Consider the following 130,449-nt stretch of genomic DNA (forward strand, 5'->3'; position numbering starts at 1 on the left):
TCTGAGAGTCTGTCCTCAATTTCATTTATGTGGTTTTGCCAGTTTTCAATGCAAGTTTTGATTTCCTGGATGTCTCCTTGGATCTGTGTCATGTGTTTTGTTTCCTACAGTGTTCATTCAAAGTCCCCCTCACTTTCCTGTGTTCCTCTACGTTTCCTATCTATTTTCTTTGGATATACTAACCAATTCTTTCTTTATGTTTATCATTTATGCTTTTACCTGAGAGATTATTTCTGATCTGATTTCCTTACAGCTTCTTGGAATTTTTTCTTTACTTCCAATGTTATCATTTCAGGAATTTCAAGTGTGTCACTTCTAATTTAATTCATGTGTATGTCTCTCATACTTGATCTGAATGGGCTGGAAGTTTGAGACTACATTTTGTTCTTTCATTTTGGCATTTTCCTGTATTCTTTCAAATCAGCTGGATGTCAAGTTCTAGTTGCTTCCTGCACTGGTGGCCCACCTGGTAGTAGGCCTCACTGAGGGTTGCTGATAGCTACATGTCTCTAGGCACAGACTCCTGGTCCCTGTGGGCTTCAGAGATAGTTTGCAGGTATGGGCAGGTCACTGGGTGCAGCTTCCCAGTCCCCAAGAGCCCCACCTATAGTTCCTAGGTGGGGATGAGTCATTGGGCACAGCTCCCACCCCCAAAGGCCTCACTGAGGTCTCCTGGATGACTGTGGGCTGCTAGGCACAAATTCCCAGTCCCGGAAAACCTCAGAGATGGTTCCTGGTTGTGGATGGTTCTCTAAGTGCAGACTTCCAGTCCCCATGGGCCTCACTGAGAGCTCCTGGATCACTGCAGGACATGGGGAGCAGATTCCAAGTCCCTGTGGACCTCACCAAGGATTCCCAGATGACTCTGGTTCACCGGGTGTGGACTCCCAGTCTCCACAGGTCTCAGAGATGGTTCCCAGGTGTAGGTAGGTCACTGGAGTGGGGACTCTCAGTCCCTGTGGGCCTCACTGAGGGTTCCCAGATGACAGCAGATCACAGGGTACAGATTCTTACAGAAATCAATATGACTTGCATAATAACTCCATTCATATTGTTTTTTACCTGATAATGCACCAAGATTCTGGTCAAACCATAGGTTTAGTAAACAGAGATAGTCTTAGTGTTAGCATGATTTGTGTTGCTGTAGCAGAATACCTAATGCTGGGTAATATATAACAAAAAGAGGTCACAGTGCTGGTGACCTCTTTAAAGTCCTAACAGCATGGCCTCAGTATCAGGTGAGGGCATTCCAGCTGCATCACAACATAGTGGGAAAGCATAAAGAAAAATGGCTTCATGGAAAAGGACTCAAGTGCAAACAAGGAAGTAAAAACGTAGGGAGGGGCCAGGCTCTTTTATAGCCAGCAGCTCTCTTAAAAACTAATCTGGCCCTGTGCTTACTGCATTAATCCCTTGTGAGGGTCTGTCCGAGCACCTAATCATGCCCGCCACCTCATTACAATTACTGGGACTAACTTCTAGCACATGAACACTGAAGCAAAGGATACAGTCAAACAATATGCAAACCGTAGCAGCCTCTGTGTGCATCACCTTCAACTACACGGGAAACCTTTCACGCAGTGAGATGCAGTCTGTTGGAAATTTCTACAAAAAGAACAATAATGATGCTATCTCAGCATCTTTGCAGAACAGAGTAAAAATCCTAGAATATATCCAAAGCAACTTCCCCTCTCCTAAACCTCAGATATAATTAATTGATTCACTTATTTAATAAATATTTATTGAGGTTCTATTATCATTCATCATGCTAGGCACTGCGGTTACTGATTAGTAAGCTAGATGATGTCCTTCCTACTACTGAATTTACAACCTTGTGGAAAGATAAACATGAAGAAACATTTATAAGTGTGTGGAGGTGTCAATCTGGTTGATGTGGAAGAGTACACAGAAAGGGCACTCAGCTCAATCTTGTGGGGCAAAATGCATCCCAGAAGTCGTATCTAAAATTGGACACAGCGCTTGATTCTTAATTAAACAGCAAGGAAAATTTTCCGAGCACGGTAGAAGAAGCAACATGTTAATTATCTCAAGATTAGAAATTGCAAATAGCTAAAATAGCCAGTACAGGAAGGATGGGGTAAGGAGGAAAGATAGGACTGAAAAGCAGGTTGAAAATTCCAGATTCTGTGTGAATGTCAACAGAACACACTCACGGTTCTCTAGTCATTGACACGGAAGGGAAATGATCTTCGCAATACTGTTCATACCACTAATTTCTTTGACTCTTTCCTGAGTCTCAGTCTTTCTTCTTGGAGACAAGATTGCCTGGATAAAGTGGCTTTGTGCAAATAACTTCTTTGGAGCCTCCTTTCCCCAGTACCACATCCCCTTCTTTAATTCTGAGGTATTATGGCCTAGTTCTAGAATGTTCCTCCGAAAGTACCATGTGTTCAGAACTGGGGCTTTTGGAAGGTGACTGGATCATGGTGGCACTATAGCTGACTTGCTTTGGAGGGCGAGGCTGGCTGGAGGCGGGTCACTAGGGGTGTAACCTGGAAGGGTATCTCTCCCTCCTAATGCCTCCATTCTCTCCCTGCTTTCTGGGTGCCATGGGTTGAGTAGCTGTCTTCTGGCCCCATTCCCTTTCACCATGCCATTCTCCCTTGGAGCTAGGTGACCAGGGGCTAAAAATGTAAGCCAAAATAAACCATTTCCTCCTATAACAGGGGTGTCACATATTTTGTGCCAGCATCAAAAAAAAAAAAAGTATGACATGAAGAAATGGCAGAAATAATATTCATGAAATACTTTATATGGGCCTGGTACTCTTTTAGGTGCCTTCTACAAATATCTAGCCAGTATCTAATCAATTCTCAAAATTACCCTACAGAGTATTATTCCTCTTTTCTATAATAAGGAAACTTGAGCTTTTACTTTCTCAAACTTTCCCAAGTCACAGGACTAATAAATAGAGGTGTTATTAGAAACTGGGGCTACCTGAACGTAAAGCTCTCCTCCTCCTCATCCTGTCACCCACCCTAAAGGCACCCAGTTTGCTTTGTAGGTCATTCCCTAAAGAGCCTTCTCTTCAGGAAGCTAGCAGCTAGCAAATTACATGAAGTTATTATGAGCTAGGCACAAATGAGATACTCAAATTGCTAAAAGCTAACTAAAATATTAAATGGTAGAATTAGCTATTTTAACCATGATGTTTACATAGAGTTCCTTCTAAGATAGCAAATACCTTCACAGCCCAAAGCAATGAAACTATGCTTATAGAAAGATTACTGACCTTGATACAAGAGTGGTAACCATGGTAACCCTTTAATGGCACCATGGCAACAACTGCTACTTTCCTGTTTGCTGCTTCACTGCCTCCTGGGTGACCTGCTGAGGTCTCAATGGGAACCCACCCCACCACCACACTATCCCCGATGTCCCGTGAATTACAAAGTTAAATTAAACCTACTATAAAACTACACCTATAATAGCAGTTATTACAGTTTCCCAACTGTGGTCAAAAGAGAAATTTAGAAGACTCTCATTCCTTGTGTGTTTTGTGAATTTTGTATTCTGTGTATCATATCTATTTTTTTAAATAGGCAATATGATCAGCTATATGGTTGTGGAGGAAAAAATTCCACCTTTCAGAACCTTCTTTTCTTCTATATCAGAAAAAGAAGCTTAACAAAAATCACATCAACAACTCTAAGAAACAAGCTGCATCTAAGATTTTCTTAGTTTTTATCATAATGCATCTAGATGGAGTATAAAGTTGGAAGATGCCCGAGGACTTTCCAAGCTAATTCTACAAGGTTACTTTACTGGCCTTTGTTTTCCTTATCTCTAGAATAAAAAAATATCCAATGTTTGCTCTCTGAACTGCTCCCTAGCCTGCTGCATCCTTGTAACATTATCTCTGATTCCTGACCATCACCCACTGCATATGCATTACACGTGTTAAGGGCCAGAAGTGCACCACTTGTGGAGATAATTCATTTATTTCTGAGGTATCTATAAGTGCTTTTGTCTTATCTTTATACTGAGTGAAATCCATTGTCTGTAACTATCCTAAGCAGAGAAAAATACACTAGGCCATATGGAAGTGGATAGGCACAGGCCAGGTTACATGGAGTTTAACAAGCCACAGAATGGTAAGGGACCCTGAAGGTCATCTTTGAGCTTCCTTTTCACCAGCTAGGTATGAATAACCTCTGTGAAAACAGAAGGCAAGAATGCTGGGTGGGACTGAGTAATAGCTCAGCAGCAGTGGAGTGCTTGCTTAGTATGCGGGAGACCCTGGGTTCACCAGCGCTACAAAAACAAAACAAAACCAGAAAATACTGACCTTGCGAATGAAAGAAAATGCAGTGAAAGTGAACCAAATTTCCCTGTGAACGAGGGGATGGTTAAGGCTTTTTATGAATAAAGGATAAAAGAGGACAGAGCCCGAACTATCAATCCCCCTAAAGTTCCTTCTGGTAATGAAGAGAGAACCTGAAAACTCAAACGAATCACTATCTTGATTCAAGCCACCAGGCAGACACGACAGTGAAAACTGAGCCATAGGAGTAAGGGTCGTGCTTATTAAGACAAGCGTGTAGTCACTTCGGGCTCAGCCCCCCTGAGCCCAGGGAAAAGCCCTGCTGGCTGCCCAGTGCGGACGGGGTGCCATTCAGTGCCGAGCGCCCTGGAGGCAGGAGCAGAGGGATCCGCAGGGCACACTGCATGGGACGTGCAGTCCGCGATGCCACCCGCCAAGGGTCAGGGCTTACTGGGAGCCCTCTCTTAGTAGTTCCTTTTTGCTCTGTGAGGCCTTGAAATGCTTTAGCTCGTGTGGAAGAAATGCAGTTCCTAGAAGGAAGAGGCTAGAGCTCCATCGCGGATGGACGTCCCTTAACTTCTCCATAAATGTGTTCTTTTCGCTGATCAAAACGAAGCAATGCAAGCCTGATACTGGGATTTGAATTTTCTCATATTATTTCCCCTATCATAGATCGCTACTCCCCGAGTTCTAAAAAAGAATTATAGTATATAATATTCTCTTCCCTAATAATGTCCTCTAGAAACTTATCATAACGTTCAGCACTGCTGAGAAGCCCCCATATTTGCTACAGCCGGTGACCAGAGCCTTTTATTGTTCTGAGCCAAAATCTAGTCCAGAACTTTTGAGGTAATCCGACAGTTGCAGAGATTATAGGTCACTCGTGACATCTATTACCAACTGCTCTCTCTCTAGAAACCCTCAAAGTCTCTGAAGTCCAAAGCTGTGGGCAATTTTCTGCATTTATTAGTCTGATCTTACCCAGAGTCTCTATTGATGGTGACATGGACATCTAAAAAGAGTGCCCTGGAGCGGTGAAGGCAGTGGATTGACTTGTGAATCACAGAACCTGAAAGAGGCCACTTGACCAGCCCCTTAGCTCGCCAAGGAGAGAGGGAAGGCAGGTCCTTCACAGCTAGTCATCTCAACTTTCAGATCAAATACTTTCATGGTACTTAAATCTCAAACTTTTTGGTAACAAAGACTGTAACTAATGTTTATATGAAACAAATCAATTAACTGGTTTGGCCAATGACTTCATCTTCTCCACAGTGTGGTTTACCCAAAAAACATCAAAAGGACAGGCCAAGCCCAGCATCCCGGATGGCTCCAGGGAGGACTTCTGAGGACTCTGTTGCCCTCTGGATTGATTACAACAGGCAGAATAGACACATGGGTCTTCACCTGTCATGCAAAATTGTCTGGACTCTTATAAACAGCAGCAAGAGATATGGCTTTATAAATTTATATAGACTATGGTCAAAACTTTCCAGCTAAATCAGAACTTAGACTTTGCTTTCAGAGCCAAAGGGAATGAACAAACTATGCTCATAGGTAAGTTCTAACTTTATATGTTACAATTTTGTGAACATGACTTTGAGAAGTAAAAACAAAACCAACCACCACAACAAAAGTCTTCGTGCAACACAGAAGGCCCTTAGAAAGAAATCACTTTTTTATTTTCTGAATTTTGTACTCACATTAGTTTTGGTGCAGAACATGATGCATAGGTCTGTCTCATTAACAGTAGAAATATCAAAGAAACCTCACTTATTGACCTAAAAACCTATACATTATTAAGAATGAGCTAAAACAATTCTCCCCTGTGACTTTCATAAATTATATATTATCAATTTTCTGATTTTCCAAATATGTTCAACCATGTGCTACATTACTAAAGTTAATGTCTAACACTACTGAAACTATTGTTACCCATCATTTTAGCCCAGTGTTCCAAAATCCTCAAACATATTTCAAAGTACACCCAAAGAAGAATTAGTATTCCTATTTCGGTAGGCAGGTTTCCCAGGGCTTACACCTCATCTGTTATTTCTAGTTACTTTTCCATTCCTTCCTTCATCTCCGCTTCGTGTTCCATGTTGGGCTCTCTGCGCCCTGTCCAGTGTTATCTTCCCTCTGTGGCGGATGGTTCCAGCTCTGTTCCACTCCTCAGCTTTTTTGATTTCTCTCTCACCAAGATCTGCTGCTGTTTCTTTTTGTTCCCTGGATTCATCGCGCAGCGACTCTTCCATTGTCTTCCCTCCCTCTGTGTCTCTGTTCCCACAAGTTTCTTTGTCTTTTTGGCTGCTGATCAAATGCTGCACAGACCTTGAGAAGGCGGTGAGGATCGGCACTCTGGCCCCAGCTAAGCAGGATCCAACAACTCTTACACATCCAGCAACTTGGAAGAGTCGAGCAGAAAAAGAGCACAGAGCATGTGCTCCGCCACTCCCTTCTGAGTAACATCAGTGCCCTTGCACTGTAGTAAGGGCTACCTTTATTCCATGTTCAAATTGACTTGCTTCATTCAACAAGTAAATCTTGGGTCTGAGTCTCAGAGTGAGTGCTGAAGGTCTTTTCCCATTTAGTAGAGTCTGGATTTTGTTTGCATTGTAGTGCTTTGTTGTTCTCTGTTTGTCTATTTGTGTTTATTTACCAAGAAAATAGTTCCATTTGTTTGTCCTTTGCTTCACTCACCTGCCTTGCCAAGAGATTTTCTGGTGCTCACGCAGTCTGCCATGGGGTGGCCCTGTCTGGGGGCATCACCAGGGGAGGAGGAGTGCTGGGTGTGGGGTTCATAGCACAGCATGGCCCCGGGGGCGTTTCCTAAGCAGCCTTCCCCTATCAATCCGCATCAGCCCACAGTGCCTTCCTGTCAGGTTTTGAAGGAGATTCGGGAATTTATTACATATGTTCCCTGCCCTCCCGGAGGAGACAAACTAGTTGGGGAAATAAAACATGTGCACAATAAAGAGATAAAGAAACCAAGCAAGGCCAGGAATGATTAAGTTCCTCAGTGAGGCGGGCAGATTAGAAGAGCAGCTAAGATAAGATAAAAGCAAGTTCAGTAACTGGAGAAAATAGCTCCCTGAACCCTCTTCCTGGGCTAGGAAAGCAGGTGGCATTAGACAGGGAGCCTAAAGGTTAGCACACAGGGCCATAACTGTGACTCGTGTCGCTTGTCATGTTGCTGTGACTCAGATCTCTGTCCTTGGCTGAGTTTCTTCTCCATCTACCCTGGTTGCCATGGCTCTGACACCACTTAAGCTAGTAGGCTAACGACCCCACTCACAACTCAGGCCAGAATTTCCCTGAGTTCCAAACTCATACTTCTGTTGGTTATTTGGTATTTCCAACTGACTGTCTAACAACTCTGTCTAATTTAAAGACCATAAAAGGATTCTTCGTTCTTTTCAAACATCCGCTCCCCAGAAGTCTTTCTTGCCTGTGTAAAACGGCGCTGTCATCTGTCGCTTAGGCCGAGGACCTGAGGGACCTTCTTTCTTGTCCCCTTATACCCACTTTGGAGTAGTAAGCTCTGTGGTTCAGCTGCAGCACATCTCACACTTTCTGCCAGCCCTGATCTGAGCTGTCACCTTAGTCCGGTCATCTGATCTCTCCTAAACACCTGTGACAACTTCCCTCTAGCCAACCTGTCTCCACAGCTACCCAGCTGTCCCACCGTCCCCAGAGGAATCTTCTCAGGTGAAATCTTTGCTTTGCCTCTCTTACAGGCCAAGACGATAAAATCCAACTTACGGGCCTTCATGACCGAACCCTGCTTGCTCCTCTGACCACATCCTCAGCGCTCCTCGGCAGTCACACGGGTCCCTTTCGATTCTTCAAACATTCCAAGCTCCTTCTGCCCTCGGCCTTTGCACAAGCCGTTGTCTCCTGCTGGAAAGCGCTTGTCTTGATCTTCGTGTGACTCTGTGGCCTTTTCCCTCTCAGGTGAAACATTGCTTGCCCAAAAAAAGAGAAACCCCCGAGCATCCTAGATAACTTCCTGCTTCACTCTTTATCCAAACACTGTTTCATTCTCGTCACAGGCCTTCTCTGGGATTATACACACATTTACCTCCTTTCGCTTTTTTTGTGTTAGCTCATTTTTACTAAACATAATTGACAAATAAAATCATATATATTTAAGGTACACAAGATCATGTTTTGAGAACCCAGACCCTGTGCAATGATTACTCCAATCAACCTAATGAATATCCACCATTTCAAAGCTTATACCAATTCTTCATGGCTTCACTCAAAAACAATTTATAATAGCACAAATAAAAAAGGTTTTAAAAATGCCCACCCTCTCACTCCCAAGACAGATTAAAACAATTAAGTGAACACTCTTCTTGATAATCTCTTGGTATCCCTATACATTAATACTTTTTTAAACTGAACAGTTGGCAGCTGCCATAGGTACTGTTTGTGGCTGTCTCACTTAACAGAGCACAGTGGGCTATTTCACCTCAACCAATTCATAGCAGCATCATTATTTCTTAACTGTGTAATTCACACCTCTTCTTTGCATCCCCATGGCCCCCTTCCTCCCCATCTTATTTTATTTGTCCAATAATAGTCTCCCTTCTACTTTCATGTCGTCTTTTTTAGATTCCATATTTTAGGGAAAACATGCAATACTTGTCTTTCTGAGTACACGTTATTTCACTTAACATGATGACCACCTGGGCTGGTTTCATATCTTGGTTACTGTGAACTGTACTGCAATAAACAGGTACACACATGGCCGGCCCCGTAGTGGTCTGATGTTAATTTCTCCTCCTGTATACCAAGGAGTGCCATAGGTGGAGCAAACTGTAGCCCTGTTCGGTAAAGCAAGCTTATCTAGAATGAGGAGAGAAATTCATTCTGTATGACAGTTTGCAAGCGTGGCGTGGGGCGGAACTCAGGGCTGAGGTTAGCCCTCAGGTGTAGCTTGTGCCTAGACACTGCTATTCTCTTCTCATCCAGACAAGTTGTATTTTGGAGCTCTCTTAAGGATGGAATAACAGGTGTATACATTATCATTTCTGGACAACTGTCCCTCAGTATCCTCAGGGTCCAGGATCCCTGAAGATGCCAAAATCCATGCATCTTTATAAATATATAAAATTGGATGGTATTTGCATATAACAGATGTATATCCTCTTGCATATTTTAAATCATTTCTAGACTGCTTTTAATGCATAAAAATGTAAATGCTATAGAAATAGTTGTGGTGCTATAAAAAAAAAAAAACTCTGTACGTATTCAGTGCAGTTGTCACTTTTTCTTAATATTTTCTCTGTGGTTGACTAAATCCGTGCTGCCGAATCCACGGTTGGGAGGGCTAACAGGACGCACTGAGGACGCGGGCAGCCTACCCTGCTGGCAAGAGAAAAACCACTGCTTTCACCTTTTATATATTAAAACACCGATAGTTACAAACTCAAGTGTGCAGACTGGCCCCCAGTTTTGCTCTGTCCAATTTAGTAATTAATCATCTATTAGAATAAGATTAGAAATGTGCGTCTTCCTAGAGGTGGAAGTTCAGGTTTGCAGCCACTTTCCTTCTGGTTCAGTCCCTTAGCTGCTCGGATTTTCCAAAAGTCCTAAAGCTTACCTGTGTTCTCTACTCTTCTATTCATAGACTTCTGCCAGTTTCCACAATAGATGTATTCTCCTCTATTTCTCAACTTTGATAATTAATACTTTTGCTTCTCCTCTATGTCTGGAAACTATCTGGTCCAGAGACAACCTTAGAATGTGTTTTCATACTTTCTAACACTCTCCGATAAAGTTAGGCAGCAGTAGATTTCGATAGAACAAGAATGTGATTCCCAGATAACGGCCCCTCTCACTCGAGACCCGCGGTGTTTTGTGCCATTCACGCGTCCCTTTCTGCAGGGTGGCTAGACTCAGCAGATCTCAACTGCTTCGCACTTCTTCCCCTTCTCGAGCTCTCAAGTGGCTGTATTTAGAATCAGTGTTTCTTCCTGTGATCAGCACAGGTGGCAATTCATTCATAAACGTTATTCGGCCTGGAAGGTCTTTCACAGTATTCTGTCATTATCAGAGGAAAGGGAAGGAGGATACAGAGACAGCAAGCAGCATGCCAGAGAACTGTCAGACCCCGGGCCGGCCGGGAATGCTTTCCAAATACTTCACACCAGAACTTTTTTTTTTTTAATCTTCACTTTTCTGGTTCCCAGATAGGTAAACAAATGTCCTCACATTTCACCAGAGAATATGAGGTCAGTGGCTGTTTAACGGTGGCAATCAATGCATCGATCAATCTGTATTAAATTATAGAAATGCTGTTTTAATTTCTATTTATTTGTAATTGGTAATTACAATTATCCTTCTTTACATATTACAGAAAACCTATTTTGTATTAGCTCCCCAGCCCTGTAGTCAAGTCAATATGCTTATTTAATGTGCGGTTCTCTGGACCTTGATTATTTTAAAACTTGAAAAGTTGATGATGTAGATAATTTGCTGAAGAACTGAGAAAATTGTTTTTGTTCCAATCACTATGATTCAGTATCTCTGAAGAATGTGAGTCCACTTTCCTGCTCGGGAAGGATGGAATAGTGGACATGATTTGCTCTATTGTAGGTGACCAGGGGCCCTGTAATATCCTAACAGCGTATGAAGGTGAATGGTAGTTATAACTAGGGAAAAGGTTCTTCTCAGGGATCTGTGATTGAGACTCGTGTGCTACAAATTATCTGAACTTTTACACAAAATAGTATACACTTCACTGTGGAAACATTAGTCATAACTTCTTCCAAAACAGTTTTGATGAAAACTGACCACTTCTTTAGGATACCCAACTACAAAAAGTATGACACTATTTCTAAAACTGAAAAAAACTATTTAACTCTCATTGATAGAGCCATATGAATATATTAAATGTACAAATCTTGCTTGGAGTTGATAAACACCACCTTAAAGCAGTGCTTTCCTTTGTGTCTTGGTCTGCTTGGACTCCAGTAAAAAAACACCTTAGACTAGGGAGCTTGCACGTCAGAAATTTGTTTTTAGTGCTCGATGCTGAGAAATCCAAGATCAAGAGTCCAGCTGAGAGCCAATTTAGGAGCTATCCAGATGAAACTGCTCAATTTATCGTGCTCAGAGTGAGTCTTAATGAGTGGATTTTTGTGAAGGTTGGACAGTTATCTTTTTAACTTTCTTTCTTTTATTAGAGGACTTTTATTTTTTATTTTGACTTTTATGTTGGTAACTAGATATTCATAAGCTTATTATAAGCTTACTTTTGCACACCATATAATTTTATGCTGAGTATTGTGACACATTTTGTATACAGCTCAATTATCTTTTGCATATTGATATGCTAGCAATACGACCACATACGTGATGATTTAAAAGATTTCCCGTGTACTCCAAAGTCACCCAGGCCCTAAACAGTGCCTAATCCCCAGAGAAGTACAATTATTTTCACTTTTCACTAGATTCTGGTTTCACAAGTTCCAAAGATGTAACTCCACGTTCGCTCTCCTTCCTGCCGTGTGTAAGACCCTGAGTTCAAGTCCCAGAACTGTAAAAGAAAACAAAGAATAAAAGTTAGTTTTACCTGTTTTTTAAATTTTGTGTAAATGGAATGATAAAATGAGTGTTTGTATTTTCAAAGCATTTTCTCTCAAAATAGTGGTAGAGATTTCTTCCATATTGTATCTTTTATCATTTTGCTGCTGTCTACTGACCTACTTTCCTAGTATCTTCATGCAAAATGTTTATTGATTACAAAGGAAGAAAATAGTAACTCTCTCCTGGAGAAGAATGGCAGACACCAAGATGTCGCACTGATTCTCAGTAGAAATAGAACAAATCAAAGTTGTGTACCACTACATCGGATATAGGAATAACTATATTATCTGTATATTATCTGTAAGTCATTGCCTCTGTAATATTCCTGCCACAGAAGTACTCTAAATATGTTTACAAGGAAGCATTAGACCTGGTCATAGTGTAACAGAAAATGACCCCCGTCAGTCTACTTGTTTGTTAGTTACCCAGGTAATATTCTGATTACAGTTCCGATTACCTTTGTTTCTTAGAAACGTCTGGTCACTCTGGATGCACAGCTGGTCTCTACGATGCATATTGTAATTACCAATCCTCGGTTGACCGTTCTACCATTCTGCCTCTGTACTTCTTGGTTGCTTATCCCATAGAAGCCCTAGACCACCAGAGATCAGAGCCTGATATTTTGGGAATGATCTCAGTCAGTGCTTGTTAATGTAAATAAATCTGCCTCCAAATCCTGAGCGTGGTTTCAGTGTTTCTGCTTGCCATTGTGACAGTGAGAAACATTTTTTTAAATTTAATTTTATTTTATTTAAAAAAAAAAGATTAAGATAAAAGAGAACATAACAATAGAGGTCAGAACAGAACAATTTAAGCAACATAGTGTTTCACCACAAGACAATCTGACATAACAGTAGCTACCATAGCGTCTCTTTCCTTGAAATATTTGAGTATACCTTCATATATTATAGTATCAAACATAAAAAGACAGTGTAAAACCATTCAAGAGAATGAAAGTGTTACAGGGCATTCAGAACCAAATAACAGAAAGCAAACAAAGCTTTCTATACTATCTCTTTGTCAATAAAAATTTTTGTTTACACTATCACATATAATAAAATCCAATAAGATACAAATGATAAAACTGATGGAGATAGAAGAACAAAAGCTTGGTGGGACTTCAAAACAAGATGATATTAAGTCATCACTAGCTATCATAATGTCTTATGTTCTTCAAAATAGCTGTTCAGACCATCACAGACAAAATCAAACAACCCAGAATAAAACCATTCCAACCAATGAATGAAAACATTATAAGGCTTCAAAGCAATATAATAGGGAATCATGATTACCACATACTTTTATATATTCTTACCATTTCTTACACTAGAGAAACTATTCTTTATTTATACATGTGGGTTTGATTTATTTCACTTATGAGTATGGTCTCAAGCTGCGCCCATTTATTTATAAATATCTCAATGTGATCATTCTTTATAGCTGAGTAGTACTCCATTATATAAAAATACCACAACTTTTTATCCATTCCTCAGTTGATGGACACTTAGTTTGTTTCCAAGATCTGGCTATTACGAATTGTGCTGCTATAAACATGGATGCACATATATCACTGTGGTATGATGTTTTCAGTTTTTCTGAGAATACGCCTAGAAGTAGAATAGCTGGAACAAATGGGACTTCCAATCCCAGCTTTCTGAGAAATCTTCAGACTGACCTCCACAGTGGTTGCACCAGTCTACACTCCCACCAACAGTGCAGGAGAGTTCCTTTTTCCCCACAGCTTCTCCAGCATTTGTTGGTGGTTTTCTTGATCCTGGCCATTCCTTCTGGAGTGAGATGGAATCTCAATGTGGTTTTAATTTGCTTTTCAGTGAGAAATATTTTTAAAAATACCTTGTCTTTAATCTTCCAAAATACCATTTGGAAGTCAAGAAAATATTGGTCTAAAAAAAGAGACTAAGTGTAACTCATGGTATAGAACTGGATTCTTTTGCTATAAAAAGCATTATTTGAATCGAAATGGTAAGACTTGAATGTGGTTTGAGTAGTAATAGAGATACATCATTAATATGTTCCTGATTTTAGTGTTATATTGTCCTTACACTAGGTTACCAATTGTAGGAAATACTAACATTTTCAGGTAGAGGGCTTGATGGGTAGCAAGCCAACAATTTACACTCAAATGGTTCAGGAAAACAGTCTTTGTATTAAACTTGCTGCTTTTTATAACTTTTTATTGTTTCAAGATAAAATAATAAAAGAAAAGCTATAATATTTTAATTAGTATTAGGGACAGAGGGACATTCTTTAGGAGGCTATTTTAGCTTCTTAAAGATGAGAGATCGTAGGGGTTTACAACAAATCTCTGTCAAGGAGTCAGATGAACCTGCACATTGGGTAGATTCTGCATGATTTCCTGATGGCTTAGATGAGGGCTAGGAGAGAAAGAAAGGCATTCAAAGGTTCCAGTGTTCTGAGCTTGATTATCTAAAGAGATAATGTTAAGTGCCAGAGAAGGCCAAACGTAGGGCGGACTGAAGGCAGGCAGTAGACGGGAGGATGAGAACTTCCATCCTGAATAGATTGAGTTTAGTATTCTGTGTCAGTTGGACATCCAAGTGGAAATATCAAGTAGGTCTTTCAATACATAAATCTGAGTTGAGAAGAGATGAGTTTGGAATGAGATGTCAGTTTGAGAATAGTGAGCATACAGAAGGCTCTACATGAGATCAGCATGGGTCTGAGCACACAGTGAGGAGATAACCAGACTATTCCCACGATTCCACATCTGCAATCCCCAAACATTTATTACTTTTAAAAAACTGCAGCCTTATTTATGGAAGCAACCAAAATGTTCATTAGTAGATAAAGGAACAAATAAGTAGCTGTATCTAGAATTTTATTCAGTTTTATTCAGGAAGAAATGAACTCTCAGGCCATTAAAACTGTGGAAGAAACTTTATATTACCAAATAAAAGAAGCCAACCTGAAAAGGCTCCCTTCTGCATGATTCCCACGGTATGACACTGGAAAAGAAAAAACTATGCCAACAGCAAAAGAGCAGTTATTACCAAAGTCAGTGGACAGAGGGATGAATAGGTGGACACAGGATTTTTAGAGCAGTGCAAGTACTCTGAGTGACATTATGACAACGAATACATCACTGTAGAAACCTCGTGTCATGTCCTCTCAATTTTGTTGTCAATATTAAACTTTTCTTAAAAATAATCTTTTAGATACGGATAACTTTTAGATATGTATGTTTAAGTGTACAGGATTGACAACCGCGTTACTAAGTTTTTGTTGGACAGCTGAACAGAACTGTTTGCAGTCTCGCTGTTTGAATTCCCACTTTACATGCTCCATTTTTGTATTTTGAACAACCATTCATAAAAGGACAGTATGTAAACATCAGCTAGTGATTTCTTACTGTTTATTTTTTTCTCTGAACGTATGTATTATTTCTACCTATTTTCTGTTTTGTTTAGTCTTTCTTTAAATAAATTTTTTTAAAAAATAATAATCTTTTAAAATGAGAATTATAATAACATAAGGGAAATATTTTCTGTCTTATTTACTGCATAAAAATTTTAGCTCTGATTACTGAACAGTATTCTGAAAAAAAAAATATTTGTCTCCTAAAAATACCCAGAGAAAAAGAAAAGAAAATTAGTCATGACGTTCACAGCTTTGAGTTCTCCATCTTTTCCTCAAAATGTCACATATTTATGATAAATTAACTGGCATCTGATGATACTTGTGGGATGTACCTTCTTGTCCCAGGTGACAGTATCTTGGATTTCACCACAGATCCTGACTTGTGACTCCTGCGAAAGCTGTCTAACGCTAGGACACAAATACCGGTCTCAGCTCATGGTCAGGAGTCAGAAGTCAGAAACAAAAAAAGGGAAGGAAATACTTTTGCAGATTTTTGAAGAATAGAAAATAGTTGACATTTTCAGAAAACAGAGGATAGTAAACATGAAATCAGTGTTTCTTAACCTAAGCATGTAATTAATATTAATTTGATGATTAAAAATGTATTAATTTTAAAGTACTTTTCAGTTACACTCGGTACTTTTCTTATTAAATTTAAGCCCCTTTATGCTACTTAACTCTCTATGTGAGAGAATTCGCCTTGTATTCATGCAGGATTTTAAGTCTTGGAAACATGCTCAGACGGATCCTGCTCTCCATTTCCCCCTTACTGAGATCACACCATCATTCTGTGCTCATATCGAGGCAGGAACGGAGCCCTCGGTGGCCCTGACACCGCACCACGGGCTTTAACTCTGAGTTAAACCCAACAAACACACATGCACGGGGACGAGTGTGGCCTTACCCTACGTGGTCCTTCTCCCAACACAGTTCACATTACGACATAATTCCCCAGAAAGTCCCGGGCCACTCTTTAAAATGCAAAATTTGAGGTGAGAATGGAAACTGATTTCAAAAAAGGAAACTTGCTAACTCCTCCTGACCTCAGCTCTTCCCTCTCCCTGTGCTCCCCCAGCTCTTTCGCGGTGGCCAGTTTGTCCACCGGCTGCCTGTCTCCTGCTCCCTGCAGCTGCCCAGTTTCCACACTGGGCTTTGGCCACTGGGTTTTCCTACACTGGTGAGGAAGCGGACAGATCCCGGGGCAAAAGGCAGTCAGCACCATGAAGCCGTGTCATCTGATAAAACACGTAAGCCAGACTAAGCAAGTGTCAGGAGACAACCTGTGGGGATAGTTTTATGACATCGGATGCAACAGTGATCTCCTGGATATGACACCAAAAGCACAGGCACAAAAAGAAATTAAATAAAGTGAGTTTTTCATAAATAAGAAAAAACTTTTGCACATCACAAGATACAATGACAGATTGAAAAGACAACCTGCAAAATGGGAGATGCTTATGCATGATAAGGAATTAATTCTGGAACATATAAACATTTCTAAAATTTAACAAAAGAGAAATAACCTGATTTAAAAATGAGTAAATGACTTGAATAAAAACTTCTTCAAGACATACAGAGCAATAAACACGTGAAAAAATGTCCAGCATCACTAGCCATTAGGGACATTCACATCAAACTACAGTAAGATACACTTCATCTGACTAGGATCAAAAATCAATTCAGTGGTTCAAAAATATTTTACAGGTGTTTCTACAACAATAAGATATTAGTGTGGCAAAAATTTAACTTTTTTCTACTTCATTCTTTGTACAAAAATTAATTCGAGTTGGATCACAAACCCACCATACAAGTGAGAACCATAAAATCTTCAGAAGAAAACGAAGAAAATACCTCTGTGATTTTGCAGGTATGCCAATATTTCCTGGAAAGGACACAAAAAGCAGTAATAAGATATTAATGCATTGGATTTTATCAGAATTGAACAGTTCCAAACTAGGGATAATGGTGAACATCCGTAAGCCAGCACGCGGATGGGCTGAAGTAACCAGAGCCAGTCAGTGACCTAGCAAGCCTCTGCCTCAAAATTTAGAAAAATAAAAAGGATTGTGGATGTAGGTCCTCGTAAAGGGCCTGTTTTCAATTCCCAGAACCACAAGGAAAAAGTCAAATCAGGTGAGGAAAAAAATTCACTTTAAAAGTAAGCAAACATCTGAATGGAGATTTCTCAAAAACAAAGCAAAACAAGACATCAAGTACCTTGTAAGTATATAGAAAACTGCTCACCATCCGTAAATTACCAGAGAAACTCAAACCAGATTAAATCACAGTGCGTTATTACTGAATACCCACTAGAATGGCTATTACAAAAAAAGAAATAAAAGTAAATGTTGAAAGGATGTAAAGAAAAGGGAGCCCCTACGCACTGTCCATACTGTAAAGTAGTACAACCATTGTGGAAAACAGCATAGATGCCTTTCAAATTAAAAACAGAACCATTAGGTTGGGGATTTAGCTCAGCAGCATAAGCATCTGCCTGGCAAGCGCAAGGTCATAAGTTTGATCCCTGGCACCAAAATAAAGGAACTATCATAGGATCCAACAATATGAAATCAACATATTTAAAACACATCTGTGCTCCTGAATTTATTGCAGCACTATTTAAAATGTAAACAGCCTAAAAATTATTGACTAATGGATGAACAGAGAAATGGAAAACTATTTAGCCAGCAAGAAAGATGCACTCTTGCCTTTTGTGACAATATGGATAGAGCTAGAGATTTTTATGTTGAGCTAAACCAGTCAGGCAAAAAAAAACGAGTACCATACAACCACACTCATGTGAGATCTCACAAAGCTGATCAGAATGGTGGTTGCTAGGAAATGGTAATGATGGCACGGCTGTGTGGAGAAAGAAATCCTCTTCAGTGTTGGTGGGAGAGCATACTGGTGCAGCCACTGTGGAAACCAGTGTGGAAGTTCCTCAGGAAACAAAACTAGAGGTTCCGTTTGACCCAACTGTTCCCCATCTTGGTACCCTTACAAATTAAAAACATCATACCACAGTGATATATGAACACTCATATTTATAACAGCACAATTTATAGTAACTAAATCTTGAAATCAACCCAAATACCCATCAACAGATAAATAAATAAAAAGCTGTGGTTTTCTAATACAATGGAGTACTACTCAGCTATAAAGAAGATAAACTTGAGGCGTGTGATCTGCCACAATTTGCATACTGTACTTTGGCCACTAGGTTTTTCTACACTGGTAAGGAAGTAGACAAAGCAGATGCTAGGACAAAACGCAGCAAACACCGTAAAGATATTTCATTCTGATAAAACGCACCTTGGGGTATCCTGTCAAGTGAAATAAATCAAATACATATGTTTAAATGCTCCAGTGATTTTCTAGTGTAAGAGAAAGTGTAAATAAGGACCAAAATGTATGATAAATGTTGGGAAATGAGAAAAAATGTTCAAATGGAACGAGAACAAGGGTGGTGGGGGAGGGAAAGAGAAAAGAATAGAAAGACTAAGTGGAAACACAGCTTTGGTCAGTAAGGAGGGTAAGAGGAATCAAGAGAAAAAAGGGGGAAAAAGAAGAATGGAGACGTATTATGTACACATACAAATTCCTACATGAATGGGGTCACTATGTACCTCTAAAATGTACCAGTAAAAAATAAAATGGAAATTTCCTAGCATTCATTTTAACAGTGTGAGATCTTTTTGTGTGTACTGCTTTCATAATTTGACCAAATCGATAATTGAAAGACTCCTGGGCTGTCCGCGCTGGCTTGGGATGGAGCTGCGTGAGCAGCGTTAGCCGGGCACTAGGAGTTCAGGGAGGCTGTGGGCTCAGGTCTGCACCTCAGCTCTGCCACCCACCGTGCCTCCTGTGGGCTGCTTGTGCTGGGAGTGTGCCGTGTTCCCAGCCTCAGAGTCGGGGCCCAAACTGCTGACCACCACAGCGGCCGCCAGCTCTGTGCTCCTCTTTGGACACGTTGTGGCATTTTTCGCATGCTATGAATCAAAATGTCACATTTCACAGGAAGCACTGAGAAATGCAATTGTCATTATTTCTGTACCTCCGTTAGTAATTTTCCAAAAGGAATCCTGATTTCTGCGGCAAATTAGTGCAAAAACGATGACCCCGGTCTCCCGTTTCCATTACCGAAAATCCCCTTAGCAGTTTCATTTCGGTAGGCTGAAGCTTTCCTGTCACCATTGCAAACAATTTTAAATCAATCCGCTCCTTTATGCTAATTGAATATACACTTGTTAAAACTTCACTTATTTTAAAAATGCTATGCTTTCTTATGATCTTTGCAGATATATTAAGAATACATAATTTTAGTTAAAATTTTGAAAAGTCTCCTCTAGCATATCCAAAGTATAATAATTCACTTATTTAAATTTTATCATAGTGAATTTGGATAAAATCTGTATATTAAATAATAGTCTTAGATTGTTGTTAATTTCCAAATTCTGATGATGGACTGTGATTTTGTAAGAGCAAATTCTTGTTTTTCGGAAGTACACGTTGCAGTACTAGAGGTAAAGGATAATTGTATCACACCTTATTCTTAAGCATACCAGAAAAATGCTATGTATCCATTTTTAGGGAGTTAAAACTGTAAAACAAATCATAATGCAAGTACAGTAATATGTCAACATCTGTTAGATCTGAATGAAGAATAAACAGAGAGTTTTCAACTATTTCACAACTTCTGGCCTTTGTTTCATGTAATTTCGTTTTGTTTGGTGCTGGGAATCAAACCCAAGGCTAAGTACTCTACCACTCAGCCCTGTCTTATAACTTATTTTAGAGTAAAAGAATTTAAGAAAACACATTTTTACAAAGTGATTCATGGGTTCAGTAAACTGCCCACGTTTCTCCCTGTGCCAACGGTGGGTACTGCTTCTAGGAAGCAGGAAGTGTTCTTCCAGGGTGACCCCGAGTGTGAGCCTCGCCCAGCAGTTCTGAGAGGCTGACTGTGCCCTGGTGACCCTGGCCCCGCGGCTGAGTGTCACCACTTGGGCCTTCCAGCCCGCCTTTCTCACCCCAGCACCCTGGTCCGTCAGCACACTGATTTACTCCTCTGCTCATTATTCCCTTGGTCCTCTATGCATTCCGAATTTCTTCCTGTCCTGTGGCTCCCTTCAGGCCACAGGGTGGTGAATTTATCCATAATCTACATCAAAAGTCCTCCCTGGTCTGCCTTTCACTGTTTTGTCTTCGGGATGAGATTTATGAGAACAACTTATATCTCCAGCTTTCAGCCCAGTGAAGAGTGTCTGTCTAAGCCACCACCTTATCATGTGACCAAACTTCTGTCAGTTATGTTTTTGTGCAGGCTTCTAATGAGAAAAGTTAGATTCAGAAATCTGTATGGTGCCCGAGAAAAAAATTTCTCCGTTACTGATACAAAAATATACAAGGTTATATTCATATTATATACAATAAACAGAATGGTTTGTGCTGCCATTTTTTGATTGTCCATTTTTATGCCTTGATTTTGTAACTTGAACAACTACTTCTAAGATAACAATATGTAATTTATCAAGTAGTGATTTCTTACTGTTATGTTTTTAGACTAGTCCTTTCTTACTGTTATTCTTTTTGAAATTCTGTATTATTTCTACCCTTTTTTGCTTCTTTCTCTGAATAAAATAAAATAAATAGGACTGGAGATTTAGCTAAGCAGCATATGCGTCTGCCTGGCAAGTGCAAGGTTGTGAGTTTGATCCCCAGTACCGCAAAAATAAATAAATAAATAAAATATACAAGGAATGAAATAGATTGTCACTGGATATATAAAACACTGTAGTTGGCATTAGCTACCGGATGGCTTATTCATAGATTATTTCTGGCCAAAATACAAATCCTACCACCAGGGAAAAAAATTCAGAGACAAAGATTCTTTTTGAGGATTAAAGCAAAACAATCTTTTGAGTTGTTTAAGTCAGACAAAACACCAGCAACAGAGGAGAAGGACCAGTGCTGAAGAATCCAACATCTAATTCTGTTATCAACAAATTACCAGATAGCCTCTACATTTAAAGAAAGCATAAAACATAAAATAGCTGGAGCTTTGCTTTTCCTTTGGACTCAAACGTTGAGTGGATGCCAGCCCCCTGCTGCCTCCCTGCGGGAGGGGACAATCAGCTCCTGCGCTTCCTGGGGCCGAGCCTCTCTCCCTGCATCTGGGCATCTTTACTGCATCAGCCAACTTGGAATTGTGTGACACAGGAACAGCATTCAGCACTGTTGGATGAAAGGATAAAGGAAAGAACTGTATCTCTAGGGTCCAGCACACAAATAACACTTGATGAATATTTCTTGAACGATTAAGTAAATTTGCAATAGACAGGAACCAGGGTACAATTACTGGCTCTCCAGTTGTAACCCCAACTACTCTGTCACTCAGACTCCTCTCTTCCCAGGCTTACTTTATCCTTTGGAGACATTTGATGGACATCTCAGACTGAAGACCATAAATTAATAATGTTTCCATCTAAGATTAATCCAGGACCAAATGAAGGTAAAATCAAAGATGCTGAGTGAGCAGCGCAGAGGTCTTGTGCTCAGGGACAGGCCGTGTTAGGAAGTGGTTCTGCACACTTTCTCTTAGCCTTTAGTTTTTGTCTTATTCCATTTCTCCTGCATTCACACAACAGATAACTACTGAAGAGCCGCACAGCATCCTAGTTATTTAAGGACAGAGGAATGCACAAGACACCAAGATCCCTGCACTTACAGAAGGCACACATTTGCTCATTTAAGTGCCAAGTGTTCCCTGAGGGACAGCTGTTACCAGGCGCTGTCCTGAGCACTGGGCATCAGTACTTACAGCTATGAGACTTACATACCAGTGCAGGAAAAACAGAAAATGATAAGGTAAATGCATGTATAATATATTCGAATGCAATAAATCACGGAGCAGACAGGAGGAGATCAAAACACTAAAGAAAGTGAGCGAGCACAGAGGGAAAGAGTGCGGGCATAGTTTTGAATGTTGTAGAGAAGGTAGACCTCACTGAGAAAGTGTAGGAGAGCCCAATTCTGTGGGAGACAAGGGAGCAGGGAAGCACAGAAGGCAGCCAAGGCGTGAGCTTGGAACACCGCTTTCATGTTTAAGAAACATCGACTATGCAAATGAAGAGGAGGAAAGATGGGGTGAGGTGACAGAGACTCATGCTGAGATTTCACCCTTTATCCTGAGACAGGAGACAGGAGGACACTGCTAACCGGTGACAGCACACACTGCAGCTCGGGTTTAACAGGATCTGCTGCTGCTAGGTGAGGACGGCCAGGACCATCGCAGGAGAGTGAGGTGGTTCAGTGGCTGTGGGTTTTTCCTGCTCAGACCCCGGCTTCCTGACAGAGACAGGCACAAGGCTCTGCAGTGAGCGCCGGCCTCTGACTTGTGACTGGACCCCTGTGGCTGTCCAGCTCGCGGATCCCCTTTTGCATTCTTCCATGCCTGACTCCGCACGTGGTCACCGCGTGTTTCCTTACAAATCCACATTGCACGTCCTTTATCCATCAACTCTGCTCCCTTAGTGAGCCTGAGGCAGCCCTATTACTGCCGTTCTACATGGAAAAAGAAGGACACAGAAATAAGAACGCGCTTGGGTGCCAGGGGCTACACTCTAACAGAAGAGGAAATCTGGTGCCTGCATTGTGGCCTTGTTGAGGAAATGTTCCTGAGTAGGCAAAAGGGGATGGCGCCAGCACCCCAGCTGAGAAGCTAGGCAGAGTGTCCACCGATGGTACTGGGCAGGCGGAACCACGGCATGGACGGCACAGGTGGATGAGCGCGGTGGTGGACGGTGGAGCTGCTTCCTCCTCATTGTGCCTCAGTGTCTCAGTGGACTGGAAAGTAACAGGCTCGGCTGAGAGTGAAGAGCGAGGAGCAGAAGGTTCTGCAGATTCACGGAGAAAATCACCATCCCCGCGTGAATGCATCTCTAAATAACCCCACGGAAAGCTCATAAAACTAAAATCTTGGCTATAGATTTGATTCCAGAAAAAAGACAGAAAACATTTTTACACATACAGCATATGTGAAACCATCTGAACACAACAACATGTACGAGTGCAATGACATGGTTTGGCACGTTTCCATGGAGAGTGAAAACTGTAAGTCGCTCCTCTAAGCAGTCAGGATCTACTCAGGCAACGCCTCTTTATTACTGGAAGCCATTAAATTTAGGTCACTGTGTAAGGAGTGAAACACCGTCGTTGAAAAACCATCTCCAGAGTTACACATATCAGCCAATGTGGAGCACCGACCAAGGGAACATTTACTATCACCTAAGACACGCTATTCTTTATCTTACAAGCTGAACCGCTTCAAAGCATTACACACTTGGCCTGTCCTTCAGCCAACCCGTGCAGACCTTTTCCATCATCCTAGGGTCGGGGCTGCTGCTGTGCCAGGCTGGGCGGTGCAGAGCTGCTCTCAGAAGTGCTCCGCTGAGCCCACCACAGAGACCGCTTGGCGCAGTGAGCACAGGTGGGATGAGCTGTGCGAACACTGTCCCTGTCTGAGGCCTCTCCCTCCCTGAGGACCAGCGCCTCACCCTGGCACCCTTACAGATTTGTACGCGATGCTCAGCCCTGGAATTTTTATGTTTTCCATTGTTATTTTCACTTCTAGCTCACGGATGTTTCACTTTTTAAGGATATTAGAGAATAAATGTCCTACTCACATGATCTTTATCATATTGTATTATACATATTTTAAGGATATTTTTTGGATACGATGGTTTTATTTGATCTTGATGGCTAACTTATTTTATCCTACCTTGATGTTTACTGTCTACATTTTAACATTTTAAATTACATTTAAAGGTCTATATTTTACCTAGTTTTCTGGTCATCTTTAATTATACTATAACTATTCTGTATTCTTCTCTCTCTCTCTAACTTCTGATAAGCTTCTGCCTTCTCCACAATGCCCACTAATTCTCCTGTTTCTTCTAGTTTTAAAGACTTCTCCGTGTTTCTTTCCACACCCCCAAATTCCCAGCTAAACAAAACCTTTAACACAGACAACTCAGAGAATCCAACCACCACAATTCCCTGCTTGGAGAATGAATTCCCGTCCTCGCTGCACACACTTACACATTTGGAACAGTGCTTCTCCCACTGTGCTCTCTCATGACCTTCCGTTGGAAGAGCTGTGATCCTGAATCCACAGGCTCTCCAGTGTCAAATCAGGGTATGAGAACAGGACCCCGGAAGATGTCCGCCTCTGGGAGAGGCAGGGACAGATTTCTCTCACACTGCGATCAGGCTTCCTTTAACAAGAGGAGACTCAAGCAATATGGAAACTCTCTTAAAAAGGAATCATATTAAAGACACAGCGGAAACCTCAAAATATAAATACACTCCACGTGCCTACAACCAATATAATGAATCTGTTTTCCAAATTCCTTGTTTTAAAGAATCTATCTTTGAGAAGTTTGTCCACCTCCCTTCATTTGTTCCAACAAGTGAGTGGTGGCCAGAATCATGTCCACTAAGATATAGGTTTAGTTTGGTTTTGGTTTCTGTTTTCAGATAGACAAATATTCAGCTGTGCTTTTGCTAGATCGATTGATGATGATAATCCTAGTCAACAGCTCAGGTGTGCTGAGAATCCCACAGGCCCAAGGGAGGGGTCGTCCGTCTCTTGTCCTGCCTGAAGGGTCATTCATTCTCCACTGAGGAGGCCGCTCAGACGAGGCAGGCCTGGGGCAAGACACCTGCGTGCCTCTGCTCAGCCGCCTAAAAGAAAGCAAGGTACTGCTTGGGTTAGACTTGATTCTCTAAAATCAGGGCCCAGCTTGTGTACATGAGTCCCCCAAAGAAAGGGAATTTCACTAGTTAATTGTTCTGTCTTTTTTTTTATTTAAAATATTTATTGCAAAATTCAGTTGAAAATAACAATCCACGGCATGTTAACGTAAATACTATATTTAACATGGAACTAGTTCCCTTTCCCACTTAAGTTCCCTGCAGAATGTGTTTAAAGAAGAACCTCCCTGTCCTTCTCCTTCTTTAAACTGCTCAGCCACTTGTTAACATTATGGTTATATTTTCTTTCATTGCAAAACTTCGGTTTGGGTTTAGAGCCTCAGCCTGCATCTTACAACACAAAACTGCCGCCAAGAACCAAAAACAAGACGAGCAATGGGGAAGTGGGGAGAGATGGCTGAATAAACTGTGCACCCCCAGAACTCTGCGGGCTATCGGAGAGGTAAATTAGGGTCGCGCAGGATTAGAAGGACGAAAGAGGTCTGCAAGACCTCCACACGCAAGGTTTGAGGGAGAAAATCCAAATGCAAAAAAAACAAAAAGTGTGTGTCTATTTCTAATTTATAAGAAAAAAATAAATCTTTCTGCAATAGAGCAGGCTTGCGTAGAACTGTATGAACGCTGATATAAATAAAAAGATTTTCACTATGTCTTGTCATGGATCACTTGGAATGGTCAAGCATCAGAAACAGGATATTAAGATCTAGACAGAGTGTAACAAATGTCTATGATAAAAACAATGTATGTCAAAAACACTCAGAATATGTAAGATGTATATATAAATAATATGCAAATATTAATTTATAGATGTAAGATGTATATATAAATACCATACAAATATTAATTTATAGAAATGCCTACTCCTAATAATATACATGAAAATAATAATCACCAAAACATTAATGATGGTTATTCCTAGGTAGTCGGATTTTAGATGAATCAGAATTTCTTCTTTGTTTTTAGGTTACTTAGTTAAATAAGTATATCTCACCTATATTTTGTAGAAATGTGCATGTAGAGTATACATAAATATAGATGAATTTTGTATAATTTATATAAAATCTATATTTCTACAATAAAGCCATTTAATTATGACGAAAGTAATAATAAAATAAGCCAGTAAAAGGTATAAAAGAAAAAATTTCCTCTCCAGAGCTTGTTATGGTTGACACATTTGTGTCAACTTGCGAAGTCCGGAGGCTTAGCCCAGTAACTCAGCAGCTTTCTACCTGAGTGTCCACTGCCTCAGTCTGAGAAGTCTGGAGTTTAACTAAGTGACTCAGCAGTAACTATTGATAAAGATATATTTGTCACAGTTTTCCTCAATAGAGCTTTCAGGAAAAGATTTTGGGAACTCAAATCAAGATTCTTATCTGTCAAGCCTGTTTCTTCTAAAGTTTTATGAGTCCAAAATGTTGATTTGCCTAGAGTTCCTTAAGTTTCTATCTTCAAGCCATTTTCATACTTGTCTGCCCACTATTCTTGTAATTTCATTCAAATAAACGTAAGTGAAGGGTTTTTAATGTCAATATTCTTCCCCTCGGACCACTCAGCTCCTATTCCACTGTTATTCGTCTCATAAAGAAATACTAAAAAAACTTTTAAGACTGAATTCTTATTTCAGAAAATGGCTGCGTTGTTTCCCTTCTTTTTTCTCCCTAAAACACCGCAGAACAGAGATTAAGTAACAAATACAGCAGCCGCCTTAAACCAGGGAGAGACTACAAGAGCTAAAACTGGGCTGCCTTAGAAACACAGTCTGTAGCTGGAGGGTTAGCTCAGGGGCTCAAGTGCCTACCTGGCAGGCATGCGGCCGTGAGTTTAATTCCTGGTATAAGAAAGAGAGAGAGAGACAGAGACAGACAGAGAGAGAGAGAGAAAGAGAGAGAGAGACGGTCTAAGGCAGTGATAGCAAACCTATGGAACGTGAGTTACTGTTTTTCTTTTAAGACAAAAAATGTTAATGTATGAATTGGTTTTTTTAAACTAAAACCTCAGCATCCAGGTCTAATTGCAGGACTGGTACTTCGTGATAAATAAGTGGGTTTGAAGTTGCAGTTTGGCACTCCATCTCTGAAAGTGTCATAAGCTCAAAAACCCAGAATGTGCTGTCCTTATTATAACTTGTTCTCTTCCGGTAAAACTTGTGTAATTGCCAGTTAAGTTGCAGCCTTGTAACATACCCACCCTGCAACCCCCTCCCTGCCTCCCTGGTTCCTGTAACTGCTTGTTGGCCACCATGGTTCCTTTTATGGGGACAAACTAACCCTAAGACCCTGAGCCCTCCCCTTGCAGCTTGCTACTTTATAGCTCCCTGCAGCTCTTGGCTTCTGCTCGCTTCCCGGGCTGCTTTTCTGGGACAGTGCTGCTGCTGAGCTCAGCTAATAAAATGCTTCTTTTTTAATTTTTGGAGTCCATCATTTTTCTGTCCATATCAGAAAGGTTCGCCATCTCTGATTGAAGAGGTTAGGGTAGCTGTCCTTCTGTTATGATTTTCTGAGTGTCTCCCCCAAAACCCATGTGTTATTCTTGGTCTTCAGGGTGATGCTACGGGAGGTTGGTAGAGCCAGTGGCAGAGAGGACCTAGTGGGAGCTCCCCACGTCGCTGGAGGTGCTCCCTCAAAGGGGAGTGTGGAGCCCCTCTTCCTGTCTTCCTGGCTCATGGGATAAATGATTTGCTGTGCCCTCTCCTCACAGCAAGACCCTTGTCAGAGGCCCGAATGATGGGGCCACTTTAGCTTAGACTGAAACCTTTAGAACTGCAAGCTAAAATAAACCTTTTCTCTTCGAAAGTTAATCGCCTTTGAGGTTTTGTTGTAGTAACAAGCGAACACACCTTTCAAGGAGAGCATACCATGTCCACCCTTAGCAGGGAGGAGAGGACCTAGAAGGCAGTGAGATGGCCAAGGGGTCTAGGAGAAAGGCACACGGCACAGGGGAGTTCCTGCAAAAGAGAATGCTGCAGGAAAGGGGTTTCCTCTGGGCCAGTGCTGCAGATCTTCACACGCGAAGATATTTAGCGACGTGTAGACGACCCCAGCCACTGTGCACCCCGCTCGGATGGGGAGGGAGAAAAGCTCAGACTCGGGTTGTGGAGCCGGACTGTGGCACACAGGAGCCACCCCAGCAGGAAGAGGGCAGGGAAGACACCTCGCCACAGCTGTGTTTCACTGTTAATGCCCTGTCACTGCCCTTTCCTTCTTGAGGCAGGAAATGACTCTGACACAACTTCATGAACTCTATATAGACTCTGGTTATTTATGGTCACACAGAACAGGAAAGGCACAAGTGGTCTCCTGACAAGTCAGATAACAGCCTCCAGGGCTTCGTGTCCTGGCCCCGGTTCTAATTTATACACTCGTAATTGAATTATTCTAGATGACCTGGAGAATTATTCTAGAGGACCCTTAGGTCTACAGCCAGAAAGTGGCTATTAACTGTACTAGCACTGAAAGCATTGTCTTTGATACTTCCCAAATTTAAACTCTAAAGCCTAATAGAAAATAGTCCCTTTCTGTGCGTTAATTTGAATTGTTGTCTAGGAATACATTGTACTGTGAATTTATTCTGAAAAACATTCTAGCAAAGTGGCAGAAAGCTCTAAAGTCCATCTCTTCCTCCATCAATTCTGCCAGTCCTTTCTACTGTTTGTTGAGTGGACAACTAAATATAATACCACTGACCAGCCTCATGCCTCTAGTCTGTGCCATCCCGTCCTGGCGACTCTCAGTGGACCCATCCTGCTCACACAAATGTACAAAGCAGAAAATATCTGGAAGTCTCCTGCAGGTGCTAAATTCTCTTCCTGAATTACTCAGGTCACCACTCGTCCTGTGGACTTCAATTTGACATTCTTCATGTTTGCATCCTCAGTGCCTCTGACTTCAGAGTTGATGGCTCCCTTTGGACAGTCCACCTCCGTCCCACATCTCTCCCAGGCGCCATCCTGATATTTGCCTTCCCCACCATGCACCTAGCCCTTGGGTAAAAACATTCTTTACTATCTCGCTCCAGTCCTCTTGCACACAGTGGTGATTAGAAAGTTTCCATTCCTTTTTCCTTCTAATCTATTCATTCTACTGTTTCCTCCCTGTTAAAATTCTTAGCGATCCTGATGTCTTTCAAGATGTAATATAAATTCCCCAGGAGCCAACTTGGAAAGTCCATCCTGGCGTTGTCTGCAATACCATTTCCAGCCTGCTTGTTCACTTCTCCGTGTTACCTCTTCCCCTAACCATGATGATATGCCTGAATTTTCCCAAATGAACCATGATTTCTCACCTCAGATACTCTGCCTTTCTGAAGGACTCTTTCCTACACTGTTTACCAAAAAAGTTCTAGCTCGGCCTTCAAACTTAAATATAAATATTTTCTTCTTCAGGAAACTTTCCTTAATTTCTCCAAGCAGAGCTTACTATTTCACTTCTGATCATTCTTCAGTGCTTTTACTAACTTACTATTTAGCACTGTAATCATTCACCTGTAATGTTAGTCCTTCCACTAAACCAGAAAGTCCTACAGAAAAGGATTGTCTAGTCATTAGTCTTTGAATCTTTAGTCTGTCACATAAGCATTGAATAACAGAACTAATGACTGAATGGAGGTTAGTGGATCCAAATTTGTTTCTGGAAAAAATTTTGATGTGACCTTGGGATGTAGAATGATAGCACTGGGTTCTTTATGGAGAAAGAAATGAAGGAGAAGCATTTCTTCGAGAGTTTGGGATAATCTTGTGAGTGAGGTCACAGTTGTTTATCTGAAACTGGTGATTTCTGCCCAGTCTACAAAAAATTCTTAACTACAAGAGGTTATGAGAGCGAACAAAAGAAGAAAAAGAAAAATAAAGTGAAGAACGGAGGGTTTGTCAGGTTAAAAATAAAAATATTTGCTTTGATATTATTTTCAAATGCAGCATATTAACTATAACGATAGAAACCATGACCGATAGAGGTATTGTGTAAGTCAGCAGAAAAGGAAACGTTGCCTCAGATGATACAGGACATGTAAGTGATGCTATGAGGAAATACCACGCTGGCCGTCAAACATGATTATTATATAGCTATATCAAGGTGTTCACAATTATATTGTTGTCATTTTTGTCTTCTATCTTAATGAAGGGGAAATAACATTTTTATGTGGTGTCAGAGAATTAATAGAACCCTGAAACCTGTTATATAATGTGTTTAACTGATTTGAAGGTTTTTCATAATTCTATTGAGCTTTTCTTGATTCTAAAAGTTAAAGAAGAAAAGGAGCTCTATCCCCACCCTCCTGTACCTCACAGATGTTGTGCCTAGATTTTTCTGATCTTTTCCATGTAAGAATGTACGGAAAGTTCTCATATTTTAACGGTAGAGTGTCAATCAGACCTCTAGTGCTTCTGTTTTCAAGCCATTCATCCATCCTAACCAGTCACAGAAGCCCCTGATGAATCCGGCCTCGACGCAGAGGGCACTTCAGTCTTACCTCCCTCCCACACAATCCCATGTGGGAAGGAGAGGCCACTTGTCAAAACGCAAAGCAGAGGAGACAGATCCCTGCAGTGTTTTTCACCAGCAAGATCTTAGCTGCCTACGATCCTCCCATTAAGCACCATCTCTAAAAGGCCCCACTTCCCAATATCACCTTTTTAGAGCACACTGCCGACACAGGAGCTTTGGGGTACAAAGAACATTAAAACAAAAGTATTCTAAGCCAGGTATCAACTAATGTTAGGGAACATAAGACAGTAAACAGGTTCAGGAGGATACTAATCACTTACACCTTTGATCAAACAACACTGGGCTGCAGTTGTTTATGATCACTCTGCACCACGAGACGGGCAGCTCCTCAGGACTACAGCCGTGTATTATTTATCACGGAGCCCACTGTACAGTCACGTGCACTAAGTGGATGTGAAAATAATCACAACACTAGTACAAGGTACTTGACTTGTAATTAGTATTACATTTCAAGACAATCAAATGTGGACAACTAGACTACCTCCAATTGGAGGTCATCCTCCCCTCACATCTTCTTTAAAACTTTCAGTTCCTCCATCTCAAGCAGCTTCAGCCACCTGATTTTTAACAACGGGCCTGATAATATACACTGGAGAAAAGGCGTCTGCTTTAACAAATCATGCTGAGAAATTGGTTATGCACATACCGAAGAATCTTGATCCCTATCTCTCCCCCTGTACTAAAATAAAATCAAGATGGATTAAAGACCTATATGTAAAAAACAGAAACAGTGAATCCTCTGGGAAAAAAAGTTCATAAAACCCTTGGAGACAGGCACTGGCAAAGATTTCTTAAACAGAACCCCAATTGCATAAGAAACAGCACGAAAAATCAACAAATGGGATTACGTCAAATTAAGAAAGTTCTGCTCAGCAAAGGAAACAACCAGCAGAATGGAGAGGCACCTGCAGAACGAGACAAAAAATGTTGTTGTTTATTTTACTAGTACAGGATTGCGGTTCATACAGTTTACAGTCCTCTCCTCTAACCCGTCCCCCCTTTTCACAGAAGAGGATGCTACCTGCCTTAACACATGGTATAGCGTTAATATTTACATTGATTAGCATTATCAGGTTCCTATACGTGGTATGTTTCTATTCTCTTATTTCTCCTTATCTTCTCCCTTCTCTAGTTCCTCTGTACTCTTTCCCTAGTTGCAAACTCTCTCCCCTTCCGCTTTCTTTTTTCATTGCCTTTGTTTGTACTTTGCCTCATTCAAATGAGAGATACCGTGCAGTAGTCAAGCTTCTATGTCTGATTTGTGTCACTCACCATCATGTTTCCAGGTGCATCCATTTTCCTAATGCTTCAAATTTGTCACTCCTCCTCGTCAAGTAGAATTCCGTTGTATTAGAGACCACATTTTGTTATTCTAGTCATCTGTTGGTGGGCATACAGGCCTGTTCTGAGATTTAGCTATTATGAACTGTGCCACTATGAACACTGGTATGCAGGAATTACTATAGTAGGGTGACTTAACCTCTTAGGGGGAGACACCTGGCAGGCAGCACCTGAGCCATGTGGAATTTCTAATTTCAGACCTTTAGAAGATTTCCATAATGACTGGACTAGTTGGCATTCCCACCAACAGTGTAGGAGTTTCCTTTTTACCACAAGCATATAAGCACTTCTTACTGTTTGATTCCCTAAATAATTGCCATTCTTTCTGGAATAACATAGAATCTTAGTGCTGTTTTAATTTGCATTTCTCTAATACTCAGAGATGTCAAGCATTTTTCATATATTTGTTAGCTATTCATCTACATCTGTGAAGTATCTGTTCATTTCTCTGGCCCATTTCTTGACTGTCTTTAGTTTTAAGAGTTTTCTTTCCTTTTTCTTTCTTTCCTGTTTTGAGCTTTTTATATATTCTAGATATTAGTCCTCTGATAAGTAGCTTGCAAATTTTTTGAGTGGGAAAAACCTAAGACAGAGGACTAATATCTAGAATATATAAAGAACTCAAAAGAATTAGATCCCCTAAAATAAAAGACCCAGTAGAAATATGAGCAACAGAAATGAATAGATGCTTCTCCGAAGAAGAAATACAAGTGACCAAACATATATGAAAAAACATTCAGCATCTTTGGCCATTCCAGAAATGCAAAGGAAAACAGCACTGACATTCCACCTTACTCATCGTCAAAGACTCAAAGAAATAGCAAATGCTGGTGAGAATGTGGTGGAAAAGGATCTCTTCTATGTTGTTGCAAGGAATGTAAACTAATACGGTCACTTTAGAAATCAGCATGAAAATTCCTCAAAAAACAAAACCTAAATTCCATGTGATCCAGCTTGGGTATCTTCCTGAAACTCACACATTTTCCTCTCCATGTGAAATGTAACACTTTGCCTCCCTTTTCACCAAAAGAATATCATCTTTAGGTGCTAAATTTGAGTTAACTGATAAAGGTTAATAACTTTGGAAGTCAGGTAGAACTGGGCTTGAATTCTGGCCCCACCACGAACTAGCTGTTTCACCAAGTTACTTAACATCTCTGAGCCTACTTTCCCTCTCTGAACAGAGTTATTATACAGATTTCACGACATAAGAACCTTACAGAGTTTTAATAACCCAACATGATACTAAGTGCTAACGTATATTGACTCATTTACCCCTGTAAGACCCTTACATAGAAGACTTAGGAGTGAATATCGGGGCACCGTTCTACAGCGAGTTCTGTACTTCCTTTAAAGCCACCTTCTCTGCCTCCCAGTCAGACAGAAAGATAAAGAAAGGTACCAAAACCAGCCCTGAGGTGTCACCAGGCTCAGGCATGCCACCCTTACACCGTCCAGACCTGGCCTGAGTTTCCCGGAGACAGGCAGTCTGCAGCTCTGCATGGCTGCCAGCAGCTACCTTTCAGGCCCCGAGCTGGCTCTGCTGACACGAAGGACGCGCTGCAAAGTTCAACTCTTCAGCTTCCAAATGAATGAAAACCACTCTTCAGAGTGAGCTGGCCCCCAGCATCTCGCTGGAAAATAGCAGCGACTCACAGGAAAGACAGAGAGTGAGTAACCGTCAATGAAAGGCCACACATTCCCTCACCAACATCACCAGGGAAATACGGTCTTATGCTGGAACAAACCATACGGATGAAGAGCTCCCAGTGTAAGTCTCATCTGGTTTATAAATTTCCTAACTTCTAAATTAGTTGCACGAGGAATTTGAGGGAAAAGTACAGAGGCCATAAAGAAAGAAATTTTGCATGAGGTGGGCTTGTGCATCACAACCGGCACTGCTGGTGACGTGTGAAATGACTATTTCCCAGCTTTGATAAGAGAACTCATTATCAGAGTCTGCATGCCGGGGATGAAAACATTCCACCAGAAGCAAACAAACCGAAGTGCCTTTACCACAGACAACTATGTTGTCAGAAGTCTGGACATAAATCTAAAAAAATCTAACAATGAAATAATGTTCAACTCCTTCCTTGTTGATGATTATTATTTATTATTGCTGTTGTTATTACTATTACTATGCATCATTCGGTGCTACCTGACTCTCCAATGTATTTGAAGAAAGTATCATACGACATGTAGGTTTTTCTTCCCACCTAGTCACTGTTTTATGCAGTTATTAAATATATTAACAACCATATTTATCCAATGAAAACCATGTCTTGATTTTTTTAATGCTAATAAATGTTCAAAACTTTGAACTAAACATACTGTTGACATACTATTCTTCAGGACAAAATATATTTGTACATCTCTTAATAAAAGGAATATGTTCTGAAAAATATATCATTAGGCAATTCTATTACTGTATGAAGATCATAAACTGGACCTACGAAGAGAAATATGACTACAAGATCTTTAGGTGATACGTTCTCATGGGACCACTATCCTATCTCTGGTCTATTTTTGGGCACATGTCTGTTACAAATCAGTGTTATCTTCATTCACATGCATGGGAGAAGCTCAGAAGAATTGATATATTAAAGGAAATATCTAGAAGACTAGGAATTAATACTAAAGTATCGTCTATTAACTAAATTGAGGATATATTCAACAAAATCAAGAATTCTTACAAGAAAAGTATATGAATAAAACATTGCAGCTTCCTAGAACCTGAACCCCTGTGTCACAGGTGACAAACCTTGGGGGGCAGAGACCACCTCCCACTGTAGAAACTCGGGCAGTGGGTCCTGGGTCACCCAGCTTTCCTCGTAGAGTTCTGGCACACAGCAAAGGCTCCCTTGTCGGATCCTCTTACCTGGTGATTTGAGCCAGAAGCTAATGACTATTAAAAGAGGAACCTCCCAGCATAATAGCCAGGCCAGAAACTACATGAATTCATTTTCATAGCAGCAGGCCCAACAACTCGAGTGACCACTTTCAGTGCTAGAATCTGGCTGAAGGGGTAAAATCTGCAGTGTTTGTACCCAGCAGCCGAGGCATAGGTCTCTTCCTGAGATACTTGTGCCTCATGGTGGTGGGCAGAGAAGCTGGCTCCCAGCCTGGCTCCTTTGCACTTCCAGAAATGATGTCAGATTTCCAGTATTCTTTTAAAAATCATGTTCTATGAGATCAGAATCCTGACCTCTTGATTGTGTCTACTTCAAGAAAATATTAAACGCGTTACTTCAGCTACATAGTCTGAGAAATAAGGCAATTTCTTCTAGGTTAAGAGAGAAACAGTGGTAAAAACACAAATTTTGCAATGGCAAGGCAATTGCCAGCCTTACAACTACAAAAGCATTTACTTCGGTTTGGACATTCTCACTCTGAATTACAGCGTGCTTTCCAGAAGGCAGTGAGTGCGTATTGACATACAGCAGGCATCAGCCTTTAGCTCTCACCCGCTCTGGAACCCTCACGCTATCCCGTGGCTTCCAGCCTGCTCTGTCTCCACACTGACTGGTCAGCTGTAGAGTTCGGCTTGGGGAATTAGTTCCCATCCACCGAGAACACCTGCCCTCCTGGACCAACCCTGTTCCCCTGGACTTGCTCTCCTTTACCTCACTGTCTTCCTGCTTCCCATCAAAATCTCTTCTCTGACATGCTGCTTCTTTAAAGTACTGAGTGGCTGAAAATTGCTCAGAGTAAATTTTAAATGTTCTCACCACAAAAACAGTAAGTATGGAAGATAACAGGCCTGTTTATCAGCTTTATGTAGCAATTCCACAATGGATACACAGGCCAAAACACCACCAAGTACCCTGTCCATCCATACAAACACACACACGCACACACACACACACATGTGATTCTTGTCAATTATAAAATAAGTTAGTCTTTTAAAAAAAGAACATAGGAGAATGCACCATGCTGGGACTGGGATGGTCCAACAAGAAGCCAGAAGCCACGCAGCTTTCAGGAAGAGAACTCAGTGCCTCCCATGAGCCTACTGGCCAGCCGGCTGAGAATCAAACCCAATTCCCGAGCCCCGGCGCCGTCCCTGGGAGCAACCTGCTGGTTCAGAGCACAGGCTGAGTTGATAGCGACTAAGGTACATGAAGCAACTAAATGCTTGCATTGTCTGGTTGATGTTGCAGGCCTGGGCCAGCGATCTGAGCATCCCTTAGGAGGGTGACAGTATGCAATATAGCAAATACAGGGCATTTCTTTCTATGTTGTCTTTGAAATCCAATATTGTTCTCACTGTTTTGCTTTGTTCTGATGGCTTTGCTTTATTCAATATTCTATTTTGATTGGTTTTATTCTATTTTGTTTTTGGTTTGATTTTTCCTATACCTGATGGAATGGACAACTATTGCAAAAACAACAAGATATACTGTGCTAGCCATTGTTGCTTTTCTAGTGTCCTGGTTCAAAGTTCTATATCAATTTTGTGGCTTTGTTTTGTTATGTTTTATTGGATTTTACTATCTTTAAAATTAAAAAATAATATAGGCTAGTATATCTCATTTTATCCTAATTCTTAGGAGATAAATCATAGTAGTAAATTGTTCAAGTGTAAAGTATGTTTGCTGGAGTTGGCCTATACTGTCTCTCACAAGTACGAAGGGATTTCTTTTTCCTGAGAGAAGAGAAAACCTTTTGTAAGAATTTTATCTTTGTTCTATTCCAGACAGTAGTATCCATTAGACTACATCATAACTTAATCATTCAATAAAAACTGTGTCTCCCACTAAACAAAAAGGTTATTCAGGGTAGTCACAGTTAACACAGTACTGTAAAATTATGGTCATCTCCAATTAACAGAGAAAAAGCAGGTCATCAGAGAAACTTACTAAATGCTCTATCCCATAGCTAGCTCATCACAAAGGGAACTGGATTGCTGGGACTCAAACCAGGCACTAGACCTCAAGCTTCACACTTTCCCTCAACAGAACAAGATCGCTGCACTCCGGTGTCACTCACGGTACCTGTGACACCCAGATCCCCTAGTTACTTGTAAAGGGAACTGCTCCATCTTGAGCGGTGCCCACAAGGCAACCCTGGCCAGCCACGGTGCTTTGCTCACATTTCTCTGCCCTTCAGTGATTAAGCAGAAGTGGGCACCTATCTCCAGAGGGAGCCAGTTGACAGACTGGTCTGCAGTCTATGAGAAATTCTAACACAAATAGTTTTGACTCGACAGAGATTACTTATGCCAACCAGATTCTAGCTGAGTCTTGTTTCTTCTGATCCAGAAACTCCAGCTGACTCAGCCTTTCTGTAGATAGTAGTCATATACACTATTCTGATTAACTGATTGAGTGGAATAACCACGTTCAACTTTCTGTTTCACCTCTCATGTGTAAACATGTCCTAACAGGACAAAACATCATGTGTTTTGGAAATTTCCAATATTCTTATGCTCTGACTGCTACTTTTCTGTTTTTTAGGTTCCATAGCCCCGTAAAACTTTGCTCTTTCTCTGTTTCTCATTCCCTCTTGATTGTACGTGCTAATGCAGCCTGCTTTACATTAAGTATCTTCCTTAGGGCTCACAACAGTCCTGTATGGCTGCTCCTGGGATCTCTGTTTTACAGATGAAGAAAGCAAAGCACAGGGAGATGGTGAGGGTCTGGATGAGGGCAATCGTGGAGGGGAAGAGAAGAGGGCACGCTGGGGAGTTATTCTAAAGGTGCAACCCCGAAGTCCTGGCTGCTGCATGAGAGGTGGAAGTGGGCATGGGAAGCATCAAGGATGTGTCAATGTGCTGCCACTTGTCCGACCTACTGGTCAGCGCTAAGTGGACCTTTGAGAAGCACCCCAAGTTCAACATTTCTAAAACTGTATTTATCGCTCTTTCCCACAAGGTCTGCTCCTTTTAATATTCTCTTTTTCAAAGAATATCACTATCACTGCTGCCAAGTGGCAGGTACTCCACAGGAAGAGATGCAAATGAGGAAATAGTTAAAACTATACTAACACTGCGTATTCAAATTGCTTTCTTCAACTTACTCATTTATTTACTAGACTTTCATCTCCCTCACTTAATCATAAGCTTCTCAGCATCACAGATTGTGCCTATAATTAGAGCTAACATTTAGCGAGTTTTTTCCCCAAAGGTCAAGGCTTAGCACTTGCAATGCATCATCCATGTAATTATTCTAACAGTTTCTTATGATGTGAATGGTTACAGACAGGAGGGATATCTAACCCAAATAAATAAGATCAAAGAAAGTTCTAGAATGAAATGAAATGCTGAGCTGAATCTTTATTCATGAAGTTATGAGAGGGAAAGGTTTTATAGGCAAAGAAAGCAGCCTCTCTATGAAGGCCAGGAAGGGAGGGAAAGCACAGAACCTTCCGATAACTACAGTGTGTCCAGAGTAAGAGGGACAAACTCAAATGGCTGCGAGGACCTGGCGGCTAAGGTAAACAAGGCGGCCGACCAGGTTAAGGCCAGTGAAGATGCGGCATCCAGAGCAAGCAGCGGAGTCCACGGCCTCTCTCACAGGGCCGGCCTCTGTCCGGGTCACACTCCTTCCTCCCTCACCACCTTCCAGTACACCCCTGTTTGTTCTGTTTTTTGCACTGCTGTGTCTACTTTCTGGGTCCTTCGTCTCTTGTCATTTACTCTGTCTGTAGACTGCGTTGCATGGGGGACTCCTCCACGTCATTTTAGCTCATATGGGGCTTGTGGGCAGGACTGTCACTTCTGCCCACAAGCCAGCCCACAGTTGCTAGCGCTTCATTTGTTTTTTTTCAAAGCACTTACTGTTAGGTAAAGTTATTTTGCTTGCTTGTTTATTTCATATGTGTATTTAATGGTATATCGGGTGCTGTAATTTGTGTCTAGATGTCCCCCAAAGCCTCGTAGTCATGGAGGCAGGCTTCTAGAGTTTGTGACTGATTCATGGTCCGTGCTAGGATTATGGGTGTGAGCGCCACCCTCGCCCTGGGGTGTGCAGCCTGCATACCATATAAGGGAGGAAAGAGGCTTGTTCTTCTGCTACCATGAACTGCTGCTTCTCTGCCAGGCCACTCTAGCTTGGAGCCAGCTCATTATGGACTGAAACCTCCGCAAACTATGAGCCAAGGAAACCTTCCCTCTTTAATTTGAGTGTCAGGCATTTTGCCTCCGCGACCCCAGACGATTAATCAACATATTAGGCAAACATACAGTCCGTTGAAGGAGGAGACTTGTCCAGTACCTCTAACAATGGCTGATACATACTAGGCACCTAATAAAACTCATTTTTTAACAAACAAATAACTGTTGTTTTTATCATGTGCCTATTTAGTGTCAGGTTCTTTGGGCTACAGAGATAGATTTGGTAATCATCAGTCAGAATACAAAGAGAATGCTAAAGGAATGGGTAAGAAAACCAGGTTATGAGTATACAGCCAAAAGATAATGGGTCACAGAGAAACTCTTGGAAGGAGTACACAGGTGGAGAAAAGCCCCAAAGAGACTGATGAGAAGAAGAGGGGCTGGGTTTGGTTGTGCATGACTACAATCCCAGTACTCTAGGAGGCTGAGGAAGGAGAATGGCATGTTCAAGCCCAGCCTGGACGGCTTACTAAAACCCTGTCTCAAAATAAATACATATTAAAGATGGGGACGTGCCTAGTGCAAAGACCTTGTGTTCAACTCCCAGTAACACAAAAAAAAAAGAAGGTAGAGGAGGAAAAAGAGTAGAAGAGAAATCAACAAGAAGCTAAGGCCTCCTGTGAGCTGGCGCCACGCATGGGCTGCCTGCAGGAGGGTCAGCCACCAGCCCTTTCCAGCATGTGGTCAGGGGGACCAGAAGAGCCAATCCCGCCCCGCCCCACTGCCCCATAAGTGACTGGCTGATTCGGAGAAACACAGGCTGTGATGATACTAATGAGGTAAAATACAATGAATGCCCGTAGCATTTAGTGTTCCATTGACTTTGCAGGCCTAAAGCTGGTGGTCTGATCATCTATTCAGAGGATAACAATACATAGCACATTTGGGGGACCTCCTTCTGAGGTGGTGGCCATCGTTAATTCTCTATTATCTTGTTTCAAAACACTGTATCATTGTCATTGTTATGTTTGGTTGGGCTTTATTTTGTTTTATCTTATTTGATTTTGTAGTATCTGATGGCATGGACAGCTACTTCAAAGATAAGAAACATTATGGTAGTGATTTTGGATTTACTATTTTCTTGTTTTGAAGTCCTGTATTACATTCATTGTTTTGTTTTTCTTGGTACTACTTTGTTCTGTTTTGTTTGATTTTACTGTGTCTGCAGGTATGGGCAGCTATTTTGAAAACAACAAGAGGCATTATTGTAACCATTGTTGATTTCCTATTATGTTGTTTTGAAATCTTGTGTCATTTACCCTGTCTTGTTTTGATTGGCTTTATTGCTTTATTTTGGTTGGTTTTATTCTCTCTAAAATAAAAAATTTTTTAAAGGTGTAGGAGAATGAGGAGGAGGAGGAGGGAGAGGAAGGGGAAGGAGGGAGGAAGGAAGGGAAAACAAGGAAAGCAGCGTCCACCACGCCAGTAGAGACTTGCTCAGACAACCTGCTTCTGGTTGATCGCACGGGCATTAGACCCCTGCGTACTCAGGACTTCCTGCGTTCCTTTGTCTTAGTTCTGTTCCTGTTGGGAAGCTTCGTGAATAAACCTTCACCTCTGTTTGCCATTTGTGTGGGTTTCTTTTTTTTTTTTTTTCACTTTATTCCCTTCATTTTCCTCTTCAGGTAAATACATTTCCATTCATATATTGCTGCTCTGCTTCTCTTATAAAATTATTTTCCTAACCCAGGCATGATGGTGCATACCTATAATCCTAGTACTTGGTAGGCTAAGGCAGGAAGATTATTGTGAGGCCAGCCTCGGCTACAAAGCTCAAGGCCAGCCTGAACTGCAAAGTGAAAACCTGCCTCAAAAAGACAAAAAATTTAAAATTAAAATTAAAAGATAAAATCATTTTTCTATTAACAAGACAGCGTCCGTCATTCTTATGTTCCGATTCTGGTCCTGATCCCCATCCTCAAAATCCTGGTGATATCATGAACCTGTCTGTAATTTTCATTCTGTGTGACATAAAAACACAAACACTCTCCCAAGCAACACACATGTATGTGTATATATTGTTACCTAACATGTTTATTATAGTGACTACAATTACATAGAGGGAGGAAATATGTGATATTCTACTAGGGTGTTAAGGATGGTTTCTCCAATAAGGTGACACTTGGGCAGAAATCTGAAGGACTTTAGATATCTGAGAATGAATGTTCCGGAAAATAGTAAAAGCATGAAGGCCAGTGTGGGGGAGGAATAGGAGAAAATGGTAGAAGCTGAGGAGCTGGCAGAGCAAACAAAGCAAGCAGCAACTGCTTTCAGCTTGGGGATCATCAAGCCTGATCTAAGCAGCATCCAATCAGTGCCTGACACTGTCGGCAGACAATTAATATTTTGAGAACTAAGACCTGCGGAGCCCAGATGACTGAATGGTCCCCTTAGTCAGGCACGTCTGGCAGTTGATTACATCTGATCTGAGATGTTCTCTAGTTCTCCCCCCAAGGGTATCTCTCGTAGAATTTCCAAAAGGTAGTTTAAGATATGGAGTGCCGATCTTATTTTGTGCTTCTAAGTGCGGAAGCAGGGCTAAACAAACACTTGTTCGACTGAATTAAATCAAAGAAGGCAGTGGAATATAGTTACAAAATGAAAGAGAATGAAAACATGGTGAGGTACATGGTAATCTGGATGAAGGGGTTAAAGATGATTTTTTTGAAACTTAATACTTGACTTCAAAACTTGCCACAAGAAGCATGTTCTCCTGCTACAATTTAATATATTAGAAAGATACTAGATTTTAAAATCAAAGAAATCTTCCATTTATTTACTATGTGGGTCACCTGAAGTTTTTAGGCCTCAGTTTTACAGTTGGTCAGCTATTCATAGAGTCTTAGAAAATGATGGTCCTCGTTTTCATACATAAAGAATTGATCACTAAGAAAATACGAGTAACTATAGGGCTGAGGATTTAGCTCAGCTACTTGCCTGGCAGGTAGGTGCAAGGTCATGAGTGTGATTCCTGATACAAAGAAGGAAGGAAGGAAGGAAGAAAGGAAGGAAGGAAGGAAGAAAGAAAGAAAGAAAAGAAAATATAAGTAAACTGTATGGACCCAAATTGTTCCAATTCTGAAATGCTCAGCTAGTATAAAAACAGTGGTAACACATTTTTTCAGGACAGTGTCTTTTTGTATCTGCCTAAGACAGATAATGCTCATTTTAAAAAACAGATGGTTTTGAGAATGATCCCGAAGACCTAGGCTTTCTCAATAAACCTCCAAGAGCTGAGCATACAAAACTCAAAAATTAGAGAAATTCATATGAGGACTGCAGAGGAGGAGAAATGTTTCAGGGGACTACTGATATTGCTTCAAATAAGGCAAATGTTTTGATCAAAGTAAAAGACCACAGACAGTTCTAGGTGAATGGCTCTGCTATGTCTGAAGCAGAGCCTGCCTTATTCCTGACTCTGAGTGCAAACTGTGTTCTGTACACTGAACACAGAATAGAAAATGCAGAATACAAATAACTCCTCTAAGATCAGAGCTCCCTCTCACTGCATCCCTGATCTGTGACCCACGAAAATCATTAAAAATTGTCTGACCGTTGCACCTTCTTTACCTCTGCAATCTTAATCACTTCCCACCTATCCCTGGGATATTTGCTCACAGGAGTCATAAACGCGTGCTTTGCATTCCTTGCCTGGTGGGAAGAGTCATTTCTGAATTCTTCTAGACAATGTTTGACTAAACAGCGCTTAGAATTTCACAGGTCAGACAACAATAGCTGACAGTGCAGAGCGTCCGCTTCCTTCCCCTGCTGACTGGACGGGAGTATCTGGAGCCATCTGCAATGGTTGTGTCTCCTGTATCCATCTGCCCTAGTCACTGGGCTCACTCACTGCTCCATGTTAGACTCTACGGTCAGTCTAGACCCTTGCTGGGTCCACGGCACCACAGAGGTCTCTAACAGCAGACTGACTCCGCAGCAAGCCTGCTGCATGGACAATTCAGAGCGTCCAGCCGCTGAAGCCTTCTCAGAGGACTCGCTCTTCTCAGTATTTATAGTGGTATTTGCTGTTTGTTCATGAGATCATTTTGTTTTGCTTTGTTGGCCTGTTGACTTTCTTTTTCAATTCCATTTCTTCTTCTTCTTCTTCTTCTTCTTCTTCTTCTTCTTCTTCTTCTTCTTCTTCTTCTTCTCCTCCTCCTCCTCCTCCTCCTCCTCCTCCTTCTCTTTCTCTTCCTCCTTCTCCTCCTTTTCCTTCTTCTCCTCCTCCTTCTTCTTCCTCTTCTTCTTTTTCAACCAAACCCCTTTCACTTGCTAGTTCGGCGCTGGCTTCTGATCTCATTTGCCCATGATTAAATTTCTAAGTCCCCAGTTCCTTTGAGACTTGAATTCTACCTCGCTCACCCTTTCAGAGACTAGCCTGACTTGGTTCCTACACGCAGGTCCTTACTGCCTTCTAACAATTCAGTGTCTAAAGTAACAACAAAGACGAGACATCACTGGGTGTTCCAGCTAAGCAGGGCTACCCGGAGTGTCTTCTACCCACCAGACATAGAAAGATTGAGGACACGGCAGGAAGCAGGATAGAGCTCCCATCTTTGTGAAACCAGCATATCACAAACTGATATGCTGATAAGGGAAGATTAACAATAAAACAGGTAAGCAAATGTAATTCTAGATGAGGAGCCATTTGAGAAAAGGTGACACCTTTACCTGCCTCCTGCCTGCAGCTGACCTGCTGGGAAGCCTCCAGCCCACGTCCACTTTTCTTCCTGCATCTCCTCCTGAGAGTATCCTTCACTGTCCTCCCCAAAGCAGGTCCTGTCAAACATTTTCATAGAAGCTGAGTGCAGAGCCTCTGACAGCTAAGTTGTAAAACAGTGACTAATCGCATTAACGACGGCTGTGAATCGTTGAGTAATAATGGGATCTCCCCGGCTACAAGATCATGAGAATCTTTCCCTTCACCGGGAAGCCCCAGAATCCACATGTGAAATTCACAGGACTCCTTAACTTCCTCTTCTGTGCTCTGAGAACAGAAAAAAGAAGTCTGAAAAAAGTAATGCTATTTATAGAATACAACAGAGAAGGTAAGGATAAAACACATAACCCATAGATGCAGCCTTTCAGAAAGTGTTATTGAATAATGAATTCAAGCACCCAATTTGGAATTCAAAACCCATGAAAAAGTAGAAAGAAAAAAGTGAATCTCTTACACGCTCTTTCTTTCCAGTTGTCTAGTTCTACTGTTCATACACAACCAGCGAGACCAGTATCTTGCGTGTTCACCAGAGATATTACATACACATGTAAGCAGAGATTTTAATATAACTTAAATTTAATATAAATTAATATTATAACCATTTGTCTTCAACCTACGGTTTCAGTAAACCATGTCTGGAAGTTTATTCCACGCATATATGTATTTTAATAGGAAACTATCTAATACACGAAGAGTCTATTTAAACAGTCTCCAATTAATGTACATTTAAATTCATTTTTTGTCTTTACAAGTCATGTTCTAGTCAATATTCTGGAAACATAGCCTTTCAACAGAAGATGTCCTCTAATAATAATAATAATAAATTGTTCCTTAATTCTGTTCAACTCTCTCGTTTTTGAACATTTATAATTCTCAATACCAACTTACTTTTTAAACAACACATACTTCTAGAAATGAAGAAGCTATTTTAGTAGACCTAAAAATTCAGATTTAAAAGAAAAATTTTAAACCTTCTGGACAGGGTGAACTGCTGCAGAATGGTAGGTGTCATCCTTGTCAAGATGACACAGCGTTACCTTGGTACATCTTTTTTTCTATAGTAAGTGCTCGTTGTTCTCAGAATTCCTGTGTTTGCCAAATATCAAGAAAGTAGGACGGCCACCCGGTCTGACTCAGGTAGAAAACCCAGGAACCAATCACATGACTCGAACACACTGGAAACCTTGCTGTTCTGGCTCTCTGGTGGCCTTCCACAAATGCTGGAGGAGGGGGGTCATGTGGCTGCAATGGAATCTTGTGGTTACCCATCAAAACAAAGAAGTCCTGAGATTGGTCAACAGCACACATCCCGTGTCCCCCAGTTTCCTTTCCCTAAGAACTCAACAGTAATAAGCAACTCTAGCCAGTCACCATGCTCATGGGCAAAAATGTGTCTCTCTCCTACACAGCACGTGCTTGATAAATGGGGATTTTTTTGTCGTTGAGCAGTGATGATAAGTGAACCTAAATGATTTCTACCTCGTTGGAATTAACCAGAAGTTCTCTAAAAGACATGGACGAAACTGCATGAAATACCACACATGCGTGTGAAGCACTTTAAAGGAAGTAAACTTCAGATAAAGAGCTGGAGATGAAGACGCATCTGAGACATTGTTTTCCCGAGGTAAGTGTCTGGGCAGAAATGTGAAGGCATGAGGCTTGAGACTGCTAGAGTAACTCCTTTACAAACCCAAGTGTAGCTACTGGGTCCCCACATTTCCAAGCAGAGAACTCTCAAGGAGATTTCCACTAGGAAATGTCTAGATCGAACCAGAAGCATCCCACGGGGCTGTACAGCAGTTGTGAACATTGGGGTGACCTTTTTAAGCCTCTAAGCATCTTAGGTAATGCTTAGACTACACAACTGGAAGCTCAGCACTAAGGCAGTCATGGAGAGATGGAACAGCAATCTGAAACTCAGCTACGAATGTAGTAGACGGGACTATATTGGGAGCCACGTTATACAAAGGAGAAATGCTGGCTCTGCCCTTGTGACCATTCTCTCCACATGTTCCTTACCAAGCACCTGCCTTTAACCAGGAGGCTGCCCCAGGATGCTGCCTCCTGAGGAATCATGGCCTCCTGAGTGCTTTAATTACCTGCAATTCCAAGTTGCAATTCAAGATTCAGATTTGACTTTATAAGTAAAATATGATTTTGCTATCAAGAATTGGTAATCGTAGGAGTGTTGTATTTGCCCAACGCGTGTTCCAAAGCCTAATACTAGACACTGAGATTTGGATCCTCATTTCTAGTATGTGCAGAATGGAAAGTGGGATCAGATTCAATAATCTCTAAATTTTCTTTCATCATTCTAATGAACTTAAGAAAATTGCTCTCTATATAGTCTCTTTTCCCTATAAGTAAATATAACTTGTGATTAAATAAAAAGATGAGTGGAAATTCCCAATGCCCACTTAATGCAGAGCCTTAGAAACATTTTATCTTTATTATAAACCTTCTTCCAACTCTGATTTATAAAGATAAACAGCCATCCTCCGTTACTCTTATATTAGAGGCCATTTAAAATTTTCATGCTTTCTCAATAGCAGACAAAGTTTATCACTGTACCTTTTCTACACAATACTTTCCATGTGCACGCCCTAGTATTACTTTTACTGCATGCTTATAGCCAAATGATTCTAAATACTTTAAAAACTGCTCCTCAGCCCCTTCACTTACCCGTTTCCAGTTGGTAATACATCAGGTTTCACATTTACAACCACCAAGTCATTCTGAACCTCTCTCTTAAGCCCGTCTTCATCAGACACGTTTGATCATTCACAAAGCCTCGATGGCTCAGCTCACGGTGTCTCGCCAGCCTGCCTCTTCCTGTTCCATCTACATCGTTACTTTAGGTCAGTTCTGCTGTCCCTGCCTTCAGATTTGTTTCCCACTCTTTTCTAACCTCGTCTAAACAACCATCAAAGCCTGGATCTTCCTAAAGTAAGGCATCCTTGGCATCATCTTCTGAGCAAACTCTTTACGGATCCTCCCCTAGGACACAGGGTATGTGAGACCAAGCAAGCGCACGTGCGCACACACACTCTTGCTTTGCAAATCCCTGGAATTATGTCATACGTCGCTTTCTTGGTTTTTCTTAAGGCTGTGTTCCCAATTCTCAGGTATTCTTTGTTGCCGTTGGTTCCACAGACACACTATGCCTTACGTTCCCACTTACTAAAATATATTCATTGTGCACAATTTAATTCAAATTCCCCCTTTCCAAAGTCCAGATTCACCTTTTAACTATTCCTACAGAATGATTCTCTGTCTTCTTATACCATTTGTCATTTTTTATGCATGACACATATTGAAACATTTTTCCTTTTAATTTTCTTTTGATTTTCATGTTTTTATTTCTGCAACTAAATAATAATTAAGGGCCACTACTATACCTAATTCACATAAGGGTCTTAATCTTAGAGTCAAAGCGCCTGTATTTTTGTTCTTGCACTCTTATTTACTGTGATCTCATTCTCAGTTTTCTCATATGTGAAATGGAAATAGCAATGGGTATTCCCTTGTACGGATTTTGGAGACATTACATGACACACGAAAGCTCAGGAAAGTCCATTGTGGAATGCAAGGTGCGAGGTAAACTGTGTGAACAGTATGCTGTGGAACAGGGAAACTTCCTGTCATCACTAAAAGCATGCCACAGAGGCTGTCATTTATTGTTGTCAGCCAACCAGCCCCTTAACTGCACTACAGAGACTTCCGAGGGTTTTTCCCAGCAAACACAGGCAGCCTTGCCCTTCGTGCCAATAAAATTTGGTCGTGCTTCAGAGAGCATGTTGCCAGTCTTCTGAGGGCCTTTAAGATGGTACTAAAAATGCAGACCACAGAAAACCCTCTCCTGTCTGTAATTTTATTAAACAGGCCCCAAGACTAGTCTACTGAAATGGAAAATGGGCTCAGTGAGAAACTTTCAGGTCACAAGCACAGTCAATGGGCCCTGGGCATCAGCAGGAAGGAGGCCCTCAGCTGGGTTTTCATCCATAGCTAAAGAGCAATAGATGCTAGCCAAAGTCACGGGGACATCTGTGCTGCTCATCTGTGCCACGAAGGCCAAAGAGGGGGCATCTTAGTTCTTTGAGACACAGTACTCAATATCCACAATGTAAAGGAGGAAAGGTTTATTGTGACTGATAGTGTGTATTAACTTCAGCCCATAGTCAGCTGCTCCAAGGCATAGCAGTATAGTAGTGGGGCTGAGACAGGAGGCTTAGTTTAAGGCACAGCAGTCAGGAAGCAGAGAGCATGAAGGACGACAGACTTCTGAGCACACTTCCAGGAACCCACGTCCTTTCACCAGCTTCACCTCCCAAATCACATTCAGCTACAAACTCATCAGCAGACTAATCCACTGATGAGTTTATGGTTCCACTATTCAGTCACCTCCCAAGTCTCATTTATAAATGCATGAGGCTTTGGGGGTACATCCAAATACAAACCATAACAGCAGGTAAAAAGTATTAAACTGGAAACTACAAGTCTGAGCTCCAATTGGATATCACCACCATTAAGTAGCCCAAGATCCAGACTTAAACCATCAACGCCCTACTGAGAACAACCTAAAAGCAAGGAATAACTCTGTTAAAGACAAAAAGTGAGGTAAAAGGTATGAAGTCTGATTCAGTAAACCAAGTATGTGCTCCAGGTGCGATACCTAAACATTTGTTTGTACATTCACTGCAGGTAAACTTTCTAATTTCAGTATGTGGTGAATACATTGGATGTAGTACCTGGCTCACCTACGTGTGCCTGCAATTAGATGGGATGATGTTTCTAAGGCAGAGTTGCACATTGTACAGACACAGTCACTTCCCTCTCAGTCCAGCAGACGCCTCCTGCCCAGGGCAGCAGTGAGGCTCCTGGTGACTGTCCTCTAAGCAGGAGAATAAGAGTACAGTATCTGAACGTTTCTGAAATGCTGACCTAGATTTTGTTGGGTGTTGGTCAATTCACAGAAGTGGGAAGGCTCTCAGCTCCTAGAGCTTCTCCAGCGAACTCAGGTGTAAAAGGCCACTTCTCCTAAGTCCCGAAAGAGATCTGGATGTCCGCTGGGTTCAGCTCGGAGTTTGATTTTGCCATGATTGCCCTTTCCCATGAGGCCCTTTTCCTGGAGGGAAGAAGCCCTTCCCCGGGGTGAAATCCCTCCAGCTTCATTTGTTTAATCTCCTTTTTGGTCTCACCGATGCAGGGTGTGGTCTTTTCTCCTGCCGGAGCACCGACTGTAAGTAAACAACCGCGGGAAGCATGCCCTGAGAAGGCGGCTGGCTGGCTGGCGGCTGCGGGGCGGAGAGTGCTGCCCTCGGGACGGGCCCACCGGGCGGCGGCGGGGCAGCTCGGGACCCGGCAGCGCAGCAGGCAGGCCGGCAGGCTCCCGCGCCCCGGCCGCCCCCGCGCTCCGGCTCCCGGCCGGCCGGCCGGCTTCCTGTCTCAGTTCCCGGCGGGCTCCGGCAGCAGGTGCCGGTCGGCCGAGCGCGCTCCGGCGGCGGCCGAGGGCAGCCGAGCGCAGGGCGCGGCGCGAGGCCGGCGGCGGCGGGATGGCGGCGCCGCGCGCGCGCCCGGAGCCCTAGCGGCGGCGAGGCCGAGCCGGCTGCCTCCGGCGCCCGTGATGGCGGCCGGGCCGACGCCGCTCGCAGGCTGAGCCTCCTCGGCGCGAGCCGGCAGCGGCCGCGGGCGCGGCTCGGGCTGCGTGGCTGTCCGCCGCCCCGGCGCCTCCTCGCGGGACCGCGCTGCCGGCGGCCGCCCGGCCAGGTTCGTCCTCGGGAAGGGGCGCGGGGCGGGCGGCGGGCTCCAGGCCGGGCCGGGGACCCCGAGGGCGGGCCGCGGAGCGCCGCCGAGCCCCGCCGAGCCCCGGGCGGCGCGGAGCGGGACGCCGGCGCATCCTGCCGCGGGCGGCGCCGGCCCCGCCGCGCTCCGATGGCGGTGCGGAGGCGAGACGGAGCGGCCGGCCGCGTCCCCGGCCCGCGGCCTAGGCAGGGCAGCGGACCCTCGGCCGCCCGGGCACGGCCGCGGGGCGCGGAGGCGGGCCACCCGGGAACGCCCGGCGCGGCCTCTTAGCCGCCAGCCTGCGCCCTGCAGCCCGCGCCCGGCCCGGCCCGGCCCGGCCGCCCCAACGAACCCTCCCGCACCCCGCGGGCTCGGCCCGGCGCCCTGCGCGAGGGGCTCGCTCGCCTTATCCGGGCTGCTCCAGGTTTTAACTCCCCACAAAGAGGCATTACAAATGCAACTTGGGAGATGAGCCCCGCGTTTCTTTCCGCAGCTGTTTCATCTTTTATCCCTTAGAGTCTTTAAAAACAGCGGCTGCTTTCGGGGACTGATTGTTCAAACCAGGTTTTTACCCTTCGGGGTGTCCGTTGACATTGCTTGTTTGTGCTCTTTGAGTTTTGTGGTAAAGAATGAAACACTAATCCAGATTTAGGGAAAGTTTTCCTATTGGTTGCAAGGTTGTTTTGGAATATCTCCAGGCCCAGCAGGCACTTACTGATTTTTTTTTTCTTTTTACATCTTAGAATAGATGCAATGATACTTGGGACCAAATACTATATATTTAGCAATTTGGGAAAGTGCTTCAGTTCTTCGTTTATGTTTTCCTCGTTGCGTTTTACATTTTCTCATGATGATACGAACAGAAAACACAGGACATTTCTCAAACATTTTTTTAGGCTTTCCAAGAACCTTGAGAAGTTCCAAGTACAGAGTATGACTTTCATTTACTTAATCATTTACATACAGAATTAATTTTAGCAGCAATTTCTTAATTTTAGTATCCTCCGGTATTTGAATATGTAGATAGCTTCATTAAAGAATTATTTATAAAATTAATCGTACTGTGACAAGCCCAGGAAGATGCTGATTCAGACTCTCACCGATCCTCACTGGTTTTCTTCTGCTTTGGCGCGCTATTTTTATGTTGCCTAGATCTTTCTACTTGAAGGTACTGTCAATACAGAATGGTCCATAGACTTTAAAACCATCATTCAAAATGTTTGCATATTTTTATTTAAAGAAAGAGTTTTACTTTCAAACTAAGTTAGAAACTTTTGGCATCTATTCATCATAAAACACTTAAAATATTATTACCCAAATAAAACGAACTTTTGGGGAGGATGCAAATTGAACCCTGGGCCATATGTACGCTAGTCCCGCGCTATCCTTAACCCAAAATAACTTGTAAATGAAGCAATGAAGAGATCAGTATGTTTAGACCCCTACTTAATAATGAAAGTCTAACTATTTTAGTATAATGGAAAATATTAAAGGATAAGAAACAAACTGGGAATGTTTGTATGCTGATAGTTTTATTAGTCATTTCCTTTACTAAATTTCTGCCTTAATTACTAGAATAATAAAAATATCCTATTTTATATTGCAGGCTTCTCTGTATTTTTAATAGGCCATGTCTTCCAAGTTGTCCAGTTTGGAAGTGGTTACCAGAAATTATCTTTAAAATATTTTTCTCATTCTCCTATTAGGGTAACTTGACTTCAGTTTAGCAGACCACAATAGTTCCCACATTTAACTATAACACGTGTAAAGGGGTTGCTGTCACTTTATACCCATTTAGTGTTTCTCATTTTATTTCTACATTGGCTTAGAATTCTTTGATTTCACTTTACTAGCCATTTTAATAACGATGTTAAATAGGGAAATTTTTAGTACTTTAGTTTTGCAATGTAAGATTATAAACTAATATGCCAGTTACTGTTCATTTGAAAGTGGCATACTACTTTTCGATTGGCAAAAAGTAATTATTTTTATATTGGTCCATGTGCTGGGCACAATCTCTAACCTCTAAGAGGACAGGCTGTGAACAGAGAAACTATAATGCCAGGTGGCATGTACCAAGTGCCATAAGTGAAGAAATGAGAAACACAGTCCCTCAAAGGTGGGATTCCAGGAGGCAAGTGGGGGTCATGGCCAAGCTAGCCGTGTACCGGGCGAGGCAAGGAATGATGGCAGACAGAGGGCGTCCTGGGGTCGGTGTCTGCAGCACCTGGCACATGTCCAGCGTGGTCATGGAGATGACCACTGGAGTCTAGGGCTAGTTTGTATCAGGAAGAAAAATAGTAAATACATTAGATCAAGATTTCAAATATAAATCTAAAATACTGAGATCTTGAGACCTGATCTGAAATCTGAAATTTGATTTAAATGTTCTAATGTAATTTCTTGAGTTTTAAGGGCCAGTATGCCTCATGGGCCTGCAGCCCTGATCCACTCTTAATAACGGCGGAGGCTGCCAACGCACCCAGGCAGAGTCGCTGTCAAAGCAAATATTAAGGTCTGTAGCCTACTGGATGTTAAAGTCAGCTCCTGTGAGATAAACAGTACAGCAGAATTATGTTTCCTGCCAGTTTGCTTCTAAAAAAGATACACTTTTTTTTGGTTATGTTTTTGGTATGTATGGAATCATATTGCTGATAGAGGTTTGAATTCAACCTCTTCATTCTCATATAATATGTACTAAATATTTTTTCAGAGTATTGAAAGCATTTCAGGATTTTCTTCCTAACAGTGTGTTGTTTTATCCAACTATTGTGTTTCTGTTTGGCATTGTTTTCCGCCCAGTGTGTTAGTATCCTAATGCTTTGATTGAACCTCTCAGTAACATTTTTTTCTTTGTATTGGTGTTTTGGGGATGGATTCCTAGAAGTAAATGACCAAAGAGAATAAGCTTTAAGGTTTTGGATAGTCAAAAAACATTTTGACCAAAAAAAAAAAAAAATTGCATTGATTGTGCACCATTGCAAACAGAGTGCTTTCATTCTCTGTTTGAGCCCACTGTGAAGTTTTAAAATCTGTGTCAGTTGTTAGATGAGCAGTAATAGCTAATTTTAATTCTCACTTTTCCACTGATATTTTAGACTGAGGGATTCACATTAAGGAAAGTGCAGAGAAAAGTAAGGCCTTGTGAAATCTTACCAGAAACAATGTAGGTAAACATTTAGGTGTTCTCCCCACTATTTTTTATTTATGTTGTTATACTTTACAGAATTTACACATACATTTTAAGTAAAAACATATCGCACCTATTTCCTGACTCCACAGCAAGGTTAATTGCTCAATCCCATCTTCAACATGCAGTACAGCACTGCTTACTTCTCCCTGGCCCTTGCGGGTTAGATGATAGCTGCTTCTTCTGCGCGTCTGTCTGCTGTGGCTCAGTTTTACACCTATTTAAGTAGTAGAGAAATACACACTGAATACAGCAGTTTGTCATCAGCACTAACCGGGGATGGGTGGTGTACCTCCTCCTGGCTCTGGGCTTTTTTAATCTCGTTAGTAATCTTGAGGCTCCCTAAAGTCAGTCCACATCATTTTTGACACATGGTAGATGATCTTTTGTGTATATAAATGTGTTTTAATTATTTAAAAAGCCACACACACTTTAATGATCTCTGCTGTGGCGGTCATGAGGAACAAAATCAAGTGGATAAGAGACACAAAAACACAACTGATACCCATACATTTAAGAATGAATTTATGGTGTATCATGTGATTTCTTGAGAGGCAAATTTGCCTTGTAAACCTTAATTACCTGTTAGTACAGTTAACCTTAATTACCTGTTAGCACAGAGCATATAAAAGTAAGTTTTCCAGAATCTTAGTCTTTAAGACTAAAATATTTTAACTATCTTAAAGAGAATAGTTTAGTCATGTGAGCTTTATTTTTCTGTTTTTAAATGGTGTGTGATCTATGATTTCATTTATTTTGAGCACTAAGTATGTGCCAAGCACAGCGTTAAGGGCATCGCTTCCATTATCTGTTTTAGTTAGGTAACACCTCTGTAAGGTGCAGAATATTGTTTTGCCTCTCTTCCAGGTGATGTACTAAGTCTAGAAATGTTAAAGAGGAGGCTCAGGTTACTGAGATTTCTAGTGTCCTAAACTAGATAGCAGTACTTGTTAGGCTGTTCGTTTGTTAGTTTTAGATAATGAAGGCGGCAGGACTTACCTATGTGTGTATTTGTGGTCTGAGGGCTGAACCCCGTGATTGAGCATTGAGCTACATCACCCTTGTTATTTTGAAACAGGCTCTAAATTGTCTAGGCTGGGCTTGAGTTTGTAAACCTCCTGCCTCAGCCTCCTAGAACAGTGGGAATGCAGACGTGTGTCCCCACACCCAGGTCACGAGTCAGTTCTTGATATGAACTCTTATCTGTGATCTTAGTGCCTCTCTCCTTGACGTCAGCAGTGTTCCCCAGGACATCTAGGGTGGCCTGAGCCTGGATGGCAAGCTAACATTTTATCTAAAGTCAGCAGCAGCTGAAGGCCTACAGGATGCTCAGACAGTCTGGGTGAAGCACTGGAAGTCTGCTTCTAACAAGAAACTAGATATGGCCTCTGGCATCAGCTTGGCAGGCTCTGAACCCTGACCCTGCCGTTTTCTGGCAGTGACACCAGGCAACACTTGAATGCTGGGCAGCTTCTCTTTGATTTCTGACCCATTAAACACAACTTTCCAGCGCTTTTTTTACTAAGTCAACATAGTGAATTTAGAAGTAGAACTGGATAAGACAAAGACTTAGGATATTATGAAATGATTTAAGCCGGGCGTGGCAGCAGACCCCGGAGTTGCTGGACCCGGGAGGCTGAGGCAGGCAGGCCAGCTGGGATACGTAGTGAGTTCAAGGCCAGCCTGAGCTGCGTGGACCCTGTCTCAAAAATAGCAAAATGAAAACTGATGTAGCAGTACTCACTGATGTAACTGAACAGAGATTTGTTTTGGTTTTTTTTTTGCGTTTATTCCCTGCCTCTTAGTGTCATTTGGAGTAATTGGAATTGCCAAATATGAAACTTCTATAAAACCCAAGGATCATTTATTGTTACTAATGTGTGAGTTTACATGGTAGATTTTTTTAGAGGGTTTTCAAATCTTTATGTCTTTTAGGGTGAAGCTATAATTAGCTTTGTTCTTTGTTCTTAGTCATCTGTACTCATTTCCTATTCAAAATTGTGTGGGTTTAATTTTATTCTTATTCTGTGATTTAGTCTGTTTCAAATCTTGGCTTTTACTTCATCATTTATTTTTATTATTTAGAGAATGGTTTTCCCATGTAATTGAAGCTATCTCCTTATTGACACACTTTTTTTAAAAAAGAAAATGTTTATGTCATTGTTTTCTTTGATGGTGCCATTTGAATTGGTCATCTTATATATTAAATACTTTCTGGAATTTTGCTGTAATAGGAATGACTCGTATAGATCTAAGACTTAAAGTGAATAGTAAGTGTTCTATTTTAGGTAAAATGCATTATTTCTGTTTTTGCTGAGATAGAAAAGTGCCTCAGGTAACAAAGAATCATGGGCATTATGTTCAGATAAAATTAGCAATATCATGCATAGGAAAAATAGTTTTTCTATCTTGACTACTTCAGTTTATCTTTTAAACTTAAATCAATATTTTGACATTTTACCCCAGTTGTAAAATGCAGTAAAAGTATAAAATAATAGTGAAAATCACCTATAATTCTCAACCTGAAATAATTTAAAATATTGGTATCCTTTTTGGTTTTAAATCTCAATATAAAAACATCCTTTTGAAAAAAGTATATGCATCATAGTTTGGGATTTTTTTAAATAAGAGTTTTCCTATGTCATTCTTTTAAGAGATTATTTTATTGGCTGAATGACACTCAGCATACTCAATTTAATAATTTCATATCTTTGAGTACTTCTGTTGTTAGCAAACCAAGAAAAACAGAACATCCAAGTGAAATTACAGATGAAAAAAGCCGCATTACAACTGATACCGCAGATACACAAAGAGATCATTACGGCCTATTATGAGCAATTATATGGTAGCAAATTGAAAAGGCTCGATGGGACGGATTAATTTCTGTGTCTGTAGATTGTCACTGCTTTTCTACTGTCATAAGCAGGCGTGCTAGAGGTCTGTATAGAGATCAGGGTCCACGGTGAGAAATACGTCTTTAACACGTTCTAAGGTGTGACCCTTGAACTTGCCCCGTTGCATCAGTGTGCATTTCGTGACTGTCCCTTTCTCTGTTCTAGCCACTGTCTCTCCGCAGGCCTTTTGTTGTTAATTTGCTCGACTAGAATGGGTATAATGCTAAGCTCTTTGGAGTTTGATAGAGTACCTTCGCGTTCCTGTTGTGATGCTGGCTGTGTGTGATCTGAGCTAAGTTTCTGGTTAATTTCCCCTGTGTCAGTTTCTTGGCCTTTAAATGGCGATGTCACACCTGTTGTCCTGGTTCTGTGTGCACCAGCGGACCTGGTGCCTGGTGGTGTGTGCTGCGGCACCTGCCTTCTTCTCCGGCATCACTCATCATGAGCAGTTGCCCCTGTTACATTACATGTTTGGCTTCCCTGATCTGAAATCCGAAATACTCCACAACCCAGAACTTGCTGAACGCCTACACGATCCCACAAATGGAAAATACTTTTTTTTTTTTTTTTTAAGAAATGTTTCTGTTGAACTTTATTTGTGTTTCTGTTGCTTTATTTTGTTTTGCTTTGCTTTCAGAGAGGGTCTTGCTTTATTGTTCACACGGGCTTTGAACTCATTATGTGGCCCAGGCTGGCCTCAAATTAGCCTCCCAAGTGCTGAAATTAAGGCGTGCACGGCCTCATCCAGGTCACAATGGCAGGTTCTGCGCTAATTTCTTCCAGGCTCAAAATTAAGAATATTTTATAAAATTGCTTTTAGGCTATGTATGAGGTACATATGAAACATAAATGAATTTCATATTGAGACTTGGTCCCATAGTCAATATGTAAATATTCCAAAATTTAAAACAACCAGAATTTGAGGCAATTATGGGCCCAAGTGTTTCCGATCAGGATAGTGCATCTGCACTGTATTTTATACCTGAGGGTGGCTAATATGAAACAATTACTTTATGCAACCATTTGACTACCTTGCTAAATTCTTATGTATTATTAGATAAATATAAGACCTGGTTCCAACAGTTTTTTAGTTGTTTCTTGATAGTCAGGATATATAATGATATTCAGTAATGTGAGGCCGCTTATGCACTGTTTCAGTTACACCTATTTTTCTTGTCTTATCACATTGGCTGAAATTTCAGAAGAGTATTAATGGTGACCTTTTACAGTTTGTTCCTGACTTTTACGGAATTTCTGCTTTGATATTTCATTTTTTAGAATGCAAATGCATTTTTTATTCTAATACTGGTATTTTCTGCTTATATACACATTTCCTAAAACTAAGAATTAAATATAAGAAACTTAAAAATAAGTTGGCATGTTGTAGGATTCCTTTCAATTTTTAAATTCCTAAGTTTCATCTTTTAAGAAATAACTTCAGCTATAGATGCGCAGTATTTAAGATATAGTCTCTTCTTTTTGAATTGAATGTATAATCAGCTAGCATAAATTTAATAAAGCTGAAATTTTAGCACATTCGTCCCATTAATGATTGTTTTGTGTCAGCAGTACAAATTTTTTTTAATTTTATTTAAGGAGAAAAGAAAAAAAAAAGCAGGGAAAGGGTACAAGTTATACAGATTTACAGAAAAAAAATGAACAGTAGGAAATCACTAGTTAATGGATTACATATTGTCATCTTAGAAATAATTGTTCAAGTCACAAAATTAAAGCTTGTAAAGTGGACATTCCATCAATGATACTGCAAACAGTTCTGTTCATTGATCCAATAAAACTCTGTGGTTTCATTTTCTATCTTATACATTTAAATATACATGCAGTTATATAGTTTGGAGCACTTTCTTTTCCTCTCTTTTGTACCATGACTATTACACATTTTGGGTTTCATTGCTCCCACGGTTCTTATTACTTTTTTGGAAGAGAGTAAAACCAAATGTGACATAACAGAACAGAATCAGTCAAGTCAAAAGGGTGGACATAATAGATAATGTAAAAACATAATACAAGGTGATCAACAATGGTTACCATAATGCCTCCCGCTATCTCTAATAGAATTGCCTATATCGTTAGTTATAATACAATTGAACAAAACAGTAAAGAATAAAACCGACAGAACCAAAACATTGGAGACATTGTAGGTCTTCAAAAGTAGATAAAAGTCAACAAGAATGGGCGTCATAATGAATCTCATTATCTTCACAGCTGATGCCTAAACTTTCGAACCTGATACTATCCAGCAAAACAGAATAGGGGAACATCAGTTAAAAACCAGATGGTGAGAGTAATACAGGGCTTTAAATCAAGGTAATAAAAAGTCAAAGTGGGTTACTATAATATATCCTGCTATTTTTAATTAAAATGATAAAGATAAAAAAGTAAATAATGGAGTGGAGATTGAGATAAAAGAGGGCATAACAACGAAACAGCGCAGATCAAAACATAACCATTTAAGCAGAATAGTGTTTCACCATCAGATAATCCTAACCTAAAAGTAGTTACCATATTGTTTCTTTCTTTGAAATCCTTGAGTACAACTTCGTATACTGTAGCATTAAGTATATCAAAACAATGTAAAACCATTCAAGAGAATGACAGCATTACAGAGTATTTAGAATCGACTAACAGAAAATGAACAATGGTTTCTGTATAATCTCCTTGTCTTTAAAAGGTTTTTGCTTATACTATCGTACATAATAAAATCCAATAAGATACAGCCTATTTAGACCATTGGAGACAGAAGGACAAAAGCTAGATGAGACTTCAAAACAAGATGATACTAAATCAGTATTACCTATTAAGATGTCATTTTCTCCAAAATAGCTGTTCCTATCATCCAATCTTCTCTGCCTCATTTCTGTTGAGCTATTTTTCTGTCAGTAGCTGTCAGTTTGTCTTCTTCATTTTGTTCTCTGCTCCATTCGTTGTGGCCTCTCTGCCATTATTTCTGGATTCTTTGTATTTTTCTTTTTTTAGAATATCCTGCAATACTCTCTGTAGAGTTGAATTGGTGGTTGCAAATTCCCCCAGTTCCTCTTTATCCTGGAAGCACCTTGTTTTTCCATCAATTTCCAGGGACAGTTGTGCAGGATATCTCAATCTTGGCTGGAGATTATTATCTTTCAAAGCTTGAATTATTTCCCCCCACGCTCTTCGTGATTTGATGGTTTGTGCAGAGAAATCTGCTGTAATTCTGATGGGTGTTCCCTTGTAAGTGGTCTGTTTCTTGTCTCTTACAGCTTTTAATATTCTGTTCTTGTATTGAATTTCTGGAATTTTTATTATTATATGCCTGGGTGTTGCTCTGTTTGGGTTGTAGGTAGCTGGGGTCCTGTATGCCTCATACATCTGAGTATCTTTACCTTTTGCTAAATTAGGAAAATTCTCCTGGATTATTTCTGTGAGTAGCTTTTGTAGTTCACTTGTTTGTGTCCCTACTTCTTCTTTTATGTTCTGAATCCTTAAGTTATGGATCCTCTTATCATCTTCTTGTCTTTGTATTATTGCTGTTTGTTTCTTTGTTATTTTTAAGAAGTTTTTCATTTCATTCTTCCATATTACAAATCTGCCCTCCAGTTCAGATAGTCTGTCCTTAGTTTCTTTCAAGCTGTTATGCCAGTCTTCGATAGACTTCTTAGTATCTTTGTAGTCCCTTTGAACCTGCTTCACGTATTCTATGCTTTCTCTGTTTTCTCCATCAAACAATTCTCCCCTTTTTTTCTGTTCTTCCATTCTACCACCTGTTTTTTCTTGGGTGGTACTTAGCATTTCTCTAACTATTCTGCATACTTCTAGCTTCAGGTCGTTGATAACTTCATTCCTGAATTGGTCTATGAGGCTCTCTATATGGCGCCTTATGTGTATTGGTGCGGTGTCTGCTATTGCCTGTTTCCAGAATTGGGGGCCGAGGAGCCTTTCTTGTTGCTGCCTCTTCCCATGCTGCCTCTTCTTCTCTGTTCCTTATATATGCAAGCTTATATAAGAGGCCCAGCTTCTCTCCCAGTCAGCCACAGCCTGATCGAATTGCACCAGTTAGGTGTTCCCGCTCACCGCTGCGCACCAGGGAGTTACGGACCAGGCAGCCTACGCGTCTCCCCTCCCGGCCACCGTCAGGCTCTGGGATCTGCGTTAGGCCAGCCTACCAGGTCCGCCGGCAGCGTCACGCAGGCCAGGCACTTTTCACCAATCCCGCCCGAGAGGGGGATGTGTGGCTAGAGTCGCCACCGCGCCCTGCTCCCGCAGGACTGCTCGGGCCCAGAAAGTCCTCTGCTGGAGTCAAACTGTGGTAGAATGTCAGTTTCTCTCACTCACCTCACCACAAGTCAGTGCACACCTCCCTACCGTTCGCAGATTGCTGTTCTCAGAGCTTCTGCACGTCTCTCCCCTTGCCGAGCCACTGTAGAGGCAGCCAGCCGCCGCGCAGCGGGAAACCCAAATCGCGGCTTACAATGGCGCGGTTCGAGCCTCCACACCGAGTCTTTTCTGTTCCTGTTTTAGCACCAGGACTGCATTCCAAGTTGGCTTCTCTCAGCCCAGTTCGTTCCTGAGTCAGCAGAGCATATCTCCACCTGCTTATGTCTCCTTAGTCCGCACCATTCCTGGCTTCTGAGCCGAGTCTTTCAGAGAGCCTCCGGTAGTTGCTGTTATCTGTCTGCCATGTTCTCCCGGAAGTCCCAGCAGTACGAATTTTAAGGCCCATTCTTCTCACAGCAGTCTACTGGTTATGTCTGTAAAATATGGGTAGAAGTAAAAGAAAACTTGTACCCCTTGTAACAAAAACCTTTTTTCAGTAACATCTCAGGGTCTTGATCCTTATACCTTTCTTACCAATTCCTTTAAGCCATCTTTGAAACACACCATTTGAACTCCTCTCCCAAAAGAAATTCAGACAATTTGATAACCCCCCAATGGCAGGGAAACTGACACTACACTGTTCAGAGACTAGTAGGCAACTTTGTATTGAAGTCTTAATTTAACACCTTAAAAAATGATTAAATATAGCACAAAAATATATTCACAAAAAATATGATATTAACAAATCTAGATAGCACCTTTCTGTCCCTAGATTACCAAAATTGTATTCCTAGAACTTCTTAAATGTGTTCTTTCAAAATGACTCCATCCGGTATTTTAAACACCCTCTAGGTGCTCATTAATACCTATCGCCAATCCTGGCTCCCCTCTTCTATACTGCTGTCTTGCGACCAGCTTATCTGGAATAGTTTTTGGTATCTGAAACTAAAAATGTCAAAACTAGAGTTTTTTTCCCCAAAATATGTTCCTAAATCCAGTAAACATTGCCACCTCCTTCTCAGATACTCAGACCAAAAATCTAGACACATATGTTGTTGCTGTCGCATGTTATCTTCTATTCTAGATGCACGGTAAGAGCCTTTCAATAATGTAATATGTTAAATTAACAAGGTGCTTCAATATTAGGAAATCTGTTAGCATGAACTAAAACCTACCTACTGTGCGTGATAATTTGAACATACTATCTAATGAGCTTTTGTTAAATTTAGGACTTTTACATGAGGTGATTAAAATACACAGTGAACGTTTAAATTTAAAAATGGATCATAGTAAAAGACATCGTCATCAGTCCCCCCGAAATACTCTGCCTCCGTCACCCACACCGAGCCATCATTCTCGCCACTTTAGGGAGCAGTTCTGGGAGACCCCCTTTATGATCTTGGTCGTGCTGTTGTGGATACCTTTCTGTCCTGAATCAGTTCACAACGTTCACCATTCCCCATTGGCCCGGGGAGGATTCAGAATCCCACGGCGCGGGATCTGGTGAGCCTGATGGAAGGGCGCACGCTGCTGATCGAGCCTGCCTGCCTGCTGAATGGCAGTCTTCAGCGCCGTTCACCATATGTTTGATCACACATCATGACAAAAAGTCCCCAAACTGCTTCAGATGCACAGTGATGAGATAAATGTGTTTGAAGCAAGAGAAGAGTATTTTGAGGGAAATTAATGGCAGTGTGTCTTTCCCTGTAATAACTTTTTAAAACTAAATATTCGCCAAATGTTCCATCGCCCCTGCAGGATATAAATCTTACATATAAGTCTTGTACATTTAGTGTATAAATCTTGAACAAAATTTTTTTTCAGTACTTTGAACCTCCTACATCACCTTTGAGTGGACATTAATCTATGAGCATAAATATTTATGCAGAAATGTTGCATCTGAAGAATCCCTTTTATTTCATTGAATATTATGTTTGTAATACTAAACACTTGTGATATCCTCTGACCTCTTGGTTATATTTTTCAAGTATTCATATATTTATTCATCATTTAGAACTCGCTATTTATTACTGTTACTGGGCGGGGGGACAGAACCTTCCTGTGTAGTGCAGACTGTTCTTGAACTTAATTATGTTAGCCCAGGCTGGCCTTGAACTCACAGTAGTCCTCCTGCCTCAGCCTCCCAAGTGCTGAGATTATGGATGTGTTCTCCCAGCCTGTCTGCTATTTATATCAAGTTGTTTTCTTTCTGTTTTGAGTGCTGAGCCCTGAGTGTTCTGCCTGCAGAGCACCCCTGGGCTGTGCCTCCAGCCCTGATCAGCCAGTTCCACGTTTTCTTTTGCTTCTTACTTACTTTCGCTTTTATTCGCCTTTATTTTGCTTTGCTTGCTCACTTTAAGCTTTCCAATCTTAATGTTTGATTCCCTTATTGTTGATTAAATTCATTCATACTAGGAGTTGTCACTCATTTCTAAATAGTCTATAATTTTTTAAAAAATTGATTTTATTTAACAGTGTAGATTGGAAGAGTTAAATTACAGAATTTTTTTCAGGGATTTGTTTTTGGTTGTACATCTGCTGCTAACTGCATTTTTATGGATGATGCTCAGAGTGTATTTCTGCTTTCACAGTTTGCAGTTTGTTTTCATTACAAGGCCTTGGAGAAAGTCTAGCATAAATGTCTGTGTGTCAGCTTTGAAATCAGCCAGTCCACAGTGAATTGTTTTGTGAATTCTTGAGATAATGATCATTTTTGTCATGGTGGTTATTGTTTAAGTACCTATATATCTTGCTATTAATACTTTCCTCTTCATATAAAGCCTGTGGATGAGAGAAATAAATCTTATTTCCAGAGATTTTTGTCCTCTGTAAGGATAGAGTTGTATAATTTTTAAGCTTCCCTGATTTCTTAGCTTGTTTTTAGAGTATTGAACTCCTGAAATGGAGTTTGCCTGCTAGTAGTTCTGCACACATCTTGACCTTGATACGCTCTGTGGGTTTTCTAGAATTTTCGGGAGCTAGGAGTTGTGCGAGCATTTATGGCTTCTCCATAGCTCCCATCATGCACTGTTTACAGTGTAAGACTGTTTCAGAGAACATCTTCCAGAAACTCTGCACCAGCACTGGCAAACTGGTTAAGCTTTGTAAATAAAGATTAATTCCTTTTCCCTGTCCTATTTATGTATGGGACGACCATGGGAATAATTGAATTACAGAAAATACTTTGCATTCTCATTGATGGAAATCAGGAGCAGTTATTGTAATTCTTGTAACACTAATACCAAACCCCTAATCATCACATCACTGCATATTCTACGTCTCCATTAAATTCCCTACTTTTCAGTGCTCTTTCAGAGCTTCAAATTGCACTGACGAGATAACCTCTGAGGCAGAGGGAACAAGAGTCAGTTAATGTGTTGAAGTCAAATCATTATCCTCTAAATTAGAAAGTTTTTCTGCACTGAGACTCTTCGTAGCGCAGGTAGCATAAATAGTACTAATTCTGTGAATTTGGTTGAGACAGGAAATTTTATTACTGGCGTGGTTGGCTGGGAAGTGTGTACCAGGTTGGCAGCTCGGTTTAGCTTCAAGCCCGACCCGTGTGTGATAGCACCTGAGTGAGACAGGCAGGTGGGAAAGCGCCGTGGAGCTTCTGAGCTTCTGGCGACGGCCAGGCACCGAGGCTCAGCTCAGCGGGCGAGTGTGCTAGTGGGTCTGAGGCGTGGGCCGGAACAGTCCTCAGGGTGACAGGCAGGTGGTAAGTGTTCATTCCCTGCTCTGATTGCAAGTATGTGCTTAACTTGTGTGTACATTTTAATAGCTCAGGTACTTGACTGTATGAGCCCACTGCAAGCAGGATGGTTCAATGTGGATTTCAATGTGATCAAAGTCTTGTGATAATTTTCATTTATAAACCAGAAGTATGTAAAATTCTCGTTCTCCTCAGTGTGTATAATCTATTGTTAAACTTTTTCTATTATCTTTTTTTATTTAGAGAAAAAAGCAAAACAGGAAAAAGGGTAGAAATAATACGGAATTTTAAAAGAGTGAGCAATCGCATGGTGAGGAATAGTTGCCTGTCCATCCTGTCTCCACTTAGCAGAAATCCTGCGGTGGCCATAGAGAATCCTTACACAGACTGCTGTTCTGACACATTTGTATCATTGATCACACTGGATTGTTTTTTTAATAACTTTCCTTTTTGTCTGTAATAACAGATCCAACTAGTGTCCATTGACACTATCTTAGAAGGTACCTTGTATTGGTTTCTTTTTGGGTTTTGTTTTCTGTATAGCTTCAGATATTGGTCACCTTTTGCTTGGCCTATTATGATACCTCCTGAGTTTCTTGTCTCACAAAAATCAATACAGTTGGAGCTGTTGTCCTCAAGTGTAATTAGAAATGTATCGTCCACTTTCTCAGAGAGCTCCTGCAGTTTTCCATTTTAAATGTCTTCAGTGGTTTCCCATTCCCAAAGGTGAAACTCCTTTGCATTCAAGACTTTCCATGAACTAGCCACAATTTATGCTCTTAATGGGGACATAGAATACAAGCGACAAAAAAAGGCTCAGAGTTGGAAAGGTGTTTGTTATACATAATATTTATCTGGTTTCCCCACGAAGTTTTATACCCTTTAAGAGAGTAATTGAGCTGGTTAGGGCCCCACATGCCTGTAATCCCAGCACTTGGGGAGCTGAGATGCCCTTCACAGTACAAGTCCTGAGCAGGAGAGAACTTGGTCAAGATCGGAAAGAGAGAGGAAGAGGAAGAGGCAGGGATGAGAGCTCCAGTTTGTGAAATCTCATTAATATCCAGAAACAACACAAAGTGACCGTTGTTCTTTAAGGTTGCAATGTGATCAGATAAAAGCATCAAGCTGAAGATACAGACATTGGTAAGGAGAAGGCAATTTGAGTGTATTGTGATATACAGGGGAAACCCAAAAGCCTGAGTGAAACCCTAATAGAAACATTAAGAACTCCAGTTCACTAAAGCTTTGTACATAACAGTGCCTTTTTAGACACCACCAACAACTTATAACTTTTTATGGAGGAAAAAGAACCTCCACAGCAACAAGAACAAAAAGTAAATTATCTTAAATTTAACAAAAAATGTGTAATTTTCCCCTAAAGAAATCTAGAAAACTCTACAAATAAAGTGACTAAAACTTGAGTAAATTGTTCTCGATTGAAGTTTCGTATAATCAGTATGTTTTTTAAGCAAATATTGCTACAGCACAGTCTCCATCAACCTTTCAACAGCTTTTGGTTAAAATTTGTCAAAACAGTGTTAAATGTACCTAGAAACATGTGTCGCGGTCGCTCCCGGCCAGCAGGAAAGACACACGACAAAGTCTGGCGGTGTGCAATCTTGCCTTTATTTATCTCCGCGTGGGCCCCGCGAGGCCTCCTCTCTGCCACCAGCCCTTTCTCGCCGGTGGACTTTCTCTATCTCTCTCTGTGCTTCCTCTGTGGCGGGAGAGGCATTCACTTTTATAGGGCAACAGTAGCCAATCAGTTCAAAGCGCGCGATGCGGGCTGACTGGCTAACATCAGCTGTTGCTAGGCAGACTATCTTACAGAGCGGGTTGTTTAAGTCGCCAGCGCAATCAGGGGGCAGGAAGCAGGCGCCAACTTGACTCACTCGATGGGAGGGGCAATCTAGCTCAGGCTCCGCTCCCACCCACAGGCCCTACGTCCGCCAAGTAAGGCGACCAGTGTCGGCCGCGGCTCCCAACAAACATGTACATGCAAAATTAGCCTATCTAAAAATAAGAGAGTGAGGGAAAAACGTAGTGATAAAAGCCTTGTGCATGCAGGTATCCAGTTATAAATCTGCAGCCCTTAATTTGTGGTGTAGACACAGAAATAGAGAATCATCAGTGACATCCAACTGGAAGCAGGGAAGGAAACCTAAGTTTGTAGGACGCTGGTGTAAAACTGATCCCGCTCCTCTCAACCCTTCTGTGGAGTTGCCTGACTTGGATTAAAAGCCGCATCCTTGCTGTAAAGTACAGCCTCGCCACTTAGAGTGGGCCCGAGGACCAGCAGCATCAACTGTGAACTCGGAAGAATGGAATTTTCATCTCTGCCCCGTGCTTCTCAAGATCCTCGCGTGATTCCAACGCAGTGTAAAGTTTTGAGAAGCACCATCTGTGTGTCTGTCAGGGTCCCACCACTTCCGGTTTCCCTTGGCCTTCTTTCTGGACTCATCTTCTGGCCCTCCACCTTCGCCGGTCCCCAGTCACAGCGGTCACCTTGCTGCTCCATAAGTTCGTCGTGCACATTCCTATGTCGGGCCATCGCTGCCTGTTTGTCTCAGCTTGTTCCAGTGCTATAATAAAATAGCTTAGCCTGGGTAATTTATAAACAATAGAGATGTATTGCTTACAATTTTAGAGGCTGAAAAGTCCAAGATTAAGACACCAGCAGGATTAATGTCCATTTATCAGGGTCTTAGCCTAGCCCAAATCTAGACGAGTGGATGGCACACAGCTTACAGAGAAGAGTAGTGTGATTTTTGCAGCATCCAAGAGAATCAGCGCTCTCTGTCTCTCTCTCTCTCTCTCTCTCTCTCTTTCTTTCTTTCTCTCTCTGCATCTGTCCCTCTCTCTCTCCCACCTCTCTCAGAACTAAAGACAAAAGAGCTTGACCACACAGCCCATGTTTATTTGGTTTTCAAACAAAGGGGATACCGAGGCAAGCGTGGAAACTGAGCAGGACGTTGGGAGTCAGTTCAAAGACTTCTTCAAGCAGTAAAGTTTGCCAATTAAGAGACCTGAATGATCTCGAGGGTTGGCAGCATTGTTGCTGTGGCATAGGGGATGTCAGCAGTCCGTGTCCTTGGCTACCTCAGCTGTGGTGTTACCGTGACTTCAGAACACTATGTGTGTGCGCGTTTCCAACACAGCCAGAGGTCCCTCTGTGCAGCCGTTTAACCCTACACAGCCTCGTCTCCAGCATCCACTGAAAGCCCGCTCCTTTTAGATGGCACCGTTCTGCTGTGTTCACGTAGTGTAAGAGGCGCAGAGGAGTGTGTTTAAACCTCTTGCATACAGGAATTAGTCCCGTTCAGTAAGGTGGAGCTGTGGTGACTTAGTCACTTTCCAAAGTCCCCACTTGTATTATCACATTGAGTGTTGGGCCAAGTGTATGAATTTTGTAGGCACACTAACGTTCAGACCGTACTCTGCCATAAGTTTCCTTTGACTTCACTTAGCTACTAGAACACATACCACCTAAGCAGCTTTCTCTTACTCAAAATTTCTTTATAGCACTTATCGGCGCCTGACATGCGTGTGTTATTTTCGTTCCCACCTTAACCCTCCACATACTGTGCTGCAGTCTTGGCAAGATGAGGGGATTTGGTTTGTCTCTTATCCTCAGTGCCTGGCACCTCGGTTGTGCTCATTTACTGAATGAAGCAGGTATTAAAAGTTATGGATATGATCCAAAGAGTTTTTAAGAGAGGGAAAATTAAATCTATTCCTGTGACTCATTGTAGCTTTGTGTCCTATAAGACTGTCAAAAATACTGAGTTAGATTCTGAACTGTTGATCCTAGAGAAAATAACAAGTAACTCCCTACACTCATGGACAATAGTAACAAAATGATAACCAAGATGGCTACTAAGTGACTGATGACTAACGGGTGGGTAGTCTATATAGCATGGATACTCAGGGAACAAGGAGGGTTTACATTATGGATGACACAGGAGGACAGTAGAGGATTTCAACATACTAATCGGAATGGCTTGTAATATAAAACAAGGACCAGGGTGTATCTCAGTGGTAGAGTGCTTGCCTGGCATGTGCAAAGCCCTGTGTTTGAGCCTCAACACTGCAAAACAAAACAAAATACTTGAGAATTTTTTCTGGAGTTTTCAATTAATATTTTCAGGTGGCAGTTGACCATGGGTAACTGAAATCTTGGAAAGTCACACTGCTCTACAGGGTGAGCCTCTGGCCACATGTTCATGAACTCATCAGGATGTAGCCTTGTTTCATGTATTTTTCTATTGAAAAACACCATATTGCTGATTCATTAATGTTAAACTCATTGCCAGAAGCACTGTTAATCATGCCTAAATTGTTTTCTAACACGTGAATTTTTCCATAAGGCACATTACAGCCTTCTTGCTCTTACGAACACTAGATGGCATTTCAGCACTGTGCCTGCAGATCATTTTAAGCAGTACGTTTACTAATCAAAGTGGGAATTCATAACACCAAATAGACTATAATAAAGAACCTTCACGGTGCTAGAGCTGAGCTCTAAAGACAGAGCTTCATGTTATTTGATCTCTTTTGTACCTCGTGTATCAAGTCCTCCAGTTTTGGTTTTGTGGGGAGTTTTTAAATTTTGTTTTGTTTTTGTTTGTTTTTACCATTGTGCTTATGTACATGAGCATAGAATGACCTCAGAAGCACTACAAGTATTAATTTGGGGTTTTCAGATACATTTTAGCAAATAGGCAAACTTGTAAATACTACACAGAATCTGTAATTAGTGGGGATCAGCTGTGTATCATTCTTTCATAAATGTAAATATTTGAGTTACAGCTATTGTGCCATACTCCTGAAATTATGTGTCAAACATATGCCAGGCCTGTCCAAAATCCAAATAATTCAAAGGTGAATTTACCAGTGGTCTGAGTGTGATTTCATGACATTATTTTAAGCTGAATCTTTAATAATAATTAAGTAGGATTGTTAACATGTAAAGCTGTGGAGAAAATGTTAATGAAAGAAATTCTTAAGTCAGGGTCCTCAGACTTCACCAACCTTTTATACTCACCTATAGAGCTTTAAACTAAAACCTGTGGCCAGACTTCACCTAGACCAATACAGTTAAAATCTTCAGGGATGGTTCCCTGCCATCGATGTCCAAGTGTTTTATTTTTTTTTTTTTTTTGTCTTTTTCCTTTTTATCGGTACCAGAGATCGAACTCACAACCACCTGCTTGCAAGGCAGGCGCTTATGCCGCTGAGCTAAATCCCCAGCCCCGATGTCCAAGTGTTTTAAATCTCTTAGGATCATCTGAGTGTTCACACAACTTGAGAGAACCACTATGTTAAATACTTGAGTTTGGTTGAAGTGTAGGTTATATGAGGGAAATAAATCTAGAAGAGATTTTGGTCCAGGCATGGAAATGGTGTCCTTTATTTGATGTGTATGTATTGTGTTCTGAGACACACAGCTAGTATGTGCCAGGAAGAACATTAGTCATGGTGTCTCATGGTCTGCTGGTGGACATACATACTTCAGAAAACAAGCTCGACACTTACCTTGCATTTGAGCTGGTTTTTTCTGGATCATTCGTATTCTGTTTGTCGAGAAGGAATCTTATCCTAAATGCTCAGAATTATTAATGTCTAAGTATTACATTCCTTTCTGGAATAATAGAACTCCATAATGAAAATTTGTGTTGCAAGCTGTGTATTCCTGTAATCCTGCAGCTCTGGGAGACTGAGGGCAGAGGGTTATACGTTCAAGCCTAGTCTTGGTAATTTAGTGATTTGTCTCAAAATAAAAATTTTAAAGAAAAAAATTGCTTAAACTTTTGTGTTAATTTCACTGTTGTCTGACGTATTTTTAAGCGTCTTAATATTTTTCATTTTTATGTTCATATGGATAGTCACTAATGATTGGGTACAGTTATTTAAATTCATTTCCCTACCTTAGAAGAACTGATGTGGGAGAAGCTGTTTTCTGAATTGAGTCGTAATAAGAATTAATATGTAGGGCCAGAGATTTAGGTCAGCGGTATAAGCGCCTGCCTGGCAAGCCCGAAATTGTGAGTTTGATTCCCGGAATCAAAAAAAAAAATCAATATTTAGAGCAGGCTTACAGATAACAAAGCACTCTTTTCCTGGTGCTTTGTAATCACTTTTCTATACTACATTTTTTCCGTTTTTTTTTTTTTAAGCATTTACTATTATATTTGCACTCTCTTTGTAGGCCATTATTAAGGACAGACAACTCAGGGATAGAGCCCTGTTTTACTCTGGTACCTCAGTTCATGAACTTGATTCTGCCCAAAATTCTGGTTGCAAACCGAGTTGAAGGAGAACTGAATCAAATTCCTGGGGCAGATTGAATGTTGACCTAATGGGGGAAATCTGATTCAGTTTTCATCCAATTTGATTTGCGACCAGAATTGTAGAACAAATTGAGTTCATGGGCCACGGTACCACTGTAATTCAGTAGAATTATTCTTTGCAGCTTTTCGAAAGGCTTTGGGTCAAGCAGCTTTAAATGAGCTCGCCAATCAGAGAGCAGTGTAAAACTTAGGAGCAAGACATGCATGCTCCCTTATTTGATAGGAGCAGCCTGAAGACAGGATGTTTGTGAAGGACGTGTGGGGGAATGTGAGGAGTTCACCCAGCGTGGCTAGAGGAGCCTGAGTTCCGCTAGGCTTTGCCAGTAAATGTTACTGTGACCAGTAGTGTTGTTTACTGTTCTATTATTCTGCACTTCCGGAGAATGTCCCATATAATTAGAATTTTTGGTCATCTTCACAATCTGTTATATCTAATATAACTTTTGTTTACATGAACGAGGTCTTGGACTTTCTGCTTCTTTTCACATTATGTACAGTGTGTCTTTCCCTCTCTTGAGTTTCTTCTTCCACACCCTCACTTACATTAGCTGCTTTAAGATCCTAATTAGCCTTTTGGATGTCATTTGTATTTCCTGAGCTTTTCTAGAATTTCTTGTTCCTTACAGGTATTTACAGGCTTTAATAGGAGTTGAAGATCATCTTTTTAAAAGATTTACTCAGTGAATTTTTAAAAACTAGTAATATAAACACTTTCACTGATTTGGCTCTTTGCTATTATTTATTTGTCTTTTTTGTTTCGTGTTTTTCTAGGAATTCACTTTGTTTTTCCCTCTAATACAGAAAACATACATGTACATGTGGAGACTTATGCATGGGTAGAACTTCTGGACAGTTTAGTTTATGAGAATTGATTAGATAATGCACCATGGAATGAACAGCTACTTTGAAGAAGAAGACTATGGTATCCCGTGCTGATTCCATAGTGTTGTGCTGTGAAATCCAGAACTGCTATTATTCTTTGGTCAGAGTGATTTTAGTCTGTTTTGTATTGTTTAATTTCACATACATGAAGGTATAGACAGCTATTTTGAAGATAATGAGACACACTAAGGCAGCCATTGTTGGTTTCCCTATTGTCTGGTTTTGAAGGCCTAAAATGCCTTCATCACTCTGTTCTGATCAGTTTAATGCTATTTTGTTTTGTATGAATTCATTGTGTGTGAAGATATGGACCACTATTTAGAAGAAAACAAGAGACAATGTGATAGACAGTGAAGATGTCCTGTTGTCTTGCTTTGAAATCTGTGTTATTTACATTGTTTTCTTCTGATCTGCTTTGTTTTATTATGTTTAGTTGTACTCTCTTTAAAATAAAATTTTAAAAAACACTTTCACTGAAAAATATTTGTGTAAAGTTGCATGCTATGGTTTATATTGTCATTTTAAATGACTTTAGAAGAGCAATTTTGTTTTTAGACCAAAAGAAAGGGAATGTGTGTTGTGACTTTGTTTTCTGTTTGTCTCTAAACTCTGGGTTTTCTACTCTTCCTGACATGGTACTAACAGATTTTTTAACACCTTAAGAATTTTAACTTTGAGGAATATTATCTTCCTTTTTTATTACTGAGTTTTTTCTTTGAATTTTTCACTAAGCTCTGGTCTAAGACCAGGCACAATGGTACAGGCATGTGATCCCAGCACTTTAGGAGACTGAAGCAGGAGGATCACACATTCCAAGTCACACCTAGGAAACTTAGTGAGACCCCTGTTTCAAAATAAAAAATACAAAGTTCTGGGGATGTGACTCAGTTCAAAATCCCTGAATTCCATCCCCAGGACTGGAAAGAAAAATAGTCTTAAGTTAAATCATGTCGTCATAACACCCCCACTTTTTTCCTCAAGAGTTTTTTAAAACAAAACTCTCTATCATTGAATGTTGTAGAGCACAGAAGGTCTTTCCTCTGCCTTAGTTCTGAGCCTTTTGTGAAGTGAAAGAGCCAGGCAAAGAGTGATCAAAATAGCTGCTTTTGTTCCACGTAAGTGTTGGAGAATGTAGCATACGAGAACTTAACGTAGCGTAGGGGACTTAATAACGCTGAGCCCCAGAATTAGAAAGATTTACCCATTCATTCTGAGGCTAAGCTAAAGCGTAAAGCGCTTGTGTGCCCTTTGCTTGTGAGCTGATGTTGTGAAGAATGTGTAATGAAAGAGGATCGGCAGTGATGGCAAATCTTCTCAAGCCTGGCTGCCGAAACTAACCCAGAACCCGCATATTTCTGGCACAGTGCTGACTCTGTTACTAATCCTGAGGACTGAGGTTTTCATTTAGAAAAAATAGTTCACACTCTTGACCTGAGCTCATCCACGTCCCATAGGTTCACCACACTGGGCTAGGTTTGGGTGCACATGTCCTGTTCCTAGATTTCCCCATCAGGTATCCTGCTCAAGTGCCGAGGTGGAGGCTACAGTGTCATCCATCCCTATGGGGGCTGCTCCAGCTGGGAAGCTGAATCCAGAAGCCAGTGCAGGGCAAGACCCGCTGTCACTGGGAGATGGAAGTGTCCTTGTGGTTGGCAGCAGTGGCAGTGCCAGGGCTGCAGGAAACCTGCCTTGAACTGAGAGCTCTTTGATAATCTCACCCTGTCAGACAGAAATAAAACCTAGAGGGTTATCACTTTTGTTCTTCATTCAAATTTTTTAAAAAATTTTTATTTAAAGAGAAAAAAACAAAACGGGTAGAAATAATACATAATTTCAAAAAACTGTGAGAAATCACAAGTTGATAATTACATATTGTCCTCTTAGAAATAGTTGTTCAAGTTACAAAAGTAAAATGTACAAAGTGGACTGTCACACAACGAGATTGCAAATAGTTCTGCTCAATGACCCAACAAAAACTTAGTAATATGGTCATCCATCCTCTACACTTAAACACACATCCAGTTATATCCTGTAGAGCACTTTCTTTTCCTCTCTTTCTTACAACAGCAATTATACATTTTGGGTTTTATTACTCCTACATTTCTTATTACTTTTTACACTACAGACACAATGTGATATTTATAAATATGATTCTTGCTTATTTTCACTAATGAAGATAGTCTCAAGTTGTCTCATTTGCCTATGAAGGCCTCAAGATCATCCTTTTTGTTTGTTTGTTTGTCTTTTTCCTTTTTATCGGTACCGGGGATCGAACTCACAACCGCCTGCTTGCAAGGCAGGTGCTTATGCCGCTGAGCTAAACCCCCAGCCCCTAAGATCATCCTTTTTATAGCTGAGTAATATTACATTGTATAAAAATACCATATCTTTTTTATCCACTCTGCGGTTGGTGGGCATCTTGGTTGTTTCCAAGATTTAGCTATTACAAATTGTGCTGCTGTGAACATGGGGGCACATATATCACTGTGACATGACCTTTTCAGTTTTTCTGGGAAAATACCCAGGAGGGGAATAGCTGGACTCAATGGAACTTCCATCCTAGCTTTTTGAAGAATCTCCATACTGATTTCCGTAGTGGTTGCACCAGTCTACACTCCCACCAACACTGGAGCAGTGTCCTTTTTCCCTGCATCCTCGCCAACATTTGTTATCAGTTGATTTCTTGATGGCAGCTATTCTTTCCAGAGATGAAATCTCAATGCTGTTTTAATTTGCATTTCTCAAATGACTAGTGATGGTGAACATTTCTTCATGTATTTATTTGCCATTTGTATATCTTCATCAGAGAACTGTGTGTTCATGTCAGATGCCCATTTTTGGAGAGGGTCTTTGAATTTGGGGGGCTGGATGTTTTTCAATTCTTTATATGTTCTGGATATAAGTCCTTTGTCTGAGGGGTTGCTGGCTAAAATTCTTTCCCATTCTGTGGGTTTTCTTTTCACTCTGTTGGTGATTGCTTTTGAAGTGCAGAAACTTTTCAATAATATGAGATCCCAGCTGTTGATTCTTTGAAGTGTTTCTCGTGCAGTTTGCGTTTTGTTCATGAATTCTCTGCCTACCCCTGTGTCTCTAAGACTTCTACCTACCTTGTCTTCCAATAGATTTAGTGTTTCTGTTTTAATGTTTAGGTCTTTGATCCATTTAGACTTTAGTTTTGTGCATGGTGATAGGCATGGGTCTGGTTTCAGTCTTGGGCATGTGGAAAGCCAATTTTTCCAACACCATTTATTAAAGAGGCTGTCCTTCTTCCAGGGAACTTGTTTAGCCTCTGTCAAATATCAGGCGGCTGAGTGTCTTTGTGGTTGTGCTTGCATCTTCTGATCTGTTCCATGGGTCCTCGGGTCTGTTTCTTTGCCAGGACCATGCTGATGTCATCACTGTGGCCCTCAGGGACACTCCTGGACCTCATTCTTCACTGACATTTGTGCGGGCCTGCTCTTCGCTAAAGGGATCTGCACACTATTGCTTGCCGTGTGCATTGCACCATGAGGGTGATGGAAGAGGGAATGGCTTTGCTCTCAAGACACAGCCTCTTTCCCTGAGTTCTGACTTGTGCTATGCAGACTCTTCATGCTGTGGATACTCGCAGGACTTGAAGATCCCCTAAAACTAGACTTGTGCTGAGAGTGTCGGCTCACATCTGTGATCCCAGTGCTTGGGAGGCTGAGGCAAGATTGCTGCAAGTTTGAGGCCACCCTGTGCTACATGGTGAGTTCAGGGCCAGCGTGAACTATACAGCAAAACACTGTCACAAACCCTCCAACAACAAAAAACTGGACTAGCTCGAGGAGGTCTTCTAGAGAAAGTGAGCTCTGAGCTGGATCTGGAAGGACAGATGTAGCCTGGGTGGAGAGGCGGGGCGGAGCTCAGTGTCTGTACCCTCAGTTTTCTGTCCTCCTCCATGGCAAAATGGCAAATTACCCTCCAGGGCCAGAGAAGGCACAGGTCACGGACAGCGTCTTGTAAACAGCACAGGGAACCCGAGACTTCCGGTCTCCGTGAGGGTTTAGCTAAGAACGGTGTCCTTACTTTGTCAGGTCAGAACTAGGAGTTATTCAAGGAGAGAAAGAAATGAAAGGAAACATAATCCAAGCCTGCGGGAGTGAGTGCTTGGCCAGAGGGATGCTTGTGAGAAGGAGAAAACTGAGGAGAAGAAATAATAATCAAGATGATAACCAAAACAATCACTGGAACTGAGGATTATTAAGTGAACGGCACAGCTGGGAAGCAGCCGGGGGATGAAGTGTCACGGAGGCCGTGGTGCGGGGTGATCACACCCTTTTAGGGGGTGGCAGTGCGACACTGTGCAGCTCAAATGTGTCTGTGTTCGCTGAGGGTACTTATACATATTTATTTGCTTTTTATAAATGAGAAAAATTAAAATGCAGATTTTTATTTTGATTTAATGTTATTGTCCCCCACTCTGTTTTCACGCCTTTTACAATTTGTGTATATTCTCTACTGCCAGATTCTGTCTTTCAAAAGTCATTTTGATGGATTTCACGGAACCCCTGGTAGCGTCTCCTGTAGTTAACGTTCGCCAGTCCTCGGGTGCCTGTCATTCTCTGTCATGCTGCTTTCGTTAACACACACACATCAGGCCCACCACAGCCGGCTTTGTATGGCTTCACCGTGGCTGCCATACATGGCCTGGGTGCTCTCTGGCCATCATAATTGGGCAGATGGGTGATTCCTGGCCTTCACAGTGCTGGCAGGTTCCGTGACTCAGGAATGAGAACCTTGAATGGGGAGACCACAGGCACCCCCAGCAGGCAATGCTGACTCCTAAGATAGAGGTGTTCAGAAGCTCCTCAACTAAAACTCCGAGCTCTGTCCTGATGCCTGACCTTCCGAAGCCTTGAATGTTGAGTTCTCCCTTTGACCCAGGAGCTCTTCTGTGTTCCTTTATTAAATTTCCCAAACCCCTTTCCAAAGTTGGTTGTTCTTGCTAATAAAGAAGGGATTGCACTGCTGTGTACCCCTGGTATCGTCCTGTGTTCCCCTTTCTGCTTTTATTTACTATTTTCGCTGCTCAGGTATTTTTACAAACAAATACGACTTCTACTGAAATATGATTTCTGCTATTTCTTCCTTGACATGAATAGGAAAAGTAGTTTTCTTTGTTATTAAAACATCACTAGTTCATTGCAGCAGTGGCGGTATCCTGGTGACAATTCTAACCTACTTTCCTCTCCCTCTACTGTAGTCAGTGCTCACAGTAACAAATGCCAAAGCAGGTGATCTCACTTCAGGAAGCGTTAGTGGACAACGTGTTTGGACCTTTTCATTTGTACTGCGTGATCCAGTAGTGCTGGTTTCCTAGGTGTTTGTTGTTATTGATAGTTTACTTTTTTCCACCCAGTATGAGTCTTTTTCAATTTATGAGCTTACTTTGATATAAAGTCATTTGTATTTGATGATGTACTTTAAATATATGACTCTGATTAGAGCTGAGGTCCTTTTTTTTCTTTGAGACAAGGTCTCACTGTATAGCTCGGGCTGGCCTTGCACTCACAGTGATCTTCCTGCCTCAGCCTTCCAAGGACTGAGATTGCAGGTATGTTTCTCCACACTGGCCCTTACAGTTAACTTTAAATATGAATGTACATTTTTCTCATATGTACTTTATTTGGGTCGCTAATATTTAGAGCTGTATCCAAATGTGATCTAATGTTGGAACTTTCATGTCCTGCCTCTTTCCTGAAAGGACGTGGTTTTCATTGGCAGAGGGGATTAGGGGAAGAATGTTGCAATCTGTCTTCCGAGCATTCTAGAATTGGCATGTTAATGACATTATCAAATCCTTATAACCGTATGACTTTCCTTTAGTGCTGTGTAGTTCTATAGCAATTTGTTTATAATCCAGAGAGGCAACGTTCTTGGTGGTTTTTGTGGTTTAATGTTACTCTTTAACACTCAAATCACACTTCATGTGAAAGACCTCATAAGCTGTCTGACTTCCTAACTATGTAACTGGAAGATACTAGAGTTAATACCCGGTTGATTTTGTTCCATACTTTTACACTATGCACATGAATTAGCTGTTTTCATTGGTTGGTTTTTTTAATGCTCAAAAGTAACAGCTGTGATTAAAAGTTTTGACTTTTAAACTTCTGGTAAACAATTGGGAAAATTTGATTGTCTTTTGTCTATGGTAGTGTTGGAATCAAAAGAGATTATACATGAAAAGAAAGTCCATACTGTTAAAAAGAGACGTACTAGAAAGTCAACTAGAATACCACTGGCAAAGAGAATTGATTCCAAAGAGGAGCCTCAAAGCTCACTTGCTTCCCATTCATGTCTTAGAAAAAGCCCAAGACCCAAGCTTCAGATGTTAGGCCCGCCCTCGGCATCAACACATGTTAGTACACTCCTCTCCTCCTTCCATCCCCACCTTCCTCTTTCCTGTCTTCTGTCATAGATGTCATAAAGAGCTGTCTGTGTTTGCCCTGTAGTGGGCGGGCGGACTGAGAAAGCCCTCCGGGGCAGCCTCTCCACCTACAGATGTTTTAATGTGCTTAATGTTATCCAATACTAGCCACTGAGACGGTCTAAATGCCACAGCAGGGTCTGATTAGCTTTTTCAGATCGCTGCCTTTATTTGCTGTTTGCAGAAAAGCTTAATCCACCGCTATAGATCAGGCTTCCTGCTGAGCTCTTGGGTCCTTCTCTCATTCTGTTTGTTCACCACGGCAGGGTGAGAAGATCCCTCCTCCTGCATTAAAGCTGTAAAGTAGTAACTGTAGTAGCGAGGGAGAAGACAAGGCCTAAAACCCAGTGGAAAGGAGACACTGAATTCATACCAAGTAGTTGCCTTTTTATATTCAAGAGAAAACGGTTTTAATGTGAATTCATAAATACTGCCCTTACTGTCTCCTCTGGTCAGTGTTTAGTTAGTGATGCTATGTTTTAGCTGTAACTACTTTATATGCTGTTTTTCATTTTTATCTTGCATCATCAAACTCATTGTTACCAAAAGAATTACAACATATTAGCCATAGCAGTGACCTTACATCTTATGGAGTTGATGCCTATTTTACTTGTAAGATTTCAAAAAGAACCACCACTCCCACCACCAAAAAATAGAAGGAAAGATGGTAACTTGGTTTCTGTGATATGGTTGCCCCAAAATAGGAATTTTAATTCTTTGTGATTCACATTGTAATTTGCGGTGCACCAAAATTCCAGATATGCTTTATGTTGCTCTGTAGTGGGGTTATGAAGTTAGACCACGGGTTTAACTTTTCAGTGACATTACCACAGAGTCACTCTTGCTTTAGAAATACGTTTTCTGGGCTGGGGATTTAGCTCAGCAGCATAAGCACCTGCCTTGCAAGTGTGTGGTTGTGAGTTCGATCCTCGGTACCCCCCCCCAAAAAAGTTTTTCATTCAGTAATTACACTCAGTTAGAAAATACTTTCACAGATTTTTAATTTTTCCCAACATTTTTGGAATGTCATACATCTGCTCTTTTGAAAAGAAATATAGACAAATGGTGATCTACAGTGTCATATACAGTATCATACTGCATAATTTACTTTTTTCTGGAAACAGCACTAATTGTTAGGTTTTCAGTAGGCATAATCAATATTTTAGTGAGATAATTGAAAAATTTTAACAATATAGAATAGAGCTCCATATTTTGTAAATAGAAATGATATGATTTGTATTTGAGCCCAAAAGGAGCAAGGCGCCAGGAGTATAAAAGCAGCCTGCTTTTTTCCAGGTCATCCTAATTGTGATTGGCTCCGGTAGTTGTACATGAAAAGGCTTGATTTAAATATTGTGGATGCTTTAAGTTTTGTGTCTTCAGAGTTCGCGATCACATCATGCAAAGGTCTGAGTTCTGCAGAAGTCAGCCCGTGTCAGGAAAGAGTAGCTCTCTGCCTTCATTATTTGGATTTGCACTGGAATGAAAAGGGGATATTTTGGGTGTGTTTTGTGTGTTCTGAATCACATAAATAGGAGGACAACTAACGACGTCCCTTTTCTGTGGTGGGGGAATATCATCACGATGTTGGCATGTCCTTTGAGCTTTTCCACAGTCAGAGCCACTCAAGATGAAACGTGTGCAGCTCTCAAAAGCAAGGAGTCACAGTCTTGTTAATGCTGTAGTCTGAACATAGAAGTAGTCACGGATGACAGATTTCCTCACGGAAGGGACTTATTTGTATATATTTTTACCCTTCACAAAATCACAGTGTTTTTAGTGTTATTGTGAACTGAGAGTATTTGAGTATTATAGCTCTTAACTTTTGTGAAATAAAAATCATATCATCAGGTCTAGTGTTATATACTAAAACTTGATGTAAGAGTTTGGTGTTATTTAATTATATGGCTAACCCCTGGTGTCCGTAGTAACAGAATTTTACTCTGCTATTTGGTATAAAGATGGGCTGTTCCTATGACTTGGATTGAAGTCAAATGGTTGTGTTTAAGTGTACAGTTTGATAACTGTGGTACAAAGTTGGACAGAGCATTTGTTTTATCTTACTATACGTGTGATGAATTTACTTTTTAAAATTACATTTTAAGCTCATAAAACTTTTACCTTCCAATCTCATTTTTATTGTTTTTTTAGTTTTATTGTCTGGTTAACAAATTAACAAATACTTAAAAATACAGTCTTGTATTTTTAATAGTGTTTTCCACTGTTGCCATGGAAATAGATTTAGCCTCACCTCACTTCCCCAGTAACTCATTTATATAAAGAAAAGGAGTAGCTGTTGCAGTGGTTAATTGCTGCTTTGATGTTCTCCCTGTCTTTATTTCTGAAATAAAAAAGGGAAGCTAATGGACTAGAGCACAGCCTCAACTTTTTGGAAACATGCAACTTTTACTACTTTAAAATATAATTGGTGTCTTTGTTTCATGCATTAAAAACAAGAGGAAAAGCTGAAGTCTGCCCAGGCCAGGTGTTTCTTGCTGGCAGCCTGCTCCCTAGTGACTGTACTCTCGTTGAGCAGCTGCCTCCTAGGGAGCTTTGTGTGGCCCATTGTTGCTGCACACCCCTCGTTAATACACATGCTGCCCGGGCAGACCGAGAATGACATCAACTTGCTTATCTTAGAAACCTCCCAACCTGACGCAGGGTCTGAGGTTGTCTTGCATCTGCCTGGCCAACTAATTGTGGGCTCGCTAGCCTGTGATTGGCCAGTTATTCCACTTGGTAATAGGTTAAGCAAAGACATTGCCAATACATCTGTTCAACCATTCATTGTTCTTCTTGCCTGCCTGGAAGTCTGCAGCTAAATTGTGCTAAGGAGTTACTGCTGAAGCTGCTACAGAAACCAATGTCTTTGTATTTTCCTGCTAACGTGAGTATCTGTGCTTTATGCCTTGAAAGTTGAACTTGCTAACTAGAATATTAATTTGAACTGAAAAAGATTAAAAGCCTACAAATTATTAAATAGTGCCAATATGTGAGCAATTCAATTCTTTCTATAAAATATTACTTGCGAAGCATAGTTTTACACTTTTTTATATTTTGGAATTTTGCAAATGATTACTTACAATTTCATGAATGTGTATAAGGGATTAGGCATGGCATATAATCATTTGGAGCTTAAAAGCAACTTCTAACAAAATTCTGATATTTTTATTTAGATTCTCTCTTGTCAAATTCTTACGTTTCTTAAGTTCTCACTGTCATACCTTCGTGCTGTAAAATTACTTAATTGATCTTTTTTCCCATATGCTAAACTTACAGCTTCATACTGGACTTGTCACATCTCAAATACCAGCATTCGGGAGGCTGAGGCAGGAGGATCGCCATGAGTTTTAAGCCAGACTGGCCTCTGTAGTGCAAGGCCAGCTTAAAATGCATAGCAAGACCCTGTCCCAACAAAAAAGAAAAGGGAAAGAAAGCTTGAGGATTGATAAAGTACACGTTTCCAACAACTGGTTTAAATATGATTAGTCAGCCCCAAGTGGCTTTGCCGGCACTTCCTCTAGTCCTGGAGTTCCTAATTTCTGCTCTCCTACTTTTGTTTTGCCTTGAATTAATTTCAGACGTTAGATTGAAAACGTCATTCCAAGAACTGTTACTTCCAAGAGTTCTGTGATAGGAAGGAGGAAGGAGGATTTCTCAGTTGGTAGAGAAAGAGGGAGCGTGAAGGGTTAAGAGAGGCTTCTGTTTCTGCGCAGCCCTTTGTGTGAGCACATGCACAGGTCCATTGAAAGTCTGCAGAGGATGGGCAGGCCACCAGTTGCTGGTCTCCTGCAGTTGCAGGAGACATCTGTTGCCCCAGAGCTCTAACCAATCTGTTCAAAGGGACATCCTTCCTTTGTGGGCTCGGGGTGCAGACAACAGTGCTCACTCCGATACAATGGTAATTAAATACACAGAGTCTGCGGCAGTAGGCGTTTATTACATATTCATTAGTTTATTTTCATTGTTGTCATAGTATTACTATTTGGGTAACAACAAGAACCTACTTTTAGGGCATTGTATCTTTACATTATAAACAAATAAATTGGTTTAGTAAGTTTTATGGTCCAGTATTCCTATTAGGAGCCTCTCTGGAATATTTTTTTAAAAATCTTTTAATTTTTTACCTAGTTTGAGATGAAGAATTATCAAAGAACTTTTAGAAAACCTCTCCACTAAATGGAGGAATTCCTGTGTGTGCAATACATTTCTAGTAAATTACCACTGTGTCATAAGTTTCTGTTCAACTATTAACAAAGTTTTTTTGGCATTTAAAAGAATTAGTTACACTTCATTGTCATTTACAGAATTAGTTTAACAAATACTGTAATTTTTACATAGCTTTTAACAAACATTTGCGTTTCCAGTGCAATATCTGCAGGGAATCTATAGACGTAAAATTGTTGAAATCTGTTTTATATTGTGGTTTTTGCCCAGTACCTTTTATATTCAAGAATACATATCAAGGTCAATTATGAAGGATCCTGATATAAGGATCAGAGAGACCATATTTCTTGGAGTTGTATGATCAGTGTGGGAGTATAAACTGACCTACTTCTCATGTGAAACTTGTTTTTTCATGCAGTGAGGATACTTCATTAGTTAGTTATTAGTTTGATTAAGGTAATTTACTTACGTGTATACTTGAGTAAATTCAAAACTTAAAAGTCTAAGCCATGCATAATTTAGAAACTAAAAGAACTTTCTCCCTACATATAATGACACATTTTGTGATGTTACTGGATTTTTTTTCTCTTTCAAAGTTGTGTTGTTGTTATTATTATTATTATTTTGGTACCAGGGGTCGAACTCACAATTGCGCACTTGCAAGGCAGGCGCTTATGCCGCTGAGCTAAATCCCCAGCCCCAAAGTTGTATTATTTTTAAAGTACTGAATAAAAATAAAGATCATGTGCCCTTCTTTATTCTAAAGTTTCTTACAGTAATTACTTGTAAGTTTTTTACATTAACAAAGTCTGTAGCCTTTGACAAAACTTGTATCACTTTTTAAACTTTGGATTTAGTATTTAGTTTTTTATTGAATGATTTTTTTAATATTACCAATTTTGGTTTGTTATTAAGTGCATTGAAAATTTGTTATTAAGTGCATTGAAAATACTAATGACAAGTTGATAAGCATTCTAGAGATAGAAGTTTTAAAAACTAAATCTTTGCTACTTAGACCAATGCAAATTAGACTATTTCAAATTAATGTTATCTTTCTATCTGTGTGATGTAAGTGATCATATTTATGTGGTACATACATGTCTGCCTGAAGAGGGATCTCATTGTTTTCTACAGGTACTAAAAGTCTTTTAACTGCTTGTTCAGTATAAGATGAGGTTAGATAACTTTCTCTGAGCTAACCAGTGAAAAGAGGCCTGTCACCTGTCACTGTGAAAGCGTTCAACTAGAATATTTTAAAGTGAACGTTATGGTACCTAATAAAATTGACTATTAATTTTAAAAATAGGTGAACTTAACATTTATTGTAGCATTAAATATCAGTTTAATTATAAACATTTTGTACAAATTGCATCACCTATTACCAGTTAAAAGTACCTGATGTTCACTAGCTGTATTTGTATACAAGATAGTCTTAGTATTTACTATTATAAAATAATCAGATGATAATTCAATTTTCTAGATGTTGAAGTAGAAGGATTTAAGTACTTTTTTCCTGTGGTTAATTTTCCATTTACAGTATGTGGTCTCATTTCTTTGAAAACTGGAAAATTAGGGAAATTCACTTTTCCTTTAAACAAAACATTTCATTCTAGTGTTTCTTACTGACTATATTTTTCATGTTTATCGTGTCTAATGCAGTCTTCTTCCCTTAAAGAACACACTGTGGTTCAATATTAATATTTCCTAATTCAATTCAGGGATTTGGTCAGCAAGTCATTATCTTGGAGAATTATCTCACAGCAGCACTTACACGAAGCCTGAACTTTTCAAGGGAGATAGAAATGTTGCCCATTAAATGCAGTCAGAGCAGATTGTGGGGTTCGCAGAACAGTGATGTTGGAGCCTCCAGATTGGTTTGGCAGCTGCATTGTTCTCAGAGGGTAAACCAGACGCACTGAAGTCCCAGTCTTTTTTATAGGCTTTTGTTCATACCAAATTATTCTTTCACTGTGCTAGCATTCATGATGGCATGTTAAAGGAGTGCAGCTTAGCAACCAGCTCCTGGTTGCCTGGCAGCCCAGCTTCCAATAGATTTTCCTTGTTTAAGATACTTTTGGTGGGAGCTCTATGAAGGCCACAGTGTAGATTTTCCTTTTAACTGTATCCTTTTATTAGGATGCTGTTGTGAGTTGTTACTGGCATTATGGTGTTAGGATATTACAGTTGTTAATAAATCGGGGGTGTAAGGGTGTGAGGATTTGCTTTCAAAATCTTTTTTCTTAATTCTTAATAATTGGACTCATGCATGTCCATATTAATAGAAAAAAATTCAAATGGATGCAGATTCATAATAGAGCAGATGTATACTTTATGGGATATTTCCTTTTCAGCAAAAGAATCAGGAGCTAGCAAAGTCTGATGTTTCTTTAAAACTGAGGAATGCTTTATTAAAGAACAATGATAGTAAAGCTAATTCACCTTCTCAGAGAATAAGCCGTGAAGAAACTCCTGTACAAGTGTGTAGTTCTTCGACAATGAGGGAATTTCAAGTGCATGAATAAAAAGTCCATGTTACCTTCTCTGGTATTTACCATAGTTAATAAAATTTATTTCACTATTTAGAAATATTTAACTCACTACTAAGCAGATCGATATGCTTTCAAATTTTTGACTTTTCAGAAAATCACTTAGCATTTTCATTTAACCTTTATATAACTATTCTTTTCTAGTGTATGTATTATGTTGAATGGTTTAGAATACAGTGTTTTCCAGGTTCTTTATTAAGTTATTTTAGTAGGTGTTTGACAGCAGTCTCCAATTCTGCTACCCTGCTTCCTACAGTTACACCAGAGCAGGACACTGGAATCCCTAAATCACTACCCCTGGTGCTTGTGTCATCCCTGGGATGAAACACAGAAGAAACAGTTACTTTAAGGGAAAAAAGTAAAACAGCTAAAGCACTTTAAACATTAAAAATGATCCTATAGGGGAAAGATAGGACAAAAGATGAGTTTTAATGAAATGCAGGTTAACTGTTACTTAACTAGATATAATACAGAAGCATTTACTGCCATAAAATCCAAAAAACTGCAGTGACAGTATTTAGTATCCTTAATTATTACTGCTAATTTTATGTGAAATATTTATTTCTCTGTTTTCTATATATGCACATAGGTTAGAGAAACATTTTCCCCCAGGATTAGATAGGCTGTACTGTCCTTGCCATTTAATAAGGACAGCATAATTTTAAAAATTATATTCAGTTACTGTGTTCAGTGCTAGTAAAATCCTAATTATATTCATCTCTGAGATACAGTAAGCTTTGTAGTTATTTGTTGACCATTTTAGAATATACACTTTCCAGTATCTAAATTGTTTTAAAACTAATTTAGATTGTTACCAAACTTCATCTGAATTTTCTTTCTTTGTGATTTTTCTCTTTAACATTACTATTTATAATTCTTTTTACTGTTTTAGTTTATTAGTAAGTGTGTGTAATGCATAATGTTTGTATTCCTTACAGGAAGCTATACATGTACATAACACTTTCTAATGCCTTTCCCTTCTCTTTAAAATAATTTTTAAGATTGTTACGTACATAACTTGTCATGGCGTATCTAAAACATGCTTTTTAAAAAAGTAATTTTCCATGTGTCATTCTAGGAATGTAAGTGAAAAAAATGTCTTCCATCAAGGTTAAATAGTGTGACTTAGTGGAACACGCACAGATTTCTGAGTGAGACAAAAAATATGTAAAAAGCCCAGTTTCATCACGTAACTAACTTTAGTCTTGAAAAATCAGTTACATAGGGGCCAGGGATACAGCTTAGCAGCACAGTGCCTGCCTGGTGAGTGTGGTTTCATGAGTTCTATTCCTGGTACCCAAAAGAAGAAGAAGAATTAGTTGCGTAGTCTTTCTGATTTGTAGCTTCTTCATTTGGGGGGAAAAAATCACAATATGATTTTAGCTAGTGATAAGCAAATATAGACAAAAATTCCCAGTAGATATTCAGTAGTTTGGCAGTTTTCTTATTTATCCATTGATGTAAATCGAAAATACATATGGAATTTTAAATATTTTCCATTTTTATCCAGGAATACGGGGCACTGTGCATTCAGGAGTACAGAAAAAACAACAAAGTGGAGTCAAGTGCGTGTAACAGCTTCATGGGCTTAAAGGACCACCTGGGGCAGGAGCTCAGTCACCTTTATGTGGCGGGCACTGCCCCGCAGTTAAGTGCAGCTGTTCCTTGGCCAATGGGAGAAAAACCAGCTATGGATGCAGTTCATGCCAGGAAGGAGGAAAAAGAGGTGTCTGAGGAGAACCTGAGCTCCGGGGATTCTGAAGAAAGCACAAATTCTGATCATGAGTCAGAACACCTGAGTAGCATTGCAGTAGAGCCATGCCTATTAACCAAGACTCACAGACAGTTATGTAGGTCTCCCTGCTTAGAGCCTCACCTACTCAAACATAATGAAATTTTGCAAGACATTACACCGGAAGAGACCCAGGCTCCATCCAAGGAAGCCAAGAAAGGTCCTGATGTGGTGCGAGAATACCAAACAAAACTGGAGTTTGCACTTAAGTTGGGCTATTCTGAAGAACAGGTTCAGCTTGTGCTAAACAAACTTGGTACCGATGCTTTAATCAATGATATTCTGGGAGAACTTGTCAAACTTGGAAATAAAACTGAAGCTGATCAAGCGGTTAGCACAATTACCAGTCTAACGCGGGAAACGTCTTCTCTGGAATCTCAGAGATCCGAATCTCCAATGCAAGAGATTATAGCAGATGATGGTGAAAATCTAAGACCCATAGTCATTGATGGCAGCAATGTGGCCATGAGGTAAGTGAAAACTCTTAACTGAAAACTATCACTCAACAGTTTTTAAAAACTCTAGTTCTGTGGCTGTTTACTCAGCAGTGTCAGCACAGTTGTTGGCTTTAGTAAAGATCAGTGTCTATCTCTTCAGCCATCCTTGTTAACAGTTCATTTCATGCCCTTTTCCTATTTCATTTTTTTCCTCATGTGACTAAATTACTATGGCATAAAACTAGTGTGATCATATTTGATGAGTGATATTCATTGATTTTGAAAGTAATCAAATGGTTTATTTCCACATGAAGTTAAATAACTATAACAAAACTCTAAATCTTCTAATACGACATGGGAACAAATCTAAGCAGTAGTTTTAAGGTTTTTTTTTTTTCCAATAATAAGATGCAATTGAAAATAATTTTTTAGGAACTGAAGAGAAAAGAAACAAAAGCAATCTTCTATTGAAATTTTTAGTGAGTTTGATCACTTAAAATTCAAAGTACATCTGAATAGTTAATTTGGAATAAAAAGATATATAAAGACATCAGGTTTTCTGGAGAGTTAGAATTGCATAGTATATATTGTTTCTCATACGGTTATCCAAGGATCTCTAATCAAGAGAATTTATTGAACACAAATTTTAAAATTAACATGAATAATACATTGTACTTAGGCCAATGTATCTAAATTATCATTTTGGCAAATCATCAGTTTTAAAAATTATCAATGAATTATTTAGCATTATTCATTTAATAGTCTCTGAGAGCTGGTGTGTGTCTCATAGTGTTGCTGTTGATTTCCATATTGGACAGTGGATCTAGAGCCCTGCACAGAGCCCTAACAAGTCAAATAAAGGCGGAGCTCAGGCATTCGTTTGTAAGAAGTATCTACTCTGATAATGATAAGTATTGAACTTTGAGAACTGTGGTTTTCAGTTGGTGAAAGTAAGTTTTTCCACACAAAATATGAGGTGGACCAATGTGTAATTGTCTAGATAACCTTTCTAGATGAGGCAATATTATCATTTTTCTTTCAAGCAAGTTATACTTACAAGATTCATATTACTCACCAAGGTGAAAAATATTCAAGCTCAGGTACTACAAGTCTAACGTCAAAGTCTGTACTCTTGTCATATAATAAAAAAGAAAAACTAGATGTCTTGGTTACTTTTCTCTTGTTGCTAAGATAAAACCACCCAGTACCCTAAATGAAAGAAAGAAAGGTTTATTTTCAGCTCACTGTTTGTGGAAATTTCAATCCATAATCAGCTGACACCAAGGCAGGGTGGCACAGCACTGGGCAACGCTTGGAGGCAGCAGCCAGAGCCAGAGTGGGAGAGCGAGCCCCTCTCCTCCCTTATACTGTACACAGGCCCCCCACCACCACCCCCTCCAGGGCGGATGTAGCACTCACAAAATCTCTGTGCCCTCCTCTTGCACAGGATGAGGATATTTATAAAGCAAGGACCGTCTCTTAGTTAAACTTCTGAACTTCTCAAATTGACACAATGTATGAACCATAACAGTTTACCCCTTGTCAACTTGGCAACCAGACACATCTCTTTAAATCAGTCTCCAGATACAAAGGCATGCTTATTCTTAGCATTTCATAGTTTGAATCTTGTAACACAGGTTAACAATCCCTAAGAACCAGCCTTAAGTCTATCAACATTATATTACATTAGAAACATATTTTGTCCTTGCCTCCCCCAAAGACTCATACTCATCCCTTTATGCAAATGGCATTTAGTCTTCTGCAAGCATTGCCAAAGTGTAACCGTGTCAGCACTGCTGAAAAGTCCCAAGTCCCAGGTCTCCAAGATGGAAGGAAACTCTTAGCTAGAAGCCCCTGTACAAACAAAAACAGAGTTAAACACTTCCAACATGCAGTGGCACAAAATAAATATTTTCATTCCAAAAGTTACAAATGGCAGGGTACAAAGGATTGGGACAAAAGCAAGTCCAGAATCCAGCAAGGCAAACATTCAGACCTGGTGCTCCATGTGCACCATTTGAGGCAATCTGTGGCATATTGTGAGCTCCAAAGGGCCGGGGTGACTCCACCCCTGCGGCACTTCTGGTGATTACCAATCCCGTGGTTTCTCTCTTGGGCTGGCTTTGCTCCCTCATTGCAGGTTTCCTTAGATGACCCATGTTCCTGGCTTTTCCAAACATCTCCACTGCACCTTTGGCTTCACACTGACAGTTTCACACACTGGCCTCCCAGGGGTGCACTGCTTGGCCTCCCGGGCCCTCTGAAATGGGAGTGGAAGCCTTTTTCACCTGAACTCATGCATTCGCCACACACCTAGAACCAGTACTGTGTGGATGATGCCACGGTCTGCCAACTAGAGCAGTAACTAGACCGTCCTCTCTCTCGGCTGTCGAGGCTGAGTTTCTGGATCACTGGGCATTCTGAACCTGATTCTAAGGGACAGGTTCTTTCTGTTGCCTCCATCCTGGAACCTGGTGCAGTGGCTGCCATCTTGGAACCTCACGTGGCCACTGCTGTCACTCTGGAGCTCTGTGGCTTTCTCCTCCAAGCAGTCTTTCACTTTTGCAGTTTTGAGGCTGCAGAGTGTGGGCCCTGCTGCTTCCTGGGATGTCCCCAGGCCATCTTTTCTATTTCTCTGTTCCTTCTCAGCAACCGAGGTCGCAGCTCTGTTTTTTACAGTCCACAACTTTCTGGCCAAACTCACATTTTAAATCATCCTGCTGGGCTCTTTGCTCTTGATTTGCAACATAAATCTGGCTAAAATCCCCAAGGATAGCCATGCTACCACCTCAACATTCAACTGCCTTGAAATTTCTTTTAGCAGATTAGTTAGTCCACTACCTTTAATCTCCATCTCAGGCAAAGTCTCTGAACACCAGCAAAATGTAGACAAACTTTCTGCCAAGCCGTAACACACATCAGGTGGAGTCCAGCAGCCAATGCAGTCATTGTTTCCAGAAGAAACCTGTGGAGCCTGGTCATACTAGCAGGATTTCTATCAGCCTCTGGTCTCCTGCGCTCTGACCGGAATTTCCCATGTGGAGCAGCCTAAGACATTAAGCTCTACACATTCAGGTGACATCTGCTAACCTTTCCAAACTCTTCCCACAAGCCATTGCCAAGAGGCAGGTGGCATGGCACTGGGGCAACACTTCAAGGCAGCAGCGAGAGAAAAAGGGAAAGAGCAGGCCTCTGCTCCTCCCTTACAGCGTACACAGGCCAGGGCCACCTCCACCACAGCCCCAGGGTGGGGGGAGTCCTCACGTCTCTGTGCCCTCCTCTTGCACAGACTGAGGATATTTACAAAGTAAGGATCCTGGCTCTGCTGAGTCTCTTAGTTAAACTTCTAAACTTCTCAAGTTAACACAGTCTGTCAACCATAACACTAGATTTTAAGATTTTAACCATATGTAACAAGACATTGAATGCTAAGCTGGAGAATTTAAATTTGGCATTGCAATCCAAAGGCTAATTAGGTTTTGGGGAATGTCAGGAGTGGAGTTGTGCCTCATACTGATAATTTGGCAGTGATACATAGAAAGTAGGAGATAGTTTGAGTGCAAGCAGCCCTCTTTAATTAATTTGTGATAAATGTTGTAGACATATGAAGTATACTATACACTTGGTGTTGAAGGTCGTTCAGTAAGATAACCTGTCTGTTGTTTGATTTGTCCCGAACTTGGCACAGAATGATATTTTCCTTGGAATAATCCATATAATATTGAATAACTGCCTTACTGATAATGCAGTGTATAAACTCAAAAGCTATCAAATTGGGAAAGCAGAGTACTGAGAGACCGTTCTTAGGATCCTTGAAGGTTACAGCACCCACAACCACAGTTATGTATCAGCCTTACGAGCAGAGTGTTTAAAAACACAGCTCTTAGCCTTCTGCTCTTGAAGCATCAGATTCAGTGGGATTGAGCTGAAATAAGGACCCATGTTTTTCAGTGCCACCGTTACTCCTGATGAGTAGCCAGTGCTGAGAACCATTTAATGCTAAACGTACTGGTAGTATCTGTGGATCAGAATTTAAAAGAAAGTGATGACCTAGCGAAACAGTAGTAGATGGCATTAGTATTAGAAAAACTAATGCTAGAAAAACCAAGAGATACAGAAATGTCATCAAAATGAAAAAAGGGAGAGTTGTATTTTAAAAAAAAATTAGGAGGCACAATGTACGAGAAGTCACTGTGTTAAGAGTGGAAGAAAGAAGCCCAGTTATGAACGTTGAGAGCTGGAGGAACAAACCGGTCCACAGACCGGCCCCCTAAAAGTGGACAGGACCGGAAGGAGAGAGGGGAGCGCTGCGGACGGTGTTGGCTTCGTTTCTGAGACTGAAGCTAGGCAGAGAGGAAGGGAAGGAGAGCAAGAGGCCATGTGGGAGCCGGGTGTGGTTTCCCAAGCAGTGCCGCAGAGGACACGGGGAGGCACAGCAGCAATGTGACAGAGGGGGAAAAGTGCTTTTGGATGAGCAGAAACAAACTTGAGAGGAAATGTAACACGAGACTTATAAAACGTGAACTTTTAAGATGGATATGATTTAGATAAATGATGTCACACTTGGGCCAGCTGCATATGTAGTCATGGGATTCAAACCTAGTACCCAAAGAAATACTCAGATAGCTAAAAATCCACATGTAGCTCCAAACTTTACTCACCTGGCAAGGTGAGAGTTATTTACAGGGGATCTTTTATATATATAAAGACAGATGGCATAATTAAAGCATTTCAAACAGCCGTTCTTACATAATTGTGAAAACAGACCTCGGCCCCCACATAACTGTTAGCACCATTCCATGCCTCTTGCAATCAAAATGGCTCTACGCAGGTTTGTTTCTTCTCCACATCTAATAGCTTAGCCGGACGCTTAAACTGAAGCACTTCGGGCATTTCAGGAGGGAAGGAGGTGACGAGAAATTTTTATCATAGTAGCATTAAACTGTCAGTCACAATAAAATGTTCCGTGGCCAGAATTTTGAAAGCACTAAACCCAGGAAATTTATAGTAAATTTTTATATTCTACTACTTACACTTTCTACCTAAAGTAACAAAGTTATTCTAAAAACATCTACTTCAGATCCAAAATTTTAATTAACAGAAATGAGATTCATAAATATACTTTTGTAATTTCTCATCCATGATAAGGTTAGCAAGCCTATTATCTATGATAAGTACATATAATATAATAATTATATATGCTGGGGATTTAGCTCAGCGGCATAAGCACCTGCCTTGCAAGCAGGTGGTCGTGAGTTCGATCCCTGGTACCGATAAAAAGTTTAAAAAAATTAATAATTATATATGGTAAGTAAGTGTTTAGAATAAAGTACCATTCTGTTTCCTTTATCTCCGAGATTCCCTATGATAAGATGAATTTATTTTCATTTAAATGCCAACCATACAACTGATAAGTGATGAATCTTTACATGCGAAATAAAAGTAAGAAAGCAATAGCTTTTAAAATATATTTAATGCTCTACACGCTACTTTTGTGCTTCTCGTAAAGTTATTTAAATTCTCCAGCTTACAGAAAGAGGAGTTCTTGCTGTACAGGTTCATTACGGTTAGAGATAACTTGGAGCAGGTGCTTGGCACGTGGAGGCAGAGCACGTTAGCAGCCCATCATTCTCTTATGAATGGATTCATAAAGGGCAGTTGGCCTCTTAAAATTGCATGACCTCAGAATTGTCCCAGAATAGGGACACAGTGTAGGTCTCAGAATTGCAATGATCCTATGTTGCCTTGACTAATGTTTCCTTCTTTGGATTTAACATCTTTTTTGCACTATATTGACAGACATTAAGTTTACTAAATAAGCAATTATTTTTAGACTGTTCAACAAATAGGCCTTCTTCCTTAAAGTCCTTCCATAATAAGGCAAATACTTCTCAGTGTAGCTGTGCCATGAAATTTCTACTCCTGATGTACACATGAAAAATTGATTAATATTTATCATATTGCTAAAATGAAACTCTTACTATTTCTTTCCATTAACTTCGCAGTTCTTCAAAATCTGTGATTCCTTTAAACTTGGGATAGGCCAGCATGAGAACATAGAATTAGTCTCTGTCCGCAGATCCCCCATATTTCCTTACGTGTCCAGGCCGGCAGTGCACATCTGTAATCCCAGCACTTAGGAGGCAGAGGCAGGAGGAGTGTCACAAGTTCCAGCGCACTCTGGGCTACACAGTGAGTTTAAGGCCAGGCTGAACTACTCAAAAAAATTTTTTTGTTCCTTAAACTGTATTTTCTTACACTAATCCGGTGCTTTGTCTAAGTTTTGCAGTGATTTTATGTTTAGATACTTGCTACATCATTAAGAAAATACATGTTTGGGCTGGGGTGTAGCTCGGTGCAGAGCCCATGCCCCACTCTGAGGCCTGGCTTCAGTCCCCAGTACAAAAGAAAGAATGTGGAGAGGGGAAGAGGGAGAGAGAGAGAGGAGGACAGAAAGAGGAACAAAGAGGGAAAGAGAGCAGATCTGTGCGGCATGAGGAGGCTGTGTCGGCGTCCGGGTTCCTAACGGTGTCTGATGTCTGCAGCATGTCCGTGGCCCAAGCCTCCGCCCTGCTTACAACTAACAAGTTTCACATTCTACCTCAGTTGCTTCCAGAATTCATGTAAAATAAGAATGAGAAATAAAACCAGGACGCCCGGAGCTTTATCAGTCCCTTGTCATGATGCTGTAGCACAAGGCGAGTGTTGGAGTGGGAGTTGGGGCCCCCGAATTCCCTGTCTGATGCGACCACACTGTACAGCTCCCCCGCCATCACCCACGGTTTGTGTCTTGGTCAGTGAACCAACCCAGGTTTCTGGAGTTGGAGTAAATCTTCTGACTAGTTGTGGGCTTTCTGGGTGCATTTCTGTGCAAAATATATAGGAGCATTTTGTCTGTTGAAAGTCTCATGAGCTACTTTTAGATAATGGAATGTTTGCTTGTGAATTACCTATTAGTGATAAAGAACCAGCAGAATTTAATGAAGGAAGAGCACAATTTGGCTACAGGAAAGGTCAATCTAAGGAGAAGTATAAAGAGTGGATTTGGGCACTAAGGTTGGAAACAAGCAAACCTTGCTTGAAAATGCATCCAAAGATTAAACTCTGGACAATTCCTGGAGAACAGATACCTGGGCATATCACTACTTTCTGTATATCAGCTAATGGCACAGAACTGACAGTGCTTGATAGTTTATAGTCCGCCCTCCAAAAAAGACGTGTTGGAAAGCAGCAAGCGATTGTCAGCTGGGATACAGAGAATCTGAGTCATTAACGTGATTTTCTAAAAGTCTCTGTAGGCATCAGATACTTATTTGCAGTTACAGTATGAACACAGCGTATGTAGAAGTTGTTATAACTTCCCTTTATATCAAAAACAATTTTAAACCCATATATTTATAAAATAAAATCAGACTGCAACAATATACAACCAGGATTTAAGCTTCTGATTTGTCTTCTAAAAAACACAAAGCCTTTCATGTATCTGATCTCTTTGTGAAGTTATATGAAGTTGACAACTCTTTGGTATGAACTTTTTAAAATTAATTTTGTTGGCATACTTTTGCTGTACGTAGTGACCACACTCGTCGTAGGGAATTGGTTCCTGTACCTCTTGACTCTTTTTTCCTGTCCCCTCCTCTCTCTTCAGCCCTTCTTCCTCACCCACTTATAAAAGCTTTGCTTCCACTTTTTCCTTCTTCTGTCTTGTTTTTCCTTTTTCCTTGCTTCCTTTCTCCCCTTCCCTGTTCACTTTCCATTTGAACGTTGCTTCCTACCTTAGAGGCCATCTTGCCTAACTGCTAAGATCTGCCTTTAGTTGATTAGTTTCTGATCCTGTTATGTAATTACAATGTAAAAACAGTACTAACTGAACAGTTTTAAATTTTTCTTGGACACCTACTCTGTGTATTTGTTTTAAATGACAAGAAGGACTAAAACTTGCTAGAATTGATTAAAATTTGCTTCTGACTCCTTCAACAAAAATGTATCAGAATTATATGCAGTCGACCTACATGACACAGTGTGGTAACCACTAGCTACCTGTAGGCATTGAATTCTTGAAATATGTCGTCTCAATGCTATGAATATAGAATATATACCAGATTTCAAAGACTTAGTACACAAATGTGTGGTTCAACTCTTGAACATCCTCTCAATGGAATTTTAAGTCTCAACTTACTACAAATAACATTAATTAAAAGATGGCTTAATTTCCCTGTAGGTAAGTCTCACAGGTACCATTTACTGGTGATTTGGCAGCTCTACGTCTTCTGTATGCTACATACTATAAAACCTACCTTAGTAACCATCATAGATGACTAATTTGAAGGCTATACTGTGAAAATGTATTTTAATTCTCCAGTGACAGTTATTTATGGCACTGTGGATCTAGCAAATACTACCTTCCTTTGACCGCTTAGAAATTGCTTTTCTGTTGAAGATAGAAAACTAGAACTTATGTGTTCTTCATATGTAGTAAATGTACAATAGTAAATGTGGATAAATTAAAGATAATGCTGTGAGGTCTGTGAGAAAAAGTAAATTTACAGAGTAATGAAAGATAGTAACAATGTTATGAAGAATATATTTACTTGTCAAGATAATTGGCATTCATTTTAATTCTCATTTTCTGACTTCCTAAGTAATAAGTTGTTCCATGTCTAAAGCCATGAATAGGCATTCCTGGCTAAAAAGTAGAAAGGCTCCACTTGACCAAGTCCAAATCTTAGCAGTGCTTGTTACAGGCTCATCTGCAAATTAAATTCACCTTACTGTCCAACATGAGCTCTCCAGTAAGTTACAGAAATTTGAGACGTTTCAGTAGCTGTAACAAATTAGTGATTTATTTCCCACATTCTAGCTACCTTTAGTGCTGACCACTAATCTTCAAAATTTGGGCCGTAGCATGGTACTCTCCCCCTCCAGCACATACTATCAGGATAAATCAGCATGTATTCACCAGGTCGGGTGCCTTTTCTCCCAGAAGCTCCAAAAACAGTCTGCTTGGTGTGCAGAACATGGTAAATCTTGGTCTCTTTCCCATAAGATAGGTGGCTATCTCTACCCGAGGACCTACTTTCTCAGGAAACTAGAGGAGAGAAAAGAGTAGAAGATGTCAGGTGAAAGCTACAGCTTGTTTTCTAGGCCAAAGTAAAACAAGGAAGGTCAGGAGAAATCCCAAACCTCGAGGCTCCAGCATTCAAGAGCAGGGAAAGGTGAGGCAGGCCCCGCAGCGAGGTGTCCGTGCCCGCCCAGCTTCCCGTCCTGTGTCCTAGCGGGAGGAGTCTGGGGGGAGCCTGAAGCTCTGGTCGGTCCGGCCTGGCATCCTCCTCGGGCTCTCAGTTTCTTCCCTTTTCCAAATCCTGCTTCTTGGAGTAGTGGCCTCTGACTTTGCCTCCTTATCTGCAGCCCCAGAGAGAGCTTCCCCTGCTGTGAGTCATTTTAACCGAGCAGGTAACACTGCAGTCTTTGTTTATTTGTTTTGTTTTATGTTTTATCTTTCTCCATGTTTTTCCAAAACTGGCTTTTGCCAGTATCTGAGAAACATGCCTGTCTTTATTATCCAAATACCTTTCTTATTTATGCTTCAATTCCCAGCGACAAGGCTGTGACAGAAATGGAGAAAATTCTGTTCTAAATCTATCCTCATTAATTTGTCTCAAAGAACCACTGATTAAAATCAATAGGAGACTCATCCGTGGAGCAGCATTGTGGATTACCTCCTGCAGAAAGATTCCGGGGACTCCTATCAGCAGTGCCTGGATTAGCAGGGGCGGGCGGCTGGCTGCTGAAGGAGACAGTTCGCCTCCGAGGCCAGGGCGAGGCCAGGGCGCAGCCTTGTGTGGGGTGTTACATTTGCTCGTGCTCCCTGTTCCCTAGTCAGCACCCAGTCAGAAGACAGCAGCTGTGCCTCCTCTCGCACAGGGCTGTCAACTGGAAACACGTTGCAGAGCACCTTGGTAAACATTTGCAGACCTTTCCACAGCACAAGAAAATAACTTCTAAAATGGGTAAGGTCAGCTGAGCCTGTGCACTCTGACCAGACGGTAGTCCACAACTCCTGATCTTACAAAGGGCACTTGATGACGGGAACTCAGAGTAGAAGTGACATTCTGCACAGGGAGGTGAAAAATAAGTTGTTGTATATGGCACTGTAGTGTGTGTCATTTTGCTGATTGGTACACTGACTCCTTTTATTTTCCCTTTTATCCAAGTTACCGGACTAACCACCTATCAGCCTAATTCCTTATCGTGGGAGTCTCACCCACATTCCTAAACTCGATCCTTCCTCGTCATTTCTGCTCGCCTGTATTTTCTTTGTGTAGTGCAGGCGAGTCTGAGAGATGGAATTGTATTCCAGCATTCTGTTAAGTCTGCAGCTCTTTCTCTTCCCCTTCCAAGAGGACGCTGCCCCGAGACCAGACAGCCTTTGGGAACCAGCCTCCACCCACAGACCTCTCCTGGGCTCCACGTTGAGGCAGAGGCCCTGAGAAGTAGAAGCAGCCGATGGGGATCAACAGCTCCTTAGTATCTTCGTCCATTTTCTTAATTCCGGCTTTGTGGCTGTCCGGTTTGCTCACTCCCCAAGATATAAAATAGTATCCAGACATTACCAGTAGCCCTCTTATTTTGAATGGAAATTTTCTAAGAATCTTTAAATACTCCATGTGTGTGCCTCAAGTTTGTGTAGCTCTAGCCATTATAAAGCAGAATGTTAATAAGTGTACCTATTCCAAACATGAAAGAATAAAATACTGAACTTTTTAGTTTCATGAAAAAGACCTACTGACACGTTCTGTCTCTACTGTTAACAGTGGGGAATCAGATAGGAACTTCAAGCTCAGTAATGACTCAAAATTTTCTGTGTAGATTTAGGATTTTCGCTAGCAACTCAATCTCATTGTGCCAAAATAGTTGGAGGGAAACTGTTTAGCAGACATCCGTGGTCTGTTGCCTAATCCAATGTAGCATGAATCCTCAAAACAAATTTACCTATAAAACAATTCAATTAAAATAAACCTACCAGCCTGGTTGCCTAATTGTTGGAATATTTATTAGCCAACTTTCCCATTGCTGGGACAAAATACCCACAACTTAAAGGAAGAAAGATTTAATTCACCTTGTAGTTTTGAGGGGTCCAATCCACAGTCAGCTGGCCCAAAGCAGAAAGCACGGTTAACGGGCCTGGTGGAGGAAAGTCATCTCGTGGTGGCCAGGAGGCAGAGCTGGGGTGGGGTGGCAGTAGAGGTGAAGGACACAGACAGGGACAGAGATACACCTTTCTAGGACGTGTCCCCGTGACCCACCTCTTCTCACCAGGACCCACCTCGTTACCACTGATCAGCAGATTAATCTGCTGGCGAGATTAGTCCAAGATGCAACAAAAGACCCTCTGCATGCAAAAGATTTCTGTGGGACATTTTAGATTTAAGCCATAGCAATAAAATTGTTGCCTAAAGAAACATCTAAATTATAGGTCATCTTAATATGGGAGTGGGGATTGAACGCATACAAATATCCCATAAATTGCTGCATATCTATATGGAATTTCCCTCTCAATGTGGAATAAAAACTGGTTCTTTTTTAGTAGTCAACATATAATTTGTGTTAGTTGACCTTGCTCTGGCGTCCCGTTTTCCTAATGCTTGACTCTGATACTGTCATTCTGTCGTTCTTTATCAGTACCCCCTAGAGCTGCCTGTTACATTGTATCTGGACTCAGGACTAGTCACATCCCTCAGCATGCTTTGTAAGGCCAGACGAGGCTCAGTCTCCCCAAAGCTCTCCTGGTCTGTTCAAGGCCCCTTTGAGGTTTAGAGGTGCCTGGTGGTTGGCTGCTGTGGCTTGAGTATCACTAAGGATAATCCTGAGTCTTGGTGCTTACAGTGACTACCAAGCCTACCCCAGCCATTTTAAGGTGCCCTGGTTCTCATGCGGTTCTTGGCCTGATTTGAGGCAAAGGTGGGGTAGCTGGGAAAATCCTGGAAGAGACAGGGACTCCTGTGTACGCCACCACTTGCCTATCTTTCCCTTCTGTAGGAGACAGAAACATGGAGATGTCCCATGTGAAATCTAAAGCTAGGCAGAGAATGAGAGCCAGTTGCTAACTGCGTTAAATGTAATTTCGTATTTCTGTGGGGGTTTAACTCTACCTGGACGTAGAAGGCCCATGTTTTAGAGAGAGCATGCCTACAACTGTAGAAAGCATGCCAAATGGCTCTCCCAAATGCACCAATTTGTACTCCCACCTGTAATGTATGAATGAGTCCCTACTTTCACACATCCTTGGCAACATCTGGTGTTTGCGGACTTATTTTTACCAATTTTGTGTGTGTGAAGTGATGTCTCATTTTGGCTTTAATTTGCATTTCTCTACTATGGAGCATCTCTTCACATGTTTATTGGTCTCTTGGGTTTCCTCTTCTGTGCAGTGCCTGTTCATATCTTTGCCTTTGAAAACAAAACTGGTGGCACGTTAGGCAAGTGCTCTACTAAGCTGCGTATGTCTCAGCTCTTTAAAAAAAAAAAAGAATCTTGCTAAATTGCCCAGGCTGGCCCCAAACTTCCAGTCCTCCTGCCTGAGACATCGCAGTCATCAGAGTTACAGGCATGTGCAGCCTGTTCTTATTTTGTGCAGGATTTGTGTATGTCCGTTAGATCGAGCTTGTAGTTGAGTATTCCTATCATCTGTATCCTTGTTAAATCTTTTTATTTCGTTTGTCAGTATGATTGTGGGTTCACTGATTTCTTCCAGTAGTCCTGGGACCTTGTTTCGTACTAATACAGAGTGCAGAATTTCTGTGACATCCTGTGAATTGTTCCTTTCTTACTGCTGTGTGATCACACTTCTGTCATGTCTTTTGCTTTAAACACTAAGGTTGATAGTGTACCAGTGTTCTTTGGGTTTTGATGTACTTTGTGTGACAGTTGAGGATGTGTTCAGCTACAAAAGGAGAATGTGACTCTAGTTGCTTAAACAAGTGGGGGACTTTTTTCTCACAGCAAGATTGGACGCAGACACGGGTCCATCTGTTCAGAGGCTCGGGCTGTTTATGTTTTCCTGTTTGCCGCTCACATGTGCAGTGTCTCATCGTCACGCCTGCTTTCTTCCTGTGAGACTTTGAAGAGGGAGCGGAGGGGATAATGAGAAGCATCTTTATTTTCGGAATCTCATGGTTCAGCTTCCTGTTTTAGCATCTGTAGAATCTGTGGTCTACTGTTTGTGCACATTTTATGGAGGCTCTTTAAATAGATGAAATCTAGAGTGAGTAAATGTGACAGTTGCCCCTAACAAACAAAATTGCCAAAAACAAAATGCATATACAAATCTGTCTTTAAAGCCAGAGCAGTTAAATTGTCAGTTTTCTGTAAGCCAAATACTATTAGTTTACTAGAAAGCATAACATATTAGATTTCAAAGCACTAATGTAAACCAAAACTACCGTGAGAGTTTTGCAAGTTGGGTGTATTTGGGGACATTTGCTATACATGCTCTGTGTCCTTTTCTGTAGCCTTTCGGAAGGTGGATTCAGTCTCACTGTTCCCCTTTGTACCATCTGCAGAGCATTGGAGGCTCTCGGGCACACTCTTACCTAGGGACGGGACTCAGACTGTCCCTTCCCTCACCTCTCCGGAGACAGGCCCTCTGATTTCCCCTCCCATCTCCCTCTCAGCCACTGGGGCGTCTGCAGAACCAGGGTCCGCATTTGCACCCTCCACGTGCCTGAATCGAAGGGCTTCATTTCTGTTTCCCAGTAAAAGCCATTATCATGTTAGCTGGCTCCAGTGCTTCCTGGGGACCCTGAAACAGTGTATCAGTGTGGCCAGTGTTTGATTTATGCTGACATTTAAAAAGGCATTTACCTCCATTACTTTACTGAGACCTTATTCCATAGAAGAAAAAATATCTATAAGAAATAGAGCCATCAGAGTTGAAACTGAAGAAACAGGGCAACTAATTACATTCAAAGCAGGAATTTGTCTTTACGGAGGCTGGAATAAGTTATACTTGAATTACCAGTTAAACTGTTTGAGCAGAGCCCGGTGCTTAGTAAATACTTACTGAATTGGGCCGGCGTCTTGTTTTAGGCACCAGGACTCCTAGTCCAGTCTTGGAAGCCCTTGTCATCAGCGAGCCTTGTCCTGCGCAGCACTGTTCAGGAGTTAGGGGCAGCGCTGGTCGTGGGAGGTGGCGCCTGAGGGCCTGTCGCTCCTGTCGGTGAGCGTGCGTCTCCTAACACATCCGGATCTCATCCGGGTTGAGATGCTGTGCACACACGGAAGAACTCGCGGGGAGAAAAAGGGTTTTGAAATTCATAAGCGTTCATGCCACTGCTTGTACAGACTCTTTTGCTGCCTGACTCTCTGATATTTGACTGAAATTCTTTTGGTTAAAGCCCTTTTTTTACCCTTCACTGGTCAAAAAGAGTTTGTATCTTTCTGACTAGTTAACCTTTCCAGCCTTACATTTCAGAACTTTTCCTTATTCTCTGCATGTGGTCATTTTAACTTTCTTCACTTTTCTCATAGATTTTGATTTTTTAGAATTTTAGAATTTCTCTGAGAAATTCTACCTTGAACTCCAAATCCACCTTAAACTTGTTGTCTCATTCTGCTGGTGTAGTCAGATGATCATTCCTGTTTATAAACATGAACTAATTAGATTGACTTTAGGTTTGGTTGTGTTTTAACTATTCTAAAATAATCTTTCAGCCACGGAAATAAGGAAGTATTTTCCTGTCGAGGAATAAAACTGGCCGTGGACTGGTTTGTGGAAAGAGGCCACAAAGACGTTACTGTGTTTGTCCCTGCGTGGAGGAAGGAGCAGTCCCGGCCCGACGCCCTCATCACAGGTGAGCTCACCGCAGGCAGCTGCCTGTCGCCCCTCCGCGTCACACCTGTGCAGGTGCCACCTGGCACACGGGTGTTCTCAGTGTTTCTGTCTACTTCATCTGTGTGACTTCAGCATTCTCTTGGATATAAAATTAAAGTTGTCTTTGAATTTGAAGATTCCTTACTGTGTTACCTAAACACTCATCTGTGCTGTATAAATCAGGTTTTCTCACTTATGTCGGAAAGGCTGACTTTAGACGTTTTGAATTCTACCTGGCCAGGTTGGTACAGGCCCGTAATCCCAGCACCTTGAAGATCACTAATTCAAGTGATTTACCAAGACCTTGTCTCAGAATTAAAAGGTTGCAGGCCTTGGGCTCCATCTTCAACACAAACAGAGAAGAGATTTTCAGAATATGCGAACAGTGAGGAAACCCCTTCTCGCTTTCTGTGTACTAACCGCAGGACTCTGAGCAACGCTGAATGTGCTCGAACCCCGCTTTGCTCCCGGGCCACATCGTATTAGACTGGGTGGTTGGTGCGCTCTCGGGGCTCCCAGCCAGAAAAGCCTGTAACCCTGGTGTACTCTCTGTCCTCAGGAAGGAGGAAGCCACCAGACCCCAGTCCTGGCGTCTGGGCTTCATGTTATCCCGTGTGCGTTTCAGGGAAGGATGTTCCTGTGATTGTCTTGAACAATCTGTTCAGCTTTAGTCACTCCCAGTCATTATCCACGCTGTGTCCTTCTCTCTGCCTGTGCTGCTCACAGAAACCCTGGAAAGCGTGTGTGGCGAGAGCAGATCAGAAGAGATCATCTACTGTGTAAGAAAGGAAGATTATTCTGAGACTTTTATTTTATCTGCAGTTATGGACACACTGTTAAATTAGAATGAGATGGCTAAGACAGTGATGGTGCCATCCAGAGCCCGGGCCCGGACCACAGCCTGACAACACCACCTAGTGGGGGCCAGGCCTGATGGCACCCGCCTGTGACCCACACTGGGCAGGCTGAGACGGGAGGGTCACTGCAGCTCAGGGCCAGGCTGGGCTACGTAGTGAGTGCAGGGTCAACCAGCACTGTACAGGGAGGCCCTGGCTCAAAAAACCAAGGGGGTAAAAAAGCAAAGTAAAGAGCCAGCGTGTTCAAGCCATAGACCAAAGTGCTGGAGTAATTCTTTAGAAGAATATACTGGTCGAGACTTTTTTAAATCACACAGATTGAGAAGCACAAAGCTATTACTAGTATCCAAATGGCTAAAATAATGAGAATTAGACAACTCTGGCGTGCTGAGTAAGGAGGGAAAAGTCCAGCACCAGTAAATAAATGCAGCTCTGGACAATTGTTGGTTTTCACCCATCGAAATAAGCCTAAAATCGATCACCTTCAGTGTCCAGAGGAAGCCACTAATATACTTGTGTGACAGCACAAACTGTTCGGACCTTCTGGGAAACATTTGACCTTAAAGTGGAAGCACAGAGCTCCGCCCTTCGCACAGGTTCTCTTCCCATCATTTACCCCCAGTCCACTGTGGTCCCGGATACCAATCGGAGACTTCCAGAAATGCGTAGTGATGCGTTTTGGATTAAGCTGCTCCAGGCCATGTGCTGAGATCTCCTGCCACCGCCCCTTCCGCTGGGGCCTGGCTCATCCCGTTGCTCGGCTCTCGGCAGCCTTTGCAGGTTGTGAGAGTGACTGGTGTCGCGTCTGTGCTCAGAGGACTCCTTCGTCACTAACACCGGCCCCGAAGCTCAAGAGTGTGCTGCACTTGAGGTGTGCCAATCAGAAACTGTAAATTCTTGCAAGTGAAAAGATACAAATTCTCAATAAGGAAAAAAAACAAATCATATGCTGATGTTGATAAGATCTCTAATAATTTGTTGTATTGTTATAATTGTTCACTTTTACCCTTATTCTTGTTCATCTTTTCTTGCCTGCTTTATAAATTGCACTTTACGATAAGTCAGTGAGTAGAGGAGAACACTGTGTGTGGTGCATGCGTGTGCGTTTGTGTGTGTGTGTGTGTGTGTGTGCGCGTGTGTGTGTGTGTGTGGTGTTAGGGAAGTGAAATGCCTAAGAAACAGGGAGAAGTGAAGGCCTCACACACCACAGTTCACAGGCAACAGCTGGTGACATTTGGTGTTGTTATTTACATATACATGTACAGAAATCGAACTCAGGACCTTGTGCTTGCCAGCAGGTGCTTGTGCCGTTGAGTTGTATCTCCAGCCCCATATTTTAAAATGTTACAGTTTTTAAATTGTACATTCAGAGAAATACTTTTGTTAATCTCCCATTCATTTAAAAAATGCTTAATGAGCACTAGCCTTATATATACATATATGTGGCTTAATACTGCATGTTTTTAGGCATCCACTGGGAGGGGGTGTCTTGAAACACATGCCCGTGGGTGAGGGCGGACAGTTGTACTCTTAGATCTACTAGCTCCATTTTGGAAATAAATTCCCCCAAAAGTAAGCAGAAATACAGACAAATGTTTATAACCAAAGACATTCATTCAGTGTTATTTTGAGAAAAATATTATACACTCTGTTTGAAGAAGGGTTCAATAAGTTAAGTCACGTCTGTATAATAGAATGTATATTAGAATGTTTAGGCAGAATTTTCACTATAAGTGTGTGTTCCATAGAAGTCAGGTTTTATTATCCCATATATATGTGACAAGTAAAAAGAAAAACCACGCCAGTGGCCAGAAGGGAAAGGCTGATGCCAGCAGCCTTGCTGGGAGCTGGGGTTAGGAGCCTGTATTTCTCCCTGTTTCTCAGTAATCTTACTTTACTAATTGTCTACACGGACCTGGGAATACTTTGATAGTTGAGGGTGGAGATGATTAAAAACGAAGAGCAGGGTTTATGTTAGTGGATTGCAGTCTCTGAGCGGGAAGGAGTGTGAGCTCTTAGAGAGAGCAGCACTGCCCAGCGTGAGGCCGGCCGGGTCTGACGCAGCACCCGGCACGCGGCCCTGAGCGCCGCAGCACAGCGCACTTTGAAAAATGCCAGAACTGTGGTCAGAGATTGTGAAAGGTTTTCTCCCCCAAGGTAATAATTTTCTTGAGTAAAGGCCTCAACCAAATAACATCTGATAAATCAAATAGTCCAGGACTCATTGCACCAAAAAAAAGACTCGATTAAAAAAAAGTTAGTTTTCAGAGTCGTAAACTTAGACTAGCGCTTTCCCTAATCTTTCATTCATTTAACAAATACTTAACGAGCCCTAGCTGCACTAACTTACTAGCTGTAAGGAAACTGCATGCAAGTTGGAACTGTGTCTGTGTCGTTTCGACCCCATTAACTGTCCTGTAAGTGCAGATTAAGCAAGGTGAGATGGGGCCCGTCGGGCTGCAGGCTCCCCCTCCGGTCTCTTTGTTTAGCCTCAAGGCGTCACAGCCAAGATCGCCACCCCGCATCACTCGTGAATAAACCAAAGGCTTCCGAGCGGCATCTTTGAGTGGTTCAGTTATGCATTTATTCCATAAGCGTTTATTGAGCATGTACTAAGTGTTTTCCGGGCAACATATACGCTCAGTGAGGCATGGTGCCTGTCCCCAAAATGTTTATCAGAAAAACACACAAAGGAATTCTAATGGGACGGATTCTATCATTGAATCTGGGCCTTTGATTGTGTTTGTTTTGTGTGGTTTAAATGAATGAGCTCAACAATGAAAATCAAGCTGAAGCCCTGGTTCCCGGCTTCCAGGCCTGCGCGTGGCTCTGTCTGGGGATGTCGGCTGGCTGACGCTGGCCGCGTTGGCAGGCGCGGTGAGATTGGGGCTGCCCACGAGGGAGATGGCAGACCTCAGACTTAGCACGGTGTGCTGACCCTGTTGCCCACATTTCTTTCACTGGTCTTTGCTTCGCTTTTCTAAACCAGCATTCTAACTGAACGCACTGCTCAGAAACATCCTCAGCAAGCCGGCGGGTGCCGGCTGCGCCACCCTTCCACCCCTGCGGAGTGTGGCATCTGCTGTGTCCCTGCTTTCCCTGCGTCTGACAGGGAGAGCGCCTCGGAGAGGTCGTCTTCACCTCCGTGTCCCTGATGCCTAGCACAGCGCAGCAGACACGAGGAATCGTTAGGGTGGAATTTTTAAAAAGTTAGCAGCCGCCATTTGTTGCTGCAGTTTTCAGAACAGACGAGAGCGTGCGGCGGCCAGGCCGTGTGACAGCACTTCGGGCCTCGCTGCTGCTTTTTAAAATTTGTTCCTTTTGCTGCCTCCACTACTTCTGCACTGTTCAGGTTCTCCCCATTGCATCCGTTTAGAAAGAATCCCCCCAAAATGCACGGTCCTGGGAGGGCGGCACCTGCTTGCTCACCTGGGCGCTGCCCAGCCGCCTCGGGCGGTGTCACTGCCCAGGATGCGGAGCCCGGGGCAGGGCCTGGCTCTGCTCTGGAGAGGCCAAGGCTTCGGGGATGAGAGTCGCAGTTCCCTAGTCGTGTTGCAGATTTCAAACTACTTTTAGAGTATTGTTGAAATTCCTAAAATGAAAGTTACAGAGTATACTAAGTCTATAAAATATAACTCACACTCTAATTAAACGATTACGTGGCTTGTCCTTCATGGGGAAGCTCCCACGTGCGAACCTGGCCGGGTGTTACGTTGTAGCCCTGAGTTCCACTCCTGTTATTCCTGCAGATCAGGAGATTTTACGCAAGTTAGAGAAGGAGAAGATCCTCGTGTTCACGCCGTCCCGGAGAGTCCAGGGCAGGCGGGTGGTGTGCTACGACGACAGGTTCATCGTGAAGCTGGCCTTCGAGTCGGACGGCATCATTGTGTCCAACGATAACTACCGGGACCTGGCCAATGAGAAGCCGGAGTGGAAGAGGTTCATCGACGAGCGGCTGCTGATGTACTCCTTCGTCAACGACAAGTAAGTAAACCACCGCCACTGCCGCTGCAGACCCGCCGCTGACTGTCCCCTTCTGGGCTGCCGTGTGGCCTCCCCTTGTTGCCAGGGGCTGGGCCCAGTCAGGGTTCTGCCAGCTGATCTGCCCGCCAGCCGTCAGGGGGAATCAGGAGACTGCAGACTGCAGGAGGCCAGGTGAGCGCAGGCCCCCGCTGGCAGAGGCCTGCCCAGAGGCTTCACAGCCTCCCGAGGAGCCCTCAGCAACCGGCAGAAGAGCAGGTTCTGTAGTCAGCCCCCCAAAAGCCACCTTTCCAACCCAAGTTGGACTCCAAAAACAAAGCTTTTGGAGGAAAAGCTTCCCACCAAAAACAAATAACTTAATACATACCTGTTTGTTTAAGTTACCACAGAAATGTGAGATTCTAGTCATCATCATAGAATACAAATCGATGAATGGACAAAACCACGAGAAAGGTTGTTTGTGAGAAGTGTTTACAGCCATGTAGAAATGCAGTCTGAATCTAAAGTGTTTATTTTACTATCTGTTTAATTCACAAAGACATTTTTACATGCCCAGGGGAGGGAAGGGAGAGACAGGATGAGAACAGGAATCAAGCTGAACCATGTGCATGTACAACTACACACAAGGAATGTACACATTGTGCACCGCAAATATGCACAAAAAGAGAGGAAAGGGGACTGTGACACGGAGGGAGGCCAAGGAAGGGAGGGGAACGGGCATGGAAAAGGGGTGCAAGTGTGTTGTGAACGTGTACCAACTCCCCGTAAGGAATGTAAAAATTACAGGCTACATACATGTACTGATTTTTTAAAAAGCTATGTGTAAACTGATACACAATTTAGCAGAGGTTATCAAAGTTAAAGTGTTTACCTTCTCAACCCAATAATGTCTGTTCTTGGACAATATAAGAAAAAGATCTGATGCATTCATTTCTGTATTTCTTTCTTTTCTTTTTTTTTTTTTTTTTTTTTTTTTGTCTTTTTACTTTTTATTGGTACCGGAGATCGAACTCACGACCGCCTGCTTGCAAGGCAGGCGCTTATGCCGCTGAGCTAAATCCCCAGCCCCATTCAAAGGCAGCTAAACATACAACAGAGAGATCAATAAACTTACATATCCTACTGAAATATTATTTATCTGTCCAGAATTACTATGGAGGCTGTAAAAGGTGGGAAAACATTCTCATTTTACAAAGACAGCACAAAGCCGGGTGTGGTGCCCAGCCTTGGAGAGGCTGAGGCAAGAGAATCGATGCAAATTTGAGACCAACCTGGGCTACAACATGAACCGACAGCAAGCCTGAACTGCATAGTGAGATCCTGTCTCAAAAAGACAAAGAAAAACACGTTGCATGTAATATTATTAGAATTGTGAGACTGGGTGACGGTCATCCATCTTTCAACCTTGTGACATTATTTTATAATAACAACACTGTACTCCTTGCTAAATGTTATTTCGTAGCCATTTTGACTCCCCTATGAGTTTATACATTACTTGCATTCTTATTTGGTGGGTAAATATGTGTGCTTATTTCAGACATTAACATAATGCGTAGGAAAATTGGAATTCCTTAGTCAGGACTTTATTTGTTATGCACACTCCACTGGACAGTTAGTCTAAAATGAGCTGACTTCATCAAGGTGTTTTTCTCTCGGTGGTTAAGTCCATTTTGTAGTGGGAGGAAAGTAGAACAGAGACAGACCATGCTAACCATTACTTGGTTCTTCCGAATCTAAATCAGGAAAGTTTATCCACCTCGTGCGTAAAGCAGACGACAAACGATTGGGGTCCGGCCGTCTGTCCTCCTGCGGCCCTGCGCCGCTCCTCCCCTCCTTCCTGCTCCGTACTGCTCCCCGATGCCGATATTTCCAGAGCTCTCCGAAAATGTCCTGTAATTATTTCCTAAAGTTCTTCTAAAATCCCAAGACAAAAAAGAGAAAAATTAATTGGAATATGCTAGATCAAAACTGACTTGAATTAAAACAAGTGGAAGTTCACCTTAAAACGTCTTATTTTGTCTTAAGAAAGGAGTGCTTCATGTACTAATCTTATCTTTTCAGTGTTGAATCGAAACTTGGATTAGAATTTCAAAAATGTCCGTTAGAGGGACTGAATCCTCGAACTCTGTCTACAGACTTGTGGCCTCCTGCTCAGGCATCGTTTTTGTCACCCCAACAGGTTCATGCCGCCTGATGACCCGCTTGGCAGACACGGCCCCAGTCTGGATAATTTCCTGAGGAAGAGACCCATCGTCCCTGAGTACAAAAAGCAGCCTTGTCCATATGGTAACTGTTTACAGATACTTAACCGTTAGTACACAATATGTTGTTAAACTTTATCAGTAAAAACAAGCATTGATGGTGTGGGGTGGCAGAGAATGTGGTTCTTTTGACTGTAATTCAATTTAAGAAATTCCTTAGCTGTGGAGAAGAATTGTTTTTAATTGCTTGGGCTCCATGCGCATGCACATCCCTGGATTCAGATAGGATTTGAGATTAGTAAATCCTGCATGGCGTTGGTTTCGGGGTGAGAATTTAGAATTCTTCCATCTAGACTCAGATGAAATGAACATGGCTTTGTCCCGTAACAGCAGTGCAGGTCCTCTTTAAACAAAACTTCCCGCTAATAACAAAACCCTGTGGGAAGAGGCAGGTGTAACTGACGTGGCGGGGCGTTAGCCGGCAGCCCCTGCCGGGGTGGTCACTCAGCAGCCTCTTACTGCCCGAGGGAGGAAGGATGTGCAGTCTGAAAAGTGATGCCTCTTGGGGGTAAGAAACAGGAGCTTGGCTCATCGCGGTTTCCGCCTCTGCTGCTGGCGCAGGGAGAGCAGCAGAGCCACGCTGGCTCTCCAGGAGCCGGCGCCGTGCTTCTCCGCCTAACCGGTTTTCCTCTCGTAGGCAAGAAGTGCACCTACGGACACAAGTGCAAGTACTACCACCCCGAGAGGGGCAGCCAGCCGCAGCGCTCGGTGGCTGACGAGCTTCGCGCCATGTCCAGAAGCACAGCGGCCAAAACCGCAAATGAAGGGGGACTGGTGAAAAGCAACAGCGTTCCCTGCAGCACGAAAGCCGACAGCACTTCCGATGGCAAGCGAGGCGCGCCCAAGAGGCAGTCAGATCCCAGCATAAGGACGCAAGACCTGGAGGAAAAGCTTCCCACCAAAAACAAACTGGAAACCAGGTCTGTGCCTTCCTTGGTGAGTATACCGGCTTCTTCTACTGCAAAACCCCAAAGCACCGCACCGTTAAGCAATGGCCTTCCATCTGGAGTTCATTTCCCACCTCAGGAGCAGAGAGCACAGGGACAGTACCCCGCCATGATGATGGCAACCAAAAACCATGGAACGCCAATGCCTTATGAGCAGTATCCAAAATGCGACTCACCTGTTGACGTTGGATATTACTCCATGTTGAATGCATACTCGAACCTGAGCATCTCAGGCCCGCGGAGTCCCGAAAGGCGTTTCTCACTCGACACAGATTACAGGATCAACTCGGTGGCTTCGGACTGCAGCAGTGAAGGGAGCATGAGCTGCGGGAGCAGCGACTCCTACGTGGGCTTCAGCGACCGCTCCTACGTCAGCTCTCCCGACCCGCAGCTGGAGGAGAGCCTCAAGTGTCAGCACATGCACCCGCACAGCCGCCTTAACTCCCAGGCTTTCCTGCAGAGCTTCCACGACCCCGTGACCAGAGTGCAAAGTTACAGTCACGAAGAACCAAAGTTCCAGCCCAAGCCGCCCCTGCCGCACTTGGCTGTGCACCTGCAGCACCCCGCCGTGAGTGCCCGGTCCAGCTGTCCTGGGGAGTACCCCTCTCCTCCAAGTTCCGCACACTCCAAGGCGCCCCACCTCGGGAGGTCCCTCATGGCCACGAGAATAGACAGCATTTCCGATTCGCGACTCTATGACAGTTCTCCTTCAAGACAGAGAAAGCCTTACGCCCGCCACGAGGGGCTGGGCAGCTGGGACAGGCCGGGTTTCGGGGCGGATGCCTATGGGTACCGGCAGACCTACTCCCTGCCTGACACCTCCACCCCGCCGTGCTACGAGCAGTTCACCTTCCAGAGCCTGCCCGAGCAGCAGGAGCCCGCCTGGCGGATCCCGTACTGCGGAATGCCACAAGAGCCTCCGAGGTACCAGGACAGCCGCGAGAAGGTCTACATCAACCTGTGCAACATCTTCCCCCCCGACCTTGTGAAAATCGTCATGAAAAGGAACCCTCACATGACAGACGCCCAGCAACTCGCTGCAGCCATTCTGGTGGAGAAATCACAGCTGGGTTATTGAAAGATGATGCATCTTTGTGGTGTTTAATAGTTTTTTTGTTCAGCTCAAATGCTGAAGGAGGTTTGCTACAATAGCACATGTGATCTCCTTCTCAGCAAGGAGGTTAAATAGTATCCATTTATGTGAAATACTGTATCATGGAATCTGTATGTGCAGCCCACGGGTGGAACTATCAGGATTGCTTCACATTCTAACTTTTTTTTAACATTTCTTTTTTGAAGGTATATCTCTGGCTGGAAACTTATCCAGTTTGATTTAATAGCTGTATCTGTGATCTTTGATATTAATCTTTGGTGCATCAGGGGTTTATACGCAGCACTTTTTATTCTTGTTTCATGTTTTATTAACTTGGTGTTTGTCTGTCAATTGCAAGCAATTACAGCACCTTCAGAACGTGGGACCTTTAACTAGACCCGCAGAACAGTTTTCAAGCCAAGCTTAATTAGAATCTTTTACAGCTTTTTAAGTTATTTTTATTTGGGGAAAGTGGGCTTCTCTGTCCTATAATAATTATTTATAGAAACAAAAATATACTACAGCACTGACTTTGTGTGTTAAACAAAATCTAAGTTACCAGTTTATGCTGAAAGGGTAACATGTATTAGAATGATTTACAGTGTGGCACTTTTATTGTTTTTTTTTTGTTTTTTTTTTTTTTTTTTTTTTTTGGCTTTTCTTGTTTTTTTATCACTAAGAAATCAGATAATTTAACGGTCAGTTTAAAAGAAAGCAGATGCAATCAGTGGGAAAAAATTGTTTCCATTTTTTAAAAATGAGTAAGGCAAAAGCCGTAACTGTTACAGTTAGTGCTTGATTATCCAGCTATGATGTGCTTCTATGGAGATGGAATTGAATTCCTAGATTCCCATTAATTTGTAATTTTAACATTTGTTTTTTGTTTTGGGGCACAATAATACTGGATAAATAACTTTCACAGTACTTGCCTGTTTTTAATGAATCTAAGTATTCTCAATGCAATTTTATATTTAATATACTCTAGCTTTCCTGCTGTTTATCAAGGCTGGCCTGAGATGGTTTTGTGTGTTGAGGGTATGCAACATTTATTGCTACTGCACTATAGAAATAGTGATGAGGAGTTGTAAATGGTAACTTAAATTTTTTGTAAGATAGTGTATATTTTCCATTTTCCTGAAGGTAGTTTTTTTGAGGGCCTGTTATATTATTAAGGCCAGACTCTTGCCACAAATAGTGTAGTTTTAGACACAGACTGCTGTCTGTTCTAGTATTAGTAAGGGATATTTCTGGTTTCAAACTCAGGGGTTTTGCTTATTGCAGTTACATTTCTGCAGATTGGAAGATGAGTTTTGCGGTTAGTGGCAGACAGAAGTGTGACTGGTTTCCGTGAGACCCTGAGTTTACCCCGTGTGACACGTTCAGGGCTGGTTCTGTGGTCTGCCTGGATGCTCCAGTCTTTTGGATTATTCTGCACGTACAGTGTGAAGTAAAGCCCTGAAAAACCAGAAAGTACCTTTTACTGTTGATACAAATTGTATCTTTTTAACTATAAGAAATATTTTGATTTGTAGATCTAGTTGAAAACACAAATGTGTAACTACAATTAGACTTTTGGGCAACATTTTATCCCTTATTTAAATACAAATTTTTAAAATAAAATTGAGGTCTTACAATAGAGTAGAAAGTAAAAGTAATAATTTAGGTAAAGAAAAGTGTCTGTCTTAGTTTTATATACTATATTAAAACATATTAAATTTATTGGCATTTTTTCTTCTAAAACTTACCTAGTGTGAACTTTACTAAAATAAAGGTAAAATGCTGCCTGAAAAATAATGTCCAAGCATCTTTGACTAGGATAACATTTTCACTACTTGTGTGACACTGTGTGTTGCATGGAGTAGGATTTGGGTATACAGTAAATGCTTCTAAAAGGCATTGTGCATATTGACATATCCAATAATCTGAACCATGTTCAGCAAACTTAATTCAGGAAAGTGATGTTCTACACAATTATTGCTGTTGTGCTTGAAGTGAGTGTGCTACGCTTCTGTACCCAAGTTACTGCGGGTGAAGCCGCACAAACCATTCTGAATGGTGTCTGTGCAGGATGACCCTACTCACTTGTGAAACTGTTCTTGATTTTTGTCGTTCATTATCTGTAGAGCAAGTTTAAATGTCCAGGCAAAATGGGTGCCAAAAATAGGGTTACCGCTGTGTGTTACCTTTCAATTTAGTCATGTTTTAAAGGATTGTAGTTTGAAATTACCTCTAAATTGTACATGTAGGTTTGGGTTCCATTTGCTTCATTTGAGCATTTTAATTGAAGATTGCTAAACTTTACTGAGTGGTTTTAAATGAGCTCTTAGGTTAAATGAATATGACTTTATGTTTGACCTTCTAATATTTTTAGGTGACTGTTTATCCTTATATTTTGGAATAGCATATACTGCCATCACGCGTCCTGAAGGTAAATAGCTCTGAATGCCCACAGCAGATCTGTTCGGTTTGGTTAATTGTACTTTAGGAAGTAGCACTTTGCTTATGTCAAGAGGACAGTTTGCCCCCTTTTCTTTGGAAGCACCAACATTGCTCTCAGAGCTTAAGAATGGGACAGTAAGCTTCCGGGAGAACATGGCGGACAGATAACAGCAACTACCAGAGGCTCTCTGAAAAACTAGGCTCAGAAGCCAGGTATGGTGCGGACTAAAGAGACATAAGCAGGTGGAGTTATGCTCTGCTGACTCAGGAACGAACTCGGCTGAGAGAAACCAACTTGGAATGCAGTCCTGGTGCTAAAACAGGAACAGAAAAGTCTCGCTGCTGAGGCTGGACCCTGCGCCATTGGAAGCCGCGATTTGGGTTTCCCGCTGCGCGGTGGCTGGCTGCCTCTACATCAGCTTGGCAAGGAGAGAGATGCAGAAGCTCTGAGAACGGCAATCTGCGAACGGAGTCGAAAACAGGACGGGCAGGGAGGCATGTTCTGACTTGTGGCGAGGTGAGTGAGAGAAACTGACACTCCACCACAGTTTGACTCCAGCAGAGGACTTTCTGGGCCCGAGCAGTCCTGCGGGAGCAGGGCGCGCTGGCGACTCCAGCCACACATTCCCCTCTCGGGCGGGATTGGTGAAAAGTGCCTGGCCTGCGTGACGCTGCCGGCGGACCCTGTAGGCTGGCCCAACCCAGATCGCAGAGCCTGACGGAGGCCGGGAGGGGCGGGCCCCCGCGTAGGCTCCCTGGTGCGCAGCGGTGAGTGGGAACACCTAACCGGCGCAATTCGATCAGGCTGTGGCTGACAGGGAGAGAAGCTGGGCCTCTCATATAAGCTTGCATATATAAGGAACAGAGAATATGGGAAGAGGCAGCAACAAGAAAGGCTCCTCGGCCCCCAATTCTGAGAAACAGGCAATAGCGGACACCGCACCAATACACATAAAGCACCATATAGAGAGCCTCATAGACCAATTCAGGAATGAAGTTATCAACGACCTGAAGCTAGAAGTATGCAAAATAGTTAGAGAAATGCTAAGCCCCACCCAAGAAAAAACAGATGGTGGAATGGAAGAACAGAAAAAGAGGGGAGAATTGTTTGATGGAGAAAACAGGGAAAGCATAGAATACGTGAAGCAGGTTCAAAGGGGCTACCAAGAAACTAAGAAGTCTATCGAAGACTGGCATAACAGCTTGAAAGAAACTAAGGACAGACTATCTGAACTGGAGGGCAGAATTGTAATATGGGAGAATGAAATGAAAAACTTCTTAAAAATAACAAAGAAACAAACAGCAATAATACAAAGACAAGAAGATGATAAGAGGATCCATAACTTAAGGATTAAGAACATAAAAGAAGAAGTAGGGACACAAACAAATGAACTACAAAAGCTACTCACAGAAATAATCCAGGAGAATTTTCCTAATTTAGCAAAAGGTAAAGATACTCAGATGTATGAGGCATACAGGACCCCAGCTACCTACAACCCAAACAGAGCAACACCCAGGCATATAATAATAAAAACTCCAGAAATTCAATACAAGAACAGAATATTAAAAGCTGTCAGAGACAAGAAACAGACCACTTACAAGGGAGCACCCATCAGAATTACAGCAGATTTCTCTGCACAAACCATCAAATCACGAAGAGCGTGGGGGGAAATAATTCAAGCTTTGAAAGATAATAATCTCCAGCCAAGATTGAGATATCCTGCACAACTGTCCCTGGAAATTGATGGGAAAACAAGGTGCTTCCAGGATAAAGAGGAACTGGGGGAATTTGCAACCACCAATTCAACTCTACAGAGAGTATTGCAGGATATTCTAAAAAAAGAAAAAATACAAAGAATCCAGAAATAGTGGAGGCCACGACTAATGGAGCAGAGAACAAAGTGAAGAAGACAAACTGACAGCTACTGACAGAATAAGAGCTCAACAGAAATGAGGCAGAGAAGATTGGATGATAGGAACAGCTATTTTGGAGAAAATGACATCTTAATAGGTAATACTGATTTAGTATCATCTTGTTTTGAAGTCTCATCTAGCTTTTGTCCTTCTGTCTCCAATGGTCTAAATAGGTTGTATCGTACTGGATTTTATTATGTACAATAGTATAAGCAAAAACCTTTTAAAGACAAGGAGATTATACAGAAACCATTATTCATTTTCTGTTAGTCGATTCTAAAAACTCTGTAATGCTGTCATTCTCTTAAATGGTTTTACATTGTTTTGATATACTTAATGCTACAATATATGAAGTTGTACTCAAGGATTTCAAGGAAAGAGACAATATGGTAACTACTTTTAGGTCAGGATTATCTGGTGGTGAAACACTATTCTGCTTAAATGGTTATGATTTGATCTGTGCTGTTTTGTTGTTATGCCCTCTTTTATCTCAATCTCCACTCCATTATTTACTTTTTTAATACTTTTTAAAAAATTTTTATCCTTTTAATTAAAGGAAAAAAATAGCAGGATATATTATAGTAACCCACTTTGACTTTCCATTACCTCGATTTAAAGCCCTGTATTACTCTCACCATCTGGTTTTTGACTGATGTTCCCCTATTCTGTTTTGCTGGATAGTATCAGGTTCGAAAATTTAGGCATCAGCTGTGAAGATAATGAGATTCATTATAACGCCCATTCTCGTTGACTTTTATCTACTTTTGAAGACCTACAATGTCTCCAATGGTTTGGCTTTGTCGGTTTTGTTCTTTACTGTTTTGTTCAATTGTATTATAACTAATGATATAGGCAATTCTATTAGAGATAGCGGGAGGCATTATGGTAACCATTGTTGATCACCTTGTATTATGTTTTCACATTATCTATTATGTCCACCCTTTTGACTTGACCGATTCTGTTCTGTTATGTCACATTTGGTTTTACTCTCTTCCAAAAAAGTAATAAGAACCGTGAGAGCAATGAAACCCAAAATGTGTAATAGTCATTGTACAAAAGAGAGGAAAAGAAAGTGCTCTAAGCTATATAACTGCATGTATATTTAAGTGTATAAGATAGAATATGATATCACAGAGTTTTATTGGATCATTGAACAGAACTGTTTGCAGTATCATTGATGGAATGTCCACTTTACAAGCTTTAATTTTGTGACTTGAACAATTATTTCTAAGATGACAGTATGTAATTCATTAACTAGTGATTTCCTACTGTTCATTTTTTTCTGCAAATCTGTATAACTTGTACCCTTTCTCTGCTTTTTTTTTTCTTTTCTCCTTAAATAAAATTTAAAAAAAAATAAAAAAAAAAAAATTAAAAAAAAAAAAAGAATGGGACAGTAAGCTGACTTTAGGTATCTAAAGCAGTGAGGAGAAGGAGTCCATTACTAAGTTAAATCCTTTACTGACTGCAAAGCTTCGTTTTAGGCAGAACCTGCTTCCTAGCCCCCAACCCCCACTTACCCGACCTGCTAATACACAGCCAAAGCCAGGCGTGTCAGGAGACAGTGGTCAGCTGATGAAAGAAAGGGTTCGGGCTGGCCATTGTGCCCTGAATAAGCGACAGCTGACTGGGCTGCGCACGGTAACCAGGCGGTGTGTTGTCTCTGTGTCGGGGTCCCGCGTAACAGCACCCCGCTGGCCAAATACTGGCCTTGGTATTTCCTCATTTCTTGCATGTGATGCACATATTTTCAGTCTCAATCTTCTGATCTCTACCCTGATAGAGTTTGTCATTGATCTGCTAAAAATTGAAAGAAATATTCACCAGTATAAAATATTTAATTCTGGTGGAAACTTGAATTTTGTGTTTTTGTGAAAACCAATTTATTAGAACACATAATGTAACTAAAGTGTTTTATATACACAGACGTATTTGTTAGGAGGTATTAAAACTTTGGTGGCTAACAACCCCCGATGGCCCTGTTCTTCTGTTTTGTGGATGACGAGGTCTGGACTGGATGCCCGGTGAGAAGGGTCAGAACCACTGCGATGGCGAGGGAGATTCCACTGGTTTTATTCCTCGTATTTCTAAACACTTATTTTGATAATTTTAATAGACTGTGTAATTTTAAGATACACAAAAACTTTAAAGTAGTATTGATTATATAAATAATTATTTAACACGTCTTTTATGGATGTATCTATATGTAAATAGTAATATATTTATAAGCAAATCCACTTGCCCCTGTAGGTCTCCGTCTGTGCTGTGTGGAGGATGGCGGGTGGGTGGCTGTGCCTGTGTGTGTGCGTTGGTAGTTTGAAACGTGCGAGCTGTTTTCCCCATTTAATGGTATTTACTCTAAAGTATACTTGGTTTCGTTCTTTCTGCTGTCCAGTTTCCTTACTCAAGATAAACATACGCGGTTTCCTGACCATGTAGCTGCTGTGTGACTAATCCTTTTAACTGCTCTCTTAATTCCTGGAGAACTTCTGATTGACCAGAATCGATTACCTTATGGCCAGGGATAATGCTTATGTTCCAAGTATATTGAAAATGAAAACTCAACCATGATGTTGAGTTTCCAAAATATATACCAGTAAATAAAATGAAATATAAAGGATGTTGGCATACACACACACACACACACACACACACACACACACACACACGCGCGCACACAGACACACGCACACGAAGAGAAAGAATATTCACAAAAAGTAAAAGGGCTTAAATTGCTTTACATTGATCTGGGGAAAGCTCCTAGAGCAAGTGTTAACAAACTTTCTGTATCACCAGAGAGTGAGTAATCAGCTTTTTAGAATGAGACGATGTCTTGGGAAATGCTCGGCCCTGTTTCTGTAGCATAACAGCACGGTGGACAGTATGGAGATGAGCGTGGCCGTGTTCCTGTAAAGCTTCACAGCAGCTGCCCGGGTGGTGCGCGTGGCCAGGGCTGGCAGGTGCAAGGCCCGCTGGGGACCCAGTCTCAGACCTCGGGGAGGGGAAGGCTCTGTGCCACGGTCCTGGGTAATCCCCGGGAGGAGAAAGGGAAGGCACTTTATTGACAGAAAGGGGCAGAAAGCCACATTTGCCCTCTGGCCACTGCGGATTAATGCCCATAGGAGGAGAAGTGGGCATAGGAAGCAGTACTCTGGTACTGTCTGTGCCAATGTAAGAAATAATTGCATTTCTACTGACTTCTAAGGAAATCTTCTAGTTACTGATACTCTGAGTCAAAAGATGATTGTGAGACAGTCACATGATGTCACTTGTGTTTTAAACTGGTCACCCAGTATTTATTAGAAATATTTCTTGCATTTAATCAGTCAAAAATCTATAGAAAAGATGTTTTCAAAGTGTCAAAATCTCCTCATGAATTGTGTGTCTCTGTTGATAGATGGGAACCCTGTACCAGTGTTTTATTTTTTTAACGGCCTCATGCACCATTGTTGTATTTTGAAAGTTAACATCCATTATTAACTAGTCACAATTTTGTTTAAAGATTCTATGGATCAGTTACGTTTCTCTGTTGTCTTTTACACCTAATAAATGACATTGCTGCGCCTTTGAAGAAGATAAACATACTGTAATTTCATACCTTGTAGCTTTTGTGAGATTAAGAATTGTGACTAATTATACCTTTCATGAGTGTACTTATTACATTGTGATTCTTTGTAAGAAGCAAAGTGTATCTCTGCCTTCCCTACCCAGATGCATAACACAGGCTGTGTCTGAGCACTGTCCATGGTGAGGGACCCTGCAAAGGTGACAGAGTCTGTTCTGAGTTCACTGGAAGTCCGCACTGGAAGCCTGCTCGTTCCCTGAGCTTCAGGCAAGGCGTCACATCAGTACATCCGCTAAGGAGTTTAGCTTTCTACTTCCTTCCTTTAATGTTGGCTGCAAACTTGCTCCCTGCTCCTGTGATTATTAGTATTAGAAGTGGCCTTTCCCCTAAGATCATCCTTAGTCTTTTATATTTAACACAACTTAAAAATCTGACCGTCTGGCAGTAGAAAATGTCAATGCATGTTTGTATTTAGCTTTATAAAATGTGTGAAGTTTTACTGTTTAAACTATATGCTGGATTTCCTGTCCAGGTGTTTGAGATGGAAAACAAGATGCTGACCGTTAAAGCCTCTTAGCCTTGTAAGGCAGCCTCCGTCTCAAAGGAGAAGGACACTGGGAAGCAGTGGTTTCCCTTTGTAAAGACTATGTTTAGATTTCCTTCCATTTTTAAATTATAAATTTCTACATAAAACATTGACAAACATGAAAATTTCTGCAGAGACAGTGTCTCAGTGCAGGTGTACCAGGTTTCCGGGTTTATCTTTTCCTTTTAGTTTATTTTTTCCCAAAGCATAGTTACATGCTAACAGTATTCTTTATTTGATTCGGCCAATTTTTCTTATAAGAAAAGTAAAACAAAGAATATGCTTAGAGTAATCACTGAATAAACTAACGTGATTCTGTTTGTCTGTGTGGTTCTGTAATGGAATTTTTATAATTTCGAAAGCAATAGTTTAGAACTGCTGAAAATCCATATCAAAATAGCTATATGATTCTGCCAGTGAGGTAGAAAAAGTTAAAAAACTATTGATGTTTTTCACAGTAACTCTTTTTTGTTTCCTGAAGAAGTTGGTCTCATGTGGCAGTAGAGACCCTAAAACAAATGAAACCATAATCTGGTCCCCAGCTGCCTGCGTTAAGCCGTGAGTGTCCCATCGGGTAAGCATGTGTTCATTACCGATGTAAATATTGAAGCCAAAATTGATTCTTACGAAAGCTGAAATTAAATGTCAAAAACAACTGGTCAACTTACGGTGTGAGTGTTTTATTTCCGTGTCTTGTTTCTGGTGCTTTTGAACAGTCAGCAGGTGTCTGGCCATGAGAGTGACTGTCCGTAGATACCCTGGGTCAGTGAATCTGTAAGAAATGCTGGACGGCCGTGGTGTCCTGTTTTTAACTAGGAAGGCTGGCAAGTGACCAAAAAGGACTCCCAGAGCCGCCTCCTGGTCGGCGGTGTGTCCTGGAGCTGCACACCATTGTACGGCAGTGTAGGAATGCACCTCAGTAAGCCCTGGAACTTGGGAACCCAGGATCCTGTAGTCAGGCCAGCGTCTGCAGGGTAACACAGTCGACCTGAGTAAGCCACAACATGTCCTCGTGGAGAGACATGGGATATTTCTCTGATATTTGAGGCTGAAAAACCTTGACCACTGTATGAAATGTTCTGTTTCTGAAAAATGCTTTTATGGATTGGAAGTGATTACAGAAAGCTGGTCCTGTGTGTGAACCCCTGTTCTGCATAGGTTATTGTGGCCGTATTATTATACATCACATACACTATGTACAATTAGGACAGTAATCTTGGAGTCGTTTTCAAACTTCATCACAAAAATGATGCGAAGCCCTGTCCGACAGGTTTGTTACAGCCAAGTAAGTGGTGGTGGACATGAGCATCAAGTTTAAGGACAGATGCAAGCAAACACAGTGCTGTATCCACCCCATGCTTCCGTTAGGCAGGAATTTTTACTCTGTCCTGTTTTCCAGAGCTGTGTCTCCTCCCTAATTCAGTTGCCCGAATAATTTGCTGTCAGTGGAAATGCTGTTTTTCAGATACAGTCACAAGAAGATGTTCTTATGACCTCTGTATCATACTTACGTTCTCCGTCAGCACGTAGATACTGTTATTTGAGATACAGAAGTTTCCTCTTGATTGCTTTTCAGACCTTTGCCTTTTTTTCCCCTAAAGTTACTCCTTGCCATTGTTGGATTCACACACACAAACACACACACACACACCTAATTATCTTAAGCTTAAGCTACTTACCTGGGATCTTACATATTTGATTATTGATGTTGAGTTGCAGTTGTCAAAGAATCGGCACATACAAAATCAGCCGTCCGTGGAATGGGCTTCCAGCTGTTCAGAGGCTGAGCTGAAATCCAGGCAAGCGTGAGGCTGGGTTGCGTGATAACTGGGGCAAATACTTCTACTTCTCTCCCACCTTGTACTGTTGTCTAAAGAGAAAAATACACATTGATGAATTAAGGGATGTCTGAGAAGGGAGCATTGTTTAAAAACATGGTAGTTCATGGAGAATTTATTCAGAGCCCAGCAGAATACCTGGATGTGGGCCTTTGAGGAGTTACAGGTATCAGCATTTGCCTCAGCCTCTTGCTGAGGACACCTCACTGGAATGCTTAAAGGCTTTTAAAGGAATATTTCACCCATTTAATATTTTAAAGGCTTCTCTTTAAAGAGTTTCAGAGTAAACTGGTCAAAAGATTGACGCTTCCAGATGCAGTCATCAGCCTCAGAGTAGCAATTCTTGTTCTCTGCCTCCAGAGGTCAGCAGGCTGGCGCGTCACTAAGTGGGTGACGACACCACGCCCCCCCATCTCCTAGGGCTGTTCAGACTCGGGGACTTGGAACAAGTAAAACCTTTTGGACACTGAGGTCCATCATGTGTGTTCAGTAAGTGAAAGTCACTGTTATGTACATGATGGAAGTATTTGAATGCTTAACATTTCCCGACTTCATTGGAAGAATTAGAATTCTTACAATTTTCATATATTCAATGATAGGATTTTAGGATTTCAGGAGAGACACTCTTACCTTCCATCAGTTATGAGACCCCATTTCCTTGTTAACGCGTCACTAGGCTCTTCTTGGTTGAAGAGTTTTTCTGTGTATCAGGGCCCGGAAATAAATGGGTAACAAATAATGGTTATAATGACGTCTTGGAGTTACGTAGTTCCTGCACTGCATTCACTAACACCGTTCTAACGTTCACTTAGTTTCTGCCAGTGGCCCTGGCACGTCTGTCTGCACACCCATCCAGCGCACCCCACACACCTGTCAGGGGTCAGGTGTCAGACCCCTGGCACGGAACCCACTGAGCCAGTCTAGTCAAACCCACGGGTGTTCTGCGTCAGGGGAACAGTGTACCTTGTAAGAACACTGCTGCAGATGACGTGTTACTTACTTGGGTTTTTTTCCTCTTTAAACATTTCTTCCCAGTTTATAAATGCTGCTCTCCAAATTGCAATTTTTTGTGTGCCGGGAATCGAATGAGGGGCCCTGTGCTTGCCAGGTAGGCACTGTGCTACTGAGCTGTATTCCTGAGCCCCCACATTGGAGAACTCAAGCTGGTGTGGCGGCCACTCACGTTTAGGAGTACAGCACTTGCCGGACGTGGTGGTGCACACCTGTAATCCCAGCACTAGGGAGGCTGAGGCAGGAGGATCACTGCAAGTTTGAGATCAACGTGGGCTACATAGTGAGTTCAAAGACAAACTGAACTACATAGCAAGACCTTGTCTCAGAAAAGAAACCAACACTGTATACATGTGTGTGCATGTATAATATTTTTGGCGATTTGCAGGGGATGGAACCCATGGCCTCAAGGCTGTCAGACAAGCTCTGAGCTACATGCCTGGCCCTAGTAGTGCATGTTTATGTAATTTAAAATGTCAAGGAAACATCCAGTATTTCTACTTTAGAAATGATGAAACTAAGACTCAGCAAAGACAAAGCTTCCAGAAGTCCCCTGCTGTACTGTGCTGCGAGACAGTACTCAGAAAGGACCCGTGACATTCCCTGGGTTATTCTGCAGAGGTTCGAAGCAGTGAGAACAGCACATAGAGAGCCACCTGGGGCCACGACGGGGAGACACGAAATCGGGCTTTGATTTCTCACTTCAGTAGACCCGCACACTTCCACACTCTCCTTCCCTGTGTAAAAAGTCACGACGGTGCGTCAGTTGGAGGAAAACATTTTCAGAGATCCGCCTATCTGAAGGTAACAGTGATGGCCAGGTGACCAGGGTCCCATGCTAACAGCCATAGAAAAAGCCAGGCGCCCGGCCTGGGATAAGCAAGACTGGGGGTTCTCCTGTGGAAGGAGGGCACTGGAGAGCCCCTGCTCCTGCCTCAACTCCTCAGGATTCTCTGTACTCCTAGACAGTCGAAGACAGCACATCTACTTCTGATGATTCCCGGCCAGCACAGGCCCTTCTCTGGTTTCCTCTGAGAAAGCCTGGTCAGCTTTCAGGCTCTAGATAACGCCCGCTACAAATACTGTTCATGTGGAAGCAGCTACCATTTGTTTTCTATTTGCACAAATTCAGCATGAAATTAGAAATAAGGATATTTAATAGGTGGCCAAACAGATTCCTGTCCCGGTTCCCCAGAGAGCTCGATGAGGGACAGAACACTTAATACAAGGGTTTTGTGCTCTTCCTACTCTGGTCCAGAGGCGTAGCCACGCCAGTTTCAGGGCGAAGTGGGCTCCCCTTCAGCCCCTTCTGGGCCGCCAGTCCTGAAGCTTTCTCACTGCCTCAGCCTTCAAAGCTTTCCTCCCGCTCTCTACATTTTCCAAGCATGCAATTATCACTCATTTGAATAATTGCTTCTAATATACATGTGAAAAGATGAAAGGAAATGGCAAATACAACTTGGTAAGTACATGAAAAGCTACTCAAGTCAAGAGGAGATTTATGGGTTTACTATGCATGTTACCAAATCAGCCAGGCAGGACGCAACGCTCGGTACCATGCTAATGCCATAGGAAAAGGGAGGAGCCAGTCGCAATGCTGGTTCTGTTCTGAGTTCAGTTTCATTGCCTTGTTGAGCAAGAAGGGTGAAAGATGTCATGGGCACAGGCGGGGTCCAGGCCTCAGGAGCAGGGCGCAATCACCAGAGTCAGATTCTCACCCCAAGCCCTCCGCCAAGGCAGTGCCCCCAGCTTCTGGTCCCGTGCTCCATCGTCCTTTCCTGATTCTCCCTCGTTCTCCCCAACCAGAGGTCACTGGAGGCTCTAAGGTCACCTCACTGATGGAGAAGGTCGTCTCGGACTCAGGGCCAACCCTTATTTGGTGGCTCGGTGTGTTAACTGCTTTGGGGAGCAGAAAAAAAAAAAAAAAAAAAAAAGATATTAAGCCCAGAAGCATGAAGACTCCCTTTGAGAAGTTTTAAAGTGCTTAAATCACATATTTATTGAAAAGCTGGAGGTAAGGGTTTTTTTTTTAAATTTTATTTTGAAAGTAGTAAAAATGCAACAGCACAAAATAGAACAAAACCAATCGAGACAATGCAGTGAAATTGGTACAGGATTTCACAGTAGGATACTGGGATAGTAGTAATAGGTACTATGGTGTATCTCGTTATCTTCGCAATAGTTGTCCAGGCAGTGAGGTATAGCAAACTCAAACCAGAAACAGAACATTGTAAAACCAATTGAGAGTATTGAATAGAGCAAAAGAAACATAACAAAACAGTGAAAACAACCTTTACCTTCAAACAGAAGATAGATGGAAATCCCCCATATTTGCTATACTGCATATGGTCATCCTCCCAAGAGATGCTGAGACATCTATCCCAGGAGCTATGGGGGGAGAGGGTGGGAAGGGTGTTTGATTTTCAGCCCACGTGCCCGCAGGCTCACAGGAGCCAGTGGTTCTCCTCCTGGCCCTCGCAGGCGTGCTTACCACGAGGGCAGGCGAATAAGCTGCCTGAGTCTGGAGGGAAGGTTTTTAGATTACCCTGAATAGGACCCTGAGACCAAGGTTACAGACGGGTGTCCCTTAGGCCTCATCTGAGCACAGGTACCTCTACCTTGGCCAGTGCCACTTGCTTGTTTCAGTTTTCACAACTTTGAGTGTTCCCTCTGGCCACGATGCGTACTCTAAACGGCCCATCGCAGCCGTGCTTCTGTTAGACATTTGCATGTGGGAGCTCTGCACATCCAGCAGGCAGTGAAGGGCCGGTGAAAACACGGAAGATGTTTAAACAGGAGAGAAAGCAGGGAGGTTGAGGCTGCGGCAGGGGCCTTCCCCACCGAGCTGACCAGTAACAGCTCAGGAGATGAGAAGCTGAGGAACCAATACAAGACGGAGCTGTGAGGTAAGCTTGAGCTGTACTTTTTGCCTGGGCGATGGGTTAGGGTTCCACTGTGTGGCCATTCATCACGCAGACCCCTGGGCCTACGTCTGCACGGCAGAACGACTAATACCACAATGCCAAGTCATCAAGCATGGCCCAGAGGAGCTACAGCGAGCTTTCATTTCTGTCACCACCTTGGTCTTTCCATCATCTTGGGGACCTTAAGCCCTAAATTTCTCAGTCCCAGGTCTCCGAAACTGTTACCTACTGAGCAACCAAAAGCTGTAAAAAGAATAAGCATTCCTGTTCTTCAAGAGGCAATCAAGTCAACACGGCCGTGACTCACACACGAGGAATGTCTGCGCCTCCTGGTTCATGTTTTGGCAAGCTGTGTGCTAAACAACTGGACCCCATCTTCATCCCCAAAATGGCCAAGCTTTCTCTTACGGCTCCAGCTCTAAACTAGGCCCCTTCATCTCCTCAACTAGCAGAATGTTCCCGTCTCCTGGCCAGGGCAGGCTGCACGAGAAAGCACTCGCAGCCCTCTGTCCTTGACACCACCTGCCCTGGCGGGTGATGATGTTACAGACCTTCTCCAGGCCACTCAAGCGGACAGCAAATCCCACGGTCACCCTCGTGAGACTTCCCCTTGTTCTGCTCTGCAGGGCTCTGGGCTCCGTCCACTGACCTTCCACCCCAGCAGCTCCTTCAGGAGGCGTAAGCTCCCCCATCTCAGGCCCCTGTCGTGCGCCACCCCCCTGCCTGGTTTATGCCGCCAGGTACCTGCGGTTCTCTGCTCGGACACCTTCTGAATGCAGCATTGCTGACACAAACTGCAACTGCCACACTGCCCCTTTGATGTGCTCCGTATCATGTCTTCTCCACAACAGCCATCACTGTCTGAGGTTTGTTTACTGCTCCTGTTTAACCCCCTGGACCAGGGCCGTTGCACAGTCTGAACCTCGCCTGGCCTTGTCATCTTCCACAGAATTGTGGCCCCATTTGCTCCCGTTTAAATATCTTTCATAGTTGTACCGGCCATGGTGTTGCCTACTGTGTTTGCAACGTTCCCAAATACAAATGTCTTAGTGAGTCCGCGTAGGCGGGGACTTGACTGACGTGGCTGCCTGGTGCATAAATGGTGAAGGAAAGGACCAAGCTTCTCGGTGCCACATTGCACCGTCATGCTCCGGTTGCCTGGATCTGCCAGGTGAGCAGGCTGCACACACCCGGGGCTCAGAACCGGATCATGATGCTTCCCCAGGTCCTGAGTCACCACATTGTCCCCTTCCCGGATCCTCCACTGCACCAGGTGAGGAGGAAGTCGGGGGCCTAGGCGAGTTTCAGTGGAGAACCTCGAAGCCTGGCTCATAGTGGTCCAGGCCCCTGTGTGGGATTTGAAGGGTGTTCCCACAGAGGGCAACGGGCAAGTCAAGAACCAGGTAGGGCTGCCAACTCCTACAGAGCAAGCAGAGAGATGCACCCAAAGCCAAGGTACCACAAACCAGTGTAAAGTTGACTGTGACTGTCACTAAATCTGCTCCACAGTCCTCAGTAGTGGCCTGTGTGGGACCTGGCTAGTGACTTTAAACCCTGGCTCAGGCGTTCTGAGGAATCAAGAGTAGCCCAGTTCTTTGCAAGTGCTCCATTCCATGGACATCTGTACACCAGTGCCACTGAGTTACCAACTAGTGAGAGCTCTAAGTCTCACTGGGCCGTAGCCCCAGCACTGTGTGCAGCAGGGTCAGCAGGAGCTCACCGTAAGTTTGTTCTCCGTGGTTACTGCTAAAAGCAGTGGCCAGGACTCAGGGGATGGTGTTTGTTGAGTGAATGTATTCTCCCAGGCAGCTCTGTTCCTGATTGTCATCCACAAAGGTTTGTCAGACCTGGTGACAAGTTCTTCATTTCCACCTTTAGAGCACATCCTGGAAACTGTCCCTCAGCGTAGGTTAGAAGTAGTGGTTAACTAAAAGGAACTGGACCTGGGTCTTGGGCACCAATAGATTTTACTTATGTGGTGTCGCGAGTGTCTTAGAGCACTCTGAACTCCGGGAAAGGTAAACACGCACACACGCCTGATCGGGACACGGGGGGTACAGTGCTCAGAAAGGAAGACAGGACACGGCACCTTTACTGTCTGCACCGCGTTACACTGCACTGCACGCACAATCTTTATTTTAGGATTCATATATAGTAAACCCGATCAGTTCACAGAGCCCAGATAATTAAGTAGTGAAAAGGCATTCTTTGTGGCAAGCTACAACGTGACAGACTACAATGTTTATTCTAAAGCTATCTAAGTGAAGTAAATAATCACAACCAGTTCTCATAACTTCTCTAGCCCAGGAAGAAATTCATTAGCTCAAGAATGTTGTTAATTTGTCTGCTGTTAGTGTCACAAAGGGTGGCCAGCCACTTCCTCAAGACTTCTGCAAAACAAAGCCAGCTCACAGTATGGATTCCAGAGGGTGAGGGATCTCACTGAGAACAGGCATTCCTATTCTACCTCGGTCTCGCATACCAGGGGGGCTATTGTAAATTGCAGGTTAGAGGGGGTTGGGCCTACAAAGTGACACCTCATCCCCCACAATGTGGGGGGAAAGTATATCAAGATCAATTCATTGTTTAACGAGTATAGAAATTAAAGTCCAGAGTGGTTAAATGACTGGCCCCCAGTCACACAAAAGGAAAACAGCAGTTTTTCTTAGAAGGTACCTCACCTGGGGCAGCAAAGGATCTGGCCCAGTGAGGACTGTGGAAATCAGTGATTCGGACTTACTTGGGTTACCTCCACCTACGCAATGACAAAGAAATATGTGGGTTCAGGGCACAGCCTGGGGTGCCTGCCAGCTCCTCTTGGGGCCTCTGACCCATTCCATTGAAAGAAGGGGAATCTTTCAGGAGAGGCACCCCGCCAGCCTGCCGTCTGCTGTGCTTTTGAGCTTGGAAAAGCAGTTGTGATGTCATTCAGGGCCCTGCTCCGTAATCTGGGCACTTCTGCACGTCACATCTTCCCGTCATTGGGTCCATCCATGGAAGGGCCCAAGGCAGGAGGCAAGACTGCATGTCCAGCCTGGCCTTAGTCCTCCATGATTACAGTTTTCCTGTGCAGTTGCAGTCTAACTAGAGTGCCACAATGTGTCTCTGTACAGGGAAACCAACCACTCTGCTAAGGACGTTGAAGACCTGGTAATTGTTTCAGGTAGGCGGACTCTGCTGTGCATTACAGGGTGTTCTCCAGCATGTCTGATATTGTGGTTTACTTAAATGTCCCCGAAAGCCTCCTTCAGTCATGGAGGCACCTGAGTCGAGCAGGTGTAATTGGTTTGTTGCCTAGTGCCGGGATTGGCGCTGTGTTTAACCCGCCCGGCGGTGGAGCCGGTGTAGGCAGGAAGAAAGTGCGTCTCTGTCTTTTTTCTGTCACTTCTGCTGTTTGCAGCAGCCGTGAAGGGCTGCCCACCGCACCACGATGCCTTGAACCAACTGAGTATGGACTGAAACCTCCAAAATTGTAAGAAATAACACTTTCCTTCCCTAACTTTTGGTGTCAGGTATTTTGTCTCAACAATGAGTAAAAAGTATCTAAGATAGAATTTGGTACCAGAGGAGTGGGGTCATTGCTGTGACTAAACCTGACTGTGGGGTTCCGGAGCCTTTGGAAATGGCTTGTGGGCAGAGTTTGGAAAGGCTTGGAGATGTCGTCTAAATGCACAAAGCTGAACAGCGTAGGCTGCTCTACAGTGGAGATTCTGGTCAGAGCTCAGGAGACCAAAAGGCAGATTAAAAATCCTGCCGGTAAAGACCAGGACCAGGAGGTTTCTGCTGGAAAAAAGGCTGCTTTGGTTGTTGGACTCCAGACAGTGTATATTGTGGCTTGGCAGAAAGTTTGTCTGAATTTTGCTCAGGTCCAGAGACTTTGCCTGAGACTGAAATTAAGGGCAGTGGACTGATTAATCTGGAAAAGGAAGTTTTAAGGCAGTCAAATATCGAGTTGGTGGCGTGGCTATTGTTAAAGGTCTTTAGCCAGATTTATGTTGCAAATCAAGAGCAAAGAGCCCAATAGGATAATTTTAACCCAATAGGAGCCCAATAGGATAATTTGTGAGTTTGGGCAGAAGAAAAACTCCCAGTAAGGCTGTGGGCTGTAAAGATAGAGCTGAAACCTCAACTGCTGCAAAAGAACAGAAAATTTAAAAAGATGGCCTGGGAAGCAATAGTCTTCACCTTTTGCAGCCTCAAACTGCAAAAAGTGAAAGACTGCTCAGAAGAGAAAGCTGCAGAGTGGCGACAGAGGCCACAGAGGTTCCCAAATGGCAATGACATAGAGAAGCTTTTTGTCACAATCAGGTTCAAACAGCTCAGCGATCCAAGCACTCAACCTCTACAGCCAAGAGAGAGAAAAGCCTGGCTACTCTCCAGCTGACAGCAAACCTTGGTGACATCCATGCGGCACTGGTTTTAGGTGCAAGGAAAATGCACGAGTTCTGAGGGCAAGACAGCTTCCACCCTGATTGCAGAAGGCCTGGGAGGCCAAGCAGTGTGCCCCTGAGAGGCAGTGTGTAACGACGTGTGAAGCAGAGGTCAGGGGAGACCCAAGAAGTTTGAAAAAGCCAGGAAAGTGAATCATTCAAGGAAAGCTGCCAAAACCAAGCAGAGTGGGTTCAAGAGGAGAAGTTAAAATCCCTGGAGGTGTGTGGGGTTGGGATCACCCAAGCCTTTTGGAGCTTGCAACCAGATGGCTTCAGATCCTGAGCATAAAACTCCAGGACTTAATCATTTCCCCTTTGGATTTTGGACTTGTTTGGTTGCAGTCCTTGGGATTCCCCTGTTTGTAACTTCTAGAATAGTAATGTTTATCTTGTGCCTTTGCATTTTGGAAATGTTTAACCTTGTTTCATTTGTACAAGGAGGTTTCAGTTAAGAGTTTGCCATAGATCTCAGAGGAGTCTTGGGACCAGAGTGTTGGGAGGAACCCAGGACAGTGTCAAGACAAGGAGCAAAAGGCAATCTCCGACCTCCAGCCCACACGACAAGTCTGATAGATACAGTCATGGAAGAAAACGGAAGTCACACACCTGAGCTCTCTGAGAGGACAGCAACTGAAGTGAGGAAACAACTTCATGAGATGGTGAAAGCAATCAAATCAGAAATAGTGTCTCAGATAAAAGAAGAAATCACAAACCTACTGGAAGAATTGCTCAGCGTGTCTAAAGAAGACATGGATTTAAAAAAAAAGAAGAGCACAGGAAAATGATGGAAACCTTGAATGAACAATACAGAGAGGAATTACAATGAATTCAAAGAGAGATCCAGGAAATCAAAAACTCCACTGAAAGCTGGCAAACTGCTTGAAAGAAACTGAAGACAGACCTTCAGACCTTGAAGACAGGTGTGCAGCTTGTGACTGTGAAAGGAAAGAGCTGTTAAGAATAACCAGGAACCAGGAAATAACAACTCAGTGCAAAGAAGCATAATCTAGGAGTGATGGTATCAGCGAAGAGGAGGTCAACACAAACTAAAATAAAGGCCGCTTACAGAAGTAACAACAGAAGACTTCCCAAACATGGGAAAAGCATATGGCATCCAGATAAGTGAGGTATATAGAATTCCAAATAGCCATAACCAAAGTAAATCTACATCCAGACATCATAATCAAGATCCTAGAATTTCAGCACAAGAACAGAATATTAAAAACTGTTAAAAGAAACAGACCACCTATAAAGGAAAACCAATCAGAATCACAGCAGACTTGTCAGTACAAACCATCAAATCAAGAAGAATTTGTAGTGCTGTTTCAAATCCTGAAAGAAAACAATTTCCAACCCAGATTTATGTACCCTGCAGAACTATCTTTCAAAATTGATGGAAAAATAAGATACTTCCATGATAAAGAACAACTGAAGGAATTCATGAGCACCAACCCTATAGAGAGCTAGCTAAAGGATATTCTAGAGAGAGAT

The 130,449-nt window shown here is 41.9% G+C and overlaps 1 protein-coding gene across 3 annotated transcripts; it reads left to right on the forward strand.

Annotated features, from left to right (window-relative positions):
* The first annotated feature begins 45,141 nt into the window (after positions 1–45,141).
* On the forward strand, positions 45,142–119,418 carry Zc3h12c (zinc finger CCCH-type containing 12C). Of its 3 annotated transcripts, none has more exons than XM_063255721.1 (6): positions 45,142–45,351; positions 85,522–86,273; positions 100,953–101,092; positions 105,719–105,953; positions 108,130–108,236; positions 108,849–119,418. In XM_063255721.1, exons 1-6 carry the CDS (start codon positions 45,319–45,321, stop codon positions 110,234–110,236), a joined length of 2,655 nt encoding a protein of 884 aa, XP_063111791.1. In that variant the 5' UTR covers positions 45,142–45,318; the 3' UTR covers positions 110,237–119,418. The 3 variants fall into 3 exon arrangements, with proteins under 3 accessions (XP_063111791.1, XP_012999163.1, XP_063111792.1); XM_013143709.3 differs by lacking the exon at positions 45,142–45,351 and adding an exon at positions 47,868–48,966; XM_063255722.1 differs by lacking the exon at positions 45,142–45,351 and adding an exon at positions 79,728–80,185.
* Positions 119,419–130,449: the final 11,031 nt, after the last annotated feature.

This window comes from Cavia porcellus, unplaced genomic scaffold (genome assembly GCF_034190915.1).
Source record: "Cavia porcellus strain 051 isolate PalLab524CR breed Dunkin Hartley unplaced genomic scaffold, mCavPor4.1 scaffold_9, whole genome shotgun sequence".
Taxonomy (NCBI): domain Eukaryota; kingdom Metazoa; phylum Chordata; class Mammalia; order Rodentia; family Caviidae; genus Cavia; species Cavia porcellus.

Coding starts and splice junctions, on each gene's coding strand:
- Zc3h12c (XM_013143709.3), top strand. CDS start 48,928: ATGCAGGGTGTGGTCTTTTCTCCTGCCGGAGCACCGACT. Junction 105,954..108,129: donor TACTCCTTCGTCAACGACAA/GTAAGTAAACCA, acceptor TCACCCCAACAG/GTTCATGCCGCCTGATGACC. Junction 108,237..108,848: donor AAAGCAGCCTTGTCCATATG/GTAACTGTTTAC, acceptor TTCCTCTCGTAG/GCAAGAAGTGCACCTACGGA.